Here is a 144,179-nt window from a genome sequence, read left to right as displayed (position 1 = left end):
TGTAATAAGGTGAATGAGAGAAGGAGCATTATTGAGGGAATAAAGAAAATAAACAAAGGGAAGGGGAGTGAAGTAGAGTGACTGACAGCTAGAAATTGGTGGATGGGAGAGAGGTAATGAGCCGTGAAGGAGTGGTTAATGAGAATAAGTGTGGAAAATGGAATAAAGGAAAGGAGGTGAGGGATAGTCAAAAAAGGCAAATGAGGGTAAGTTAAGAGAAGTGATAGAGGGTGGAAATAAGTAAGTGAGTATAAGAGAACGGGGTAATATTATATATTTAATAATACAAAATACAAAATAATTTCAACAACATGTTAAATGGTTTATTTTTGCTGTTCTCAGAATATATTGAATTTCACTTAAAACAGTGACTTCAAAAGTACTCATCATATAACAGCGGGCAAAAAAAAAACACAATCAAAATGATTGTGTTTAAAAAACCCATTAAATAATTACTTAAATAATGTAATTTTTTAAAAACCATATCTAAACTCACTTTTGATCCATCCACTTTTCCACAAGGCCAAATAGTATATGGAAAGTCCTTTTCATGGAAATTAGTCCACTGTTTTTGTAATGTCTCATTTACCCGACTTTCTGAAAGAAAAGCTCCAACATCTTTCACGTTATGAAACAAGAGTTTTACTTCCATCTCTAGTTTGCATTTAATAAATAATTCCTATAATACTCACAGCACACTTTATATAATAAACATATACTATCTCTATGAGAACTACATGTTTTTTATTACCTTCATCACTCTCATTCAGAAAGTAATTTTGAAGAGTAAACTAAGTTATATTAACTGCTGCAATCTTCATAGGTCAATTACCTTCCCTAAAATTTCGTTTGTAAGAACACCAGGTAAGAATTTAGTAAATCAGAAGGCAAACGTTGTTTGAAAGTCAATTGAGTATCATTACAGAGCTGCCAACCTTTTTGACATTTTAAATAAGCTGTGTAATGTCCTGATGTTGTTGAAGGACCATCATGGTAAATAATTGCTGCAGTTGTAAAGGTTCTTCCTGTAATTGAAAATTGAGAAGCCACAAAATGTTTAATTAATGTAGTCAATTTAGTCCCATCAGGTCTACATCGTTGGAACATTAAAATAACATACTGTCCATATCTTATTAAAAATAAAGTTGATAACATTTCAGATTTACATTGACTACACACCATGTTTTGATTTGCTGCTCTAAGTAGATTATTAAAAGACACTGATTTGCAGTCTGGTAAAGTCAAATATATAAATCTTTCAGTGTCTACTGTAGTACTACTTGAAAAGGAGCAATTGTCACAATCATGTTGCCATTCATAAGAAAGGCCAAAAAGATTTTCTACATCTACTCCTTCATCTTGTAAAACAACAAGCATATACATTAGAAATTCCTGACAATCTTGCTGAATATTCTGTGAAAATTGATTTAGACCAGAACATATGTCTAAAACCTTTCGAATTTCAGAAACACTTTGTATTTTTGTTCTATCACTGCTACATTTCCCAAACACAGAATTTAATAAACAACAAAGTGTTTGATCACGATTTTCAGCAATCTGTTCTTTTGCAGTTTGGAGAAAGAAAACAACATTAACCACTACATTAGCATAGCAGTTGACACTATTTTCAAACTGAAATCCAACAACATCTTTAACTGAATCCATTTCCTTTCTGCTTACAATTACTGGTTCATCTACTTTTTTTCTTTTTGCTACAACTTCACTACAATTTTTCTCATTTCTTCTTTTTTGGCCTACCACACGCTTTTCAAACAGAGGATATTGAGGTAAATTTGGAGCATACTCTCTTCTTAACCTATTATATTCTTTTACACAATTTAGATCTGCATTATTCTTTGTCTCATCAAAATCAATCAAGTACAATCCAGATAAAGTTCTCACTCGAGATAAAGCAACATATGCCATGCCCTCCTTGAACACAGAATTTCCAATATTCACCAAAGCAGTATCAACACTTAAACCTTGAGATTTATGAATAGTTACTGCATATGCTAAACAAACAGGAAACTGTTTTCTGCGGACATATAAATCTTTCACTAGCAAAAAGCGAGCAGAACAACGAGTGATTTGTTGTACTTCTTCAATACCATCAAATTTAATTTTTATAATTTCAATTCCATCTCTATTTCGGTAATTCACAAAATCTACAACATGACCCATTGCTCCATTTACTAAACCTCTTCCCACATGTAAATTACGTCGTAAAATTATACGACAATTTAAAGATGCATACAGAGTCTTTTCCATACCAGCAGTTTTGGATATTGTCTTCTCTAAAGAATCCAATTTTGTTTTCAATTTTTCTGACAAAATAATAGTGGCTCCTTCATGTTCTGTTTTATCAATAGCTTCCAGTTTCACAATCTCTTGATTTTCCAACTTTAACATTTTGGTGTTGAAGATTGAACATTCTTGCAGAGTTGGCATCAAGCATATGACAGACTTGTTTTCAGGAATTTTCTTAAAAATATTCTCTGGAAGAATATTTTTCTTTGGAAAAAAATTTGAAATTAATCGTGCATGTAACGCTTCTTTGCCATGCTCAGTTAGTTTTCCAATTCTTACATCTTGTAGAATATTTTTATAATCTTCATCCTTTGCCTGTCGCATATTTTGAAGCAGTTCTGCATATTTGAAATTTAGCCATATGTTAACATTTCCAATGCTTCCTAAACACTTCCTGGTATCTTCATGCGTAAGCATTTTAAACACTGGCTGTCCTTTCACTGGAGTTAGTTGCAGTAAATCTCCAAAAACAATGATGTGTGTTCCTCCAAATAACACATCATAGTCTGTTTTAAGAGTTTCTTGCATTCTTAAATGCACAAAAGCAAGCATTACATTTGATACCATGCTTACTTCATCAATGATAAGAAGTTTCATTTTCTTTAGTACTCTTGAAACTTCACAACAAGCTTCTCCAGATAGCTTGTGGTATTGTAATTTGTTATCATGCTCCACTGGCAGCATCAATAAGCGGTGTAAAGTAATTCCTTTAATGTCGTGTGCTGCCAACCCAGTTGGTATACAAAAAATAGGAGGGGTTTGGTCCAAAAGGGGAAGGAGGGAGGTAGGACCCAAAGTCAGTAGAGAGAAAATTTACCCACACCTCCATTCATTTAAGATCGAAATGACGATCAAGAAAGACCAAATTAATTATGTCTCTCAAGGCAATGACTTTTGTCTATTTTATTTTTATTTTCATAGAAAAAAGTTCATCGATACTTATTGGGGCCACATCAGAACCACACTATCAATTTTACAGAAAATCGTTTTGATTTGAAAATCATTACAAAACACAATTTGTTATATATCATACAAAAAATCTCCGCTAAGATTAGTGATAAAATTACACACACATAACACAATGCATCAATATTGAAACATTCACAATTATAAACTTGTCACAAAAAAGTTGTTAACCATCTATACATTCGAATTCGACTTTTTTTGGGTTTAAATCCGAACAATTTGAAAACAAGTTTCTAACACCCAATAGGTTGCTAGTCCAAATATCTAGGTGTTACGCAATCTAATTATGATTCAAATCTCATAATGCCGACGCGTTTCGAGTTCGGGTTATGTGAATTCCCAACTCTCATCAGGGCAGGATGAATCTTGTCTTCAACAACAATCTCTCTTTGGGGCCAGGAAATGCATCTGGCTTTAAATTATTCTCATACGCGGTGGTTGGAAGGAGTCTTAAGACTCCAGCACCGGAGGGGCTCCGCAGCAGGAGTCAGACTTAATCTGAACAGCGCGTGATTTTTGCTCAATGTGGTCGTTTATACTTTCACGCTAATCCCAATTAGTTTGCGGCTCATGGCGACCTTTGTGGAAAAACGAGTACAGCGACGCAGCGCTTGATTCAATGGTGCTCCTTTCACAAATCGCCCGTGAAAGGAGCACCATTGAATGTCAAGCGCTGCGTCGCTGTACTCGTTTTTCCACAAAGGTCGCCATGAGCTGCAAACTAATTGGGATTAGCGTGAAAGTATAAACGACCACATTGAGCAAAAATCACGCGCTGTTCAGATTAAGTCTGACTCCTGCTGCGGAGCCCCTCCGGTGCTGGAGTCTTAAGACTCCTTCCAACCACCGCGTATGAGAATAATTTAAAGCCAGATGCATTTCCTGGCCCCAAAGAGAGATTGTTGTTGAAGACAAGATTCATCCTGCCCTGATGAGAGTTGGGAATTCACATAACCCGAACTCGAAACGCGTCGGCATTATGAAATTTGAATCATAATTAGATTGCGTAACACCTAGATATTTGGACTAGCAACCTATTGGGTGTTAGAAACTTGTTTTCAAATTGTTCGGATTTAAACCCAAAAAAAGTCGAATTCGAATGTATAGATGGTTAACAACTTTTTTGTGACATGTTTATAATTGTGAATGTTTCAATATTGATGTATTGTGTTATGTGTGTGTAATTTTATCACTAATCTTAGCGGAGATTTTTTGTATGATATATAACAAATTGTGTTTTGTAATGATTTTCTAATCAAAACGATTTTCTGTGAAATTGATAGTGTGGTTCTGATGTGGCCCCAATAAGTATCGATGAACTTTTTTCTATGAAAATAAAAATAAAATAGGCAAAAGTCATTGCCTTGAGAGACATAATTAATTTGGTCTTTCTTGATCGTCATTTCGATCTTAAATGAATGGAGGTGTGGGTAAATTTTCTCTCTGCCAACCCAGTTGGAGCAGCAACAACACAAGAGAGCGATGATTCCGTTGTTTTCTGCAAATATGTTGCAATCACTTTAATCAGGAAACTTTTCCCAGTTCCTGCTTCGCCACTGACATATAGTCGGATAGGCACAAATGATGTACATGAGCACTCTTTTTTCTCATGTGATAAACCATACTCAATTTGTTGTGTGACTTCGTCATATATTTGTCTCTGCTCAACGTTTAGTTCTTTTTCCAAATCTTCTAAATCAAGTACATCCTCCTGAGCTTGTTCCATGGCTCTTTCAACTTCATCCATGGCTGTGGCAGCTTCATTTTGTATAATTGGTCCTCCTAGTGGATCCTGACTCAATGAAGCAGAACTCTGACTGTCTTGAGAACTGTCTCTAGCAATCTCTGCTGCAATTGTAGCTTCTTGCTGTATTTCCTCGTTCAACATTTGCAGAAAACTTGAAAAAACAGGACATTCTATGGTATCTTTGGTTGCATTGAACAAATCTTCATATGTAAGAAAACCTCCAAGTAGTTCCTCTTCTCTACGCCAAGGTTTAAAGAGTTGTAAAAGTGCTAAGTAATAAAATTCTCTTTTGTCTGGAGAATCACAACTCAATTTTCGATGATTAATCAAATGGCCTTTTCTTTGTTTTACTTAACAGCCTTCACATCCAATTACAGCATATACACCTTTATTGATGTCTTCTGTGAGGTTCCTTTTAAAAGTGTTGGTTTGCAGAACTTCATAGAGACAAGCGTTCTCAAGGTGAGTACTTCTATTTGGATAGTATGTATCCAACATGTTTGTCTTCAAAATATCTGTACTGTCTGGTTCTTTCTCCGCCAAATACTCAATTTCTTGTACAGATTTAAAAACTCGGTTTCGTGTTGCAGCAAGACCTAGACTCACCCAAATGATGGTTCTAGATTTGGCATATAGACTTGCTGATGACAACCGATCAGAACATTCATACGCTCCAATTTCTCGATGCGACAACATCTTTAGACTGTAACTGTATAATTTCATGCTTAGACTCTTTTCATGTGAAATTTCTTCCCATATTTCCTTCAGTTCCGTCTTTTCTGATTTTGTGATGTAAGATGTCACATATCGAGCCACAGCAATAGAGTTGTCAGCCACATATTGAATATCCATGTTAGCATTCCACATGGATAAAATGACTGGGTTGTAGTCATTTATGAATTTGGATTCCTCATTTCTTCTTAGGTTGTATGTATTTTTGGGTGATTTTCTTGTCACAGTGTGTCGCAGAGAAGACATAAAATTGTTGACTTTTCCTTTCGATGTTACTGGACGTGGAAATGCAAAACGACATTTAATGTAGAACTTGTCCTTGGATTTGTATTTTCGACGACAGTATTTCCCACAACGATGGCTTTGAAAGCGTAAAACTTGATGTCTTAAATTGTTTTCTTCTGTACTTTTCGGAACAGCACATGTAGAATACTGCTCAATGAAACTCATCACTTTCTCATCTGAATCTGTTCCAAATTTTGGTGCATCTTTAACCCATAGCAGCATATCTATATGAGGAGCACCTCTTGCTTGATACTCCTTTCTCCAAAAGAAATCCAACACCTCACCAAGCGGAGGATTTTTTTTGTTTGTAATAAAAGACATCATAGCTTCAAACCTATGATTGAAATACCTGCATACATTAACTGGATCCAAAGAGCACAGTTCTCCAGGTGTCTTGTATTCAATATTTTCAATGTTTTTATTTGCCTCTCGTAGAAATTCAAGTAAGTCTTCCCAGCATACTCAGCACAGCTAAGAGTGAGGAACCATGTAGGAGTTCCTAAGTTTCTTAGCATACATTTCAATACCCCATGACAATGGTACCAATACTCGTTAGTACCACGCTGACATGCCGTGAGATTAATTAGCTGAGAATCCAAAACACTGTCTTGCAGTTTGACTTTATCCATAAAATCCCTTGCCGAAACAATTTGTAGATGTGCTCCACTTTTCAATATATGGTTTACTGCATAGGAAAGTCCAGACAAGTCACTCTCAAACAGTAGATGGAACAAATATGGAATGCATTGATGAAACCTTGGATCTTCTGCATATAATCTTGAAGTCCGGTATTCAGATGCAGGAATTTTAACAGGTCGGTCGTCATATCGTCCACCTTGACCTGTGGGAAACAATTGGGGGAAACAACGAGCTTCTAAACTTTCTTCCTATACACTAATGGGACTTCCTTCGGCTTTTTTCATCTGAAACAAGTCAATAGCATTCCCCATTACTTCTTTGGAATGCAGTGGATGAACACTATAATGTTTGTAAATTTCTTCACTTCTAGAGACATCAACTTTTTCTATTTGTCCAGTAGAGACATCAGTGTCGTCTTGTACAGTTGTTTCCTCATCTCCCACGTACACATTTTTATAGTACTGATTATTTTTTACCAGATACAACGTTGCCTTCTTGACTTTCCTAACATCCACTAATTCTTGCCAGATTTTCTTACTTTTTGTCGGAACACCATTAACTAGAATAACCAGAGGTTCCTCTTCTACTTTTTCAACACCAATGGTATCAATATTTTTCTTAAAATCTAGAGGCAAATAAACAACTCTTCCCTTTAATCCTCTCTGTAAATCTGAAGGAGGCAATTTCCCTGTCTTAGGCTCCATGCGAACAATAGCCTGAAAAGGATGCACACATTGAATCAGAATAGACTCATAGGTATTTAAATTCATCAATTCAGAAGGAATGTCTACCAACTCCAGATTATTATGAACACCTCTAGCAGGCATTTTATTTTCATTTAATTTATTATAGCAATATGTACAAATACGTTGATCAGAGCCCAAATCAAAACAATTTTCAACCAACAAATAAGTTGCAAAATCCTTCCACTCATTATTATTTATCTTTTCGCTTTTTACATATTAATCAACTAATCTAGTCTGATGCTTATAATGACTCCGTCGACAACAAACACAAGAAAAATTAGGCCATTCACTTGAATTGACCTTAAACTTTATAATTTAATTTTCAAATGTTTCTGTACTTAAAATCTCTACACTCTCTTCTACATTACCTTCCATTGCTGTATCAATTTCTGCACTAACCTATTTTTCACCAAAGTAACAAAACTCAATTTCATCACAAATGTTTTTGACATCTAATTCAGTTCCATGCAAAAGAGCACTGTTTAACTGTTTTAGTTTAAGTGCTGGACTTTTTGCATAGTACAACCTTCTCACTAATTTCCTCACTTTATTATGATGCACTGCTAACATCCTAAAATGGTGAAAAACACTCTGAAATAATTTTCTTGAAAGACAAGCCAGTGAATGCCCTTGCAAACCTGTTTTTTCTCTCACTCTACAAGGATCTAACTCTTGTAAAATTTTCATTTTTTTGTTTCACAGTTTTCTTTTTTTTTTTTTATATTTTTATTGAAAAAAAAATGTTCCCTAATTTTTTTTCACCCCCCTCCCCCCCAGATTACATGGACAGGGCACAATGAAATACATAAAGAAATCATAGAAAATGGAAAAAAATATTACAGTAAACTTAATACATACGGGTTCAATCTATGCATATACAAACAGAATCATAAATATCAACATTCAAAAATACTTATTCTTCACATTACATTATTCAGTTCCAGACTTCCACTGAATCAGAGGTCCCCAAATTTGCATCCCCAGTTTGTTACCCTTTCTGCCCTTCCTGGCATAAATAGCTGTTTCTAATTTTTGTATTGATAATGTTTTGCCTAGCCATTGATGATACGTTGGAGGATTTGGATCAAGCCAAGCTGAAGCCACTAATAATCTAAATATCGCCATTGCTACAAACATAAAGTATTTACAATTTATTTGCCCATTGGGGTATACCACCAGCAGAATGGTCACCGGATTTAACTCAATTGTTGTTTCTAAAGCATTTCGGAAAAAATTCCCAATTTCATTTTTTAACTTGTCTAGGTGCGGACAGGTAGAAAAAATATGTATCAAATTAGCCTCCATACTGCCACACCTAAAACAAGTAGTACCGGATAAACCCCCCCACTGAGCAATTTTCCATGGCGTATAATACAAATGATACAGACTCTTGTAATGCTGGGCCTGAAGGGACGATGAGCACAGTAATTTACTTCCCATCTCAAGTGATTCAGAAAAAATATCCCTTTCTCTATCTATGTCTAAATCTGAAGACCATTTGACTATCCATTTCTCAAGATCATCCTTCTTTAATTTTGTCATTTCTGAATAGAATCTCTTTATGGTACAGTCATGGCCATTTTGTATAAGATCCATCATTATGTTCCTCCCAAAGCCTAGTGAACCCCCTTTTTTATTTAGTATACAACTCCTTATTTGAAGATACTTAAAGAAATGATTTGTATTTAACAAATACTTATTTTTCAAATCTATAAACTGCATCATACCATTATCATCCAACATGTCACCAATTTTACCTATCCCTCGTCTTTCCCATTCTTGATATACCATTCCTGAAAACACTGCATTAGGTAATGAAGGGTTATTTTTAAATCTTGTATATGCATTGTATTTCCCTATTCCAACCTTTTTAGAAAATCCTTTCCATATATTATAAGCAGCAATAATTGTCTTAAATCGTGTTCTTTTAAAATAACTTCCATCTGTAAATCTCAAAAAAATATTTTCAGCATTTGTACCCAAAACTATACCATAAATAGCAAGCAAGCCTATCTTATCCCAACCATCCTTCTCTGCCCCTCCAATTAGTCCCACCATTCCTTGTAGTGCTGCAGCCCAATAATAAACCTTTAGGTCCGGTAATGACCACCCTCCTTTCTCCTTGGGAAGCGACATGTACCTTAATGCCCTCCGGGTTTCACAGATTTCTTAGTATATGTCCGTAAGAAAGTGCAAAACAAATCAATTGATTCCTGGCGGACACTACAAATACTACTACAATTCCATGTATACACTGGAGCCTTAGGACATCTCCCTAAAACTTCATCAGCTAACACCTCTTCTGTATTTCTAGGCACAATCTCTTCTTTTTCAACCGGACAACCGTCCTTCACCTCATATGCTCGACCACTGGTGTCAACTGCATGCACCAAATCATTATCCTGAAAGTAACTTTCTTCATTAAAAAATGGCTCAGAACTTGAATTATGCTTCCATTCTCCAGAAAAAACATCACAAAAATTAGTTCGATTAATTACTCTCCTCCTCTTACATTTTGATTTAAATACATTAAATATCGTATCAAGTGTACGAATTCTATTCATTACTAAACAAAACAATTTATTTTTCGCTTTAAATGCTTCATCCACGATCTTAACTATGTTTTTTTTTCTTGTAAAAAGCTGTCTTTTGTTTATAACTTGTTATATTTTTTAATAAATTGCTTATAATCCTGTTGTAAAACATTCGTCTACGAATGTCAGAAAATTGTTTGCTTCTTCTATTGCATTTCAAAATATTGTCTCCTTGTACACGTCTAACAATTGTAGAAGGACATCCTGTCTTTTTTTAAATTACACGTGTTTCAGTCTTTTTATTTAAAACACTTTTTTTGCTTCAAATTTCAACAATTTCCTAAGAAAATGTGTACTTCTCTTACCAGGAGCATTTTTCTTTTTCTCTGAAGATTTTATTTTGGTTGGTTCTTGACTTTCTTTTTCCTTAGACCTTAATTTTCTCTTATAATTTTTGGCTCTCCTTGTTTTAGAAGGCATCTTTCTCTTTGTTTGTATAGATGATTGTAATCTGTGGAAAACAAAAAATAACATATTATAGACCACAACAAACATATTACATAGCAATTACAATAAATAAACAATATAAATACTAGTATACAACAAAAGGCTCATTTAAATTACATGTGCTTTGCTTTTTGTCAAAAACGATTAACTAATTAATTTTTATGTCTTGTTTATATAGGTGGTCTGTTTTTGGCCTGTAGATACAGAGAAATAATTAGTGCAGAGACACACATAGTGCTTGCACAGACAGAGATGGTAGATTACATGTAATATCGTGCACATGTGCCTCAGATCACACCAAATCTATGCATTTTCAATGCTTGTTTACCTTGCTTCCATCAAGAAAGCAGTCAGACGCGTCACACATTTGTCATAAATTTAGAATGTTAGCACTCTAGTTGCTCATTATTTCAAGCTTCACTCACAGTGTAATCTTAGACAGATTAATGGTTTTTTAGATATAATGTACCATGTCTTTCACTGCCAACAGTATGTGTGACACCGAGGGCGAGATCTATTGCATTTTCAATGCTTGTTTACTTTGATTCCATCAAGAAAGCATTCAGATGTGTCACACATATGCCATAAATTCTGAATGTTTGACATTAATGCTGGTCCAGAGATAGTGTAAAGGTTTCATTGGCATATTTACAAACCGTTTGCACAATGTTAGATATAATTTACTAATTAATATTATATCTTCTTAATATATAGGTGGCCTGTTTTTGACCTGTATATACAGAGAAATAATTTGTGCAGAGACAAACACACTGCTTCCACAGATAGAGATGGTACATTACATGTAATATCATGGACATGTGCCTAAAATCACACCAAATCTATTGCATGTTCAATGCTTGTTTACTTAGGTTCCATCAACAAGACCTTCAGATGTGTCACACATTTGCCATAAATTTTCAATGTTTGATATTAATGCTGGTCCAGAAATAGTGTAAAGGTTTAATTGGCATACTTACAAACCGCTTCCACAATGTTAAATATTATTTATTATTTAATGTTATGTCTTGTTTATAGATTGGTTGTCTGTTTTTCGCCTGAAAATAATTTGAAATAATATCAGCAGAAACATATATACTGCTTGCAGACAAAGAGATGGTAGATTACATGTAATATGGTGCACATGTGCCTAATATCACACCAAACCAATTGTATTGTCAATGCTTGTTTACTTTAGTTCCATCAAGAAGGGATTCAGATGTGTCACACATTTGCAATATATTCTAAATGTTAGCACTCTAGTTGTTCATTATAGCAAGCTTCACTCACAGTGTGATTTTAGACAGATTAATAGGATTTTAGATATAATGTACTATGTCTGTCCCTGCCGACAGTATATGTGACTCTGCCTAACATCACAATAATAGGTGAATCAAGCTTCAGTCACAGAGTGATCTTAGGCACATAATCAGAATGTTAGATATAATGTACCATGTCTGTCTCTGCCAAAAGTATGTGTTACTCTGCTTAAGATCACAGTGATGGGTGAATGAAGCTTCACTCACAGTGTGATCTTAGGCACATGATCAGAATGTTAGATATAATGTACCATGTCTGTCTCTGCAAGCAGTATGTGTGTCTCTGCTCATATTATTTCACTTTCTCTACAGATGAAAAACAGGCCACCTATATATAAGCAACACATAACTTTAATTTCTCATTACATGTAACATCCTGCTAATCTGCCTAAGATCACATTGTGAGTGAAGCTTAATTCACCCATCAGTGTGATCTTAGGCACATGTCCACGATATTAATATATATAAGGTAGACTCTCACAATGTTAACATCTCTCACAGCATTGGTGGGAAAATGCATAAACACACAACTATGTCATAGATTACGCACGCATATTGTAAATATGTTTCTCTTTTTTTGTATATTCTATCTCAATTTATACCATTTAAAAAAAAAAATTCCAGCAATGCATACTTTCACATGGGACAAGCTCTATGTGAAAGGGCCTGTGTCAGTCTTACACCTGCTGTGAGGCAGCTGCAAAATTTTGACACAACAGCGTCCTAAAAGTGACGCAGTGAAATCTCATAGATTTCACTGCATCATTTGTACAACCCTTCTTTGCGTCAATACGCCCCCTTTGCATACATTACACCTGACGCACATATAATGTGACACAGGGCTTTACAAAGTGACGCATCTAACTAGATGCGTCACTTTGTAAATATAACTCCACAAGGTGCAACTTTTACACCACTGCTGTGTTACAAAAAGTGACGCACCGGCGGCATAAAAGTGACGCATGGCCTCCTAAATGAGGCCCTCAAGCACACCACAGGGAAAAACAGTGTAACATTTTTTTTTTTTTAATAATTTCCAGCAATGCATCCTTTCACATGGGGCATTCCCATGACCTTACCTTATGTAATGTGAGAGATGTTAACATTGTGAGAGTCTACCTTATAAACACACAGCTATGTCAAAGATTGCTTTGTCTGTCTGCATATTTACAAGCTCGTGCACAATCTTTGACATAGCTGTGTGTTTATTCATCTCCCCACCATTTCATATGGTTTTCTATCTGCTATTCCTATCCCTCTCCAGACATTCACTCCTTCCACCCATGCTACAGGTTGCACAATGTGCTTTAAAAAAATGACCATATTTACAACTCCAATGGAATCATTACACAATTTCTAAACCAGCATTGAATCCAAGCATAAAAAACAATTTATAAAGAAGTCTTCCATTATAAATACACAGCTATGTCAAAGATTACGCACGCAGCTTGTAAATATGTCTCTCTTTTTTTGTATATTCTATCTCAATTTATGCCATTTAAAAAAATTATTTCCAAAAATGCATCGTTTCACATAGGGCAAGTCCTAAGTGAAATGGCCTGCGTCAGTCTTGCAAAATTTTGACAAAAAAGCGCCCTAAAAGTGACGCAGTGAAATCTCATAGATTTCACTGCGTCATTTGTACAACCCTTCTTTGCGTCAATACGCCCCCTTTGCATACATTACACCTGACGCACATATAATATGGCACAGGGCTTTACAAAGTGACGCATCTACCTAAATGCGTCACTTTGTAAATATAACTCAACAAGGTGCAATTTTTACATCACTGCTATGTCACAAAAAGTGACGCACCGGCGGCATAAAAGTGACGCATAGCCTCATAAATGAGGCCCTCAAGCGCACCACAGGGAAAAACAGTGTGAAAAATTGTAGAAAAAAAATAATTGCCAGCAATGCATCCTTTCAAATGGGACAATCCCATGACATTACCTTATGTAATGTGAGAGATGTTAACATTGTGAGAGTCTACCTTATAAGCACACAGCTATGTCAAAGATTGTGCACACAGCTTGTAAATATACAGACAAGAATATAAAATTCCGTGAGAGATCTTATAACTGTGAGAATCTACCTTATAAACACACAGCTATGTCAAAGATTGCTTTGTCTGCCTGCATATTTACAAGCTGCGTGCACAATCTTTGACATAGCTGTGTGTTTATGCATCTCCCAACCATTTCATATGGGTTTCTATCTGCTATTCCTATCCCTCTCCAGACATTCACTCTTTCCACCTATGCTACAGGTTGGACAATGTGCTTAAAAAAAAATGACCATATTGACAACTCCAACGAAACATCACACAATTTCTAAACCAGCATTGTATCCAACCATAAAAAACAATTTATAAAGAAGACTACCTTATAAACACACTGCTAACATTATAGAAAAAGGTAAAAATATCATTCCTTAAATCACAGAGACACACACTATGATACTTGTAAAAAATCTTTAAACTCTCTATCTTTTTTAAAAGAGTCATTACTCACCTTTAAAAATGGTTTGGAAGATGTCAAACAGTGTCAGTCACAGTCAACAGATATTCTTAAGCAGAATCTCTGAACAATGCTTCCTTCACTGAGAGCCTTTCAATAATGGCACAGATTCTTTCTCATTTCAGAGCCATATTCTTGCACATAGCCAATTAAAATTATTCCCCCCAAATTCAAAACCAAACTACACATTTTAATTGGTTGAAGATTTCAATACTTTGAAACTCACATAACATTCACCCATCCCCCCAGTGTTCATTCACCAAGTAACCATGGTAACTCCCTCTAAAACCAACAGAGTTCACAAGTTCATTTTACTATGTTGCAAAAAAATCCATCAAGCCTGTTTGACCTCTCAATCTACTAGCTAATAAAATGCAATGTTTCTTTAAATTACTTTTTCTCAACCATTGAAATGACTTCTTACAACAAAAAACATGCAGCCTAATTTTCAGTGGAGATTTTTAAGAAAGCTCCAATCATTTCTGCTTATTCATCTGCACTGATTCTCAAACACTTTTTTTTCATAATCAAACTGCCATTTCATTTCCACAACTCATCTGACTAGAAGCACACCTATCTTCAAAATGACAAATGTCTGGTTTGTGGGGCATAGCTATGTCCACTGGGCTCAAAAATATGCAACTAACAGAGGTATTTACAACCTTGATTTACCAAATGTAGACATTGTATGGATTGGACAAAGAGGATTGAGAAGTCACCAATTGATACCATTGGTAAAATCCTTTATGCTTTTACCACACCCTGACCTTATAATTGTGCACTGTGGTGAAAATTCTTTAGGCACATTGAGTGAGGTAGGTCTGGAAATGCTTTTAAAGGACATCTTTGGGCAATTGATGTCACTTTTTCCAAAAACTGCCTTGGTATTTTCTAATTTATGCCAAAGGCAAAAATGGAACTGGTCCAACCAATTTTGTCCACAGATTGAGAAAGCAAGGAAACATGTAAATACATCTGTTTCTGCTTACATGAGAGACTATGGTATGGGTTCCATTTACCACAACAACTTGCGTTACAACATGCAAGACATCTATAGGAGAGATGGTGTTCATTTTACAGATGAGGGGAATAGAGTTTTCCTCTTGAATATAAGACTCTGCATTGGTACCTACTTGTAGGTACAAAAAAACACCCACTTAACACAACAGCTCTTTTCAGAGCTAACTTACCACTGAACACTCTACATTATTTTTTTACGCTATTTTTTTACACTGTTTTTCCCCGTGGTGCGCTCAGGGTGCGTGTACCAGAGAGCGCACCGGTGAGCGCAGCCAGCGATTACCCCGCGAAAATTAAAAAAAACAAAAAACGTTTTTTTGCCCTTAAGGGTCCTTCTAGGCCCGCCTCAGAAAAACTAGGGAGTCAGGGGGTGTCTACTCTGCCCCCTTTTAATTATATCCCCCTTACTTTTTTCACCTCTTGTGTCTCGATTCTACCGAGACACAAGATGGCGGACTCTCTGGACTGTTTAGAATGTTGACAGACACCCGACAGCTAATCAGCTTTCCGCTCGCGCACTCCCGTAGCGCGCCGGGTGCGCTCCCCGGTACGCGCACCCATGAGCGCTCGGAGAGCGCTTATAGATATATATGTGTTTTTGAAGTTAATTTTAAAAAAAAACACTTGAGCAATTTTCAGCAAACATAGCAAAGGCACATCTGCGTACCAGTCCCTACAATTTTGCCAAGTTTGGCGTAATTCCGTTCAGCGGTTCGGGCTGTAGACTTGTCAGACCGTCCTTTGGTAATTAAAATGGGGAAAACACGTTTTGTGACCCCCCTTCTTTCTCAGCCCCTCTTCACGAATCCCCCCGAAACTTTCAGTGAAGGAGCGCAGCAGAGCTGGCCAAACTTTTGGAAAATTTCACACAAATTCCTCAACCGGCGGCAGAGTTATTCCCAATAGAATGCAGGATGACAGCGCAGTACAGACAGAACAAAGTCCAAATTCATTTAGCAGCCTGACGCGTTTCATGCTTCTACAGCATTTTTTCACAGGCTCCTTTGCACACTGAGTGAAGCACCGGCAACTTAAATCATTAACACCTGCCTCCGTGGGCGTTGACTCTCCCCGAGCTTGCTGGTGTTTGTAGTCCCGTTATTATTGCTCTAGTGAGCTGCTTACACACAGGGAAATCTGTTCAGTTGTTTTTGAGAAATATATACTTTAAAAAAAATTGTATCTGGGACCACTGTGGATCCACAAACCCTCCCGAGCACGAGCTTGAATCTGATTGCCTGCTAACATTTCAAACCAGAAAGTGTTGGCATGCACCTTATGACTCGGTAGAGCCGAGTCACATGAAAAAATGTAAAAAACAAGATAAAGGGGCAGGGTAGAAAAACCCTGACCCCCTAGGTCTGCTCAGTGGTCCCACAGGGAAAAAAGATTTAATCGGTATTTGTGTACGGTCAGCGAATATGGGAGAATTATTTTTTTTTAATGAAGCACAGGAGCTTTGTTTGTTTTAAGCTCCTGGGTGGGCTAGGTCCCAGGGTGTTGCACTTGGCCCTTTTGGCAGGTTCACCCCAAAACATTTTGCATTTGCCTAGCCTTTTTCTGCAACCTGGTGTTGGTGATTGTAGGCCTCTGCGCACTTTTTCAATGTGGTCCAGTGTAAAGTGAGTGCGCTCTATGTGTATGTGTGGTGAGACTGGCCTGCCCTCCCATAGGAATGCATTGGGGAATATGTGAGTCCATGGTAGTTCCTGATGTGTGGGGAGTAGAGGGTCGAATTTGGTATGTGCGAACTCGTGAGATTAAATGCTGCGCGATGATGTACGCGGACTTAATATGTCTAGGGTGGTAGTGCCACTACTAGAAGTTTATACCAAGAAGGGGTTTGGCCCAACAAGATAAAGGAGGGAAGGTAGGGCCTATTAACAAGAACAAAACTACTAGAAGTTGGCATGTCTGTGCAGTGAATGTGAATTGCCGGTCTGGCTTGTGATTGGCTGGAGCTGGCAGGTGTGTCTGGCTCCAGGAGTCAGGATGGGTCTGCCCTGGTGGTGAATGGAGAGATCTGCATGTTGATAGAAGGGAGGAGTGCACCTGGGACCTGGATAGGGCTGAGCCTTCCATCCCCAATGCTGGCACCACCCCCTGTGGTGTGTCTGATGTCCCTGACCCACCCTGTGAATAGGCAGAGGGCTGAGCAAAACAAAGTGCTCAAGACCAGTGAAAGAGAGGCTGTGACCCCATTATTATGTTCTTGTGTTCCACTTGAAACTACCAGGGGTGTGCTGCTGCTGGGGCCCAGGGAAAGGCTTGCCTCCCTGGGCCCTGCCCAACCCCTGGATGCCTGGAGGATTATCCCTTACTGAGGAGCTCCGTTTCTTTGCTCTATTGTGATTCCAGGACTTTCTCCAGCCTTTCTGCGCCCTGGGTGCACTGTGCTTTCCCCAGGAGAGGGAGAGCCTGGGGCTGAGCAGGGCTGAACTGCAGTCCCCCTCCTTTTGGGCCCTTGTGGGTGCCCACCCCGCGATTTTTGATGAATTCGGGTGCCCACCCCGCTTTTTCAATGATGCCCTGTGCGCAGGTGCTTACCCTGCGTCTTCGCTGTATTTTTTTTAATTAACGCGGGTGGCACCCTGCTTATCTTTATTCAATTACGGGTGCCCACCCCGTTTTTGTGCTGAACTCAGCGGGTGCCACCCCGCTGTAGATTTTCAACGACGGAGGGAACCTACCCCTGATTGTGTCACGAAGAAGCCTGCGCGACCAGGAAGTCAGGCACAATTGTGAGGGACATGGGCGGGGCTTCCAGGATGGAAGGAAGCCCCACAAGAGAGGAGGCTACCCGGCCAGAAGTGAGTGCCGGAGGAGCCTTGCCGGCTCGTCATCCAAGCCCCAGGTCCCAGGAGGGGCCCAGGTGAAGAAGGGAAGTGGCGGTTGAGGCCGTCCATAGCAGCGCGGGGCTCCCGTGATGGAGGAGAGAGCCCCGCGTCGTGCTAATCAAGGCGGCCCCCGAGCCCGCATTCCGCCTCTGCCTGGACCGGAGCCGACCAACGAGGAGTCACTCCCCCATAAAGGAGCCCTGTGAGTGAGGGCTGAGCAAGGGGGGGCATGGCTGCATCCTTGCCCGAGCGGGCCCCACCGGATAGGTAGTCCACTCCACCGAAGTGCACACAGGTGGTTAAAGGGCCAGTGAGGACCCTGTGTAAGTCAGAGCGGCGCGTCTAGCAGCGGGCCGCTCCAACAGTAGGGGCATGTGGTTTCAGAGCCGGCGGGGTCCCCGATGGGCACAGTGATTCCCTGGAGGGGCCCACAATTTGTTGTTAAGAGGGGGGTGGTGTCGGGGCCCGATGTCGGTGCCCCCCCCACCCCCCACAGCAGTGCAGTGCCAGTTTTCAGAGCGGCCCCGATGGCAGTGGGACACTCCAACCTATGGGAGCATGTTTTTCTGGTTCAGAACCTACGTGGCTCCAACGGGGCAAATGTTCTATTGAGGCCAAGAGCCTAGATGGCTCCGCAATGCTTGTGGCCCTATTCATTCCCAGAGCCAATGCGTGGCTCCATCGTATTGCCCACTTTGATCAGAGCCTGCGTGGCTCCAACGTTTGGGGGCACCTTGGATTGTTTAAGGAGCCAGTGTGCTCATGAGGCACAGTTGGTTCTAGAGCCAGATGGATCCAACGCTCCTAAGCTGTTTTTAGAGTCTAGAGGGCTCCAAAATGTGCAGTATTTATTTCCAGAGCCAGAGGGCTCCAGCATTTGGCGCAGTTTGTCCTGAGGGCCAGTGAGAGCCCATGTCGCAGTTTGGTTTCTACAGCTGCCCAGCAAGTAGTGGGAAGCTGCACCGTTTAGGTGCAATTTGAGAGTCCCTGATAGGGACAGAAGTGGCACAGAGGTGCCAGGCCTTCCACAGCTGCGCAGCACTTAGTGCCAGCTGCAGCGTTTAGGCCCTGTTGTTGTTCTCAGCTGCCCAGCAAGTAGTGGGCAGCTGCAACATTTAGGTTTGCGCAGATGGCGCACCCTTAAATGGCGCGCCCTGACATTCTGGACAGAGGGCATTTGAGCCCCTTCTTGAGATGGCCAGTTGACAAGGGGGCTGGTATGTGGATAGGGCGCAAGGCCCTAATGTGATTGATGTGTTCTAAATGTGGTGCTAGGAAACGTATTGTTTATAGCATGTTTTGCGCACCCTGTATCTGACACCTCTAAAACTGTGGTTTATGCTATGAGGTTGTTTTACCTATTTAGGTTTGTGCTAGTGAGATTGTACTTCACTGTGATTTATGCCCTTAATGTGAGTTATGCTTAGGAGGTAGGGTCTAATGCGTTTAGTCTAGTGAGAAATTGCATAATGTGTTTATGCTGGTGAGGTTGGCGGGGGATGTAATTCGTGCCTCAGGTGACTGCATAATGTATTTTATGTTACCGGTTGAGGTGTAGTACAGTGATTACCAGTAGTTACTGGGTGTAGGTTTATGATCTATGTTACTTGTACCAATTTCTGCTAAGTGCTGATTCTGACAGTGGCCCACGTGGCCCTGTCCTGTGTAAATAATCCCTTGTGAATATTGCCCATGCCAGTTGGCACAATGTATATTGTGTGATTACTATCTGAGGTGTTTTGAGAATACAGAAGTTATTTTTATATAATCTTGTGTGGAGTTCCTTTTGCAGTGTGCCTTGGATGTTGTTGCTGTGTGCGTGGGCAAATGCTTTACACATTGCCTCCGGGATAAGCCTGTCTGCTCGTGCCAAGCTACCAAGGGGGTGAGCAGGGGTTATCTTTGGCATGTAACTCCCTTGCCCTGACTAGAGTGGTGGTTTCTGTCTGGCTTTGGCGCAAGCCTTGGCCAACCAGAAATCCCAGTTCTAACATTGGCGATCAGCGGTGAGGATTAGGACTTGTGCTTGCGCAGTACCACAGCGACAACTGGCTACATTTCAAAACTCTGCATTTTTAGATAGTCACATGTTGGGGATTATTGTTTTTGATTTTGTTTTTCCTCCAGAGTGTCATTTTTAAATGGTGTTTCCTGTGCTTTTATGCTTAGTGGCAGAAGAGAGAAAATGAATGGGTGGAATGCCAGTAGGTGAGGAGGTTCCCATAGAAAGGGAGTCCATTGCTGGGTCTAGTGCCCAATCCCTGCTCCTGTCCTCAGAGGTGTGGATAGATGGAAGAGAGGGAGTGTGGAGGAGAAATGGCTAGCTCGGGAGGGTAGTTATCCCCTGAGTGTAGTGTGTGTGTCTGGATTCACCAGTATGGTAGGATCCAGTGGTGGCAGCAGAAATGTGTCCAGTGCGTGAAGTCCCATTCCCAGTTCCCAGAGTATGGTGCCTGGTGCTCACTAAGAGGGGTACAGGTTGAGAGTCAGGGGCAGTGAGGAACTGTCTCACCAGTCTGGAGGCGGCATGTGGATGAGTGGTGTGTTGAACTGGAGGAATTGGTGTGAGTTCTTTTGGTGATAAAAGGAGCTTGCACGGGAGGTGTACCTCTGGTGGTGTGCAGGAGGTCCTGAAGAGGCACTGGACGAGAAGGTGGACATCTGGCGGTGTGCTAGAGGTCTTGCAGAGGCATTGGGGAGTGAATCCAAAAGGAGTGGCTTGTGTATCTTCTGATCCTGTGTAGGGAAAGAGGTTCATGTGTAACCCCGCTAGGTCCCAGTAGAATGGGAGGGGTGTAGGGGCGCACGTCCTGTCTCAATGGAGGCAGAGTGAGTGTGTCGGACGGTGTGTCCCACGGTGGCCCGAAACCCCGTCTCAGGGCCTGGAGGGTTCCCTAAGGAAGCGCCAGGTTGTGGGCCTAGGCTATACTTACAGGTCATTTGAGGAGGATCTTGTATCTAGAGGACGGGGAGTTTCTGTAACCAGAACTCCGGCGGTCCTGGTGTTGGGCAGTACCGCTCCTAAGTGGAGGGTGCAGAAGTCCTGATTGAGGGGTGAGAGGGGGCCAAACACCCCAGTGGAGAAGCCAGTGGGCCAGGAGCCAGCCAGAAGGGCTGAGCCACCCGTGACCATGTTGATACCACTTCTGTTCTGAGCGACAGGCAGACTGTGGGCCAGGGGCCAGCCAGAAGGGCTGAGCCACCCGTGACCATGGTGATGCCACTTCTGTTCTGAGCAACAGGCAGACTGCCGCACAACACATTAGTGATGTGTCACCCGCAAGGGGGGACAGATGTGCTCCCCGTGGAGTCCTGGATCGCTGGGCATCTGACCACCCAGAGTGCTTGATCCATTTGTGGGGCCTCTGGAGGTCGTTCCCGAGGAGGGGAAGACCAGGTTCAGGTTCAGCCTGACCTGGAGGGAAGGGCATCTGTAAGCAGTGTCCTGACTGGTTTGTCTTCCAGGGGTACCGCTCCAAGGTGGGAGGGTGCAAAACTCTGGAAGGGGGTACAGAGGGAGGGCGTCCTTGCCTCTGACCCCGGTGTAACCTGAGGGTTTAGACCCTCGGATAGGAGACTAGGAAACTTCTAGGTCAAGAAGGAATCTCTGCCAAAGTAGATCAGTTGAAGAGACTGAGGACGCTGCCCTTGCTGTGTGTTCTGGGGCCCACCAGCAGTTTATTGTTTCCACTGAGGAAGAGAAAATGGGACTTTTCTGTGTGCTGTGTCCCCCCACCTGCTTGAAGAGGAATTGTGCTGTGTGCTTTGTACCTACAAAGTGAAATAGTCTCCATATCCCAGGTGGTAGACCAGTGATGGAGAGAGGTCCTGAACTGGTGGGAGAGTTGTGTTCTGGAGGGTGCTTGCCTGGGAGGGTGCGGAACCCCAGAAGTAGAGGTACGGTGGGGCATTCTAGCCCGTGACCTCTGGCCAGCCTGAGAGTGCAGACCCTAGGTTGAAGGATCAGTGGTAGTTGTAGCTACACTGAGAGGGAGAGTGGAGAATGGCTATTGTGTGCCAGGGGTTACTACCCCCCCACTCTGTGAATTGGTCAGGACCTGTGACATCTGGATGGCCTAGGGCCTGGTACTGGCCGTGGACAACTAGACAGTATCAGTGGGGTATCCTAGTTGGGCCAGAGAGTTCTTGTTTGGAAGAAACCATGTGGGTTCAGAACGGCGTTGAACCGAAGGGTCTCCCTGTGGTGCGGGCCCGCGTCTGAGTTCCATAAAGGAGCCCGTTGAGTGATGGCTGGGCCAGGGGGGGCACTGCTGCATCCTTGCCCGAGAAGGCCCCGCCAGATAGGGGGCCCGCTCCACCGAAGGGGCACACAGTTGGTTAAAGGGCCAGTGAGGGCCCAGTGTTAGTCAGAGCGGCCCGTCTAGCAGTGGGCCGCTCCAACAGTTGTGGCATGTGGTTTCAGAGTCAGCGGGGTCCCTCGATGGGCACAGTGATTTCCTGGAGGGGCCTACACTTTGTTGTTAAGAGGGGGTTGGTGTCAGGGCACAATGTAGGTGCCCCCCCGCCCATAGCAGTGCAGTGCCAGTTTTCAGAGCGGCCCCGATGGCAGCGGGCCGCTCCAACCTATGGGGGCATGTTTTTCTGGTTCAGAGCCTATGTGGCTCCAACGGGGCAATTGTTCTATTGAGGCCAAGAGCAAAGATGACTCCGTAATGCTTGTGGCCCTATTCATTCCCAGAGCCGATGCGTGGCTCCATCGTATTGCCCACTTTGATCAGAGCCTGCGTGGCTCCAGCATTTGGGGGCACCTTGGGTTGTTTAAGGAGCCAGTGGGCTCCTGGGGCACAGTTGGTTCTAGAGCCAGATAGCCCCTAAGCTGTTTTTAGAGTCTAGAGGGCTCCAAAATGCGCAGTATTTATTTCCAGAGCCAGAGGGCTCCAGCATTTGGCGCAGTTTGTCCTGAGGGCAAGTGGGAGCCCATGCGCAGTTTGGGTTCTACAGCTGCCCAGCAAGTAGTGGTCAGCTGCACCGTTTAGGCACAATTTGAGAGTCCCTGATAGGGACACAAGTGGCACAGAGGTGCCAGGCCTTCCACAGCTGCGCAGCACTTAGTGACAGCTGCAGCGTTTAGGCCCTGTTGTTGTTCTCAGCTGCCCAGCAAGTTGTGGGCAGCTGCAACGTTTAGGTTTGCGGAGATGGCGCACCCTTGACTAGCACCGCGTTGGCAGCGCGCCCTTCATTCTGGACACAGGGCATTTGAGCCCCTTCTTGAGATGGCCAGTTGGCCAGGGGGCTGGTATGTGGATAGGGCGCAAGGCCCTAATGTGATTGATGTGTTCTAAATGTGGTGCTAGGAAATGTAGTGTTTATAGCATGTTTTGCGCACCCTGTTTCGAATATGCCTCTTGAATCCGCATGTCATTAGCCAGCATGCTGTCACAACGCGGTCGTAATAACAACGCATATCAGTACACCGCAAGTCGTTAGAACGACTTGCGGAGGGGGCGCTGGATGTTGTAATCGTAAAATGTACTATTCCAACTCCAGTCTGTGCGGATTTTAGGGAAGGTGTTGGGTTTTAAATCCAACACCTTCTCCCCACTTCCCGAAGTCGTTCTAACGACATGCGGAGTAATGGTATGCGTTGTCACAACACGGTCGTTGTAACGACCGCGTTGTGACAGCATGCGGGCTCACGGATGCATCGTGAAGGTGCTTTACCCCCTGTATCTGATACCTCTAAAACTGTGGTTTATGCAATGAGGTTGTTTTACCTATTTAGGTGTGTGCTAGTGAGATTGTACTTCACTGTAATTTACGCCCCTAATGTGAGGTATACTTAGGAGGTAGGGTCTAATGCGTTTAGACTAGTGGTAGATTGCATAATGTGTTTATGCTGGTGAGGTTTGCGCGGGATGTAATTCGCACCTGAGGTGACTGTGTATTATGTAGTTTATGTTACAGGTTAAGGTGGAGTACAGTGATTACTAGTAGTTAGTAGTTACTGGGTGAAGGTTTATGATCTATGTTACTTGTACCAATTTCTGCTAAGTGCTGATTCTGACAGTGACCCACGTGTCCCTGTCCTGTGTAAATAATCCCTTTTGAATATTGCCCCTGCCAGTTGGCACAATGTATATTGTGTGATTACTATTTGAGGTGTTTTGAGAATACAGAATTTATTTTTATATAACCTTGTGTGGAGTTCCTTTTGTAGTGTGCCTGGGATGTTGTTGCTGTGTCTGTGCGCAAATGCTTTTCACATTTCCTCTGGGATAAGCCTGTTTGCTCGTGCCAAGCTACCAAGGGGGTGAGCAGGGGTTATCTTTGGCATGTAACTCCCTTGCCCTGACTAGAGTGGTGGTTTCTGCCTGGCTTTGGGGCAAACCTTGGCCAACCAGAAATCCCAGTTCTAACACAGGGTAAATCCATAATTGTGTAGCGTGGGCACTCAGGAGCCTAAGCAGCCCCACGGACCGCCACCTACCCCGGGCTTGAATTTGTTATGAGCGGGGGGCTTCGTGGGCCCCGCAAGTCCAGGGGACTGCCGCCACCCCGGTGCTACATGTAAAAATATGTGTGGGGGCTGCAGCCCTCACACACTATCCCCGGGACAACCACCTCCCCAGGGCATACTTCATTTAAACATGGGGTTCCATTGCGGATCCCTGGCCCAAGGACCGCCACCTCCCTGGGGCTTCAAATCAGTAGGGAGGTGGCCCCCCTTTTGGAGCCCTCCATGGCCTTGGGGCCCACCCCCAGGATATTTCAGTTTCCTATGACCAGGTGGGAGCATGGTAGGGGATGCGGGAGCATTGGGGCTCCCCCGCAGTCCCAAATGTGAGGCCTGGCCCCCGGGGATGGGGTACCTGGGGCCAAAAGTGGCACAGGGAAGGGGGGCATGCAGCCCCCTTTCATTTTTATTTACTTATTTAAAAAAAGATAATTGTGGCAGCGCAGGATGGGATCCCTGGGGCCATATTTGCCCTGTGGAGGGGGTCACGCAGCACCTCTCCCTTTTTTTCTTAAATTAAAATTGGCCGTGTCCCTGGGGGATGGGGTCCCCAGGGCTGATATTGTGTAATGGAACTGCTGGGCATTATTTATTTTATTCTCTTGTCATGGGAGTCGCAACCCCATTGCGGCTCTCAGCACTGCCCTGCAGTGTAACGCCGTGGTGGATTCGCGGATCCACCGCAAATAAATAATTTATTAGTATGTAATTTAGAAGGTAGTGTTGCATTTGTGAACTTGTTTTCTAGAGTTAGTGAGATTCAAGTTAATAATTACATTAAATTTGATGGAGTAAGTAATAATAAAAAAAGATTTTAGTAAAAGTTGAAAAGTGTATTGTGTCGTAGTACATTGAATTTGTGCTTTTGTTTTGTGGATTCGCAATGGGTTAGTAAATCTGGAAAATAGTGCCAAATATATGTATGTTAAAGAATTATTAATATTTACTGAGTTATACGGTGGCTCTAAAAAGAGCCCTTGTTTTTATCACGAGTATGTGGTAATTACATGTAAGTACAGATGCACAGCTTAACGTTGTTGAGAAAGACTCTGTTCCCTTGATCTGTGAAGGGTACTCCATCACTTCTGTTGATATCATCCCTATCAAAACATAGATTGTTGTTATAGGTGGAGCTCATCCTATGGTCTTTGAGATAAGCAGCTTTATTGACATTCTTTCTAGCTTTCTCAATCTGCAGACAGAATTGATTTGACACTTCCATTTCTGTCTTTGGCATATATTACAGTATACAAAGACAGTTTGAGGGAAAAGCAACATCAGTTTTGCAAAGGTATCCTTCATGAGCCTTTCCAGTCCTACTCCAATCAATGTGCCTAGGTCATAGCTACCACAGTGCACAATCATGATGTCAGGGGGTCGGAGTTGCAAAAAGGTTTTAACCAAAGGCATCAATTAGTGATTTTTTCATCCTCTCTGTGCAATCCATTTAATGTCCACATTTTGCAAAGCTAGGTCTTTGCCAATACCTCTGTGTTCGGTTATAAAGAACAAGGGAAACCCAAAAGAGCAGTTGGTCAGGGACCTTGGGTGCTTAGACTGTTTGAAAAGACAACGGTCCCTAGACAGTATAGGTAATGTGAGGTAATAAATATAGAGCAAGGATCGGTTCTATATTGTCTGTCCAGCCGGACAGTGTGACATACAGACAAGGTGTCGATTTCGGCAAGAGGAAAAAGTCTGCATACAGATCACATTTGGCAGACTGATAATTCATGAGTACACTATTGTGACTTTATATATAGTATAGTCTAACATATAGTGCAAGGTGTCGACGGCGATGCTCGTGGTGAATCTCTTTCCAGTGTTCATTGCGAGGCGATGCTCATGGTGATTCACCACGAGCATCGCCTCGCAATGAACACTGGACCCCATTGAGGATTTACTCCATTTCACCGACCTAGGTGTCCTTTCCAAGCTGAAATGTGCATGCCCGGGCGCCCGCGCATGCGCATTTGTCAGGAAGAAGTCAGCGAGAAACTAGGAAGAGGGTGCCCCGGGTAGTACTTTACTGTTTAGCGATATTTTAATATTTGAAAAGCTTAATTTTCAAACTTTAAAAATTATTTAAGAACTGGGAGGTTTAAAATATGTTATAAAATGTAGAGATGTGTATTGTAGTTTGCTTTATTGTACTGAAATGATGATTGAAATAGATTGTGTATAGTAATATGTGTACATTGGTAGATGGATTAGTGACTATGGTAGTTTGTATTAGTGTGTGGAAATGTACAATTGAAGTACACCGCTTAATTGTAGGTGTTGTTTCAAATTGGAAGTGCAGTCTGTCAAGTTTTACGGTGTGCATTGACTTGTGACTGAGGGATGTCTCTACTTGCATATGTATTTTCATATTTCTTATACATTTGAAGATGCAAGATGTGTAACAGAGAGGTGTTGCTGTTTTGTATGTGGCTAGGCTCAACACAGTGAGTGGTACTAGAATGGTGAAGCTGCAGCACAAAAATTAGGTTTAAAACATGTTGACATGAGATATTAGTGATAAGGCTACTTTGTATAAGTCGCTCGAGAGGTACACTTGAAATATGCTGCATAATTTCTGGTGTGTGCTTGAAATGGAAAGTGTGTTCTGTGAAGTTTTCAGGTCTGCATAGTGTTGTGATTGAGAAAAGTCTCTACTTGGAGTTGTATTCTGATATGTGTTATGCATTTGAAAATGGCTATTTTTATGTTTCTTTTATATATGGTGCCACTTGCAGAACGTACAGGCACATTCATGCATGCCTTTAGGAATATGGTGAGACTTACAACAGAGACATGTGAAGGGTTGTTGCTTTGTATTTGGGTAGGCCGAACACTCGGAGTAGTAGTAGAATGGTGAAGCAGCATCACAAAAGTGAGGTCTAAGGCATGTTGGCTGAGGAATTAGTAATTAAGCTACTTTGTGTGAGTCTGTGGAAAGGTTCACTTGAAATACGCCCCATGTATTCTCATACCTGTTATGTATCTGAAGGTGCTAGATGCATAAAGCACAGGTATACATCTAGTTGTATGTTTCTTTTATATATGATGCCTCTAACAAAAGGTACAGATACGTACATGCATGCATTCTTTCAGGAATATGGTGAGACTTACGACAGAGACATGTAAAGAGGTGCTGCTTTGAATTTGGCTAGGCTCAACACTGAGCAGTAGGAAAATGATGAATCAGCAGCAGAAAAGTGAGGAAAAGTGAGGTTTACGATATGTTGGCAGAGGGATTAGTGATTAGGCTACTTTGTATGAGTCTGTGGAGAGGTACACTTGAAGTACGCTGCATAAATGTAGGTGTCTGTTTGAAATGTGCAGTGCAGTCTTTGAAGATTTAAGGTCTTCATGATCTTGTGACTGAGGTATGTCTCTACTTGCACATGTATTCTGATACGGGTTATGCATCTGAAGATGCTAGGCATATAAAACACAGGAATACATCTATTTGTTTCTTTTATATATGATGCTGCTAGAAAAGGGTACAGACACATGCATGTATGCTTTCGGGAATATGGTGAGACTTACAGCAGAGACATGAGGGGTTTCTGCTTTATATTTGGCTAGGCCCAACACCCTAAGTGTTTTGTATCGATTTAGATTCTATATGATTTGCCCGATTCATGCACTTATATAGGTACAATTCACATTGCCCTTATATAGGCATAGAAATCCAATCCTTATATAGGCATAGTCCATGCTACCCAAATACAGGCATGGCGACTTACATCCGTACATCTACGTCACAACGAGTTCTTGGAAAACCAGACTCTTAAGCTTTAGGGACTTTCCCTTGCCTGGATATTGATTTCTCCAAGAACTCATTTATTATGCATGAACATCTATCCCTTTGGGGTTCTTTCATGCCGTTCATATGCCTGTCTTCCACAGCAATACTGGCATTCCTAAACACCTTCAAGGTATACATATACCTTCACTTGCCAAGGCAAGGCACGGTGCAGTTTAGCTACCTACTTGCCAGACGCAGCTCACCACAGCAAGTACCGAAGGAAGTCATCTCCCCAACTGACGCACTGACCAGATGCTGTCATCCTCCTTGCCCAGAATGCCAACCTCTTTCATTCTAAGGTATGGAGCTGATTAGAACCTAGAGAATCCTTTGACAATTCTTGGCAAAATGAAACTATAGCTAAAACAGCACCTACTTCTTCCCTCGTACTAGACTTAGGTTAAGTACACTGGGGTAGGATTATTTTAGAAGCACCAGTTGAGTATTTTAGCCTGTGTTATTTATGTATGTATTTTATATATGTCATAGCTACAGACCATGCTATTACAGTATTATTTTATATTACTGTTTATGCTGTATGCATTATACTTTGCATTCTGTCTTACGATTGTAGCAGTTCATATCTCTTGCTTGAGAAATAAGACTGTTCAATAAACCCCTTTTTTATTGAAACGCCCCGTCTATATATTTCTCTGCACCTCTGAAGAAACTAAGCATGCATGATTGACTGAGTGAAATAGTTATCTATTGTTTCCACAACTCTGAAGATATTGTTCCAACTCTAAGTGAAACAAAGTTGTTATGTTTATGCGGTTGCCAGAGACTAATCCCTTCTTGCTCATTCGAGAGGTTTCTAGTGACCTATGAGTTAGCTGGCACACACAATTAAGTATAATGTACTCAATAGAGACATACCCACCTCAGTACTATGTCAAAACTATAGTATATATTATTCCAATGCGCAGAGCCTATAAGGGATATAGGAACTACACTACACGGCACCCAACGGCTTGGTAAGGCACTAATTTAATGCTAGATACTGAAGTAACTGAGTTGTGCTTTCCTCAGAGACCCCTATACTCATAATACTCCAATGGACGTCTGGAGTTGGTAAGGGATAATATCCACTATAGCTGAGTAGGACGAAAAATCCTATGTATTAGCTTTTTGGTTTGTTCAACGTTGAAGGATATAGTGTTCCAAAATATGGTGCACCTTATCTTTGTTCCTTTGAAACTTGCTCTGCAGTTTTCAATAAACAAAAAACTTTCCCTAAATGGGGATAACAACACCGAAACCGGTGGACCTACAGGCGATGACGCAGGACCAGCTTTTAACAAAACAGGTTTTTCTGAAACTGATGCGAATGCTGTAATAATTCCTCCAACTTTAAGGAAAGCCATCACTATAAAACTTATAAAACCTGGGTTATCATCAAGAGGTGGTAGAGTAGTTTTTGTGATAGAGGCACATGAATATCCCCAGACAGAGGTATTCTATTCATCGATAGTCTTCACAGAAGCAAATCCAGTAACACGTATGTTTCACTTCTACAAAGAAGATGATCCACCGGATGAATATATTCCATTCGAGGATATTGAAATTCCACTCACATACCAGGAGCATGAGCTCTGGTGTAAAGGTGCCCTAAAACATTTAAATCATATTACCAGGCTCGGTCCAATAGGTAGACCAGGAGCAACATGGCCAATTTTAACAGGTTACACACCTCGTCCTGAAATTGAAGACATGACAGATGTAGAATTAATTGATCAACTCAAAGAGTTAATCAAAATCTACAGACAATTGGTCCAATATGTCATGCGGACTCCCACAGTCCAACCTCCAGTGGTTATTTCACAACAAACCTCTCACCAGGGGAATACACAAAAAATTACACCACATACTTTATATGCAGACATGGGTAAATTACCCACAAAACGTGAACAAATACCGTTCTGGATAGCTCATAAATTACTCAAATGGAAGCAGTATTTCCTAATACTAGCCCTCAAGAGAAACACAGAATTTTAGCAATCTGTTTACCAATGGGGATCACACCACATCTGGAGGACTGCACCACTTGGGGTACAGTCTTCGCTGCAATCTACACTAAAACACATGATGTTCCGTTTATGGCGGTAATACCTGATGTCCTGAAACAGATTCAAAACAAATACGGGGCAGAGCCTGCTCTAAATTTAGGTATGAAACTACTGAAAGATTTCAAACAGGTCTCTACAATATTATTAGCTAATATTAAAGGAGAAGCAGCATTAGTGGCGACCCACCAGAAGTTGAGGGAATTTGATGTAACGGAACAACCCAAGAACTAGCCAGAATAATTGAAAAACCCTTTGAAGTATTAGGCAGAGGCAGTCTGGGTGAGAAACCAGTAAAACCCCAACAGTCTGAAAGTCCTGAAAAGGTCTTTAATAAAATCACTCCTACTCCTTCTAAAAAGAAGTGGGAAAATAGCAAACAAACTTCCAAATAGAAGCATTCTCATTCCAGAGGTAGGTCTCCGCAAAAGGAGCCCTCTGAAAGGAGGTATAACCTCAGGAATAGGGATAATTTGGGAAACCTGACAGGTATCAAGATACTGATACACGTTCCTCTCGTACCTTTCTGATATCGTCACAGACATCAGAAAGAAGAGGAGGATCAAAGAACAAAGAAGAACGCGTGAAGTCTAAAGACGATCAACACGTTCAGAAAAGCAAACCAAAACCTCAATTCACCAAAAAGTAGGTAGCCGGTCTAAAATCAGACATGCCGAGGATCTTGAGGACACAACTCAAGAACGGAGAATGGGCTCAGACAATGTTGGACAGTGCAGAAGAAGTAACAATAGCTCGCCAGAACCTGAAGGGACTTCTGGAGACAGTGGACTTCAATGAGAACATTGTAGCTGAAACTGCAGATACCAGGGTTAGTTCTCCACATAGGTTATATGAAATAACACTCTGGATGGAGGGAGACATACCAAGAAAAGTGAAAGCACTCTTTTGGGAGCGACTTTCTAAGGGTTATGATATACTTCTAGCTGAACAAGACTGGCCACCAGAATTTGTCAGGGAATGCCCACCTGGTGAAGACATCATTATGCCCGCCTTCTCTAACCATATTCCAATACATTTAAAATATACTTTTCCAGGAAATGGGCAGTCACCCAAGCCCCAGCATTGTACAAAAATCATGTAGGATGGGATGAGGACTCACCTCACCATACAATCCAGTTAAAGAATAAACTAACTGCACAAAGGCAGTACTCAAGCAAGAAGCTAAAAAACAGGTCAGGGAGATCTTAGATCAACTTGAATACCAAGGGATGATTCAAACATGCACCTCATCAATGAACAATCCTTTGTTTCCTGCCTCCAAACAATACATATTGTCTAGGTTTGGATTACAGACATCTAAACTCTTGTTGTAAAACAGTTGCAGTGCAAAATGCACACAGTACAGCATTAATGAATAACATTGTGCGTAAAAAACATAAAACCACATTAGACATATCAAATGGTTTCTTTTGTCAAAACATTGCACCAGAAAGTTGGTATTTGACTGCTTTCTCAATAATAGGGACACAGCGTCACTTCTGTCGTCTCCCTCAAGGATTCAAGAATAGTCCGAGGTTATTCTCAGCAACGGTAACAGAGTTACTACAAACCTATGATGATGAGGCATTGTCATATGTCGATGATATCTATCTGACAGATGAGGACATGGATAGGCACTTGTAACAGGGTGAACACCATTATACTGGGCTTAGGTCTGAAAGGTATGAATTCAATTTTAAAACATTGAGAATTGCCCATCTCAACGTCCTTTTTCTAGGATATGAACTATCAAGTGAAGGCAAAAGCCTGGCAGCCAACTTTTTAGAAAAGTGTGCGCTGCTCCAACCTCCAAAAACGCTGAAAAATGTAGTCAATTCTAGGTTTCTTGAATTTTGGAAGAACTTACATCTAAACTACGTGGAAAGGGTTAAACCTCTCTATGAATTAATCAAACCTGATTTTAAAATCATTCATTGGAAAAAAGAACACACAGAAATTTTGCATTCACTCCAAACAGACATGTTAGCAACCAAATATTTACAAACACGTGTAAACGTATGCAACTTAGTGATCCAAATTATTCCGGGTCAATGTGGATTCACCTACTTAACTTTTAATGAAGGTGAACAGGTACCAATTACGTACAAATCACATTTGTACACACAAGCAGAAATTAAATTCCCTTCTACCGAAAAATTCTGACAGCAGTTCAAACCGCTGTAGCAAAAGAAAGAGCCCTAGCACAGGGGAAGCGCATTATGATCGTAACTCCTCGGGTAACAACCTTTACAACGCAACTTTTACAACGCACTACCATTACAACAAAACTTTTACAACGCAACATCCATTACAACGCATGCATTTACAATGCAACTATTACAAAACATGACACTACAACGCACACCACTACAACGCATGGTATTACAACTCAGTCATTACAACGCATACCATTACAACGCATAACATTACCATCCAACACTTACCCTACTGTTGCACCCCCTGTAGTTAGAATAGTAATTTTGACCCCTACACTATCCAACACTTACCCTACTGTTGCACCCCCTGGAGTTAGAATAGTAATTTTTACCCCTACACTATCCAACACTTACCGTACTGTTGCACCCCCTGGAGTTAGAATTGTAAATTTTACCCCTACACCATCCAATACTTACCAAACATGCAATAAAATGTAATGTGTTGTAATGGTATGCGCTGTAAAGGTAATATGCGTTGTAATGGAATGCGTTGTAAATGTAGTTTTTAAAATTTCGTTGTAATGGCATGCGTTGTAATGGAATGCGTTGTAATGAATGTTGCGTTGTAAAGGTGTGCGTTGTAAAAGTATGCGTTGTAACGTCATACATCCAACTCCTCTACCTACCTTAGAGGCAGTGACTAAAGAAAGCATTCCAAATGCTGAGCTTTACATCCGAGATGGATACAATGGGTTAATACCCTTACTGGGCCTGATGTTGAATACGTTTTTGATCCTTATTTAAAAACACAAGCATTCCTGCAATACAAACAAGAGTTTCCTCTACCTGCTGAAATTCTGCCTCTAGACCAGTATGAATGTATGATTTATACTGATGGATCAGCACAACCCGCTACGGATGGTAAACAAGCTTATAGTGCTGCATGCGCAATTGTTAAAGGTCGTACGCAAGATTGCAAATTTTGACCTATGGTCACAAAAACACAATCTATAGGAGATTGTACAGCTCAGCGAGCTGAACTACAAGCATTCAAAATGGCACTTGAAAATACGGATTGCGAATTCCCCACACTCATAGTTTGCGATTCTTTCTACTGTGTACAATCATAACGGTTTCAAAGATGCAAAGGGTGGCACAACCAAGCATAAAACGCTTTGGGAACAAGTAGTTCAGTTGCGAAACGGACTACAAAACACTCACGTGATACACACGCTGAGTCATCAACATGATGGCGTTCAAGTTGAAGGGAATTTATTCGCTGATGAAGCCGCGAATGGGGCTGTGCAATCGGCTTCCATAGCTGCAATCACTTGTTCAAAAACGAAAATAGAGAGTGGGATATTGCTGGTTGTCAGTGCCACAAGCAAAGGCAGCGGTAGTACGTTACCTAAAGGGTTTCCACTCAAATACTCATATACAACTGATACAAATAATGTTCCGTTTGCTTGAATCCCTGGAGTGGGGGATAGGGTAATTCCAAAGATGGAACATAGATTAGAACTAATCCAAGCAGCACATGAAGGGCTCGACTCTGCTCATGCAGGTGTTTCAGCCACAGTATCATTATTAAAACGGAGATACTGGTGGCCAGGTATTAGGAAAAAAACTTGAAATTATGTTTGGATTGTGAAATATGCCAGAAGATAAAAGTCTAAACTGTGAATCGCCCTGCGCAGATGCCTCTGTTAATTTCAGATAAACCATTAGCTTGCGTTTACCTGGACCATTGCGGTCCATTTCAAAGGGATGGTAACTATAAATATATCATGGTAGCAGTGGATTTGTGTTCTGGGTTACTTTGGATGTGACCTCAGCGCTCGGCTGATGCTCGAACTGTTATAAAAGATTTGCGGGTCTTGATCGGCACATACTTAATAGGCACGCTACATTCTGACCATGGCCCTGCATTTAGCTCTCGAGCTTACAACGAAGCCGTGGCCAGTTTGAGCGCTGCATTGCGGTACTCTAGTCCATTCCATCCTGAGGGAAATTTGGTTGTGGAAAGAAAAAAACGGGACATAAAGCAATCTATAACAGCTAGGTTATTAGGTATGGGTGATGGGTGGGTTAAACATCTGATAAGTATCAAATGTAGTCTTAACAACTTGCCAAAAAGTTCTCTAGGGAGTATCACTCCATTTGAGGTCCTATTTTGGACAAGAATGTTGGCCCCGGACCTTGATTGTCACACATCAGTGGTGGAATCTAAGAAATTTGATATCAAAGATCGTTTTGCTGTTTTACAGGACTTAAATGAACTAAGACCGAAACAAAGCAATGTGTTCCCTAAGCCAACCACCACTGGGGCAGTAAGAAAAGAAGGACTGAGCAACAAATCTATGGAACTTGCACCTCTTGAGACCCAAAACAGTTTGTCAAGAAACACCTGTTTACAATGAAGTAACAAGTGATCAAGTGGTTCCAGCGATTTCAACAAATTCGGATGAAATTCCAACCATTGACAGGACTGCCTCTAGCTATTTCATTAACTTTGATACGTTTTCTGAGGATCCCAGCGAACCTGAAACTATGCCAGCAAAAACAACTTTCAAAGAACAAGCTACTGACTTTTTTCATCACCTGGAAAAGACTTATCTGGTTTCACCATGGACTGAACTTTGGATTGTGTTGGGAATATTTTTTCTTCTACTTTGGTTAGCTCTGGTAATAACTCTGGGTATGCCGATAAATGGAAGATATGTCAAAATGGACATAGCAAGTAAGAAAGTAGATTTACTACTCAACCCACACAAATCATCCCATCGTGAACAAAGAGACTTGTCAGCAGTGAACGTCACAGCCGCTCCTATACCTGATGGTATAGCTTGGGACAAAACAGAATATGCCATTTTTGGCCCGTTGGAGCTGTTGAGGATTCCACGCTTATTCAAGATTTCATTAAGTGGCTTTATTACCTCTAGTACCTTTTCTGATGATTGGGACTTTGAGACAGTTAATAATATGATGTCTGATCTAGAGATATCTGCGGTATTCACAAATCATGAATATTTAGAAGGTTCATCAGACTACGAACAAATGTATTGTTATAACCATTATGGTCATCATTTCTTGCACAAATCTGCAATACCTAGAAATGTATATATGTATAACCAATGGGAACATTGTCCTACACCACCAAAGGGTACCTCAAAAACTTTTGCGAATAAGTTTCCATATTTTTCAGGGTTCAATGTATCCAATGCAGAAACATTTTACTTTAGAAATGTAACAGAACAGGAATGAAAATTATGTTAACCAATACAAAACAGATTTATTCTGCAGTCTTTTATGCCCAACTGTCTAGACAGGGTTTTGACTTTTGGAAAGACAATATTGAGACAAAAACCGCCTGGGGTTCAAAAGATTGGCAAGTGCAGGGGTTAGAAGCTTTGTTTAGAGCCTGTATCATCCCTGAGCAAATTATGATTTTGAATGACACTGTCCAACAGACGTCTTGCCTTGGGTTAGCCAAGATCAAAAACATGAACAATCGGTCCTTACCTACACCTACACCTGAGAGTGTAACACTTCAGGGGGGGAGGTCGACGTACTTAATATTTTGCATCACAACAGATCAGGTACAGATTGGAACAAATGGTTGCTCAGGCCCATTGACACAAATAACTGCCAAGATCGATTCCTGAACAAAACTCAAGGTTTCAAAATCAATAGGCCAGACCCGAGATATGTTTAAAGACAGCATCCTGGGATAATGACAACATACAGTGTAGGGAAGCTGTGGCTTGATTGGCTACAAAAAGCTACACTACAGGAAGCTTGTTTCCGGTCCAGGGAAGACATGGCTTGGCAGTTCGGGCTGGACTATTCCCATGAGGCACAGGGTCAGATTAATTTGCATATGGCCATGTCTTAACTGGGGCGGCGGAGTGAGCTAAAGAATGATGATGGATTAAACCCAGATCAGTTGACTGGGGGTGAGTGCTTGCATTGTTCAACACTCCGCCCATCATCCCCTTTGGTTTTGCTTTGTTCTCCCTAAGTTGGCATGGTATGCCCAGACGTGGGTTCCTTGCTCACTTTGCCACTGGATTCAAGCTAGCCTGGCTGATGACAGCTGAATAGCCAGAAACCGGTCACAGGATGCTTGTTTCCGGTCAAGGGAAGAAATGGCTTGGCAGTTCGGGCTGGACTGTTCCCATAAGGCACAGCTTCAGACTGATTTTCATATGGCCATGTCTGAACTGGTGTGGCGGAGTGAACTAAAAAATGATGATGGATTAAACCCAGATCAGTTGACTGGGGGTGAGTGCTTGCATTGTTCAACACTCCGTCCATCATCCCCTTTGGTTTTGCTTTGTTCGCCATAAGTTGGCAGGGTTGCCCAGACGTGTGTCCCTTGCTCGTGTCTGAACTGGGGTGGTGTGGTGAACAAAAAAATGATGGATTTAGGCCCAGATCTCTGTACTGGGGTGAATGTATAACATTGTGCTGCATTCTGTCCATCACTGTTGTTTTTGCATATGTCACCCAGAGTGGGAAGGGTATGCTCAGACGTGAGTTCCGTGCTCTCCACGCCACTGGAGTTAAGCTTTCCTGGCTGAAGACGTCTGATAGCCAGAAACCGGTCCTAGGATGCTTGATTCCAGTCCAGGGAAAGCAGGGCTTGGCAGTTCGGGCTGGACTGTTCCCATGAGGCACAGGGTCAAGGCTGATTTGCATATGGCAATGTTTGAACTCGGGTGGCGTGTTGAGGAAAAAAACTATGGATTTAGGCCCAGATCTCTGTACTGGGGTGAATGTATGACATCGTTCTGCATTCTGTCCATCAACTGTTGTTTTTGCATTTGTCACCCCAAGTGGGACGGGTATGCTCAGACGTGAGTCCCATGCTCTCCACGCCACTTGAGTCAAGCTAACCTGGCTGAAGACGGCTGATAGCCAGAAACCGGTCCTAGGATGCTTGATTCCGATCCAGGGAAGACATGGCTTGGCAGTTCGGGCTGGACTGTTCCCATGAGGCACAGGGTCAAGGCTGATTTGCATATGGCCATGTCTGAACTGAGGTGGTGTGGTGAGCAAAAAAACGATGGATTTAGGCCCATATCTCTGTACTGGGGTGAATGTATGACATTGTTCTGCATTCTGTACATCAACTGTTGTTTTTGCATTTGTGACCCCGAGTGGGACGGGTATGCTCAGACGTGAGTCCTGTGCTCTCCACGTCACTGGAGTCAAGCTATCCTGGCTGAAGACGGCTGATATGGTACAAAAGGGGGTGGTGATGGACGGAGCATCAGAACCAATCAAACACTCACACCCAGTCAAAAGATCTGGGTTTGATCCATCACCGTTCTTTAGCCCACTCTGCCACCCCAGTTTAGACATGGCTATATGCAAATCAGTCTGACCCTGTGCCTCATGGGAACAGTCCAGCCCGAACTGCCAAGCCATGTCTTCCCTGGACCGGAAACAAGCTTCCGAGGACCGGTTTCTGGCATTCCAGCCGTCTTCAGCCCGGCTTGCTTGAATCCAGTGGCAAAGTGAGCAAGGGACTCACGTCTGAGCATACCCTGCCACACATATGGCGGCCAAAGTGGTACAAAAGGGGGTGGTGATGGACGGAGCATCAGAACCAATCAAACACTCACACCCAGTCAAAAGATCTGGGTTTGATCCATCACCGTTCTTTAGCCCACTCTGCCACCCCAGTTCAGACATGCTATATGCAAATCAGTCTGACCCTGTGCCTCATGGGAACAGTCCAGCCCGAACTGCCAAGCCATGTCTTCCCTGGACCGGAAACAAGCTTCCAAGGTCCGGTTTCTGGCATTCAAGCCGTCTTCAGCCCGGCTTGCTTGAATCCAGTGGCAAAGTGAGCAAAGGACTCACGTCTGAGCATACCCTGCCACACTTATGGCGGCCAAAGTGGTACAAAAGGGGGTGGTGATGGACGGAGCATCAGAACCAATCAAACACTCACACCCAGTCAAAAGATCTGGGTTTGATCCATCACCGTTCTTTAGCCCACTCTGCCACCCCAGTTCAGACATGGCTATATGCAAATCGGTCTGACCCTGTGCCTGAAACCAGTCCTAGGATTCTTGTTTCTGGTCCAGGGAAGACATGGCTTGGCAGTTCGGGCTGGACTGTTCCCATGAGGCACAGGGTCAAGGCTGATTTGCATATGGCCATGTCTGAACTGAGGTGGTGTGGTGAGCAAAAAAACGATGGATTTAGGCCCATATCTCTGTACTGGGGTGAATGTATGACATTGTTCTGCATTCTGTCCATCAACTGTTGTTTCTGCATTTGTCACCCCGAGTGGGACGGGTATGCTCAGACGTGAGTCCCGTGCTCTCCACGCCACTGGAGTCAAGCTATCCTGGCTGAAGACGTCTGATAGCCAGAAACCGGTCCTAGGATGCCTGATTACTGTCCAGGGAAAACATGGCTTGGCAGTTCGGGCTGGACTGTTCCCATGAGGCACAGGTCAAGGCTGATTTGCATATGGCCATGTCTGAACTGGGGTGGTGTGGTGAACAAAAAAACAATGGATTTAGGCCCAGATCTCTATACTGGGGTGAATGTATGACATTGTTCTGCATTCTGTACATCAATTGTTGTTTTTGCATTTGTGACCCCGAGTGGGACGGGTATGCTCAGACGTGAGTCCTGTGCTCTCCACGTCACTGGAGTCAAGCTATCCTGGCTGAAGACGGCTGATATGGTACAAAAGGGGGTGGTGATGGACGGAGCATCAGAACCAATCAAACACTCACACCCAGTCAAAAGATCTGGGTTTGATCCATCACCGTTCTTTAGCCCACTCTGCCACCGCAGTTCAGACATGGCTATATGCAAATCAGTCTGACCCTGTGCCTCATGGGAACAGTCCAGCCCGAACTGCCAAGCCATGTCTTCCCTGGACCGGAAACAAGCTTCCGAGGACCGGTTTCTGGCATTCCAGCCGTCTTCAGCCCGGCTTGCTTGAATCCAGTGGCAAAGTGAGCAAGGGACTCACGTCTGAGCATACCCTGCCACACATATGGCGGCCAAAGTGGTACAAAAGGGGGTGGTGATGGACGGAGCATCAGAACCAATCAAACACTCACACCCAGTCAAAAGATCTGTGTTTGATCCATCACCGTTCTTTAGCCCACTCTGCCACCCCAGTTCAGACATGCTATATGCAAATCAGTCTGACCCTGTGCCTCATGGGAACAGTCCAGCCCGAACTGCCAAGCCATGTCTTCCCTGGACCGGAAACAAGCTTCCAAGGATCGGTTTCTGGCATTCAAGCCGTCTTCAGCCCGGCTTGCTTGAATCCAGTGGCAAAGTGAGCAAAGGACTCACGTCTGAGCATACCCTGCCACACTTATGGCGGCCAAAGTGGTACAAAAGGGGGTGGTGATGGACGGAGCATCAGAACCAATCAAACACTCACACCCAGTCAAAAGATCTGGGTTTGATCCATCACCGTTCTTTAGCCCACTCTGCCACCCCAGTTCAGACATGGCTATATGCAAATCGGTCTGACCCTGTGCCTGAAACCAGTCCTAGGATGCTTGTTTCCGGTCCAGGGAAGACATGGCTTGGCTGTTCGGGCTGGACTGTTCCCATTAGGCACAGGGTCAAGGCTGATTTGCATATGGCCAGGTCTGAACTGGGGTGGTGTAGTGAGCAAAACAACAATGGATTTAGGCCCAGATGCCAGTACTGGGGTGAATGTATGATATTGTTCTGCATTCTGTCCATCAACTGTTGTTTCTGCATTTGTCACCCCGAGTGGGACGGGTATGCTCAGACGTGAGTCTCGTGCTCTCCACGCCACTGGAGTCAAGCTATCCTGGCTGAAGACGGCTGATAGCCAGAAAGCGGTCCTAGGATGCTTGATTCCTGGACCACGTCACAACGAGATCTTGGAAAACCAGACTCTTAAGCTTTAGGGATTTTCCCTTGCCTGGTTATTGATTTCTCCAAGAACTCATTTATTATGCATGAACATCTATTCCTTTGGGGTTCATTCATGATGTTCCTTTGCCTGACTTCTACGTCAATACTGACATTCCTAAACACCTTCAAGGTATAAATATACCTTCACCTGCTATGGCAAGGCACGGTGCGGTTCAGCTACCTACTTGCACAACGAGGCTCGCCACAGCAAGTTCCGAAGTAAGTCATCTCCCCAACTGATGCACTGGCCAGACGCTGTCATCCTCCTTGCCAAGAATCCAGCTCCAGTGTTTCTGACTCCCCTTGCGGGGTGTTAGAGAATCGAGTCCTGGGAAAGAGATACCAACCTCTCTCATTCTAAGGTATGGAGCTAGAACCTAGAGAAACCTTTGGCAATTCTTGCAAAACTAAACTAAACTAAACCATAGCTAAAACAGCACCTATTTTTCCCTCGTACTAGACTTAGGCTAGGTACACTGGGGTAGGGATTATTTTAGAAGCACCAGTTGAGTATTTTAGCCTGTGTTATTTATGTATGTATTTTTATATATGTCATAGCTACAGACCATGCTATTACAGTATTATCTTATAATACTGTTTACGATGTAAGCATAATACTTCGCATTCTGTCTTATGATTGTAGCATTTCATATCTCTTGCATGAGAAATAAGATTCGTCAATAAACCCCTTTTTTATCGAAACGCCCATCTATATATTTCTCTGCACCTCTTTAGAAACGAAGCATGCACGATTGACTGAGTGAAAAAGTTATCCATTGTTTCCACGACTCTGAAGATATTATTCCAACTCTAAGGGAAACACAGTTGTCATGTTTATACGGTTGTCAGAGACTAATCCCTTCTTGTTCATTCAAGAAAATCTCTAGTGACCTCTGAGTTAGCTAGCACACAAATTAAGTTTAATGTACTCGATAGAGACATACTGACCTCAGTCCTATGTCAAAACTATAGTGTATATTATTCCAATGCGCAGAGCCTATTCGGGATATAGGAACTACACTACAGATGCAGAATGGTGAAGCGGCAGCACAGAAGTGAGGTTTAAGACATGATGGGAGAGGGATTATTTATTAGGCTACTTTGTATGAGTCTGGTGAAAGGTACACTTGAAGTACGCTGCATAAATGTAGGTGTATGTTTCAAATATAAATTGCAGTCTGTCAAGTTTTAAGTTCTTCATGGTATTGTGACTGAGGTATGTCTACTTGCACATGTGTTATGATATGTGCTATCCATCTGAAGATGCTAGATGTGTAAAACTCAGTTATACATCTTTTTGTATGTTTCTTTTATATATGAGGCCACTAGCAAAAGGTACAGACACATGCATGCATTCTTTCAGGAATATGGTGAGACTTACAGAAGAGACATGCGAAGTATTGCTGCTTTCTATTTGGCTAGGCCCAACACCCTGAGTAGTGGTTGAATGGTGATGCTGCAGCACAAAAGTGAGGTTTAAGAGATGTTGGCAGAGTGATTGGTGATTAGGCTACTTTGTATGAATCTGTGGAAAGGTACACTTGAAATATATCACATAATTTTTGGTGTTGGTGTTGTATAGCATTTTAGGACCTTAGCGTAATTTTCCTGATTCATGCTCTTATATGGTATAAATCACCATATCGTTATATAGGCATCGAAATCACAACCATATTTAGACATAGCTCATGCAGTCCAAATACCGCAGGGCTACTTCCACTAGTTCCGAAAATCCACAACGATTTCTTGGAAAACTCGGCTTCAGCAGCTAGGGTCTTCCTCTTGCTTGCATAGTGATTTATCCAAGAACTCATGGAGTTTTCAAAGAACAGAGACTCTTTGATGACGTTATTATGTCCACCTTTACGTCAAACTCGGCACTTTCAAGGTATAAATATGCCCACACTTGCCTTAGCAAACACACAGTGGTTTGGAGCAGTTCGACTATCTACTTGCCCGACGCATCCTGTTACAGCAAGTGCCGAAGAAAGCCGACCGTCCAGCAGACGCACTGAGAGAGACGCTGCCTTTTCTCTTGCCGAGAACTCCAGCTCCGGTGTTTCCAAGCTACACTTGCGGGTTGTTGGGAAATTGAGTCCTGAGATTGACCTTTTTCATTCTAAACCAAGTACGGAGCTGATTAGATCCTAAGAGAAATCTTGGATAGATTCTTGGCAAAGAATACTAAATGTATGCTACACCTCACTTACTTCTTCCCTCGTACTAGAGTTAGGTTAGGTACATCGGGGTAGGCGTATTTTAGAAGCACTAGTTGAGTACTCTTTAGCCTTTGTTATTTATGTATGTATTTATCTATGGTCTAGGAACCATACAATGCTTTTACAGTATTATTTTATTCTGCTCTTCTTACTGTAAGCATTTTACTTTGCGACCAGTATTACGATTGTAGCAGTTCATTTTTTCTGCTTGAGAAATAAGACTGTTCAATAAATACCTTTTATTGAAAACGCCCGTCTATCTACTTCTCTGCAACCTCTGGTGAAATGAAGCATGCTTGAATGACTGAGTAAAATATCTATCTCTTGTTTCCAAGACTCCTAAGATACGTTTTATCTTGGGGAAATAAAGGTGTCATGTTTATGCGGATTTCAGAAACTAAATTCCTTCTTGTGAACTTGAGAAAGTTTCTAGTGACCTCTGAGCTAGCTGGCACTCACAATTAAGTCTAATATATTTCGATAGAGACCTAGTAGACATAAGTCCTACTTCACATCTATAGGATATATTATTGCAATGCACAGAGCCTATTGGGAACATTGGAACTACACTACATTGGCTTGAAATGGGAAGTGTATTATCTGACGTTTAAGGTCTGCATGGTCTTGTGACTGAGGTATGACTCTACTTACTCATGTAGTCTGGTATGTGTTATCCATTTGAAGATGCTAAATGTGCAAAAACACAGGTATACATCTATTTGTATGCTTCTTTTATATATGGTGCCCCTAGCAAAAGGTACAAACACATGCATGCATGCTTTCCGGAATATGCTGGGACTTATAACAGAGATATGTGAAGGGTTGCTGCTTTGTATTTGGCTACGTACAACACCCTAAGTAGTATTAGAATGGTGAAGCTGCAGCACAAAAGTGAGGTTTAAGACATGTTGGCAGAGGAATTAGTGAGTAGGCTACTTTGTAAGAGTCTGTGGAAAGGTACACTTCAAATATACCAAATAAATGTCAGTGTCTGCTTGAAATGTGATGTGCAGTCTGTCAAGTTTTAAGGTCTGCATGGTCTTATGACTGAGGTATGTGTCTAGTTGCACATGTATTTTCATACGTGTTATGTATCTGAAGATGCTTGATGTATAAAACACAGGTATACATCTATTTTAAGGGTGGGCGTAGTTCGCGGAGTAGCGCTACGCGAAGCTACGCGAAGTGCACTTCGCACTACGCGAACTTCACGTAGCACTACGCGAGCTGCGTAGTAGCATGTTCGCACTGTGCAAGATGCGTTTTCAATGATTGCACAGTGCGAACAAGCATCCGGCACTGTGCAAGCATTGAAAACGGCATCTTGCACAGTGCGAGCTGTAGTTTTCTGCTGCTCGAGGAGATTATTACTCGAGCGGCAGCTTTCTCAACGCGAACAGGTAGTTTCTCATTGAGAGCGGTCGCGAGCATGCGCAACCACTCACAATGAGAAACCTGACCTCCTCGCGTTGAGAATCTCGCCGGGATGTCATTTTGCTTGCTCGCGGTCGCGAACATGACGTTCAGGACCGCGAACAAGCAAAAAATGAGCGCTGCACTACGCTACGCTGCACTACGCATGTTGGCACTGTGCTACGTGCCGCTCGCGTAGTGCGAAGTTGCAAAAACTTCGCAAACTCCGCGAGCGGAGCGTAGTGCTTCGCCCAGGGTTAATCTATTTGTATATTTTTTTATATATGGTGTCACTGGCAAAAGGTACAGACACATGCCTGCATTATTTTAGGAATATGGTTGAGACTTAGAACAGAGATATGCAAAGGGATGCTTCTTTATATTTGGAGAGGCCCAACACCCTGAATAATAGTAGAATGGTGAAGCTGCAGCACAAAGGTGAGGTTTAAGACATGTTGGCATAGTGATTAGGCTACTTTGTATGAGTGTGTGGAAAAACACAGGTATTCAACTATTTGTATGTTTCTTTTATATATGGTGTCATTAGCAAAAGGTACAGACACATGCATGAATGGTCTCAGGAATCTGGTGAGATGTACAACAGAGACATGTGAAGGGTTGCTGCTTTATATTTGGGTAAGCTCAACACTCTAGGTGTTATTTTGAAATGGGAATGCCAGTCTGTGAAGTTTAAGGGACTTTATAGTGTTGTGAATGACGTAGGTGTCTATTTCTATGTCTATTATCTGATGTATTATACATCTGAACCTGGTTGGTTTGGGTAATAGTAGAGCAATCCTTTAGTTATGCTCTGTCATTGGTTTGCAGAGGATGTGATGCCTTCTGAATGAAGGAATTGTGCAGTGTCTGACATAGCTTGTTAAATACCCAGCTGCCATATTTTGTGAGTAGAAATGAATACATACAGTTTTTCCCGTCAAATTTAGATAGCATGTGCTCTGAGATATTACTGTTTAAATGTTTGGTTCTTATTATAGGTTTGATAATATGTAAAGTATAATATTCTAAATATTTATGTGTTATGGAGACATTTGCAATGCAATTGAAAGTAATTGTTTATTTATAGACGAGAATATTTGTATATAATTATTTTAATATTATAACATTATTTTTAGAAACTATTCCTTTTTTCAAATATTCACCATTAACAGTAAGAAAGATTGAGTATGGCAAGAAAAGTTCAAAAGAAAAGACAAGAAAGAAAACAGTTCTATTTAAAGGAAAGAGAAAAGCAGAAATTTGATGAAGTGCAAAATGTTACATTGATGAAAAAGACTTCTGGTAAGAGAACTACAGAGTTTGTTAAAAGACTTTTTAAGAATTTAAAGAATTTTCAAAATGTGGAATAGAGAAAAGAAAGTTCTACAACCAATCAGAGGGAAATAAAAAAGGACAAATTAATCGAAAATCATATTATGGGAAAACAGTCCATGTTGCAATGAGGCTGAAAGAATATAAAGACATAAGAATGAGAATATATACAAGTAGAGTACTACAAAATGTATTAAAAGATTGTAAAAAGTGTAGTAGAAAAAGCGTTATTATAGTAACTTTTGCTAAGTCTTTACTGGTGAATGGAAGTACACTTCTAGTACTGAGCCTTTCTTTAATGAAGAAAGCTATTTTCAACAAAACACATTAGTTCATGCAGTTGATACTAGTGGTCATTGCTATAAGATGGAAGATGTTTCTCCAATTCAAAAAGAAAAGATGGTTCCTAGGATTGTAAATAATAATAGCTGAAGAAGTTCAAGGAAGGCGTACAAAAAGCTCCAGTATATAAGTGGGATTGTAGTAGTCTTTGTAATATTCAACAGGAATCCATTGACATATTACAAGTTTTTTTACGAGAATATGCCGAAAAAAGTCTGAAACAGAAGATCAAGATGTTACAAGAACTAGATCCATGTAAAGTAAGAAAATATACTTAGTTGCAGGGTCATTTTCTGACTTGTCTTTCTAGAAAAGTGTGTAAAAGTACATTTCATCACTTAAGAATGTTAGCAGTACACCACTCAGTTAAGTTAGTAAGGAGACTCTTCTATATAAAAAATCATGCATTATCTTTAAGTGAAATGAACACAGCTCTATTGCATGGTTCACTATCAGATGTAAAAAAAGTTTGTGATGATATGGAGTTTAGTTTTTTTTGGTTCACAAGAGGAGTGTAGAGAAAGTGAGAGTTTGATAAGTGTAGGTGTTGGAGAACAGGTGGAAGATATTACTACTGACAAGTTTGTAGAAGAAAGTACAACGCCATAGAAAGGCCCTTCATTTTCCACATCCTAATATGGCAACGGTGCCTGCTAGGCACCACCACCATATTAGTGGCCCTGCTCTGCCCACCAGGCAATCGTTATGATTGCCACCGGCGGTAGAGTGGCAGACGGACTTTTCATCTGTCATCATACCCACCCCCATCCTAATACGGAGGAGGGTAAATTCATTGTGATGGCGGAACCATCGCCATCCCCAGCCCCAGGGTGGCGATCATTCCAGCATCGTAATGAGCCCCTTCGTTTATATTTGTTGTTGACGTACTCACTATAGAAGTCAAACTAGGAATGTTGATCTATATTTAAAAAGTGAAAAGGAAAACAATGATAAGTGGGAGCAATTTGGTGCTTATTTGTTAGTGGAAAGTCATTTTGAGTAAAAAGTGTTACAATAAATTAGAAGAGAAAAAAATGCCAGCTAGAGCTGTACAATAGAACTTAGAGTTCGTAGGTATTTCTCCGGAACTGGCAGGTTTAAATGCACATGAGTCCATTCTTATTCAATCTGTGCACCTGTTTCAGGCTATAGTTCGTCTGGAGCCTAGAGCAGGTAAACTGCCTCCAACAGATTTACAAAGAGGTCTGAAAGGAAGAGTTGTGTACTTACCTTTAGATTTTAAGAAACATATTGAAACTGTTGGTATAGACAGTGAGGAAAGTGAGCCTGTAGTTATTCTAGTTAATGGTGTACCAAGAATGAGTCAAGAAATATGGCAAGAGGTGTAGATGTTAACAAACTTCAAAAGGCTACATTATATCTGGTACAGAATAATATTTATTATAAGAATGTAAATGTGGATGAACAGGAAATATGTTTAGAAAATGAAACAGAAATTTTGAGTGGCCAAATAGAAAAAGTGGACAAGTCCAGGAGTGAAGAGATCTATGAACATTACACTTTACATCCTGTACATTCAGAAGGATTGGTAGGAAACAGTATAGAATTATTTCAAATGAAGAAAGCAAAGGGAACTCCAATAAGTGTATGGGAATTTTTTTTAGAAGTTTGTTGTTTTCCACAATTGTTCCTGTCAGGACCCAAAACTTGAATTCCGTTCTTCACTACCCAACTGGGCGACATGTCTGGTCAAAGAGAGTGCAGACCTGGAGACTCAAGATGGCCGCCGCTGCTGCCATGATCGAGGCTCAGCAGGCGCACTAGTCTCTTAGGCTTCAAGTTTCCCATGAACCAATGTGAAGCGCGAGCGCTAAAAGAACTGCGCACTTCACTAAAGACTGCAGCCAGAGAGGTCCGTTTTTCGCTTATGTGTGAATTTCTGTCAGAAGAAGTTACGTCTTGACAGGAATTCTTTCTACGTTTTGCCAGCAAATCTTGAAGAGAGCTCGTTCCATTTTCAAAGACCTGGCGCACGATTCAAGCGCGGGTTGTCCAGAGACCTAGAAGCGCGGCATAGCAGATTGCCGTGTTGTGCGCACGTCGGAGATCGAGTAAGCGCCTAACACCAAGACCAGGAGAAAGAAGAAGGGTGTTAGCGCTTTGACAACAGAATCGAGGAATTCCTGAGCAGTGAAGGAAAAGCTGTATGCCGGCTCGAGACAAAAGCTAAGTGACACTTGAGTGATAAATGTAAAAACTCTGATACTTACTGTCAAATTGCTGAAAGAATGAAGTACTGTTGCTTGTTCATTTCCTGAAAACGAAAAGAAGATACAAATATATGATTAAAAACATGGACAATACAATTCAATGAATAAATAAATTGTAAATACAATGTAAATAAGCAGGAAACTCACCAAGAACTTCAAGAGGGTTGATAATTCTGTCAATCTGTGGAAACAAGAAATAGACAAGGTAGAATGCAAGGCTAACAACGAGAAAAGAGTTCCACTTAAGAAAACAAGAGAAATAACAGAAACCCATTTAGAAGGCGATTCTCCACTTGTAGTGAAGTAAGTGTCCTATAGCGAGCCACATTAACAACTACATATAGATTAGTTAGGAATTCACTAGGGAAAAGTTATAAACCTATGCATGTTCCTTTTTTTCTCTCGCCAGTGACAACTATACTAGAGGAGAACAGATTACCACACACTTAAGAAGAGGAGCAAGGGTTCAGCAGCATAATGGTGGGTGAGAGGAAATAACAGGATAGAGTTAACTAGAGAGAGTAGGAAGACAGGATATAATGAAATGTTATTGCTTTTAGGTTTCCATCAGCAAGATAGCACCCAGGCGACCGGCTGAAGGAACCACGCAGGACCAGTCTCTTCTCTGTTTATTATTTTATCCAATTCCCCCGTCCCTTGAGGTAATGATGGAGGGTTCTGTGTAAGACCCACCAGCATTGTCTAGAGGGGCGTGGGTTCTAGCATCTCTGTTCCTGTGCAGTAGCTGAGAGTCAAGAGTAAGTTTTTTAAGGTCTGACAGAGTGAAGTGCCCAAGTTGCCTTCGCACCCGAACAGAGATGGCGGAAGGAATTGACGTCCAATCCTTAGGGACAATCTTAGACGCAATACAAAAGGAATTGGGAGTGGTTAGGGAGGAGAATCGAAACCTGAGACAAGAGTTAGTTAGTGCCAGTAAAGAAACAGCCGAATTAGCGCTGAGATTACGTCAACCCAGTAGTTTTGAGAGGTGAGCCATGAATCCAGTATTAGAGACCACCAATAGAACAACCACACAAGTTATCCACTCCCTCTCCCCAGTTATACCATTGGCAGCTCCAGAGAGATTTAGTGGGGACCCACAGAAGGCGCAGATTTTTCTCTCCCAATGCTCATTACACTTCATGTGCCGCCCTTCGATCTTCCCAGACGCGCAGTCTAGAGTGGCCTTCATACTCTCTTATCTAAGTTGGGATGCAGCTTCGTGGTCCATGCCATTGGTCACTAGGGATGACCCTTTGTTAAGAAATTTTGAAGATTTCAAACGTGAATTCTTACGAATATTTGACCGACGGAGAATTTCTCAGGTGGTGGATAATGAATTGCTTGACTTACGACAAGGAAACCGAGACTTAATTGCATACCTGGCCCAGTTCAATAAGCTAGTGGTGGAGACCGATTGGCCAGAAAACAAAAGAGCGGCGATATTCTATCGAGGATTGAGAGATGAATTAAAGGACACCTTGGCCCAGATTCCTAATCGACCCACTGAGGTATCAGCACTCATAGATTTGGTGTTGGAGATAGATTTCCGCCAGGGGGAGAGACGTGGAGAAAAGAAAAAAGATTTCAGAGCGATACCCCCAAGATTTGACCGGGCTCGGCCAGATGGAGCTAGAAGCTCGGAAACTCACTCTGGAGCCGAGCCAATGCAAATCGGACCGATCAGAGGTCCTTTGACCAAGGAAGAGAAGGAGAAAAGAAGGGCCAATAATCAATGCATGTATTGTGGATCCGGAACCCATTTTGTTAGAGAGTGCCCAAAGAAGCCCAAGAGTACCTTCAAGCCGAAGGAAAACTAACGGCACCACCTGTGGGAGGAGTTGAGCAGGTGGGTGCGATTCAAGGGATAACTCCACAAGAGTATCAAGTAGCAAATACGTTGCAGTCAGTGGCCCCGCATTTAGTCATGACTATGGAGGTGAAGTTAGGGCAAACCACCCTAACGGAAGTGTCGGTCATGATAGATTCGGGAGCCACAGGCAATTTCTGTGATTTGAGGTTTGCCGCTAAAGTGGGAATTTGGGCAATCCAGAAGCTGAAGAGCGAACCTGTTCGTGCAGTGGATGGGACAAATCTATTTTCGGGACCAATTGTAAGCCACACGGAAGTAATCCAATTGACGGCCAATGACGGTCATCAGGAAAAGATCCAGTTCAACTTAATAGACGCTCCCCAGTTTCAGCTAATTCTTGGTCTCCCGTGGCTTACGGAGCATAACCCAACGATCAACTGGAGTTCCAGAACTGTGGTGATGGATTCGAGTTATTGTCAAGAGAATTGTTTAGATTCAAGAGTCGAACAGGTAAAGAACAACCCAGCCTTGTCGTTGTGCTCTATTGAGCACACAATGTGTGTGATCAACGTTCAGGAGGTACCCGATGAATATAAAGAGTTTGCGGATGTCTTTAACGAAGTGGAAGCAGAACTGCTACCTCCGCACCGAGCCTACGACTGCAAGATCCAACTGGAGCCGGGATCCAACTTGCCATGCAGTCGTGTCTATGCCTTGACGAGAAAGAGCACCAACATCTAAAGGAGTACCTGGATAAATACCTTGCCAATGGCTTCATCCGACCGTCCCAGTCTCCAGTTTCATCTCCCCTATTTTTCGTACCAAAGAAGGAAAAGGGGGAATTGCGGACGTGCATCGACTATAGAGCCATTAACAAGATAACCAAGAAGAACCGGTATCCATTGCCATTGATTTCGGTGCTTTTGGATCCAGTGAAAGGAGCGCAAATCTACACTAAGCTCGATCTAAGAGGAGCATATCATCTAGTTCGAATGCGTGAGGGAGATGAGTGGAAGACGCCATTTCGGACTAGATTTGGGCTTTTTGAATATCAGGTGATGCCTTATGGACTGTGCAATGCTCCTAAAGCCTTTCAGCACTTCATCAATGATGTCTTGAAGGCTTTTATAGACCGGTGTGCGATAGTGTACATTAATGACATCCTAATTTACTCCTCTGACGTGGAGAAACATCAGGATCAAGTAAAGAGAGTGTTACAGAAGTTGCAGGAGAACAGATTGTTCGTGAAACTAGAAAAATGTGCGTTTGATGTATCGGAGGTGGAGTTCTTGGGTTTTGTGTTGTCACCTTCTGGAATTCTGATGGATCAACGTAAAGTGGAGGCGGTGATGAGCTGGGAATCTCCGAGGAGTGTAAAAGAAGTCCAAAGTTTCATTGGATTCGCCAATTTCTATCGGAGATTTATTAGCGAGTTCTCCAGGAAGATTTTACCCCTCACTAAACTGTTGAGAAAAGGAATCAAGTTCGAGTGGTCTAAGGAGGCGGAAGAGGCCTTTCAATCCTTAAAAGGGGACTTCACCACTGCGCCTGTCCTGTTGCATGCTGACCCGTTGGAGCCTTTTTATGTAGAGACCGATGCATCGGATCTAGCTGTAGGAGGAGTATTGTCACAGCGGCATAAGACCACAGGCCAACTACACCCGGTAGCTTATCGATCAAGAAAGTTGACTCAGGCGGAGATAAACTATACCATCACTGAGAAAGAGTTGTTGGCCATTAAGGATGCCTTTCAGGAGTGGAGGCACTATTTGATGGGGGCTCGGCACCAAGTAACGGTGTTTACCGATCATCGAAATTAAAAATTTCTGAAGACAGTCAGGACGCTTACACCACGACAACTAAGATGGTCCTTGTATTTTGCGGACTATGATTTCGTGATCACGTTTCGTCCAGGAGCCCAAAATGGAAAGGCAGACGCATTGTCCAGAATTGGTACAGGATTGCAGAAGACCATTACCGACATTCAGCCAATCATTCCCAGTGATAAAATCATAGGAGCCATCACCTCCATTCAATTACAGGAATCAATTGCGGACGTCATGAGTCCAGAGGCTATGCAGAGTTGGGCGGAGAAGGATACCAGCAGAAAGGTCATTCAACAAATGCCTTATCATCAAGACGCTCTGTATCTTCCCACCACCGAGTTGCAGCAGCAAGTGATGCGTGAATGTCATGATGACAAATTAGCTGGTCATAAAGGAGAAGCTAAGACCGTGGATATAATAAAAAGACATTACTGCTGGCCAAGGATGACAAATGATATAGAGAAGTACGTTAAGTCATGTGAGATTTGCGCGCAGGTGAAGTCTGAACGGCAGGCTCCAAAAGGGTTATTACAACCCCTACCTACACCTCCCTATCCATGGCACACAGTTACATTGGACCTTATTACTGACCTACCAATTAGTCAAGGGTACGACACTATCCTAGTGGTGGTGGACGCCTTTTCAAAAATGGCCCACTTTACAGCCTTAAAGGGGGTTCCTTCAGCCAAACAGTTACCTGCTCACTTCAGTTCCCAGATTGTCAAGTTACATGGAATTCCCAAGATTGTTATCTCGGATAGGGGCTCCCAATTCGTGTCCCATTTTTGGAGGGCCTTTACGGGAGGTTTAGGGACAGAAGTTAAATTCTCCACTAGTTACCACCCAGAAACAGATGGGCAGACAGAGAGGGTGAACCAAGAGTTGGAACAATACTTGCGACTGTTTCTTTTGAAAGAGGAGGGTAATTGGTCGGATTATTTGTGGACAGCAGAGTTTGCCCACAATAATGCAAAGAACAGTTCGACTGGTTACTCCCCCTTTTTCCTGAACTACGGCAGGCATCCGAATGCTACCATTCGACAAATGGAAACAACAGTCCCAGCAGTCAAAGAAGTTATGTCGCACCTGCTTCAAATTCAACAAAAGGCGGTAGACAATTTACAAGTAGCCAAAGAAAAGTATAAGAAGTACGCTGATCGGAAAAGACGCAAGGGGCCATCCTTGATCAATGGAGACCAGGTTTGGTTGAGTACCAGGAATTTGAGATTGAGAGGAAACAGGAAGTTTCAACCTCGATTTATCGGTCCATATCCTATCGAGGAGCAAATCAATCAGGTAACTTATCGGTTAAGGCTGCCACCCAAGCTTAAAATACATCCAGTCTTCCATGTTTCGCTGTTAAAGAAGGCCCCAGCAACCTTGAGACGCCAATCACCCCCAAAGCCAATTCAGCTAGAAACAGGAACAGAGTACGAAGTGAAAGAAATTTTGGATTCTAAAAGATTAAGAGGAAGGTTGTACTATTTAATTGACTGGAAGGGTTACGGTCCGGAAGAGCGATCCTGGGTACGAGTGGAGGATGTACATGCACCCAGGTTAATTAAATCTTTCCATCAACAATTTCCCACCAAGCCAGGAAAGGGAGAACCCACCTTGTTGGGGGGTACTGTCAGGACCCAAAACTTGAATTCCGTTCTTCACTACCCAACTGGGCGACATGTCTGGTCAAAGAGAGTGCAGACCTGGAGACTCAAGATGGCCGCCGCTGCTGCCATGATCGAGGCTCAGCAGGCGCACTAGTCTCTTAGGCTTCAAGTTTCCCATGAACCAATGTGAAGCGGGAGCGCTAAAAGAACTGCGCACTTCACTAAAGACTGCAGCCAGAGAGGTCCGTTTTTCGCTCATGTGTGAATTTCTGTCAGAAGAAGTTGCGTCTTGACAGGAATTCTTTCTACGTTTTCCCAGCAAATCTTGAAGAGAGCTCGTTCCGTTTTCAAAGACCTGGCGCACGATTCAAGCGCGGGTTGTCCAGAGACCTAGAAGCGCGGCATAGCAGATTGCCGCGTTGTGCGCACATCGGAGATCAAGTAAGCGCCTAACACCAAGACCAGGAGAAAGAAGAAGGGTGTTAGCGCTTTGACAACAGAATCGAGGAATTCCTGAGCAGTGAAGGAAAAGCTGTATGCCGGCTCGAGACAAAAGCTAAGTGACACTTGAGTGATAAATGTAAAAACTCTGATACTTACTGTCAAATTGCTGAAAGAAAGAAGTACTGTTGCTTGCTCATTTCCTGAAAACAAAAAGAAGATACAAATATATGATTAAAAACATAGACAATACAATTCAATGAATAAATAAATTGTAAATACAATGTAAATAAGCAGGAAACTCACCAAGAAGTTCAAGAGGGTTGATAATTCTGTCAATCTGTGGAAACAAGAAATAGACAAGGTAGAATGCAAGGCTAACAACGAGAAAAGAGTTCCACTTAAGAAAACAAGAGAAATAACAGAAACCCATTTAGGAGGCGATTCTCCACTTGTAGTGAAGTAAGTGTCCTATAGCGAGCCTCATTAACAACTACATATAGATTAGTTAGGAATTCACTAGGGAAAAGTTATAAACCTATGCATGTTCCTTTTTTTCTCTCGCCAGTGACAACTATACTAGAGGAGAACAGATTACCACACACTTAAGAAGAGAAGCAAGGGTTCAACAGCATAATGGTGGGTGAGAGGAAATAACAGGATAGAGTTAACTAGAGAGAGTAGAAAGACAGGATATAATGAAATGTTATTGCTTTTAGGTTTCCATCAGCAAGATAGCACCCAGGCGACCGGCTGAAGGAACCACACAGGACCAGTCTCTTCTCTGTTTATTATTTTATCCAATTCCCCCGTCCCTTGAGGTAATGATGGAGGGTTCTGTGTAAGACCCACCAGCATTGTCTAGAGGGGTGTGGGTTCTAGCATCTCTGTTCCTGTGCAGTAGCTGAGAGTCAAGAGTAAGTTTTTTAAGGTCTGACAGTTCCCCACTGGAGAAGGCGGACGATTTGATGAGTGACCTGTACATATTCCAGCTTCAGAATATCGCTCGACAAGATAGTACTCGGATCCAAGGTTTTGAAAGTGCATTCCATATATATTTCATCTTCTGTTTGAAAGTGATTTGTCTGCACTTTCATATGCAGTGAACCATATATTAAAAACAGGACTTCATCTTCCACATGCTTCTGCAAAGGAATTCATGGACAAAGTTCAACAAAGAAATGAACGATTAGAATCTCAGTTAATTAATATGATGGCATGCCAACGTGGTACCAATGAGTATTGGTATTGTTGTCACGGAGAACTTAAATGTATGTTGAGAAACTTAGGCACTCCTACATGGGTTGTGACAGTTAGCTGTGCTGAATATGCATGGGGCAATTTACTTGAATTTCTACAAGCAAATTCAAATATTAAAAATATTGAATTGAAGACAGCAGGAGAACTCTGTTCCTTGGATCCTGTAAATGTCTGAAGGTATTTTAACCATTGGTTTCAAGCTAGATTTCTTTAGGAGAAAGGCGTAACAAGCCAAAGGTGCTCCTCATATTCACATGCTATTATGGATCAAGAATGCTCCACAACTCAGAACTGACACTAATGAAACTGTTTTGTCTTTCATCGAACAGATTGTTACCTGTGCGATTCCAAGAGAAGGAGGAGAAAAAAGCTTGAAACAACAAGTTTTACCCTTTCAAAGTCACCGATGTGGAAAATACTGTAGAAGAAAGTACAAGTCTAAAGGGAAACTTTTATTCAAAATGTTGTTTTGGATTCCCACGCCCAATAATTTCTAAAGGAAGAGTAAATAGTTTTATGTCAGCAGTAGGGGATAAAATAACTCGGAAATCTCTGAAGAACACATACAAATTAAAAAGAACAGAATATTCAAATTATATTAATGACCACAATACAGTGATTTTGAAAATGTGGAATGCAAACATGGATATTCAATATGTTGCAGATAATTCAATTGCTGTTGCTCGCTATGTTACATCATATATAACCAAATATGAAAAGCTAGAGATGAAAGAAATGTGGGAAGAAATTTCACAAGAAAAAAGTCTTAGTAAGAAATTGTACAGCTTCAGCTTGAAGATGCTATCCCATCGAGAGATTGGATCCTATGAATTTTAGGATCGGTTGAGCTCTGCAAGTTTATATTCAAAGTCAAGAAGAATCCTTTGGGTAAGTCTAGGTCTTGCTGCCACACAAAATAGAGTATTGAAAACATTACAAGAAATTGAATACTTAGTAGTGAATGAACCAGAAATTACGGACATTGTCAAAACTATTATGTTAGTTACATACTATGCCAAAAGGAGTACACATTCAGAAAACCTATGTCTGTATGAAATACTTCAACATTACAGCTTTAAAATAATGTTAAAGAAAATGTAAAAGAAGAAAAATATGCAGTAATTGGATATGATGGATGTTTTTTAAAACATGCCAAAGGAAATCTTATTAACTACAGAAAATGCAGTGCAAACGTTCAGATAAGAGGGAATTTTTCTATTTAACACTTCTACAAATGTCAAAGCCTTGGCATAATAAAACAGAATTACTGAGACATTTTGACTGCTATGAAGATTATTTTAATGCATGTAAAAACACCATTCAATGGACAATTTTCCCTACATATCTATAAATGTTAAATGAACAGGTTGAACAAGATAGCACTATTGCAGCTGAAATAGCTAGAGACAGTTCTCAAGACAGTCAAAGTTCTGTATCACTAAGTCACTATCCACTGGGGCAACTATTTAAAAGGTAAGAACACATAATAGAGTATGCATGATAACATAATTTGTTTTACAAAGTTTAATTATATGTTATTTATATTCAGATATAACTAATGTTGAACCTTTAGACTACTTCAAAATGTCCATTATGTTGTTTATGTAATCCAGGAGGCAGTTACCCTTACATGTAGACACTACCTATAGACGTATGCATTCTCTGAAGCACAAGTTTTGCAGTAATAGCAAAACATAGTCATTATTTGTGCATTGTTTCTTTTTCACAGGCACTACCCATGCACTAATTCAATTACCCAGGCACTACCCATGCACTCATCCATTCAATCAATCAGGTACTAGCCATGCACTCCTCTAATCACCCAGACAGTACCCCTTCACTCATGGAATCACCCAGGCACTATCCATGCACTCATGCAATCACTCAGGCACAACTGTTGCACTCATCCATTTCCTCAAACACTACCCATTCTCTCATCCATTCAATCAGCCACTACCCAGGTACTCCTCCAATCACCCAGGCAGTACCCCTTCACTCAAGGAATCACCCAGGCAGTATCCATGCACTCATGCAATCACTCAGGAACTACTGTTGCACTGATCCATTCCCTCAAACACTACCCATGCACTCACATATTCACTCAGGCACTACCTATGCAGTCAACCAATCAATATAAGAGGCCCCCTGAAGGAACTGAAAAGGGACAAGCACGCAGGGGTGAAGCAGAAACCAGGAAAAACCAAAAAAAGCTGCCCCCTTTCCAATTTATATCGGCTCCAAGAGAGTCTGGGATTCAATAAGATGCACAGACGAGCTCACTGACGCCAGAAACCAAAACAACTTTTTAGAAAAATATAAACATATTTTTATTCACTCTTTTTTAAATATACATCGGATACATTATCACAAAAAAATGTTTAATATAGTACTCCACAACATGATAAAAATCAAAAATCAAACATACATCACCCACACCCACTCATCTCTAATATCTCACTTGAACACAATCAACCTAAACTAGCATACCACGACTTCAACACACACATATGCCAATGCATTCTTCAGTTCTTCCGACACTCAACAATCTTTCCGACTTGGATGTAGCACCAATCAACTGTCCAGAAGACTCTCCCACAATGAAAATAGGAGATCCGATGATATCTAAAACTGGACAGGAAATCAAATGCCAACGCGCGTTTCAGTGTAATGTCAGATGTTAAAAGGCTACACCTTCATCAGGGCAACCGGAGGGAGGGTGAAACAACAGGAGTGCACAGCGCACAGCATACAGTACATGAGCAGCCGACTGCGAGCCTAATTTCAGGGGGTGGAAGGTTCTAGATTTTTCTCTATCCTTGTCCCAGGGACCGTTAGGAACAACGGCTCAGCGGCTGTTTATCTTCAAATGACTCAAAGGTGATAAAGAAGTTCGACCGGCCCATTTGAAGGCTGATACAGAATTGCAGTTCCCGACCCACCAATGGGTCTCTTCGATATGTAGAGACACAAGATATGTATTTATATTTTCAATGGACCCCTGTGAACAATCGGCATGCAGATAGAAAATCAAAGAACAGCGATGTTGTGGAGTACTATATTAAAAAAATTGTGATAATGTATCCGATGTATATTTAAAAAAGAATGAATATCAATATGTTTATATTTTTCTAAAAAGTTGTTTTGGCTTCTGGCGTCAGTGAGCTCGTCTGTGCATCTTATTGAATCCCAGACTCTCTTGGAGGCAATATAAATTGGAAAGGGGGCAGCCTTTTTCGTTTTTTCCTGGTTACTACCCATGCAGTCCCCCAGTCACCCATGCAGTATTACTTGTATTCATGCAACACACATGCATTACTTCTGTACTCTTCCTTCCACTCACACACTACTCATACATGCATCCCATCACTCAGGCACTACCCTTGAACTCATGAAATCAACAGGCACTACCCATGCACTCATACAATCACTCATGCACTATTCCTGAACTCAGTCAATCTCTTAGGCAGTAACCATGCACTTATCCATTGATTTAGGCACTACATATGCACTCATCCAATCACCCGGGTACTACCCCTGTACTCATGCAATCACCCAAGCACTATACATACACTCATGTAATCACCTGCCTGGCACAAGTGTTGCACTCAACCATTCCCTCAAACATTACCCATGCACTCATCCATTCACTCAGACACTACCTATGGACTCCTCTAATCACCCAGGCAGTATCTCTTCACTCAAGGAATCACCCAGGCACTATGCATTCGCTCATGCAATCACTCGGACTCAACTGATGCACTCATTCACTCCCTCAAACACTACCCATGCAGTCATCCATTCACTGAGGCACTGCCCATGCACTCCTCCAATCACCCAGGCAGTACCCCTGCACTCATGCAGTCACCCAGGCACTATCCATGCATTCATGCAATCACTCAGGCACTACCTATATACTCATCCAATCACCCAGGCACTACCATTGCACTCATGCAATCACGCAGGCCCTAACCATACACTCACATACTACTCTTCCACTAAATCATTCACTCAGGCACTACCCATGCACTCATCCATACACTCAGGCACTATCCTTGCACTCACTCACTCACTCACACACTACCCATGCTTTTGTGACATCACACAGGCATTACCTTTGCACCCAACGGTCTACTCAAACACTACTCATACACTCATCCCGTCACTCAGGCACTACCCCTGCAGTCATGCAGTCGATCCCCTGTCAACCAAAATTCGAGGAATAATCAGAACACATTGGCACATATTAGACACAGCCAGCTTGAAGATGCCACCCCCAAGGTTTGCATTCAAGTGGTCCTCAAATCTACGAGATAAACTGGTCCACACCCACCCTACCTCAAACATCAGGGAAACAGGGATACAAATTAGGCATCACCCATGCGGAGGATGCTCAGTATGTGAACTTACAGAACCCTCTAAAAGCGTGATACTGTCTAGTGGGAAGACCTGGTATCTCAACAGATTTAGTAACTGTAATACCACCAACGTTATTTACGGGCTTACTTGCCTCTGCGGTTTCCAATATATTGGCCTCACCACACGAAAGGTGAAAGTAAGAATACAGGAACACCTTAGCACCCTGAAAGCGGGAAAACTATCTACGAAGTTAGTACAACATTTCCAGGAATAAAAACATAAAATGGGAGGTACTGTAGAAAGTAGTGGGAGACAAATACAACATAGAGTTATGATTGGCCACCACAGAGGCACGCTGGATCTATCAGGAGGGGTTGGACCGACTGGGACTACACAACATTATAGAGTGGAACAAGATTAGTACATGAATGGTACCTCAACAGTTGAAAAAGCAGAAATGAGATGAATGCTCTTCATATTTGTGACATGTTTTGTGCCCCTGATGGTGGATCATGTCTAAATGGACAGCTGGGATACAGTGGAACATCTGAGCCACCTTACAATGTAAGCACTGTGGGTTATAATATACGCTTGTAGTCCGCAATGTATTCACCAGTGCACATTGGTGAAATAATTGTATTAAATAATTGCACTGCCAACCCCAGTCTGTAAGGGTTTCCCTGTGCATTCTCATAAAAATAAAATAAAATATAAGAAAGAATGACTATACATTTAGTGGGTTCCGGGTCATTTGAAGCATTAGATATGACAGATAATTGGTTTCACACCAACATTTCAGTATAACGGCATGGCCCATGAAAACAGTAAGAAGTAAACTAGCACATAAGGTAGTTTAAATCGAAACTGAAGCCGTTAATGCCAGTGAAAACTAGTTTACCTTTAACAGAAAAGTATTAATAAGAACAGCACATCGTCATATTGTGCCATACTTTTTAAACAGAGCAAAACTCAAATTGAATAATAGAACAGCACACAAAAGGGCGTGTTAAGATGGTGCCCACAGTAAAATCCACACGGGGCGGGGCTGGGTGAAGACCACGAGCGTGGTAATCCCGAGAACATGACCCGGGCATTGAGACTAGAATCCCTAAATGGAAGGACTTTCTCCATGTCGCTTAACGGACAATTTCAAGCAGAACACGCTCAAGGATCCGGTAAGGAGCGGGAGCGAGCATTTTTGTTTCTCTCACTGGACCTGCTGTGTAAGCTGGTAGTTCAAGTGAGATCAGGTTAAGTGGAACGGTGGTGGACGTATATTATTCCCGCAATAGTGCAATGTGAATAACCGAATACCCCATGTAAATCCCGGCATGAACAGGGAGGCTGCTTGGGAAAGACAAGGGAACACATATTCTTTCCTTTTTTTTTAAATGCACATATCGGGTAGTTTGGAGTAGAATGACACTACACCCAAGTACAGTGATAACGTATGCATATTTTCTTGGCAGGCTGACAGAAAGCAGCGCACGGACTGTACTGCTTGCGTGACACATGAAGGGGTCACCGGTATGCCAAAGTCGGGCATCTAAGCGGTAAATAAATATGCAGGACTGCACTACTGGTAAATAAATAATGGCAAGGGACTACATATCCCTTGAGGTTGTACTCACTATGTGTGTCTGTTTTTAACTCTGTTCCCTAGGTATCTGCATATAAAGCACATGCAGTATGGTGTACTGACCCGTGCCCTAACGAAATTGCCTAAAGCACTTAAGGCAATGAAACATGTTGGCCCACTAAGGAGTTAGAAGGCAATAGAGAGTCTTTTTATAGTGAGCAACCACATGGCATGGAATAAAGAGGTAAAGCCAGTGGAGTTATAGCTCGTTTTTATTTCAGAATAGCGTGGCCTGAAAGTCACAGGGTCCACCTTATTTTGGGTCAGTTCTTATATGCACTAGGGAGACACCTATTAGTAATTGTAGCACCAGGACTTTCACCACTGGTGACCTTTTTTTCACCACTACTGCACATTATTCTTCTTTCTCTTTCTCTTTTTTAAATTTTGATATGGAAGTGCTAATGATGAGAACCTGAGCTCACTGGTGTTACTTCCGTGAGGCACTCCATATCTCTTCACCCATTTTTTGAGATGTTTTGATTTTCTTTGGAATCTCTTTGGTGTCTCCTTCTTTTCATATATTGCACTACACACTAGGGTGCACAAAGAGGGAACAGAATATTAAATAGAGAAATTAAATTGAACAGGGATTTTTGATAGGACAGTATAAGTATTAACTGCCTAGCTAGCACACAAAACTGTGGGGGCTACATTTAAATCCAAATAGATCTGATCAGGAAAACGCATCAGGTCACTTGATTGTGTTGAATCATTGAGGGTGGGTTTGACCTGAGTGCTTCAGAACCCCTATAGCTCCGTATTGATGACCATGCAGATGTTGAACAGGGTCGGCTGATGGAGGATCCTTGTGGGACTCTCCAGGTGGTTTGAGTGGGTTCAGAGAGAATTAGAAGGAGTCTGACTCTGTGAGTTCTGCCGGAGAGGAATGAGAGGATCCAGTCAAGGGCCGTGTTCCGGATACCCACTTCGTGGAGTCTGCGGGCTAGGGTGCGGTGATGGACAGTGCTGAAGGCTGCGGAGAGGTCCAGGAGGATAAGGGCCACTGTCTCTCCCCTGTCAAGTAGGGAGTGGATGTCATCTGTTGCCACGAGGAGTATGGTTTCAGTGCTGTGGTTCTTCCTGAAGCCTGATTAGGAGGAGTCCAGGATGTTGTTTTCTTCTATGAAGGCAAGGAGTTGGCTATTGACAGCTTTTTTTATGACTTTAGCCAAGTGAGGGAACAGGGAGATTAGTCTGAAACTTTTGGGGTCGGTGGGGTCCGCTGAAGGTTTTTTCAAGAGAGGGTTGATCGGTAATTTACTATCAGGACATTGTGTTCCAAAGTATTCCAATTAAATCTCTTTATGCAAAACTGATATTTAAACTGGAAACAGTCACATTTCAGACTTTTGAAATTATGCGAGAGTAGTGTCTCCTACCCGAACCCGGAAATATGTGATGGAAGGCTTCACGCACCCACCGCGTAGAACTGCGTCTCGTACCAGATACCATTGCGTCCACAAAAATCTGTCAAAAACATTTGAAAACAAATTTAAAACACCTTTATTACTATTTTAATGTAGTCAGTAATAAGCCTCTATGTCTAAAACATATATTAATTTGTTCTAAATGTGTTTTTGAGATTCGCAATTGTGTACCGGATCCATGCCCCCATTGCGTGGGATCGCATAGGATGCACAGCCCTTTTTTGTAAATTAAAAGAAAAAATTGGGTAAAAAAGAGAGTATAAGAATTAAAAAAAAAAAAACTTTTATAGTATTAAAAGCAATCTTACAAAATATAACTTAGCAAAATATTATTGAAAAAAATGTACATTTAAAAAATATATATTTTTCAATTAAAAATTCGATTACATTATATCACACTGATCAAAATTACAAACAATAAAACAGTGTTAATTTAAGTAGATAACGCCATAAATCTTTCATCAGCTATGTTATATATTTTTTAAACAGATTATAATTATTTTAAAACATAATAAAAATACTTAAAAAGATATAGACAGTAAATAAAAATAGTTACAATCTTCTTTTCATAAATAAAATAATGTACAATAACTAAGAAATTCACCAAAAAACACAGATTAAGGGGACATTATAGTTAGGAATTAGCATTTAAAAAACCTTAGAAATTCACTGAAAAAAATCCCATGTTTCAGGGAAATTATAGTTAGTTTTAGCATTTAAAAAACCTTACAAAATCACTGAAAAAAACAGGTTTCAGGGACGTTATAGTTACGGATAAGCATTTAAAAAAAACGTACAAATCCACTAAATAAACCACAGGTTTCAGGGACGTTATAGTTAGGGATTAGCATTTTAAAAACCTTAGAAATTCATTGAAAAAGAACAGGTTTCAGGAAAGTTATAGTTAGGCTGACATTTCACTCATACAAAAATAGAGAAATTAGGTCCATGATAGTTAGCTGAGATAACTATAACTTGCACCTCCGCAGTGTACTGCTGATGATGGTCACATATTACATCACTCTAGCAAGGGAACCGCCTCTAATTTTTTTTGGGGGGAAGGTCTAGGAGAAAGGGGGAAAAGAACCAGCAAAACCAGTATCCAAACCTCTCACTTGACCTATATTTCTTTTATCAAGACTGACTACAGCTCTATGGATCTACCCACATGGAAGACATGGTACACAAACAATTGCTATTTTAACATAAAATTTATTTTATTCATTAAATTATTTTTTCATCATTTGTATCAAAAGAGAGTTAAAATAAATTCATTATTTTTCATATTTCTTTTACACGAATATTCCACAATTTAATTTTTGGGGAAAAAATCAACATGAGCATTGTCATTCATAAGAATTTAAATGAACATTAGAAATTGACCACACTTTCATACTAGCCTCTCACATCCACACACATGGTCATTCATACCACAAATCATATACTACCCTCCTAAGATTTTAAAGTAAAGAACATCCTAATTAAAACTGGAAAATACTCAATGTTCATGCCGATGATGGAAAAATACAGCTTCCCAGAGTAGCATACAGGAGGAAACAGAATCTCAAAGATACACTAGTACATACTAGAGACAGACCGAAAGTTAACACAACACAAATGTCTATTACTGGCCTCACACCCATTGCAGGTAACCACAGATGTGGTTTGTGTCATGCATGCGAAGCAGTGATCACAACTAATAATTAAGAATATAAAGGCAAGAGAGGTCAATTAAAGGACATGACCAATTGCAGAAGCCCAAATGTAATTTATATAATGTTGTGCCCATGCAATTTGGGGTATATTGGTGAGACAGGGAGAGATATTCGCACTAGGTCAGTGAACACAAATCGGCAATATGTACAAGCAAAACAACTGTGCCTATAGTGCAACATTGTCAGGAGCAAAACCATCTCAGAAAAGGTAAGACCAAAACGAGGCCTATCTTTAGAACAGACCCGCTAACAGAGAGAAACATTTGAGATTTTGTCTCTTAATACAGTCAAAGAATGACTAAATGAAGAGATTATCTGGTTTGTGATGCAAAAATGACTAGTTTAACCATTACCACAAGCATTTTCACTAGTATCGAGCTAATATATAACTAGTTAGGCTACAGCTGATCACAGTTAGCATTTATTTGAGCCTTCTTGTCCCTTGTGGTGGTTTAAAAGTAGACATCGGCATACTGTGCCCCTTTATGCCACATTATAGTACATGTCAGTTGGGTACTGATTATTAATAGCAATTATCACACTTTCAAGTTTGCCCAGCCTACAATTTTATATCCAATACTGTATTGGCATATTCACTTGCCCCAGGGATATTATGTCCCCTGGTAAAGTATTTATGTTATTTATTCTCATAGGTATAGGTCATGTCATGATGAGTATGTTTGCTACATCTTGCTCAGGTATTGGTTATTACTGTACCAATAGATTTATAAGGATCCCACTCTATAGCGTACAAAAAACAAATTCATATTATAGCATGCATTTAATAATTACCACAAGATGGCGCCCACTGTATCTTATACATTCTCGAGTCTGAATTCATATATCACAAAAATGTGGTTGTAATGGTCTTTGGTGATGAGATTAAGAATTGCGGGCTCTTATGATACATCATACTATCAGAACCATTTTTTCTGAGCAAATACGGGTTTACTTTTTATATCTACACTGCATCCCAATTTTTCTACTACTTTAGAGACATTCTGTTGCAAGCCTGACTTTCTCAAGATCATCACAGTATTGGAGTTATTCTCATGACCATATACTGTTTTATCCTGAATATCTACATCGCCTTCCAACATGGTGCCGAAATTGTGCCATTGGTTTGAAGTCATCCGGTTTGGAATCATCCAGTTGCAAGCCTAGCGCTCTCACGATCATCACGTAGTCACATGATACTAGGCCCAAACGTTTAAAATGGCAAACAGTGCATTACTACCCTACCTCGCGTCCACACAGAGGGAAGGGAACTCCACGCCTGCCGACACACCATTGCCAAGTAAGCTATTGTAGGACATACATAGTTGTTGACGGCAAGTACTTGCGATAGTAGAAAGGCAGATGTAGTCGCTGCCTATTTTTAAATATCTTTGCTATAGCAAGATGCCTATGTAGTCGCTGGTCACTGTTAAATAATTATCGTGGCGCAGAGCACTTCAACGGTTCTTGCAAAATCATCTTAATAAGTTGCTCATCTATACTACTATTATAAAGGTGAGAACAGAAACCTTTTGGCAAGGTAAACTCGGGAACCACAGCGCCAATCCACACACCCAATACATTGTTGTAATCCTCAGGGTGTGTAGATGGACATAGGCTGCATAAAATTTAAAAAAAACGTAAATTAAAAAATTAAACTTTAAAAAAAAAGTATTCCCCTAAAAGTAGCACCGGCCGCGACGTAGTGCTGGCCGCGACCTAGCGATGTCCGCAACGTGCGTGATGACGACAGGCGGGGAGGAGCGGTGATGAGCAGCGAGGAGTGGCGGTGAAGTCCGGAGCGCGGGGAAGAGCGACGGCTCAGGTAAGGCAAATGCAAAGGCGAGGCGGAGGCGGGAGGCGGAAGGGAGGCGGGAGGCGGTCTGCACAATGTCGGGGCGGGCAGGGGCCGGGCCGGGAGTGCACCCAAGACTGAAATGTTGCCCCCAGCCCCCTTCTGCCCCGGGCTACGCTGCCGCAATCCGGAAATGCTGCCCCAGCCCCCTTCTGCCCCAGGCAACGCTGGGGCGGGCTGCTAGTATCATTACGAAGATAGGGATTTTGATCATTATGCCCACACTTGTCTTCCAATGTTCTTTGGAAACATGTTTTTTGTACTTATTAATCATCAAGTCTGTATCACAATTAGAATGCATTCCACCATGAGGCTTTTTAGATACTCCGTAACAATATAGCATGTCACATGCAGATGGCATATTATAGAACGACTCAACGTTACGTGAAGGGTTGTTTTATTATGTAACTTATGCTACAAAAAGAATGGGCATTCTCACAACTATGCCCACGTATGATCTCTTGTGGAGAGCATGGTCTTGTACCCACTACTTAATACTTAGGCTTGTAAATTTTAATGTATCTCATGATGGGGCATTTTAGACATTCTATAATGAATACAGTATATTCCATGCATGTGGCTTAGTTCGTACACCATTAGGCTCCACAGTTTGTAGGAGATTTGAATATAATTCAATCTTTGGGTCTTTTTTGTTTCTTTACCCCTCCAGAATAGGCTGGTTTCCTATTTACCCCAAACCGGAGGTGCTTATACTCTAAATTGTAGACCAATTGATTATATCGCTTAACTTAAAATCAAGTGTGGCAGAAGAAGGACACTATACAGGTGTGTATCTGTTATTTGTGCCCCTTTACAATCATGGTCCTATCAATTTTTATAAGGTCTATCTATCTTAGTGTCTGTAATGTGGCATAAACTCCTGATCTTAAGCCACCACATAAGATAGTGACATATAGCAGTGATGCATCACACAGTTAGTGATCCATTTAAAACAACTCATATAAGTGCTATTTCTCTGCATGACCATATAGGTACCATTGATGTACTACACAGTCTGCTCAGGGGTTTCCAAAGACATTTAATGACATTGCCAATCTATACTGGGACAAAGACGCAGGGATTAAATAATTACCAGGTATATATATTTGTACACTGTGGCTGCACTGCAGTCTTTTTCAAACCCCCATTGTCTGTTTCATTCATCTTAGAACTATGTATTCATAGTTTTCTGAAAGTATTTTCTTTATAATCAACTGCATAGTGTGGAGACTTGTGTTCTATCCTATCAAGTGAGAGTAATTGAGATCTGACAGATATTATCGTCATGGACAATTAATTTCTTAGATTTCAATAACATCAATCTTTCATCTAGATGTTGTAAGTTATATAGTTTTTAATTTCTTTAATTTTCATATCGAAGAGCACAGCAGTTTTTGTGATACTATCACATGGAACTGGTGTTGTCTTTTTCTGCAATTCTCGAAATAACTTTTCTAAACAGCACGATAATGTGGGATGCTTTCTTGGACATATCAAAAATTTGTGGAATTGTTGCTTCTTTCAAAAAAGTATATTGGTCTGAGCCTTTGTATCTCAATGGTGGTGTTGACATCTTATCACCTTTTCAGATTAATCTATCCCAATATGATTTTGCCAATCTTGGGAAAGCCAATGGAGCATTTTCTGTTCAATTAACTGAGTATAAATTGTGTTTGAATAAGGGGCGTACCTTAGACATGTTTTCATTTTGAAATTTTAGATACCACAACCAGTCGCATTAATTCTGTTGCATTGGTGCTCCCGAAGAAGGTGGTCAAACACTGTCAATACCAACCGAAACGTTCGTTGACCTGTTTGTGAAATACCCGTCCCACCACAACACTGTCATGAAGACTGTAACACATCTGTCTTTTGGGTGACCATATAGTGGTATGAATGAGCATGTATGTGGATGTGAGAGGCTAGTATGAAAGTGTGGTCAATTTGTTTTTTTTTCTATTTTTTTTTTAAATTCCAACTCTACTTCTGCCTCCTTACTGGGTGCCTTTCCTTTTTTTTTTTGTATTCATCATCATCAAGAATAACCATTCATTACACGTTTCAGAGTGGCATTATTACACAAAATATAAATAATAGATCATTGTATTCCAGAGAAAAAAAAATTTGAAAGGTCCATCCAAAGTATAAAACCAATATGCAGACAACCATAATACATAATACATAGTAGCTTTGAGATAAATTATACCCTATGGGATTTCTTATTAAGGCCAAACATAACCCCTTTCCATTCTACCCTCTTTACCCTTCTTCAAGCCTCTGTTTCGATTCTATGAATGGGGCCCATATCCTTTTCCCTGCTTGCTTTGTCTTCCATCCCTTTCTGTCATATAGTGCTTTCTCTAATGTATATATAGCCAGCAATCGTGACATCCACTGTTGGAATGTCGGTGAATTTAGATCTTTCCAAAGCGTTGCAATGCATAGGCGACTTAGTGTCATTGCTAGATATATAAATTCATGATAGGGAGCTTCGATACCATCCCTTGTCACCCCTAAAACCATAACTTCATCTGTTAAAGAAATAGAGATCCCCAATGATTTCTCAAAAAATTGCTCTAGTGATCGTTTAAATAAATCTAGAGCAGGGCATGAAGCAAACATATATACCGTGTCGGCTTGTGTAGATTGGCATCTCGGGCAGGTTATCCCACTCGTTCTGCCCAATCGTGCAATTCTTTGCGGTGTATAGTAGAGCTCGAACATAGTTTTATATTGCTGTGTTTGGAGATTTGCTACTCTTAACACTGAGTTTGATGGTTTGAGCGACTTTTCGGCCTCGTTCACTGATAGATTTAACTTAGTTTTCCATTTTTTGAACATCCTCCCACAATCATCCTCTTTGTGCTGACTAATTTCACCATATAATTGGGATATAGAACACCCTTCCTCATCTCTCAGATATTCCATAACTTCTTCCCTTTTAAAGTTAATATCGCCCCCCCTGCTTTTTTAATAAAACTGACCTGACCTGTAAATATTGAAAAAATCTCTTCGCTCTAAGTTATATAGTTGCTGTGCCTGATCAAATGTTAATAGACCTGTCGAGCCTATAAGGTCCCCAATGGTTTTAACCCCTGAGATATCCCACCTCTTCATTACTTGATCATGAAATACCACGGTTAGCGACGGGTTTCTAAATAAGGGGTATAGTAATTCATCCTCCCTGGTTTTATTTTCTTCCTAATCACAGACCAAACTGACATCGCTGCCCCTAGGGTCTTGAACCTTACCTTTTTGTAGTAACTTCTTTCATTAAACGGGAACAGCCACTTATTAGAATCTTTAACTAATAACTCATATACATCCGGGACACCCTCTTCACCCCTCCACCTATCCTTCATATTTCCGCGGAGCAGCCCTCTGATGTATTGTAAGACAGTGGCCCAATAGTAGGCTTTGAAATCAGGCGCCGCTAGACCATCCCGTTCTTTTGGTAAAGACAAATATTTTAGCCACCGTCGTGTTTTGCCTTTTGCCCATATGAATCGGTTCATGACTCCCTCTAATTCGCTAAACCAGTTGTTATTAAATTTTAGGGGGATAGTCCGAAATAAATATAGCACCTTTGGCAAGAATAACATCTTTATTATGTTACACCGGCCTATTGTTGTTAAATGTAAATTGTTTAGTCTATCTAAGTAGTTTTAGCTTTTTTAATCACTGGGTTCATATTTTTTGCCACTACCTTTGATAGATCAGATGTTATTGTTATCCCTAGATAAACTGCTGACTCCGTTATTCTCTGGTCCACCATCGCAATCTTTTGATTAATTACAATTTGTGTTTTACTCTGATTTAATTTATAACCCGATAGGTTTCCGTAGACTGCTGCTTCCTTTTCTATTTCCACTAGTGCTAGGACTGGGTCTATAGACGTGATGGCCAGGTCGTCAGAATACCCTAGAATTTTAGTTTTGTGTCCATTCAAAGTTACTGGCAAAATACTTCCATTTAGCTCTATCCTTCTTATAAATGAATCTATATAAAGAGCGAAGAGTAACAGGGAACAGGGACACCCTTGTCTAGTTCCCCGTCCGATGTTTATTATCCCGCTCATCTCTCCCATAATTCTTAATCTTATTCTCGGGTTACAATATAATGCATTAAAGGCTCCTACACAACCATCCCCTAGGTTTGCTTTCTTTAATACTGCCCAAAGGAAACCCCACGAGACCCTATCAAACGCTTTCTCAGCATCTAACAATATTAACGCCATAAGGTCTCGTGAGGCTGCCGTTCCATCAAATAGTGTACACACTCTTCTTATATGCTCTGTGGTGCCCCTGCCGGGAATGAACCCATGTTGTCGGGGAGAAATAATCTCACCAATTACCGCGCTTAGCCTATTGGCCAAGATCTTGGAAAAAAAAATGTTTGTATCACTATTCATTAGACTTATTGGTCTATAAGACCCAGGTGAGTTGGGGGCTTATTCTTTTTAAGAAATTTCACCATAGTGGCCTCCCCCCAAGACTCAGGAGGTGCCACTCCACTTTGTATAGTAGTCATAAGTTTATAGATGTCTTCTTCTAAGCAAGGGAGACATTTTTTATAAAATTCCAATGGGATGAGGTCTGGGCCTACTGCTTTCCCAGCAGGTAGATCCTTAATTGCTCTCTGTATTTCCTCTGAGGTGAAGCTGGTTTCCAAAGCTATTTTGTCCTCCATTGTTAGCTTCTCTAGTGTAGCGCTCTCTAGATACCTCTCTATTTCACTACTACCCACGCTTTTCTCAGGGTTATATAATCTCTTTTTTTTTTAAGTTTGATTTATTGAAGAAAAAGAAGAGGGGGGAGGAAGGGGAAGTAGGGGGATATGAGTTACAATAAGTAGATGGATAAAATAAGCAATACATTAACGATTCTCATGAAAGGTAAGCATAACAAGCATGAGGAATTATGAGCAGAGCATGTGAGTACAAATGAAAGGTAAATTACAGTATATTGAGACATAATATTTACAGCAATCGGGTGATAAGAAAATCAGGAAATAAGAAAAAAGAAAATCATGGGGGTTTGTGTACCTCAACTGTGCTAGAATCTGGAAAGAGATGTGCAGGAGCAGAGGAAGAAAGATATGTTACAAAAGGAAGCCAAATCAGGTCACGTTTAATGGCCAGGGAGATAGGAGACACATAATTGGTATCTAGACGGTGATGAAAAACAGACCGCATTCCACCAAGATTGGTAGGAAATACTTGCAGCTTGTTTCCAGTTTGAAGTGATGGTATGGAAAGCTACAGCTATGAATAGGTCGAGTAAAAGGTAGTGGTTGGGGGAATGAGGAAGTTCCGGTGAAAGGGAGCCTAGAAAATCTTGTGAAGGGGAAAAGGGAATCTGGAATCGGAATTGTTTTTTGTATTTGCTTCCAAACTAGTTGCCAGAACTGGGAAGTAGGAGGGCAATCAAACAGCATGTGTTTAAGATCTGCAGAGGGACAAGGACATGACCAACAGGTAGAGGGAGTGTCTGGTGAAAAAAGAGATAAAGCAAGTGGGGTGAATAAAGTTCTGTTATAAATTAAATATAAAGTTTGGGTAGTATTAGCAGCTCTAGAGGTCTTATGAAGTCTAGTCCATAATTTATCCCAAAGAAGTACAGGCCAACTCTGAGAAAGATCCAATTCCCAGGTAATCTCAATGCGGGACTTCAATCTGTCGTTGGTAAAACGGAAAGAATTATACAGAGCATATGCAGAAGGAGAAGCCTCTAATAATAGGAAAGTGGGTCTACGCTCTAAGGGAACATCTTTGGAAGGTGATAAGGAGCGAAGATAGGAGATCAAAACTGGATAAAGGGCAGCGTGTTGTGACCGAGCAGAAGCGGGTAATGAGAAAGAGGATTGAAGTTCCTGGAAGGAGAGAGTAGAACCCTGAGAAATTAAATGAGAAATCCAACATATTCCTCAAGAGTGCCATGTTTTCCAAAGAATGGTGCGGTTACGAATTTTGAGAAGTGAATTGTTCCAGGTCGGTTGTTCGTGAATGGAAAGAAGGGAGGGATAAGATGAGTATAGTTAGGGTAGAAGGAGATTACGAGAATGAGAGATAACAGGCGGCGAAGGCGAGCTAAGGAAGACGTAAAGGACAAGAATTCGCGAAAGGTAAATGGAGAAATAAAGGAGGATTATATACTCAAACAGACCGGAGGATAATGAGGAAGATTAGAAGAAAAGCAGCGGAGTGATTGTTTCAAAGAGAAGGCTCGATGATACTCTTTAAAATCAGGAAAACGTACTCCAGAGTGAGCCTTATCCTTTCGCAGGGAGGCAAGAGCTATCCGAGGACGTTTACCGTTCCACAGAAATTTCAATAGTAAAGAATCAATCTTTTTGAAGAAAGAAATTGGAATGTGCAAAGAAAGCATGGAAATAGTGTAAAGAAGAAGGGGGGATAACATCACCTTTATAGAGTTGAGCCGGCCCCACCAGGACAAAAAGAGCGGATGCCAACGCGTAATAGCCGTGTCCATTTTCTTGGAAATATAATCGAAGTTTAGTTTAAGAGTATCAGATACAAGAGGAGCAAACCAAACCCCCAGGTATTTGATTTTAGATGGTTGCCATGAGAAACCTGTTTGAGAAAAAAGATGCTTCTGGCAAGGAGGATTCAAAGGTAAGATTTCACACTAATCGGCGTTTAAGCGATAACCAGAAACTGCAGAGAAGGAAGAGACCTGTTGGAGAAAGGAGGGAATAGAGGTAATAGGGTCAGAGCAGTAAATAAGAATATCATCAGCATAAACCGAGAGTTTGACCTGATGGGAACCAAATTGAAAACCAGAGATGCTGTTATCCAGATGGATTTTAGTAAGGAAGGGTTCCAAAGCTAAAACAAAAAGCAAGGGGGACAAGGGGCAACCCTGCCGAACTCCCCTATGTAAAGAGAAATAGTCCGAGGACATTCCGTTGACAAAGATAGAGGCCTGAGGATCGGAATAAAGTAAAGAAACAATAGAGATGAATTTGGAAGGGATGCCGATCCAACGTAACGTCTGAAACATAAAATCCCACCCAATCCTATCAAAGGCTTTCTCCGCGTCCAAAGAGATAGCTGCGAAAGGAAGAGTCAGAGAGGAAGCCTTGCTAAGTATGTTAAGGAAGATCCGGTAAAAGGGAATCCATGCGTAATGCTAGTATCTTTGCTAGAATCTTATAATCAGTATTGATCAAGGATATTGGTCTGTAATTCTTGCATAAAGAATGATCCTTATCCTCCTTGGGAATCAAGCAAATTAAAGCCTGTTGAAAAGTACCACTTGAGGAACCCACTCCGAGGAAGGCTTGAAATAGGAGTAAAAGTTTAGGAAGGAGAAGAGAGGCAAAGTGGCTGTAAAATTCAATAGTAAAGCCGTCAGGACCCGGAGATTTACCGTGGCGTAATTTAGAAACAGCATGGGAGATTTCAGAGAGTGAAATGTCCTGCTCCAGGGAGTGAAAATCAACATGAGAAACCGGAGGAGAGGGAAGAGAATGAAAGTAAGAAAGGAAATCAGCAGGCTTCGGAACCTGTTCGGGAGTATAGAGATTGTCGTAAAATTTGACGAACTCGGTGAGGATGTCTTTATCCTTAAATGTAGATTCTCCAGAAGAAGTCTTAATAGATTCAATCTTTGTACGTTCCTTTTGTATCTTTAAATAATTGGCCAGGAGTTTCCCCATTTTATCCTTACCTCCATAATATCTGGAGTTACATTTTAGCAAGATGTTAGAGGCAGCGTCTGTTGTGAATTTGTTGAATGAGATTTTTGCTTCAATAAGTGATTTAAGGGAAGTTTCAGATTTAGATGTATAATAGGCAAGTTCTAAAGCCTTAATTTCAGCTAAGATTTTCTCTGACTTGGCTTCTCTGACTTTCTTCCGCCGAGCCACAAAATTGATAATAAAACCCCTTGAGGCTGCTTTAAAAGAGTCCCAAACCATAAAAAAAGGGGAATCAGGGGTATGATTTAATAGAAAAAATTCCTTGGCAAAGGCGGTGAAGTCAGTACAAAAAGTGGGCTCCAGAAGCAAAGCATTATTGAATCTCCATCTGCCAGAGTGGGGGGAAAATGGGAGTAGGTCAAGATCCACAAAAACTGGAGCATGGTCGAAGAACAGAATGGAGACGATTTCAGAGCGGATAGCATGTTGGGACAGGGATTTACTAAGGAAGATATGGTCAATGCGGGATTGGGATTGATGAGGAGGGGAGAAAAAAACTGTATTCTCTAATATCTGGGTTACAGTGTCTCCAAATATCTACTAAAGCATTGTTTTGAAAAGAATTTACACATTGAGTGTGCATCCTAGATGGGACAAAATTTACTTTTGAACGTTGGTCAAGGAAGGGGTCAACAACCTGATTACAATCTCCACCGAAAAGTATGTAATCCCCAGAGAGGGAGGACAGCTTAGTAGAGATAGAGGGCCAAAAGGACCTATCGACCCCAGTAGGGGCATACACGTTAAAAAGGGTGAGAGGAATATTAAATATGAGTAATGTAACAATAACCCAACGGCCATCAATATCACATTCATGAGCGATTGAAGAAACATTTAACTTTTTTTGCAACAAAATTACAACACCATTCTTTCTGGTTGCTGTAGGAGAGCAAATAATATGACCCACCTAACAACGCTTGAGCTTTAAAGCCTCTACTTCAGCGAGATGAGTCTCCTGAAGGAGGGCAACATCAGTCTTAAGTCTTGCTAAGTGTGAAAGAACTCTTTGTCTTTTAATGGGATTATTTAATCCCTTAACGTTCCATGTCGTTACACGGAATGGAACAGTTGAGAAAAACAACTAACAGCAACATGTTTATTAATGCATAAGAAATAAACTGAAAAAATTGAGAAAAATGGAAACATAGTGAAAAGGAGAAAAGGATGAGAGATAAGAAAGAAAGGAAGGAAAGAAGCAAGAAGAGAGGAAGAGAAAGATACGGAGGTGATGAAGGAAACGAATAAGAAAGAGAAGAGAAAAAAGAGGACAGGAAGAGGAAGGATGAAGAAAGAGATAAAAGAAAACAAGAAGACAGTACAAGTCCAAAAAGGACGACTGGGAGACATACTTACTAAAACTGAAAACGCAGACAAGAATGGGGGTGGAGGCGCCAGAAGACGACGGCGGCGACACCAAGAGCGGACGCCAGACCTCAAACATCACAAATCCCAAGGGCAGTGTACAGAAACAAGGTATACATAGGGAGGGAATAAGAAAGGGAAGCATCTGTAAAAATAAGAGAGAAAGAGGGTAACATATGGGCTGAGTAGAGAACATAAAACAGCTAAGGGCAATAATACAGAGGTAGTGCATAGAAGGGAGAAAAGACAATAGTAAAAAGAACTACAGATAAACAACAACATCAACAAAATTACAAGATCTTCAGGAACAATCAGCCAGGTCCGGAGACATCCATAACATCAGGAGCGTGTTGGCGAAGGAAAGCTTGAAGGATGGCAGGATCCTCATAGGTAGTGGTTTTGTCTTTGTACATAACTTTGAATAGACAGGGATGCAGAAGTCCATATCGAGCATTGAGGGCTCTGAGTTGAGGGTGCAAGGCCAAGAACCTCTTCCTCCTGTCTGCAGTGGCTTTGGAGACATCTTGAGACAAATAAAGACAGTGACCTTCCCACAGAATTTGTTTTTTGAGTTTAGCAGCTGAAAGAACCTGCAGAAGATCCGTATTCTGAAGGAATAGCATGATGACTCCTCTAGGTTTAGCAGAAACCTTGGGACCTAGGCGATGGGCTCTTTGAATGTTAATGGAGGCTAAGGCTGGGGCAACCAAGATCTTTGAGAGAAAGGATTGGAAGAAGGCAGTAGGGTTGGACCCTTCCGTAAATTCAGGAAGACCGTATAAGCGGAGGGTGTTCCTACGATTTCTATTTTCCAAATCCTCTGTTTGCTTTTTAAGAAGAAGAACCTCAGTCTCCAATGAAGGGATTCGAGAGCAAGAGGACTGAAGAGAGTCCGTTGACTGTTCCAGGAGAAGAACACGACCGTCTAGGGAGGTCCATTTCTCTTGTATGGCCTGCATATTTTTAGTAGTAGCTTCCATGAAGGGTTTAAGAGCACGGAGTTCTTCTAGGATAATGTCCATAGATGAGGGAGAAGCAGAGCATTCAGGTAACGGAGGGTCTTTTTTAAGGCGTTTGGAGGTTGAAGTGGATACTGCTTTACCACCATTCTGAGATTTAGGGATAGCGCCATGTGTGACCTCAGACCTGGACATTGTGGTTTCTTCTAGATCCTGAGAGGGAGTGTCCGAATCTGAGCCAATAGGTAGTTTGTTGATCGTAGAAAGCTTCAAAACGCGTAGTTTCCCCATGTAATAATTAGTAAGCAACAACTTACAGAAGGAAGATTGAGCCAAATGACGTAGTGGAAAGCTCAGCAATAAAAATAGAAATACATGGGAGACGCTAAGGCGCAGATTGGAAAAATGAGGAAGAAGGCGTTAGTTCTCCATCCGCAGAGAGAGATAGACCAGAACATACCGCCAAAATAAGGAGTATCCAATGAATGACTAAATACAGGAGTATAGTCAACATCAAGCAAATCGTGGTATAGAAGGAAAGGCTGAAAGCCAGAGTCAATCATGCGTCAGGTCCAAAAAGATGAGGAAGCATTTTAGCAACAGGCTTAAGTAAACGCAGACGGACAGGTGAAATGCAGAAGTTCCAAAAACGCACTGAAAGCAGACCAAAAAGTGCATAGGAAGGCAAAAGCGCATAATAACTTTGTTGTCCACCATAAGCGCTGCACCAGCGTAGCCAAAATCATGAAAAGCACTGAGAAACAACAGTAGGAGGCATTGTACTCAGCAGTGAGGAAGAGTCATTAACAAAATGGCGGCTGGTCTTAAGGTTTCAAAATCGCGGCAAAAAGAAAGCGAATTTAGGCGTTTTAAGAATAGCCTGCTGCAAGCAAACTCACCACATTAGGGGATAAGGTGATTCCTGTGGGCAGCAGGCTGTTGTGAGCTGTTGAAGGACGAACGCCTCATGAGGGGAAGTGCGCAGCGCTCACTGATAGCGCAAAATGGCTGCCGGAATTAAAAAAAACGGCCGGAACGAACAAAACCGCCAAACAGGCTTAAAAAGTGAAGTTGGTTATACAAAGAAGCTCGTGGACGACGTAGGGTATAATTGGGTGCACTGCTAAGGGTTATTGTCAGTCAGTAGTATTAAAGTACACTCTACCAGCTACTGGGGCATCGTCCCAACCCCAGACTAAACATATGAATATTCAAAGAATGAGCTGGGAGTGCTTCACTAAAAAGTGAAGTTGGTGAGGGCGCTGGGCTCACCTCACATTCCGAAGATGAATGTTGTGTGTGGCAGCGCTCAGCGACCCAGAACACCGCCAAAAATCACGGTGAATCCGAGGTCGGCGCCGGAGCTCCGAATCACGCCGCCATCCTCGATGGCGCGTTAGCCACGCCCCCCGGGTTATATAATCTCTGATAAAAATCCTGAAATATTGAACAGATCTCCCCTGGTGTTGTTGCTACGACCTCTGTTTCTGACTTGATCTCTGTTATCTTCCCTTTTGTAGCAGCCTGACGGGTTCGAATAGCTAATATACTGCCGATCTGCTCACTGTATTCACATTGGTCTTTCTTCCAAGCAAAATATTTTCCTGCTGCTTTATAAGCAAGTGATTCACCTACAGCTGCCTTAGCTATAGCTAAATTATGTATTATTCCCGTGACATCTTGATTTGCCCTAATCGCTTCACTAAGCTCTCCTTCAATGAAAGCAATTGTCCTTACCTTCCCCTCTATCTCCTCCTTCTCTGTCTTATTCCGTTTAATAGAATAGCTGATTGTCTCGCCCCCTATACCAGCCTTCATAGTGTCCCAAACTACTGCCGGGGAGGCAGTCCCTCTATTTACCTCGAAGAATTCTTTGAGCCAGCCTTCCATCTGGGTGACATATTTAGCATCCTGTAACAAAGCTCTCTCGAATGTCCAATGCGTTATCTGTCTTTGGTGATTTGGGATTTTGGGATAGATACATCTAAGGTCAAAGGATTGTGATCTGACATCACCCGCTGCAGCTTTTTAACTTTAGCAATAGATATTATCGAGGGTGATACCAAAAAGTAATCTAACCTTGCTAAGGCTTTATGTGGAACTGAATAGTAAGTGCTACCTCCTCCCCTGTTGTTTTGCTGTTCCCATATTTCAATTAGCCCATCATCTTGCATCAGTTGTATCAGTGCCCTATGGCTTTTCTTCTTCTTCTGTCCAGAGAACCCCATTGGGTCGTTTTTCCACAGGCCATTCAGGCCATTGATATTCAGATCTCCACACACAATGATTGCCATAGGCCAGTTGGTCATTTGTGCATTAATATAATCGATAACCTCCGGGTCATCCACTGTGGGGGCATAGACCGAACAGAGAGTAAAATTAAATCCCTGCACCTGGCATTCCACCATGACCCATCGGCCATAAGCATCTGCCTTCTGTCTTTTCACTATCACAGACCTTCCTCGCGCCAATACAGCCACCCCCTGCGTTCTTGTCCATTGTGTTGTATATGCTAGTAATTGATAACCCAGTTGTTCTAATAAGCCCTTTTGGGAGACCTCGATATGAGTTTCCTGCATACATATAAGGTCGGCATACATTATCCTTAAATATTTCTTCAAATCTCTTCGTTTTTTTGGCATCATTTAAGCCACATATATTCATTGTGACTATCCGCATATTTTTTTTTACATTCGCTCTTCCTCTTCCTATATTTGTCACTCTGATCTTTCTTGTTTCTCGACGATGATGATGTTTTTATCCCCTTTTCTCCCCACGTGCCCCCCCCTATCCCCCCCTGTGCCCCCCCTCCTCAACGATCCCTCCCCCCTTATCCCCGCCTCCCCCACCGCCTGTTAGTGCAAGCAGACCTAAGGTCTCTATGATGGAGTCTGGCCGTCAGCCTCCCTCTGCCAGGTTTTATATATCTATTGCATTTTTACCAGAGTAGCCAACACTATAGCTTCAACAACCCCCGCATTTTATATATTGTTTTTCCCCCTTCCCCTATATTTTGAGCCCTTCTAATCAGTCCTTGAGTTATTCTACTTACTCTCCTGCCCTGTCCTCCGAGTGTCGTTTCTTGAGCTCTCAATCCTACCCTACCATATTCTCACCCAATTGACCCTGATTGTCCCCATTGTCCCCATTGTCCCCTTTGTCCCAAATGTCTATTATCTTTCGTGCAGCCATACCTATGCAAATATGCAATAGGAACTTCATGGGTTATCTCTGGCTGGCCCGCTGGGGTTTAGTGTATCCATGTATGCTCTTGCTTGTATTTCAGACATGAAAACTCTAGTGGTGTTTTTGTGTATTATCTTCAACCTCGCTGGGTTCATTAAATATGCTTGCAAGCCCATCTGGTGACATGGATCCAGCAGTTCTCTCCGTCTCCAGGAAGGGCACGAATTGGCACAGACCAGAGAAGAGGAATCACCAGGAGGCCATCATTGCCCCTTGAAGATACGCTTTGAAATTGCCAACAGTGAAACTGACCGCTATTCATCACAGCGCAGATCCTTGTTATTTCGACAATATATAAAAGTTCCAATGGTCTAATTAGCCTATTAGAGATTTGTGCCCTTCTTTTAAAACGACAGCCAGAGTGCTGCACAATTGAATGTCCGACCAGCCCCGTTAACAGCGGAATCTCCGTACTAATATTTTTGGATTCATGCCCTTCTTTTAAAACGACAGCCTGAGTGCTGCACAATTGAATGTCTGACCAGCCCCGTTAACAGCGGAATCTCCATACTAATATTTTAGCGTTTTCATAGTGATTGACACGCTCGACCAATTACCACAAATATCACTAAGACAAATCAGAACCTGACGGTGCTGTGCCGTAAGTTCAATTTTTCAGATTAATTATATGATGGTACTTTCCTGACGAAGACACTTGGTGTTGAAACGCGTTGAAGAAACCGTCACTACTTCACCCTGACAATCATTTAAAAATGTTATGTTTGTGTCTGTTTTAATTATTATGTATATGGTGTTTTAGAAAATATTTACATTTCTTGTGAAATGTGTATTAAGAAAATTATTAAATACTCTGAACATTTTTTATAAAAATGGTTTTTTAGTAAAGTGTCATTTTTAATTTGCTGGTTTTCATTGTACTTTGGAATTTTGGTTTGCCTGGGGTTGTTACTTGTCATTATATTGCTTGCCATGACCCAGGAAATTGATCCACAATCAGGGGGTCCTTGTTATTTACCATTGTGTGGAAACATGCACTGAATCATAAGTGTTTTTTATGCTATGTCACCTGTAATAGGGTTAACGTAACATTCTTCACAATTGTTACGGAGCATCACACCAGACACAATTTGAAATTGTGGCCTGTTTGGTACAACTCTCCCTTATAACATCAAACAAACTCATGTATATTTTTTTAGGTAGGCATGTGTCTGCTAAAAACAGTTCTTTGGTAGTGATCAGACATATAGTGGTATCTTTTTCTCCAAATTAGGAACCAAAACACATCATCATATACCTTGTGTAAAACTTACACCTTTCAGAACTATTCTTGTATGTTGAACGTGTCAACCTTTATGTTGATCGCATAATTTGTTCCTGAAACAAAAATAGTTATTTACCCGGATAAACTCAACAAAGAACTTACCCACTTGATGCTGCTGTTCGGATCTCGACTGCCCATCAAGCTGGGGATGGGCCACCGCAGGTATGCGGGTCATTAGGGAGTCAAGGTGCGGTGCACATGTTTCCTATGTTGAGAGGACTGGCCAAGCTGCACTTCAGCTGACATTTTGATCCAGCGTCCTAGATCCTCCCATCTCTTCCTAAAGTGGATGCTGCACCGCTTGTAGAACCCCACAGTCTGTACCTTCTTCTTGGGGACGTTTCAGATGGTCTTATTTTGATGGACATTGACCTGTATGGGTACATAAAATGAAAGAAAAAATGTTTTATCACTTTTTGATTGTTTGTCTTGATGTAACACAATTTAGAGAAATCAATCACAAGCATTTTCAAAGAGTCATAACAGCATATTTTCTTTTTGAATTTTTTTTATAATGTCCGGGTTACAAAATTGTAGTAACTTGTTGAGTATCCCATCCCTTGTCATTATGTTACTAATCCAGGTTATTGACATAAGCTGAGTGATTTTTTGGATAATACAAAAAGCACATTTGTTGTTTATTTGGCATGTAAAAAAAAATTCTATATTTATATATATATATATATATGTTAAATTATTCAGAAAACATAACATATTTTCAAAATTCTCATAATGTTAAATTAGTCGATTTCTCATGACGTTTTTTAATACACATATATAAATATTTAGAAATACACACCAAAAAACAATTGAGCTTCAAACACAAAACACATACTAATGTTGTGGCCTTGTCTAATTTTTCAAAGTAAATTAAATAAACTGAAACTTCACTTAAATCACTTGACTTTACTTAGGAACTAAAAGGGACATCGTAACCTGTGTTTAAATTAAAAAAAGTTAATCAGACTTACATTTTAATTTCAAACATGTAGATGTGTCTCATGTGAGCCATACTGCTGGCTGAATAGGGATATGACCTCTCAAGCCATCAACTTCAGCTCCTCTGCCAAAATTCTTTAGCACTGTATCCTGCTTTTCTGGCATGGTGGTACCCAGAGGTTAGAAAGAATAGCAGCAAAAGTGGAGGATGTGTTGTTGGCTGCAGTGTTATAAATGCAAAAAGAACTATTGATGGACAGAATGCAGAACAATGTCATACATTCACCCCACTACAGATATCTGTGTCAGCCATATGCAAATCAGTGTTGACCCTGCGCCCAATAGGGACAGTCCAGCCTGAACTGCCAGGCCAGGTCCTTCCTGGACTGGTAACAAGCATCCTAGGACCGGTTTTAGGGTTTCAACCCTCTTCAGCCAGGATAGCTTGATTCCAGTGGCAGGGAGAGCACGGGACTCACGTCTGAGCATACCTGTCCCAATTGGTGTGACAAATGCAAAAATAACTATTGATGGACAGAATGCAGAACAATGTCATACATTCACCCCAGTACAGAGATCTGGGCCTAAATCCATAGTTTTTTTGCTCACCATGCCTTTCCAGTTTGGACCCAGCCATATGCAAATCAGTGTTGACCCTGTGCCCAATGGGAACAGTCCAGCCCGAACTGCCAGACCAGGTCCGCCCTGGACTGGAAACAAGCATCTTAGGACCGGTATTGGGGGTTCACCCTTCTTGTTCAACACTCCGTCCATCATCTCCTTTGGTTTTGCTTTGTTTGCCCTAAGTTGGCGGGGAATGCCCAGACGTGGGTTACTTGCTCACTTTGCTACTGGATTAAAGCTAGCCTGGCTGATGATGGCTGATTAGCCAGAAACCGGTCCCATGATGCTTGTTTCCGGTCCAGGGAAGACATGGCTTGGCAGTTCGGCGCTGGACTGTTCCCATGAGGCACAGGGTCAGACTGATTTGCATATGGCCATGTCTGAACTGGGGTGGCAGAGGGAGCTAAAGAATGATGATGGATTAAACCATATCAGTTGACTGGGGGTGAGTGCTTGCATTGTTCAACACTCTATCCATCATCCCCTTTGGTTTTGCTTTGCTCGCCCAAAGTTGGCAGGGTATGCCTAGACATGGGTCCCTTGCTCACTTTGCTACTGGATTCAACCTAGCCTGGCTGATGACGGCTGATTAGCGAGAAACCAGTCCCAGGATGCTTGTTTCCGGTCCAGGGAGGACATGGCTTGGCAGTTCAGCACTGGACTGTTCCCATGAGGCACAGGGTCAGACTGATTTGCATATGGGACGCTGAACGGAGAGGCAGAGACTTACTTCGTTTTTTCTGGAATTCAGGGGCAGTTTTAACCTCACGGCTTGCCGCTCCCGCTTCGCGGGAGCCGCTGCGCACAGGAGTGCGTATTCATTCATCAGCACCTGGTCACTGAGGGCGGAGGCAGGGGCGCGAGGTAAGGCGTGGGCTGCGAGTGTGCAGGGACTCCAACACCCAGGAGTCCCTGCGAAGACCACGGACTCACCATCCGGTCCGCTCTCCCCGCCGGCCCGCCCCCTGCACACCTGAAACTGTAAAAGGCGCTCTTCCCTGTCACCCCTTGGGACGCTGAACGGAGAGGCAGAGACTTACTTCGTTTTTTCTGGAATTCAGGGGCAGTTTTAACCTCACGGCTTGCCGCTCCCGCTTCGCGGGAGCCGCTGCGCACAGGAGTGCGTATTCATTCATCAGCACCTGGTCACTGAGGGCGGAGGCAGGGGCGCGAGGTAAGGCGTGGGCTGCGAGTGTGCAGGGACTCCAACACCCAGGAGTCCCTGCGAAGACCACGGACTCACCATCCGGTCCGCTCTCCCCGCCGGCCCGCCCCCTGCACACCTGAAACTGTAAAAGGCGCTCTTCCCTGTCACCCCTTGGGACGCTGAACGGAGAGGCAGAGACTTACTTCGTTTTTTCTGGAATTCAGGGGCAGTTTTAACCTCACGGCTTGCCGCTCCTGCTTCGCGGGAGCCGCTGCGCACAGGAGTGCGTATTCATTCATCAGCACCTGGTCACTGAGGGCGGAGGCAGGGGCGCGAGGTAAGGCGTGGGCTGCGAGTGTGCAGGGACTCCAACACCCAGGAGTCCCTGCGAAGACCACGGACTCACCATCCGGTCCGCTCTCCCCGCCGGCCCGCCCCCTGCACATCACGCCCATTATTTCAAGGCCTAACACTCCCGCAGCGCGGGACGCAGCCCGGGCGAAGACAGGGCAAAGACTGGGCCGTTTGAGGCCGTTCGAGGTCTAAGAGGGCTGGGTTGGGCCGCCCCCTTTGTTATATCCTAGCATTACAGTCACATCTTACAGTTTTATTGTTGTGTGTATAGTTATTTATTGACTTGTACTCTGTAATATGTGTTCACGGGGCAGCCGGAGTAAAACCCTTATGGCGGCTGGCAACTCCAATAGATCTATAGATGATTTCCTGGTCAAAACCAATCTGGCGATTGACCAGGAAATCACCAAAATGCAGCACAAGGTCTCTTTAGAACTTGATGCTGCACGCAGGTTGTCAGCGCACATTGCCAACACCAAAAAATCTTCCTTGGGGGAAATTGCATCAGCTCGTTCCCCTGATCGCCCTGTTGTCCTACGCCCCTTGATAACAACGGCAGTTATGCACCCTGTTCCCTCCACTATCCCGCTAGATCCCCCTCCAATCTCCCAACCTGATCCAGTGTTACAGAACACTGCCCCTGGCCCACTATTTAGTATTGCGGGTTCCTTTCCCTCCCCCAAAATAAGTCAAGCTGCTAGTCATTCTAGCGCCAAGAAAGCTGCAGCATATAAAAAGAAGTGTCTGGCAAGAACTATACACGCTAGGAAAAAAGCCAGAATAGCAAGGCTAAAGTTTTTTAACAATAGAAGGGTCATGGGTTCCCTTGGGATGAATGACGCTAACCCCAAATTGACTAATACTGTTTTTAACGGGGAAGTTATTACGGAAATACCTAGCCGGGTCGAAGATGATATTCTTACCATCTCTCCTAGTCAGAATAGCATAAACATCCTGGAGGGTAGGGCGAGTGGATCCGTACACGATAGGGAGAGTGACAGTGAATTCCTCCAACTAGTCTGGGGTACGTTAAAGCAGTTACTTTCCCCCTTGGAATTGAGGCTTTCTCGCATAGAGAATAACCTCCTTGAAATGGAAAGGACCATAGTCACTCTAGCTAGCGTGAGCCTCAAGGAAATGGACGCTAAGCTCACATGTGTAATGGAACCCACTCCACAGCCTAAAGAAACACAATATGTTCAACTTCCCTCACAAAGTGTCCATAGCATCCCTGAGACCCTATCCAGGCCTATTCCAAAACCCCGTACCACTGTTGTAAATACTACTCCCCCTACTCCGAGTTCAGCAATACGTAAACCTCTTTATCCGCAGAAACCAGCACAGAGGCCGAACACAGCCTCTAGGGCACCGGTTCATCACCTTTCCAGGCCACCCCCGGTGCATAACCCAACACGACAGGTTAGTCGTCACAATTTTCGTGGAGGGTTTATTGACCTCCCGCCAGAAGCAGGGTCGTACGTTATTATTCTAGCGGGTGTTCCAGAGTTAGATCAACAATCACAGGAGAACGATTTTTCTTTAAAAAATAAAGTCATTCACTGGCTTAATTCCAATAAACAACTCCCCGACCATCAAAGAAGTAATATACTTATGGTGCGGAGAGTTCCCTGGATTGGTCGTACGCACAAATCCATACCCGGTGACTGTGTGGTGGTATCATTTTCTGACCCCCTCACAGCCCGGTGTTTATGTGCAGGGCCATCCTTTGAGCCCAATCCCACGATTGTGGTTAGGCCACTCACCTTTTTCTATCCTCCTAGGCAACAACACGTGAGTGAGGGGTCATGGTCTACTGTCAGAAACCCTGGTCGACCTACGTATAGTTTAGTCGAACAAAATCAACTTAATTGGTGGCAGGGGGTCCCCACTTCAAACAGGTTCGGCTGCCTGGAGGAGGTGGATTGACTTGGGAGGTTTGGAGATCCATCTCCCTCCAAGATCATTCCCCACCAACGGAGCCCTCCACCCCTCAATTTATCCGATAGGACGAAGGACATTCTGGCAACAACTCTAGACGAACCGATCCAGATGCCAGCCATGATAAATCCGTCCCCCCTGATTGTTTCCAGCCCACTTGGCCCTACACTTCCTTCTCCTAATTTTACGGCCCATCAGGAATCCAATGACATGGCTGCGAGCTTGTCCTGTGCTCAAGTACCACATTTAACTATAATTTCATGGAATGTGGCTGGGCTCGCTAGCAAATTAGACTGCCCAGAGTGGGGCGCTTATGTTAGTTCCAAAAACGTAATACTATTACAGGAAACCTGGGCGCGAGAACCAGTAGATCTACCTGGCTTTGCTGCTTTCACCAAAAAAGCCAAATGGGAGGGAAAGGGGAGACCCTCTGGGGGATTAATGATAGGGATAGCAACGGATCTAGGCTGTCAGGCCTCCGCTTTGGAGACCGCTTCTGATGATCTGTTGGCCGTCCTATTACAGTGGCCTGGCGCATTAAAGCTTTTAGTTATCAACATCTACTCTAGGCCGACCAAAATGTATAATGAATCCCCCACTATAGACGAGTTAGCCAGGTTTCTTGAGGACATCCCGTGTGATCTCCCCTGTCTAGTGGGCGGTGATTTCAACTCCCACTATGAACCTCTGTCCGGACTACGTGATGGTCCTTCCCTGGACGAAGATTCTAGCTGGCTGATTCCAGAGTCGGCGGCTCCACCTCCAAAGGCCTGGACCCCCCTGGCCTTACAAATAAATGCCCTCACCCTTAACCTTGCCCTCCGGGCATGTAATGGGCGTTGTAATTCGGATATACCAAGCAAAACGACTTACAACAAACCCGGTAGTGAATCCCGTCTAGATTATATTATGGTCAAAACCTTCATGTGGCCAGCAATAATTGATTTTAAAGTATGCCCAAGAATGGATAGCGACCATAATTCCCTGGAATTGACTTACTCCCTTCCCTGGAAACAGGACCCTTCACAGGGAACTGGCAGTGACAAGTCAGGCCTCCTACTTGAAAACAATCGTAGGAAAGTCAAGTGGGAGATGCTAGTCACTAGCGCAAATAAAATACCGTGCCTCTATGAAAGGCTAATTCCATTTCTAGAGTGTGCCTTTGAGCTAGGTACCAAAGACCTAGACGAAGTAACTAGAGGTGAACTAGCAATAATACACAAAAATATTACTGACTCCCTTCAACATGACTTGTTCACATCCGCCACGAAAAAGAAGGGCTATAAGCCAAAGACCTTGTGGTATAATGCCACGTGTAGGAATGCAAAGGCGCACTTGATAGCTGCTATTCAGGGACGCCTCAGCAGGGAAGAAATTAGTGACAGGAGAAATAAGTACAAGAGCCTGGTGGTGAACGCCAAGGCGGAATGGGATCACGATTACTGGGAGAACCTCACGAAAGCACTATCAACCAGAGATTCATGTAAATTCTGGCGGGTAGTAGCGAATGGCACGACAGAGCTATCTCCAGCACTTGAGCCAAATATAGCCCCCTCCGCGTGGCAGGCCCACTTTGAAGCATTGTATGCACAGGGTGTTGGGGATCCCAGTAGCGAGTGCTTTCTGACTAGACCAACCTCTTCCGGGCCCCCATTCACAGAGAAAGAAGTGAGGCAGGCTATTAAGAGCTTACCTGCTGGAAAAGCACCGGGATTGGACGGGGTCCCGGGGGACCTGTTTAAACAGGAACCAGGGATTTGGGCACCGTACCTCACACTCTTGTTCAATGCTATTCAGGGTGGAATGACGGTGCCGGATACTTGGATGGGAGCAGAGGTAGTCCCTATCTTCAAAAGGGGATCCCCTCTGCTCCCATCCAACTATCGTCCTATCAGTCTGATAGATATATCCCAAAAACTCTTCGGCAGACTGATTTTAAATCGTTTGCAGGTCTGGATTCAAGAAATGGATATCCTGTCACCATACCAGGCAGGATTTCGGGAGGGTGTATCTACCACTGACCAAATCTTTAGGCTTCAACTGCTCTATTGGAGAACAGCGGTTATCGAGGGCGGCAGTCTATATACCATCTTTGTAGATCTACGTGCCGCCTTCGATTTGGTTCCCAGAGCAAGGTTGTGGAGCGTCATGAAGGAGCTGAATGTCCCAGAGGACATTTTGGCAATCCTGATGAGACTCCATTCCAACAATTATGCCCGCGTTAGGTGTGGCAAAGGTGGCAAGCTAACCGAAAGGTTCCCCGTTCGCAGAGGTGTAAGACAGGGTTGTGTGCTTGCACCTACCCTGTTTTGTATCTTTGTGAACGGGGTAGTTGCCCACCTCAACAGGATTGCTAATTCTGATGCCCCAAAGTTGACCGGCAACAGGGTGCCCGCAATCATGTTTGCGGACGACACCCTGCTGCTGTCTAAATCCCCGATGGGGATCCAACGTATTTTGGATGGCTTCCTAGACTTCTGCTCCGAGAGGGGATTGGAAATAAACCCCCAAAAAACCAAATTCATGATTCTAAATCCTAGCGCCCGAAATAGAGCCCCTCCCAACCTAGGAACGATCCAGTTAGAACGGGTCCATAATATTGAATACTTGGGCATTACGATAAATGAATATTTCGCATGGTCATCCCACCAGGCCAAAATGACCATCAAACTGGCACAGTTGGCGGGTGGCACTTTGCGCCTGGCGAGTAAATCAAGCTACCGACCACTTGCCCCAATTATTCATATATATAAGATGCAAGCGAGAGCAGGGGTCACTTATGGGGGTGAGCTGTGGGGCTACATTCAACACCCGAAGCTACAGGTCAGCGAGAACAAATTCTTGAGACAGCTAGTCGCCCTTCCCCAGAGTACCCCACTTCTTCCACTCAGGTTAGATCTGGGTATTACTCCAATAACAGAGGAGCTGGGACTCAAACCCCTAAAATTCTGGAGGCGTTTGTGGTCTAGCCCTGATCTTATAACTTACAGAGAGGAATTACAGGAATTCCTGGAAATAGGGAAGATAAAGAAGATTCCTTGGCTGATCTATGTCAGGGGAAGGTTCGAAGAAATTGGGCTGCCAGAATTATGGACTGACCCTATTAATTCATGCATGAAAACTTCCAAGAAGGCACTTAAAAGCGCCTACAACGACATGATGCTTACTAGAGCCCTTAATAATTCCCCTGTGGGGTCCCTGACAAAATCATTCTTGAAAATTAAAGACACTTACTCTCTTGAACAGGTATTGGACAATATTTCCCCCGCATTAACAAGGAAATTGTTCCTCCAGTGGCGTTATGGATGTCTTCCTCTGGCCTTGTACACAGCGTCTTGGACAGTGTGTTCTACGACGCCATCGTGTCCGATGTGTGCCCACCCGAAAGAGGATGACATCCACGCGATCTTCTTTTGTAGGGGTTATGACCGAAGTAGAAAATATTGGTTAGTCCCTATGCTCAGGAACCTGGGATTTAGATCTTTCCATACTGCTTATAGAGTTCTAAAATCCGACCTCTCCCCTTATGTAGTTTTTGCACTGTCAAAATTTTTAACTGCATTGTGGGTTACCCGAACTCGCATGCTGAAAAGACTGGTATAACGGACTCCTTCAGCGATTTCCTCGAGTGTTTTTATGCAATATTTAATGATTTTTATTATACTGATCACTCCATGTTTAATAAGTTTTTAAAATCTATGTTCTTGTTGTATCTTTTATGATCTGTGATCGAAATAAAGATTTTTTGAATTTGAATTTGCATATGGCCATGTCTGAACTTGGGGGGTGGAGTGAGTTAAAAAATTATGATGGATTAAACCAAGATCACTTGACTGGGGGTGAGTGCTTGCATTTTTCAACACTCCGTCCATCATCCCCTTTGGTTTTGCAGTGTTATGAGGTAAGTGAGGTTTTTTCGAAACAACGCGGACATTTATTTGAAATGCTAGATCGTCAGCAGAGACAGACACATCCATTGGCTCTTGTACGTTGCTTTTGCAAACGTTAGCCTATGGATGTATCCGTTGTGGAGCTTCCCACCAACTACACGGTCAACTTCCGCTGACTTCCATCAAATTGGGAATGTCTTGGCGGTGAGATCAGGCATCTACCATTTCACATAGTAATATAGTGTGTTTGTGATTGTTAAGTGAATCACCACCACTCAAAATGGTGGCTAGACTGTTTACATATACGAAATGCAAATTTTATTTATCTGTTGTGACTATAATGTGTCATGTAGTGTATTACTGTGCTTAAATGCAATAGTTAGGTGTAAATAATACATTTAAAATGTATTATATGCATATTTATCAATAAAATCAATTACACATGTACAAAAATGTCATTTTTTATTACATTATAAAAATAATAATATTGTAGTGTCATTTTAATTTCAAAAATGTATTTATTTTGAACAATAATGAAATGTGTGTTTTATTACAAAAGAATTGTTTGCAACATTTGTGAACAAATTATTTTATTTTTACATGCAGACATATTAACTGAGTGAGAGTGAGGAGATGAAAGCCTGAAGTTTGGAGACCATTTCGAGACCTTGCAACTATGTAAGAATGGGATAATATGAAAACATTACAATTATATAAGTAAAATATTCAGGATTTATGTAATCAGATGGATCCAGATCTTTTGCCTCACAATCGGAATCCCACAACAATTACACCAATAGTGAAACTAATGGCAGTACTCCATTGTTTAGCTACAGGATTATTCTAATACACTGTGGCAGTATCTGGTTGAATGTTACAGCCAACTTTCTGTGCTGTGATACAAGAAGTTCTTTTTTCAATGTTTAGACATATAAACAGCTACATACAGTTAACACAAACGTTGGTATTTGTTGCTATGTGAAGGGGGATATGTATGCTTTGGGGGGTGGCTACCAAATGTAGCTATAGCTATTTCAACAGCACATATTGCTGGATGGCAACAATCAACAGAAAACAAGTCTAAACATTGAGCTCCCTCTGCAACTGCATAATTTCCTGGAGCTCTATAAGGACCTGGCCCATCATGTCTTGGGACTGATAGAGGGCTCCCAAGACTTGGCCGATCGTGGCCTTGTGACAGTGCTCCCAGTGGCCTCCGTCTGCTGGCCCACAGATTCCCTCCCACAACCCCTACACTCACTACCATGTGCCCCAGTGTGCTACATCCCACTGGATCCTGGGTGGACTAGAGATGGTGGTGTTGGTGTTCATTCAACAGCAGCCAGGGCTGGGAGGCACAAGACTGGGGTAATATTCTTTCGGACAATGGAAGTGGGCATTTCCAGATGCTGAGGTGATGTAACTACTGGGGTGGGAGGTGTAGGTGTGGGCAGAGTGGGACTTGCTGTCGCTGTCTACCCAGCCAGACCAGAAAGACCAGGCTGCTACTCATCATCCACCCTTGCTGGAGTAGGTTCCTCAATAAAGGCTTCTTCCTGGTCTGGAGTGGCAGTATCGGCAGTAGCAGAGGTTGTCCACGTATTTTGGGTGCTGGACCTAATATGAATTAAAATTTAAAAAATCATTTTAATAAGCTGGATGGCCCATCAAATTAGTTAGTAGGAAAAAAGAGAAGCAACCTAAGAAGAAAAAGTGATTTAATATGATGAATATAGCTTTCAGTTGTTGTATGACATCTTACAAGAACAGTTTACATTGCAGTCATAGCTAATTAACAGGTCAAATGATCTGGAATGAGTGAAAAAATAGGTAGTATGTGTAGAATTTAGCAAACATGCAAGACAACCCATTAGAGAGGAAAATGCTAAATAAACCATACATTTCTGTAAGTGTAACAACTTATAACATATAAATAGCATTAGTCATTGTATAAACATTGCAACATACATTTATTATAAAAAGAGCATATAATCTGCATTCAACATGACATACATTAGAAGATTTGATTCAAGTTACTTAGATTAATGAATTCAATTAGCTGACAGTGACAACATAGAAAATCAAACAACATAATGACCAAAAAGATCAAAATAACATTGCAATATTATTGTCACAAAACAAAAACAAGGCATCATGGTAGTTATATTCATTTCAAATAAACATTCACAACACTAGAAAAATTGTAAGTTGAACATAGCTAGTGAATTATATGCAGTGAAAAGGAGCCGATATTTCCAATATAAACCACAGATATATAATATGTAATTAGGTTAAAAAAAAATACCTGCACATAACATCATGTGAATTTAAATGAAGATTGAAACCTGTAATCTTAAACTCAACAAAATACATTCAGACTAACAAAGAAACAAGGCAAATAGAAATTTAACATAAGATGAAGAAAACCACACACATTGACAACACATATGAACAATTAATAAAACAAATAAAAAAACAATAATGCTACAAATTACATAAGTAATTTGGTAAAACATATTTAAATGTGAATTTCTATGTTAAAAAAGTGTGCCGAACAAATTAGAAACAGTTAAATGAAATCAAAATCAACATTTATGATTAGTGACGCATTCAACAGTATAACTTACCAGTCTCCACTCCACCAGGGATTCCTATCAAGCTTTAAGGATGTGACATCTGCAAGACCTTCTCCTCTCAGGGAAAAAGTTGTATGGGGGTTCGGAGATGCTTGGAGGCCAGGGAACATACTCTCCCAGCAGGGCTTTCCACCTCTTCCTTATTACCTCCTGTTTGCGCAGGTTGTTTGCTAAAGCATTCACTCTGTCAAATACTCTGTCCCACGTTTGCCTTTTCTGAGATATAGTTGTATTTTAGACTTGGGCTCCAAACAATTGTGTCTCTGCTCTTATAATTTCAACAACCATGACTGACAATTCTCCCTCAGTATAACGTGAAATTCTCCTCCCTGCCATTCTGAAATGATGAACTAAAATGATTGTAATAACTAACAAGATGCTAAATAATACAAAATTAACAAGTAACAGGGAAAGCAAAAATTAACAACCTTCCATTACTGAAAAAATGCTCTGGAACAACGCTTTGCTGCAGTGGAATGTCAATGGATCATGAAATGGAGTGTGTTTTAAAGTGTGGCATGCAGGTGCCAAAATTTAACATGATGGAGTCTCTTTGTCTGCAATACGCTGCTCTGACAGTGATGGAGTAATGTTAGCCAGCAGAGGAGTCCGCCGTGTATACAGCAGTGAGCCGATTGCTCAACGGGAAACATTCTTTCAATGCGGACGGCAGATCAGCCAGCACACATCTAAATAGGGCAGGAGGAAATCCTTCTGCTCGACGGAGTACTTGTAAACTTCACCAAGGAGGGACGACGGGAGTCCCGTTAAGATCTAAATTAGGCCCTAAGTTATTATTGATGGGTAATGAAACTGTTTGTGTCTATTTAGGATTAACCCTTCCATTCATTTTGTTTGTTGTGCTATTAATTACTGTAGTTTTAGTTCTTCCTCATATTACTTTACCATAGGGAGATCTCCACCTAAAATGTAGAATTTCCCTATTGTAAAGTATAGGAAACAGTAAAAAAGTTTATTTAAACAAAATAAATAGTTACAATACATTTATGTTAAATATGAATGTAAAATATGTTTATATATTTATGGTACATTTAGAGCAAAATCATAAAATTGTATGCAGCACCGTTATCTTAATTTTGAATTAATCTTCAATTAATTTAAATATATTCAATTAAATTAACATTATTTTTCTAAAGTTTAAATTGAAATGTAAATTCCCAACTCAAGTAACACATTGTTTTACCATGCAGTAATAATTAATAAAAGTGATTTATAGAACGAATACCATGAAATGTATTATATTTCTATAAAAATGAATGTCACACAAATATAGAAATACAAAAAAAGGTTAAAGGTTAAATAAATATTTTATAATTAAAAATATATACATATTTCTAGATTTTTAACATCAAAATATTTTTTGTTATATTTTCCACTACTACCATCATTTTCCATTGGAGTTATAAGTGATAGGTTTTTCTATTTTTATCACTCTGATACATACTGAGTATGATAAACATCCTCCCCCCTCCACCCAATACATTTTGGAAGATCAAACCTGCTGATGTTTATCAGGGGAGAAATGCCATGTTAATATATGACCTGTGGATTAGAATGCAGTAAGAAGCAAATTATGCAGGTTATGTCCCATGTCATGATCAGAACTCATCATGCCCATAATTAATTCACATAAAACTAAGAGACTCATAATGAGAGTATAACATGGTAAAATAGTGTGGCTCCAATTATTTATGGCAGTGGTCCGCTTAAATGAGTCTTAAATTATCACCTGCTGTGCTCATGTTACGTGAGGCAGCCCATAGTCTAGAAGAAAGCTATTTCCATTAAAGCACTGTTGCCTGTGGTTAAGTGAGAATGCCTAACTGCCAGGAATGTCCTTCATAACATGAAACTTCAGAGTCACATGACCAACAACACTTCCAAGTGGAGACCTCATAATACTCCTTTTACCATTGTTTTACCAGGAAGGTAAATGGCAGTACAGTACACTCACTGCATTGGCACCGCAAGGGAAAACTGACTGAATTATTGCCAGTGCTAATGTACTTTGTGTCTGTCCAATCTGTGGCGTCAAAGTTGGCTGGACTTGTCTGTCTCACTTGGGCATCACCAGAACATTGCATCAATTACCTGCACTTGAGTGAGTCTGCAGCCACTGCCTGACTACTCAGAGCCCCTAATAGGCCAGGGCATTGCCTGCCACATTGCAGAAACACTTCCACATCTAACCTCTGATTGTACATGGCTCCTTTAACATTAATCGGCAATACCTATGTTGGATCTGTTCTTCTCACTGCTATATTAGCAGGTTGAGAGCTAGAAGGCAAGGCTGTGTGCAATCTGTCACCTACGTATCAACTTCATACATGTAACGAACATGTAAGTGTGGGGACAGAACAGCAATCTCCATCCTGGCCAACCTCATTACAATCATGGACGATCTGGCTTGTTCTAGTTCCACAGGATATGTTAAACACCTTTTAGATGTTTGTGGGGTAACATCAATCACCAGTGCAGAAAATGTAGAGGAATCACGAAGGAATGGTGTAGGATGAACATACAGGAAGGTAGCCACCATCCACATATCTAACTAATGAGATAGACTTTATCAAATTAACTTTATTTGCCGTAAAAATTTAAGTGATGCTTGCCCACCCCATGATTCTGGAGCATCCTTTGCTTCAAAAATACTATTAATGGTAGCTCATGGCTTGTCTGATAGTTAAGGGTTTTTGTGGTAACTTCTGGGCTATCAGAAGCACAGTCATTATCAGTTTTATTTTATTAATTGAGTTCCTTTATCGGTTTCTCATTTGACTTCTTTCCTCCAGCTTTCACCAGATTCAATGGTTTCATATTTTGGAATCACTTTTTTCAGCTTTTCAGAAATATTTTCTTTCAGTTTTTCTAATGTTCTAACTTAACCCCTTCCATGCTCATGACGAGCACAGTTCGTCGTGCAGCACAGTGTTCGTGTGCTGATGGCAAGCTGAGCTCGTCATGACCACACCCATTTCTATTGACCTTCAGCACAGCAGAAGAATAACTCAAGCAGCCAAGGCGTTAAAGACACGAGCCCCCATCTTATATTTTTGTCCTGTTTCCTTCATTGGAGTGCTTTTTTCTTTGTTTTTCGCCTTGTTTATATCAGTGAAAATTACATTTAGCTTTCTAATTAGAATATACTTTTTTTTAAATTTGGTTTGCATAAAAATCTTTTACAATTAAAGACACAGTAAATATGAATAATTTAAAGACACTCTTCGAAAAAATGGCATACCATACAAATAAAATTAAGACATACCAAAAAGTACAAAAGGGTATCTACCTAAAAATGTAAAGCCTTTTAAACTTCCTTGGAAAATAAATCAAATGCAGACAGATTAGAGTCACTTTATCTAGCTCGAATATTTTTGACATTCAGACAAAATGTGAACAAAGGTAGTAGGTTAGTCAGATGTTTACAGTGCATCAATAGAAGTCTACAGTACATCAAAACATACACTAGGGATTCTTTGCCAACCTCAATGAAGCAGCATAGCAAATTCTCATTGTAGGTTTCCATTTACAGTGTATTTCTAATGTGAGCACATGGTTTAATTGTATGTGCATCAGCATATTCTTCTGCTATCCAATACACCTTGAAAGATCGCAGAAGGTGTTCTATATGTCACAATTTGGGGCTCATTCACTAAAACATTTATGAGTGTAGGAGAAAAAGAGAAAAGTTGCAGTTAGTAAAATTCCATGTTGGTTATTGGAGGTAGCAAGGGAAAAAAGATTTTTGAATCTTAAAATAGTTTTATCATCTTGGCACAATATTGAATCAGAATGGCACCACAACAAATAATTAGATTAGTCTCATGTAATATTAATGGGACCAATAACCAGACCAAATTTACACTTCAGTGGTTGGAGTCAGCACAAATCCAGATTATTTAACTTCAGGAGACAAATTTAAAAAGAGATTCGCCCCCTTGCCGGCTATCAAGTTCCATCTCTCAAGATTTTTTTGTTTCAGCAGGAGCTGCAGTAAGGGGGTAGCAATCTTGTATCTGTGCCATTGCCACAGAGAAGCATTACAGATTATCAAAGATCCTAGCGCCAGATGGATTGTCGTAAACTGGAAGATGGGCAACCAGATCTTCCAGATAGTTCATTTTTACAGTCCAATATCTGATGATTTAGCAACCCTCAAGGGTCTTAAAGACACGCTCTCTTAACTTCCTGGTTATATTATCATAGGGGGAGATTTTAATCTAATACAGATTTTACAGCTCAACTGCTCACGTGAGAATAAAGCCCATAATAAACCCAGAGTAGCAAGAGGTGAGGCCACCTTAATACATGATTTTGCTTGAGTGGATCCTTGGCGAATCCAGCATCCACAGGTGCATGAATATATCTGCATTTCCAAAAGATTGAAGTCTGCCTCAAAAATCGACTTTTTTTCAATCTCGCATCACTTGGAACGGAGCAAGACTCATATTCTTTCCAATCAATTTTCGGACAATTTGGTTCTGGTGATTGAGATCAAGGTCAATTCTGTTAGACAAGACTATTCCCGGTGAAATATAGATATGAGCTTATTAACCGAGGAAGAATGGGTTATGAATATGCGGGTCAAGAAGATCAAGGACTTTTTAGAAAAAAATAAGGGGTCTCCCCTTGTATGTCAGTCTGGGAAGCTTGTAAAGCTTACATCAGGGAGGAGATAATATCTCATAAAGCCAGCGTATCCAAATTAAGACGGATTACAGCTTTGGCCCTACAGCATGACTTAGATCAAGCAGTTCAGAGCCACATAATCAACTATTCTCAAAGTATGAAAAATAATTTGGAAAAAGCGAGACATGACCTAAAAGCCTTATACATCTCCAATACTTTTGTGAATCAAAATACATGCTTTCAAAAACTCGATGAAGAAAGCCAACATGCTGGCAAATTCCTGGCGTGGTCCTTAAAAAAGAGAACTAATAATGCCAAGATCAATTTTTTTTCAATGAAAATAGAAATCGAATAGTTGATCAAATGTCTGATATCTGGGCTGTTTTTCTTTCACATTACAAGCAAGTATATTTGTTCCTATGTTTGACTTCTTCTGCTTCTATAGACAAATTTCTTAATCATATAGTGGTACCTAAACTCAGCGATTCCCAGCAAGCCCATGTAGTAGCTCCCATTACAGTTGAAGAGGTCCAGGAGGCCATCAAGGAGTCCCCTAATGGGAAAGCAAGTGGGTGAGATGGCTTCCCAGCCGATTTTTTATAGGTATGTATGTCCCAATTGACAGAACCTTAGCTGAGTTATTCAATGCAATATTAGGAGCAAGCCATGTCCCCAAGCCTTTTTCTGATGCAGTTATAATACGCTTCATTAGAAGAGGCAAACCCCCTGACAATCCGGGATCTTATAGGCCAATCAGCTTACTTAAATCTGATTTTAAATTGTTCACGAAAATCATGGCAGCAAGAATAGCTATCACTGCCCAAATAGTGGATCATAGAGATCAGTCAGGTGTTTTGCTTGGGAGAACGATGACAGGCAATACCAACTTTTTAACTCAGGCAATTGATTATTATACAAATAACATGATAGAAGCTACAATAATCATGATAGATGCTGAAAAAGCTTTTGATTTAGTTCTATGGGAAATTCTGTTTGTAATTCTTTTGAAATTTAATTTTCCCTTACAAATCGTCAATTTATTAAAGAATCTTTACAACAATGCCGAAGCGAAGATCATAATAAATTCTCAAACCATAGGATCATTACAAATCAAACGAGGAACTCTGCAAGGGTGCCAAATGTCACCAGTGCTTTTTGCGTTATTAATAGAGCCTCTAGTCTCTTTGTTACAACAGGATCCACAAATTGGAGTACCCTTGCCTGGAACTCTTAAGCTAAAACTTTTTGCAGATTACATAATTTTATACCTGGCTGCTGAGAAGCAAAATATTTTGAATGTTTAAAAAAAATTCAAATCCTTTCAGATTTGGGGGGATATAAAATTATTCATTCTAAATCTGAGATTTGTCTTTTTTTTGTTTAGAAAGCTTTATTAAAGAAGAAATACAATGTAAAACATCAGTACATAAGAAAAAGGCAGTAAAAAGAAGTAAGCATTGAGGAAATAGGACAACTTAAACAACAATCCCAAAGGGGGTAAATGAGCTGTACTAAGGGAATTAGCTTTTAAAGGAGATTTTGTTTGAAGGGAGAAGAGAGAGGGGGGAGAGAGAAAAAGGAGAAGAAAAAGGAAAGAAAAGAAAAAGAAGAAGAAAAAGGAAGAAGAAAAAGAGGGAACAGCCTATGAAATAAGCTCAATACATAAAGGTAATGTAAATGCAAAAACAGTTCTAACAATACAAAAACAAAACTATAGGTGCAAAACAACTCTATAAATGCAAAAACAGCAAGATACAATATAAAAAGAAGAAGTTGAAAGAAAAACATTTATGTGACACCTCTGGAAAGAAAGTCAGTTAACAGCATCCACACCAAATCTCTCTTAATTAATAAAGGAACCGTGGTGGCAAAGGCACGATCAAGCCTATGATGGTGACATAACAAATTCCACCAAGCATCATAAGATATCTTGGATGTATCCTTCCAGTTGGTAGTAATAATCTGAAAGGAAATTGCTATAAAAAGATCTATAAACTTACGAACATTACAGTGAACATTCCAAATAGGTGAAGAGCCACCCAGGAAAATATGTACAATTTCAAAAGGTAAGTCAGTAGCTAAGATGTTGTTTAATTGTGACCAAATGCGAGACCAAAGGGACTTAACTAATGGACCATGAAAAAACATATGTAAAAAATCACTATTCTCATGAGAGCAAGACCAACATTTTTTAGAATAAATTAACTTAAATGTATGTAAATCAGAAGAAGTATAAAAAAGTCTGTTGGGAAAAAAATAAAAAGTCTGTGTGGTACTAGCGGATCAGGAGACTGTATGTATTTTGGACCAAATATTATCCCATTGCTGCAAGGAAAATTCTTGAGCTAGGTCTTGTTCCCAAAGTAGCTCAAGTTTAGATTAGTCCTGATAGTGGTAGGTTGAGAAAGTCTTTTATAGATCGCAGCAGCATTGAGAGGGAGAGACAAATCTGGTGGAGGGAGGGGAGTTGGGGGAGAGGTGGGTAATGAATTATTTTGAGAAATAATATCAGATAGGATATGTTTAAGCAGAGGATATTGAGAGGAATGTGTATTAGAGAGAAGAAAGGTGTCACGAATGTGAGAGAAAGATGTCAAGGAGTTATCAATAATTAATTGATTATAAGTTATATTACCTTTATCAATCCATTCCTTCCAGAAAAGCGCTCTGTTGTTAATTTTTAGGGACGTATTATACCAGATAGGAGTAAGAGAGTGAAGGTCAGCTTGTGAGAGAAAAGAGCGAAATAAAGATAGAGCAAGTGCTTTAGAGTGTTTAAGAGTGGGGCAAGAAAACGTGTCGGAGGGTGAGAAAAACGGGTAACTGTAAGGAATGAAAAGGGAGCAAGTTGCTCAAGTTCTAGAGAACTCCAGGCGGTTATGGGGGTAGAAAGAGTATCAGCCAAAAAAGACCATATTTGTTTAAGAGTGAAGGCTGAATGGAAACGAGAGGTGTTAGGGAAATTTACCCCACCTACATTTTTGGGTTGTTGGAGGTAGAAATTAACAATAGGAAGTAACATCATTTTAATAGTTGCAAGCCTCCCCCACTAGGATAAAAAGAGAGGAGACCAACCGTCAATGAGGGAAGAAACGTTTTTAAGTATGTCTTTATGGTTGATTTTAATGGTTTCTCAGATGGTATTAGCATAGAGAATACTAAGACATTTAACATTGTTAGGGTTCCATTCAAAACCAGAGCCCTGGGAAAGATGAGAAAGACAAAATGTATTGAGAGGCAAAACTTCGGATTTATCTATATTCAATTTATAACCTGAAACTAAGGAGTAATCTTGTAATAAAGAAAAGAGAGTAGGTAAAGAAGTGAGCGGATTAGAAATATAAAGTAAAATGTCATCTGCATAAGCAGTGTATTTCATCTCAACGTTTTTATAAATAAAACCAGTATAAGAGGAAGAACGCCGTATTTTTTCCAAAAAAGGTTCTAAAGCAAGGACAAAAAGAAGGGGCGAGAGGGGGCAACCCTGCCTAGTACCCCTATGGAGAGAAAAATAGTCAGATTGTGAGCCATTTACCCAAATAGAAGTAGAAGGAGCAGAATAAAGCAATTGAATATAACGAATAATAGGGGGACTAAAATCATGCCATCATAATGCTCCAAACATAAAATCCTAATTTACCCAATCGAAGGCCTTCTCAGCGTCCAATGTAATAGCTGCAATAGGGGAATCTGTCTTAGAAGCAAGGTGTATAATATTAAGAAGAGTTCTCGAATTATCCGTAATAGATCTACCTTTAACAAATCCAGACTGATAAATGTTTATGAGATCAGGGATAATATGATTAATCCGTAAGGCTAAAATATTTGCGTATATTTTACAGTCGGTATTAATAAGAGATATGGGCTGATAATTTTTACAGAGGGAGGGATCTTTGTCTTTTTTGGGAATGAGACAGAGCACGGCTTGAGTAAAAGATCTCCTGGATTCTCTCTTGGCAAGAAAAAAGTTAATCAAGGAAAGTAGATGTGGTATTAAAATTCTTAAAATGAAGATAGAAACGCACCGTAAAGCCATCTGGACCAGGCGTTTTGTCTTTGGGCAGAAGAGTAATGGCGTTAAGTATTTGTTTCTCCGAAATAGGAATATCTAGGGAGGAGAGATCCTCAAGATTATCAAGGGGTTTGGGGATGGATTGAAAGAAAGAATCAATTTGTGCAGAAGAGGGATTGGATTCTGGGGTATAAAGAGTAGAGTAATATTGGACAAAACAATCAAGGATTTTAGCATCAGAAGACTGCAAAGTACCGTGTGAGTCAGTAATGGATACAATTTTAGATTTTTGCTTTTTAATTTTGAGATAGTTTGCAAGTGATTTGCCAGTCTTATTACGCCCACCGTATATTTTAGCATTACATTTGAGAAGGTTATTGGAGGCAGAATCCCAGGAGTGTTTGTTATATTGCATCTTGGCTTTAATAAGAGAAGACAATGTGTTAGGGGAATTAGTAGTGAAATAAAGATGTTCAAGATCTTTAATTTGTTTGAGAATTTGAGAGGAATGAGCTATGGCTTTTTTCTTTTTACGGGATACAAAATCTTTAATACAACCTCTAGCGGCAGCTTTAAAGGCGTCCAAAATAAAGTGAAACTCAGAAGTGGAGTGAAGGTTAGTGTGAAAAAATTCTTCCATGAACAGCGAAAAGTGCTCAACAAACTGAGAATCTAGAAGGAGAGAGTTGTTAAAGCGCGAGCGCCGAGAAGTAGGAATAGGAGAGGGCTAATCTATGTTCAAAATAACAGGGGTGTGGTCAGAAATGAGAATGGAACCTATTTCTGAGTTAGTCATAAACTGAAACGCATGTTTGGTGAGAAAGATGTAATCAATGCGTGAGTGTGAGGCGTGAACTGGAGAAAACAAGAAGAACTCAAGAGAGTCAGGGTGGGATATTCTCCAAGAGTCAATAAAGCCTCTGGAGGAAATTGCATCTTGTTGGGAATATACTTGGATTGTGATTTCCTGTCCAAAAAGGGATCCATTAGCTGATTGCAATCACCCCCCACAATTAAATCTTCAGTGACATGTGAGGAGAGAAGCGATGAAAAATCATTTCAAAAGATGGGGTCTATACCATTAGGGCCATAGACATTACAAAAAGTAAACCTAACGTCATTAACAATACATTCCAAAAACAACCATCTACCATCAATATCATGTAACTCATTCAGTGGCTGAACAGTCAATGATTTATGGAATAAAATAATAACACCATTTTTGTTGGTAACAGCTGGGGAGCAGAAAGCTGCTCCCACCCATTGTTTACGCAATGAAGACAAATCCTGTAAAAATAAAATGTGTTTCTTGCAATAAGGCAACTTGACATTTCAATCTCGCTAAATGAGAAAGAACACGTTGTTTTTAATAGGATTTTCGAAGACCTTTTACGTTCCAAGAAATGATGCGAAGACCATTCATTTGAATAGATAGGAAAAGAGTAGGCAAAGGATTATAAATGCTTCAGATGAAAGTAGAGAAAGAGCAAAAAAGCAGGAAGGAGTGATAGAAAGGAGTATAGAAACGGAAGAGGTGCAAGTAGAAAATGGATCAATCTGTGTATGCACCATAAAAACAAGGGATGTATGACATCACAACGCATGCTTTTACCACGCATGCTTTTACATGGCAGTTTTTACAACGCATACCATTACAAGGCATAGCGCTTTGGGGTGCTGGATAGTGAATAGTTTAATTTACTATTCCAACTCCAGTCCCCGTGGATAGTAGGAAAGGTGTTGGATAGTAAATTAAATCTATTCCCTATCCTAGAGCGCCCCCCAGCGCAATGCGTTGTAATGGTTTGCATTGTAAAATTTGCGATGTAAAAGCACTGCGTGGTAAAAGTTGCGTTGTAAAGGATGTTTCCCAAAAACAAGAGGTAACTGGATAGGAGAAGAGTTACCAAAAAGAAAGAGAAGGAAATAGTAAAAAAGAAGAAGGAAAAATCCAGGAAAAAGAAAGAAGAGGAAAGAGGGAAAAGAGAGGAGGAAATAGAATAAAAGGAGAAAGAAAAAAAAGTGGGGGACAAAAACTCCACAGAGATAAAGTGAAAAAAGGAGATGACCATAAGCCAGGTGGCTTTAGTCATAGAGGACATTTAAAACAGGAAAAATGGATACGGAGGGGGAGCAGCGAAGAACCAGATGACCGCACGTGCAGGAGACAAAAGAATACAGTAGGTTACAAAGCAACAATTATGGTTAAAATAAAAAGGGACACATAAAAGTCCGAAGACTGAACCAAGTAGAGCAAGCAAAGGTGACTTACCAAATATTGGGAGGGAATGGAAGCAGGAAAGAAGGTTGCACAGTACAACCGACAGGGCAGCACGAAAAAGGGATGCAAAACAACAACTGCAAGGGGGAACCTGTGAGACAAAAAGTGAAGAACAAGAAACAAGATTACATCTGAAGGCAAATACAGAACGTTACAAAATGACAAACATGAGACAGAAATAATGAAGGGTTGCTAAATTTCATGAGTTCATCCTTGTGGGTATGTATGAACTTTCGAAGGTCCGCAGGATCATCAAAGCTGAAAGTCCTTTCCTTATAAGTCACTTTGAAAAAGCAGGGATGGATAAGACCATAACGGGCATTCATCGATCGAAGAGCAGGTGTCAAGTCCAAAAACTCCTTTCGCCGAGCCGCAGTTGGTTTGGAAACATCTTGGGTGAGGAATCCCTTATGACCAGACCAGAGCAACTGCTTATGTTGTTTAGCAGAGTGGAGGATAGTCATCAAGTCTGAATAAAGAAGGAAATAAGCGATGATACCCTGGGTTTGGAGGAGGAAGAAGAATTCTTTGGTCCAAGGCGATGAGCCCTCTGAATATTGACAACCAAGTGCTTAGGAAGACCGGTGATAGGAAGGACTTGAGTCTTCAAAAATTGGATGATAAATTATTGCGCCGGTTGCGGTTTTCCAAATCCTCTGTGGTCTTTTTAAGTTGGTCAACTTCCTTGGTAAGACTGGCAACCCTGCCTTTGACGTCTTGAGCATCACTGACTTTTTTTTCCACATCCGTCAGCCTCATGCCCAAAGTAGACCATTTATCGTCAAGCCTCTGAAGGGTTGTAGTAGTGTCAGTCATAAATGGACGAATGAAACGTAATTCCTCCATAATGTCCTCCAACGTGACAGGAAGTGGAGATTTGGATGGAGATGGAGGATCTTTTTTAAGACGTTTGGCAACAGCCGCAAGATCCTTACGAGTACCAGGTACAGCACCATGAGCCTTAGAAGTATGTGGGGGTTCCATTGTGTCAGAAAATACCAAGGAAGCAGAAATGCAAATAGAGGCAAAAATTAAATCGCAATAGGATACAATCAGCAACCGCACCAGGTTATAGTAAGGGAGAGTACGTCAATACAAGGTCGCAGACAGTCAAACCGTATTTCGACTGAAAATGGTGGCAATAAGCGTTAGAATGATGAACCAGAAGGAACAAATTAATATACCAGCATAGACTTGATGCAAAGAGAAGCCCAACTGGAAAAGATGAAACACTTTTTTCACATTTTCAGAAATGCAAGCAGGAATATCTGAAAAACGACTTAGACAAAGGTAGAAGCTCTTGCGCAAACGTGTGTGTGAGGTAACTCCATGAGGAAGAGCAAAAATACACCTGGTAGCATACAAATGCTATCATGAGTCCACAAATGAGGCAGGAGGTCCAGCATAAACAGTGACAAAAAAGAAGGCCAACAGATGTTTCAAAAACAGCATTAAAAGACAAAACAAAAACGGCTGTAAGAGGAAAAAGGCTAAAAAACAAAATGGTGGTCGCTAGTGAAGGGAAGAACATTACAGATTTAAAAAATGCTCAAACCGCCGTTTTTCGTTGCAGAAGCATGTCCATAGGTGGAGGGGTGCTTCCGATCGCAGAAACTGCCGTTTTTGCCGCGAAATTCCGCCAAAATGTCCGCCTTTGTATAACGAGCGCAGCTCGTCGTCTGGGAGCTCCTCAAGGTGCGGCCATCTTAGCTCGCCGCATAGCGCGCCTCTTGAGATTTTTCTTTTTAACTGTTCTGATTATATCTATTAGATATGCATAATCAGGTCTGTACGACCGTGTCAATCAGATATTTAGGGATATATGTTTCACATGATCCTTCAAAGTTATATCAGCTTAACTATGAAACTACGCTTATCAAGGCTAGAAATCTCTTACAACAGTGGCAGGCCATAACTCTCTCTTTGATAGGGAGAATAGCTGTTATAAAAATGATGATTTTTGCCTCTATTTATTTTTAGTTTTTCAAACGTATTAATTAAAGTCCCTTCAACATTTTTTAACGATTTAGATCAAATGCTATTGCCATTTTATTTGGTCTGGCAAAAAACCTCGGACAAAACTAGAGACTTTACAGCTACCTATTCAAGAGGGTGGTCTCGCACTCTCTCCTTTAAAAAGTATTACCAGGCTACATTTTTGATTGGTGTACAAGGTCAATTACTAGACGTGATCTGGGAAGCAATTTCTACCTGAAGCAAATGCTCCTAGAATCCGCCACCCAGCTTCTTCCATTCATTAGAATTCCTAGGCTCTCAAAGTGTAGAAGATATAACACCTCAAATTATTTCTGATAGTTCTTCCAATTGAAGGAGGAATATCAGTTTATCGCCTTTCACACTGAAATGTTAATTTCACATAGCAGTAGGATAGGTCCCCATATAAGACAAAAAAGTATAACAGCTTGGGAAAAGTTGGATATATTGCTTTAAGGATTTCCTTGTAGGAGGTGCAATGAAATCATGGAATCAAATTAAACTGTCTAATCCAGGACTTCCATCTTCAACACTTTTTTTCTTTTTTCAATTTTGGAATTTTGTTGAGCAGTTTACAAGTTGATTAGTCTCAACTACTAGGTGAATTGGTAACGAAATTCTACTTGAAAAAATTGTGCCACGAGCACTACATAAGACCCAAAGCTCTATAGGTTGTAGGTTGGATATGCAAACATGGAGACCTTACAATATCAGGGTGCATAAAGCCATAAGGGGGGTCAATTTCAAATGCAGATGCCACGAAAAACTATGGAGGAACTCCAAAACCCCAGCGGACCTCGACAACTACAAAACAGCCACCACCGCCCACCACAAACTCGTCAGACATTCCAGGAAGAAATCTCTCCAGGACAGAATCTCCACACAACAGCAAAGAACTCTTCGGCATTTTCAAAGAGTTCGCCCAACCCAACAGTGAGTCCAACGAAATCCTATCCTCCCAGGACCTCTGCGACAAACTCAGCGCCTTCTTCCATCACAAAATCAAGACCATCTACAACAACTTCAAGGACAACAACCTCCCACCACTTCCGACAATGCACAGCCGACAATGGACAGCTGGACCACCCTCAGCATTGAGGATACTCTGGAGGATACTCTGGAGACAATGATAAACACCCACTCTGGGGCCCCCACGAACCCCTACACACACCACATCTACCACAGCACCACAGACATCATCACCACTGAGCTACAAAGAATCATCATCCGCTCCATTGAGACAACCTCCTTCCCCGAGGACTGGAAAAATGCTGAGATCAACCCTCTCCTGAAAAAACCCTCGGCGGACCCCACCGACCTCAAGAACTTCTGACCGATCTCCTTTCTCCCATATTCGGTGAAATTCATCAAAAAAGCTGTCAACGCCAACTTGCCTCCTTCATCAAAGAGCACAACATCCTCAACTCCTCCCAATCAGGCTTTAGGAAGAATCACAGCACCAAAACCGCCCTCATTACCGTGACAGATGACATCCGCTCCCTCCTCAACAAATGAGAGACGGTGGCCCTCATCCTCCTAGAACACTCCACAGCCTTTGACACAATCTCACACCGCACCCTAGCACACAGACTCCATGATGCAGGAATCGGAACAAAGCCCTCACCTGCACCCTCTTATTCCTCTCTGCCAGAACACAGCAGGTCAGACTCTTTCCTTTCCTCTCGGAACCCACACCGACCACCTGCGGACTCCCCCAAGTCCATCAGCCCCACCCTGTTCAACGTCCACATGGCCCCACTTGCAACCATTGTCAGATTACACGGACTCAACAGCGTATCATACTCAGAAGACACTCACTCATCCTCTCCCTGACCAAGAATCTGGACCGCTTAAATTAGAACTTTCATGAGGGAATGGAAGCTGTTGCAGAGTGGATATAGAACAGCTGTCTACAACTGAACATAGACAAAACTGAAGTTCTCATCATAGGCCCACATCCCAAAGCCTGGAATGACCCCTGGTGCCCCCCCACCCTCGGGGACCCACCCACGGACCATGCACGCAAACCTGGGATCCTCCTGGACTCCGAACTCAAAATGGAGCGCCAGATCAATGCTGTCGCCTCTTCCTATTTTCACACCCTTTGTCACCTATGAAAAACTTTCAACTGGAGTCCCCTTGAACACAGGAAAACCATCATCCACGCCCTCATCAGCAGCACACTGGACTATGGTAATGCATTCTACGTCGAGATCAACACAAACATCCCCCGCAAACTCTAGAACATCCAGAATGCCGCCGCCAGACTAGTCCTTAACTTACTGCGCCACTGCAACATCACCCACAACAGTGTGCCTTTCATTGGCTCCCCGTCAAGAAGAGTATCACTTTCAAGCCCAACTTTCCCATCACGACGGTGCCATGCTTCAAGAAGACTACAATAGGGGGCCACTCCTTCTCCCTCGTCACGACCAAGGCATGGAACACCCTCTCCTTCCACCTCCGCCAGACACCAGCTCGCTCCAAGTTCCTGAAGGACCTCAAGACCTGGCTCTTCGCCGGATTACCATGAGCACCTGGCAACTGCATGAACCCTGGTGGGCCTTGGAAGACCTGGCCGGGCCTGGAAGACCTCAGGACCTACCTGGCCTCCCAACACTACTTCGTAAGCACCAAGGAGCTGTGCACACCCGCCTGCGCCTTGAGACCCTCCATGGTGAGTAGTTGCACTTAACAAACCTTTGATTGATTGAGTGATTTTCCAGGTGGTAACTTTATTATACCCCATCTTGCCTCCCCAAAATGTACCCCTCTGTTTCGGGAGCATGTTTCAGATGGATTTGCCATAATGAGGACTGGTTTCATACTTGCTTTTCGTGTCCAGCTCTAATTACATTTTAAAAGCAAATATTTCATTGGCTTACCAACAAGCCCCAATAAACGTAGTTCCTGGACTGAGCACTGTTATTTTAGGAATTATTAATGCACATAATCTACCTATTTGACAGCAACAGTTGATTTTTATTGTATCACTTGTTGCTAAATCTCTGATCCTGCAAAAACGGAAGGAGGCTGAGCCCCCAACCTTTTCCCAATGGCAACTCCAGATGTCCCGAATTGGGGTGAAGGAAAAATTATATTTGCAAAGAGTAGGAGCTTTAAGAAAATTCTATAACATCTGGGGTAGGGTGTAGGTGCTCGTTTATTTTACTTGGAAAAGGGAGCTTGATATAGTTGATAAAGGTTTTTTATTCATGTAAATTGATGGTTATTTATCATGTATATTGATGATAGTTGCATCTGGATGAATTGTTTGTTTATGTTTGTTTTTACTAACATAATATAAAAAATTCTATAAACAAATAGTATAGGTATTAGAACTACAATTACATACTCTTGAATGTCTTGGGGAATCTGTACAGAGAGGTAGACCCCAGGTAGCCCATAGGACAGGCAGCAGTGTAATTAAAAGTTAGGACATATACTTTTATGTTTTGCATGTCCTGGTAGTGAAAAACAACCAAGTATGTTTTTCACTACTGTGAGGCACACCCCTCTCGTAGGTTAACATTGGGAATCCCTAATTACACTTATATGCAGTAATTCCTGATTAAGAAGAAGTAGCTCTGCCATGTTTCATATCATTGGAATGGTAATGACAAATCCTCTCTTTCTTGGCACACTTGAATTTATCATTGCTATTTTAGAAATGCTACTTAGAGAAAAAAGACATTTCCCTGCTCTTAGCTCTGTGTGCCTGCAGTCTGTCTCAAATACAGGTCTGGGGTGGGTGACAGCTGGACTTTGAGCATTCCCTCTAGACAGCCATACATAAAAAAGGTTAGGTGCGACTGAGTGGCCATTCACATCCTGATGGGTTATCCTGGGCAGGACGGAAGAGCTGACACCTATACCTGCATAGGCAATGTCCTGTCCCACACAAAGGGCAGTGCATCCCATGTAGTAAGTCTGGAGCCAGAGCTGGAAGGGAGGACCTCTGTGCACTTACAAAGCCCCTCTTTGAAGTCAGCTCCACACAATGGGGATAAATACTAGGTCTCCCACCAGATCAGACACTACTGGACCTGTGAAGAAACTCTGCCAGGTGGAAGGACTGCTGTGCTGCTTCAAGGAATTCTTCTCTGCTGGACTGCAGCTCTGGAAGAACTGATTTTATGCTGTGCTACCCTCCTGCCTTCTACCCTAGGCCCTGCTGAGGAAGAACTAGACTTTTTAACTTGAACCCAGAATGATCTCCAAAGGCATGCTGGCTTGCCTCCTTTTCTAATGCTCTGGGATATCAAAGTCATCCCCCTGCTCCTGTGCCTTGTGCATTGGAAGTGGATCTAGGTGCTTGCTCCACTATTATCTGCTGATGAGGCAGAAACAAAGCATCCCAGCTGTTGCGAAAACAGAACCAGCGCATCGCCTTCAGATCTGATGTATCAGAACCACTGCATTGGCGCAGCTGCAGGAGAGATGATCGACACATACACTTAACTGCATGGAGACACCCGCACATAAAACTCTGAACCAACGCATCTTGGAACATGTGTTTTGTCTTCGGAACTTGTGTTACAGCAAACAAATGATGGACGGAATGCTGACAATGCAAACATTCTCCCCCAGTCAAAAGACCTGGGTTAAATCCATAGTTGTTTTGCCCACTATGCCACCCCAGTTTGGATCAAGCCATATGCAAATCAGTCCTGACCCTGTGCCCCATGGGAACAGTCCAGACCGAACTGCCAGACCAGGTCCTCCCTGGACCGGAAACAGGCATCCTGGGACCGGTTTCAGGGTATGTCACCCTTCTTCAGCCAGGATAGCTTGAATCAAGTGGCACAGTGAGCAAGGTACCCATGTCTGGGCATTCCCATCCCACTTAGGGCGAAAAGTGTTACAGCAAACAAATGATGGACGGAATACTGACAATGCAAACATTCTCCCTCAGTCAAAAGACATGAGTTCAATCCATCGTTCTTTTGCCCCCTACACCACCCCAGTTTGGACTAAGCCGTATGCAAATCAGTCTTGACCCTATGCCCCATGGGAGCAGTCCAGACCGAACTACCAGGCCAGGTCCTCCCTGGATCGGAAACAAGCATCCTGGGACCGGTTTCAGGGTATGTCACTCTTCTACAGCCAGGCTAGCTTGAATCCAGTGGCACAGTGAGCAAGGAACCCACTTCTGGGCATCCCCATCCCACTTAGGGTGAAAAGTGTTACAGCAAACAAATGATGGACGGAATGCTGACAATGCAAACATTCTCCCCCAGTCAAAAGATCTGGGTTAAATCCATCGTTCTTTTGCCCACTACGCCACCCCAGTTTGGACCAAGCCATATGTAAATCAGTCTTGACCCTGTGCCCCATGAGAACAGTCCAGACCGAACTGCCAGGCCAGGTCCTCCATGGACCGGAAACAAGCATCCCGGGACCGGTTTCAGGGTATGTCACCCTTCTTCAGCCAGGCTAGCTTGAATCAAGTGGCACAGTGAGCAAGGTACCCATGTCTGGGCATCCCCATCCCACTTAGGGCTAAAAGTGTTACGGCAAACAAATGATGGACGGAATACTGACAATGCAAACATTCTCCCTCAGTCAAAAGACATGGGTTCAATCCATGGTTCTTTTGCCCACTACACCACCCCAGTTTGGACCAAGCCATATGCAAATCAGTCTTGACCCTGTGCCCCATGGGAGCAGTCCAGACCGAACTGTCAGGCCAGGTGCTCCCTGGACCAGAATCAAGCATCCTGGGACCGGTTTTAGGGTATGTCACCCTTCTTCAGCCAGGCTAGCTTGAATCCAGTGGCACACTGAGCAAGGGACCCAAGTCTGGGCATCCCCATCCCACTTAGGGCGAACAGTGTTACAGCAAACAAATGATGGACGGAATGCTGACAATGCAAATATTTTCACCCAGTCAAAAGATCTGGGTTAAATCCATCGTTCTTTTGCCCACTACGCCACCCCAGTTTGGACCAAGCCATATGCAAATCAGTCTTGACCCAGTGCCCCATGGAAATAGTCCAGACCGAGCTGCCAGGCCAGGTCCTCCCTGGACCGGAAACAAGCATCCTGGGACCGGTTTCAGGTTATGTCACCCCTCTTCAGCCAGGCTAGCTTGAATCCAGGGGCACAGTGAGCAAGAGACCCACGTCTGGGCATCCCCATCCCAGCATTGTTGCATGGAGACAATCAATGCATCACCTCGAGTGCGGGATTGACACCAATGCATCACTTGGTACACCCCGCTGTTGTGACCATGGTCAATGCACTTTTGTTCAGCGCGCCTTGTGTGGCTCCTTTATCCATCTCGAGGTCCATTGTGGTTGGCCGGAACTCTTAACTTTGCCCCAGTTCAGCACAACCAGATAACCCCATAGGCGCTTATTGCTTCCAAACACAATTTTTCACTTTTAAACGTTAACAATGATTATCTTGTCTTCTACATTTTGGAGTTCTGTGTTTTTGGTCTTGTTTTGTTTATAAAAATAAACATAATCTATTTTTCTAAACTAGTGTGGAGTCTTTTTGTGATGTTTTCACTGTGTTACTGTTTGAAGTGTTGCATAAATACTGGGCCAAGCGAGTGAGCATAGGTTAATTTACAGTGTGTATTTGACTTAACCTGACTAGAATTGTGGTTCCTGCTTGGACAGGATGCATGCCTCTGCCAGACAGAAACCCAATTTCTAACAAAAGCAATAATACAAGTTACCCTAATATATAGAAATTGTGCAGTATATCCTATTTTACCTAACAGAGTAAGAGAAATACTGGAACATTGGCAGAAATTATGAATTAACAGTTTTAAACCGAGTCATAAACAGATTTCTGTCCAGGGTTGGACTGGCACAGAAAATAGTCACAAGCACCAAATAAAAGTAGTCCCCATTAGTAAATTAGAAAGCTAAGATGTGTGGCCATGTTTACAAACTGGGCTGTTTTTAGGTCGAGCATTCGGGACCTCTTGTATATACTTTAGTATATACTTATATACTTTAGTATATACTTATATGTGTGTGTACTTTGTGGGCTCTGGAGGTCAGCCCTAGGACTTGTCTGCTTCCGCTAAGGTACTTTTTTTTCTGTTCAACTGCCTCTATTTAACTCTCTTGATGAAAAACGACCAGCAGAGGTCAGTAAAATACCAGAATTGCTTTCTGCTGAGGGACGTTCCTTTTTGTTATATATTTCTGGCAATTGCCTCTATTTAACTTTCCAGTCCATAGCTATTGTCTTCCACGAGCACCCGTAGACAATGATATTTTTTTCAAATCTTGTATTTTCAGTGGTATAAACACTGAAGGCCCTGATTTTATTTTAAAAACTGAGCTTTTGAACTAAACCATTTCCCGGCTGAAAATGCAATATTTCTCTCCATGTGTTCCCATACTTTTTACTTTTTATAGTAAATCTTTTACATAACTTCCGTACACTTTCCAGTGACTTCCAACTTGCGATCACATGCTTTCTGATTAACCAATCACAAACAAGGTTTGTGCAAAAGACATAGTGATCACGTGATCGACTATACACCAATCACCTACCCAGTCTCACTTTATCAGTTACCATCCCAACACGGCACCCATTCAATTTAGGAACTCGGAAACACGCTGACACGAGGAACGCTGGAACTCGCTACATTTCACATTAGAAGTAAGTTTTTGATTAAGGAGACCCCATCCGCTTTAGCGTCCAAACTTGATTGCATGCTTTTCCTCACTTAATAACTGAGATTCGAAATCTAGATGATGTATGAACTAATTCAGCATGTTACTTATGATATGTATGGTTGATTTATAAACTGTTCTCAACATTTTTATAGAGACTAGCTCATTACGTTTCTGTATCTTTCCTTTATAGACCCCTGATGAAGGGTCGACCTCTAGACCCGAAATGCATTGGGTATAATGTGAAACTACTGATGAAGAAAAATGCAATTAATGAAAAATGAAATATAATGACAATTGGAATATGAAATAAATATTCAATTGAAAAAGAAAGAAAAACTGCTGAACTGATTACTTCAATGAACAATTTGATTAAACTTTATTGTTTTTGGAAAAGTGCACACATCCAATGAGACAGAACATTCTGCCCCATACAGTGAAGATATTGTTAACACCCATACCAGGCGTGTCACACAGTTTGGTGCTTACTTTCCATCCATTTTAAAGAACAGTAGATGTTTTAGCACCCAAGCTAATGTCCTGCATAGCTAAATACATATACAAGGGCCCAAAGGCGAGACAGATTGCATTGCAAATGTTTGTTTTACTTGTAAAGACTCTCAGTATAGGTGGTTTGCTCGGTGTGGAAGGCTGCATGTATTTGAGCTTGCTGCAGGCAGTGTTTGTTTCAATATCAGGAAGATCAGTGGCAAAAACCAACCCAGTACACCATGAAGAGGCTACAGACAGCAAACAAAAAACGGCCCACACATGGATCTTGGAGATCGGCACATCGGGCACTGCCTTATAGGCCAGTCGAGTCCTTACTGCGGAACATTTTTCAGAATGCACTTCTTAGAAAAATGGAGCAAATCTATGCATGACTTACAAACTTAATAACGTTTTTGTATGTTTCACTAAGACCATTGAAGGTGCATTGCTAACGTTACTTCCAAAAAAGAACATGAGAGCACAGGCATGTTTGAAAGTCTGCTCTCAGGCCCCCACCTCCTGAGGGAAATGTCATCAGGAGAGGAACAAGGCCAGGTGCATGAAGGTGCTAGAAGCCATCAAGAGGCTCGTGGAACAAGGCCATCCCACCCCGGACCTGACACAGCAGTCACTACGTGGGAGTGTGGGTTGGAAGGGGGACAGGGTACTTTACAAAACTATTGGTGCTCTTTTTGAGAACTTCAATCAACATAGAACTGTATCTTTGCGCTATGTGTGCACTGATGAGCACTGTGACATTTTGCACCATTTTAAGGACAGTCTTTTGGAGAGTTAGAAAGTGGGAAGAGCAATTGCTGCCTCATGCCACCCGTATGTTACACCAATATATGGTTCAGTCTTTGACTTAATCATAAGTAGAGTGTGTTGGTATTCCTAGGGGGATATTGTTCTGCCCAACTACATCTTCATTTTCTGGGTTGCCGGCATTACCAGGCCCAGTTTTACCTGATGGGGCTCTCCACTGTGAAAAATTGCTACTGAATGGGGTAAAGGCTGCAGTCAATGCCACAGCCCTAACCTGATCTCTTCAAGGAGCATGGAATATTAGCTAAAAGCTTTGTCAGGCAACAGCCTTCCCAGCCCGGTATTCCCTACCCATATAATTCAAGCAATCTAGAATAGTGCTCCACATAGTGGTTTTAACCCAGTAAAATGGAGGAGTGTGCTATTCTCCATCCAGCCCTAATAACTAGTCAGAATTATAAGGGGGGATTCGGAGGAGTTGATTCCAGTCCTCATACCTAAATCCAACTCCTTATATATGGGATAAAGTACTCCTACCGTACATGAAAAGGATATTGCAAGTACTGAGGTCCCACAACCATATAAAGGAACGAGGCTGAAGAATGAGTACCTCTATAAGGACATGGTACTCTGAGGTGACTTGGAATATTCTTATCATGTGTGCCAGGGGATTTTGTATCCCATAGAATACATGGTCATGCCATCACTTTTCCTACAAACTACTTAAAACCTTAGGTGCAGCTCTTTCACATGAAAGATCGAGCATGTTGCAAACATGAAGAATAAAAATAAAACATCGAGTGCAAAATTAAATGTATCAAAAACCTATTATATATATTGATAAAGATATTAGAAACAGTTCAATGCAAGTCAGGTTTTGGGGTTGTTTTTTTTAAACTGCACAAGTTCTGGCTTTTTTTCTGTCCAAGGAGTGCAAAAAATAAACATAGTCTCTGTGACTGTCGTTGTAACGTTCTGATTTACTTGCTTTAAACAGTTGCTTCAATTATACTTTGTGTCCTTCCACCTGGGCTGCTGACTCTGGCCAAAAGCCATTGTGATTTCAGAACTCCGACTGTAATAACTTATAATAGTCGAGTTCTGACGTCTTTTATTTATAATCGGTGACTGAGTGCGTCACTAGTCACCGATTATATATAAATTAGGGTTTACATAATCCCGTGTATTATACATGCGCATTTACCTCCAATACACGAAAACTAGAACTCCAATAATTGCGCCTCTAGCACCAGCTTCAAGTACATCAGCAGTTTTTATTTTCAAACCTAATTCAACTTTTGCCAGGAATACCGTCCTCCTCATTTCTAATATCGATTGTTACTGCTTGTGGAAAAGTCAATGTTTTTGGAAGATCTCTGACAGTTAGTACTGATGATGGAAGCAGATTTCAGCAGACGGCAGGTGCACCAGCTTTTCTATCTTGAAAAACACGTGAAACTGGCGAGGGGCCACACTCACGAACTTTACCGGGCTCGGCAGCTGAGCCGCGTTTGTCCCAAAGTGCACTCCGTGTTCCCTCGTGTTTGAGTAAGAGCATCCTCAATAACAGCCACACCTACTGCTGCTGGTAATAATAGATCGTGTGCCATCACAACAGAGAAATTTAGCTTTGAACTTCAGAAATACAGTCGATGCCAACGCAGCTAAGATACTGGCGCTGAGCCTGCTTCCCTTTCCTTTATTGAAAAAGATTTCCGTTAGTTACCATAAGTGGCATTCTGGATTGGTAGAGCCCAAGCTGTTGTTTTTTGAACTAGGAAACCAGGTTCGAATCCCATCTAGGCTCAACATCCTGTGATTCTGGGCAAATCACGTTATCTTCCTGTGCCAAAAAAAGTGCTCTAATTACACTGGCCAGATTCCTGCATTTTGATACTGCCAATAATAAAAAATAATACATTGAAAATGAAATCTACGTGTACCAATAAAATAAGTCACGCTCTTCTGCAGGTTTGCGCAAAAGGTGTTTAGGGTGTCTGTGTGCAGTAGAAAGGACATTCTGAGATGTGATTCGGTGACTCAAGCAATGTGGTTTATGATATCAATAATAACTCTGCTTCAGCATGAACTGGCATTCACAAAACTGCCAGGATTAGTGGAAGTGACCTTACACACACTTCGACTCCAATGATATAACAGAGATGACCCCTTGTTTGAGATTAGCCCACTAAAATCCCCAAATGTATTTCTAGGCAAGGGCAGGGATTTACCTGAGGGTGCGCGGTGATTCACCAAAATTCCAGGATTAGTGAAGTGATTCTGATGACATCACAGAGTTAATTACTTGTCCGATCATTTTCCATCAATAGCCTCCTTTTAGGCAAGGAGTGAAAACTACAGAAAGCAAGCATGCGTCTTCTAGCATTGTTTACTTTCTTCTCTGCGGCTACATTCACGACCCCAAAACAAGGGTAGCAAGGGCGAAGTCGGTGGTTCAAAAAGGCAAGCCAAGAGGACCGAGTGGTACCCCTGGCTACTCTTAGTTGAGCCCGTCATCCTGCTGGTCAAGGATAGGTTTTTCTCATTCAGTTCCACTTCAAATGACTTTTGAAAGCCTAGAAACATACTATTTTCCACATCATTTCTACATGAAGAATCACTATTTCAAACAAGCATCTGCAATGCAAATTGGTCTCGCATTTGTGAGAGTTGGAGCTATTGGCGTTGAAAACAAAATGTCTTTCACCGGTGTGTTTTGGTTTGTAGTGGGAGGAAACGAAAAAAAGAGGGATAAAGAAGGATTGTCTTTAGCAAGGAAGGATTTTTTGAAAGGACCCTGACGGGGAACAGCCTTTACATTGCAGGCATTACCACGCGCTGCTATTACTACGCTGCTTTTACAACGCAAGTCGTTTCAACGACTTGCGCTGGAGGGCGCTGTTGGAAAAGGAATAGTTTAATTTTCTATTCCAACACCTTCCCTACTGTAACGCGGGCTGGAGTTGGAATAGAAAATTAAACTATTCCACTATCCAGTGCTTACAGCGCAAGTCGTTGTAACGACTTGCGTTGTTATAACAGCGTTGTACTATCATACAACCGACACTGACACAGACAAATAGAGTTCACAGTCATCTGTGATAGTCTAACAATAAAATAACATCTGTATGTTTACGGAGTGGCGCCTGTCCCACAAGAGACAGAACCGCTGCAAGTTACACAAATGTGCTTTTTTCAGAGAAGGCTGTGGGCTGTCTCAGTCACCTACCAATGCTACAGAATTATGAGATTGTTTTGGTTATAAAAATGCTTTCAAGACAGGTGAGGTCTGCAAACGCCTCGATGTAACATGGAAGGTTAATGGGTTCACACTAAAGGGGGTACACTCAGACTTTCAACCTTCATAGGTGGAAACGAGTGCCCAATTAAGTTGAATGGCAGTAACATGTGGCTGACAGTGCTGTGAATTCACCAGTCTGGTGGAATATGCGCTATAAAAAGTATTCATTATCACAGTAACCAGAATCAAGCAAAATAATGCAGTAGGCTTAGTGCCTGCCCAGAGACTTGTTTAAATTTAAGGGTTACCGGCCAGCCTTTTGTCATTTTGTTGACCGTCAATGGGTACCATTGATTTGGATTACAACATCACCCTTCATCTCGGCACCTAGAGACGGCTGATTTTCGTGTGTGCACCATGATATTAGTTATCCTCCATCAGTAAGCTTCCTTCCCAGAGGTGTATGTGTAATTTCTTAAGTGTTACTGGTCTTGCTGAAATTGGCTGCCACTGCTTGTGAAAGGAAGGAGGTGCTGGTACCCAGAAGCTGCAAGCCAGTTTGCCTCTATTAAGTCATCAGTTGAGGTATTTTCTATAGTGCTCACATCACCTTCGTACACAATAGACACAGTATGATAGTCAAGTATTAGCCAGGCTCCTAAGGTCCTATGCAAAATAACTGGTGCATCCCTGCTGATATGCAGGGATGCGCCAGTTATTGTAAATCTGCCCCTTAGAGTTAAGAATTTAGTCGGGTCTGGTGGCTCAGTAGATTAATGCTTCCCCTACAGGGGCCTGTGTTCGACCTCGTGGTCACAGGTTCAAATCCCAGCGGGTTCAGTCAGCCTTTCATCCATCTGTGGTTGAAAAAAGGAGTACCACTGAGTTGGCTAACAATAAACATCTGTTAATCAGTGCCAAGATACCTATGAGTGAACGTGTGCTTTACAAATACACATGGTATGTTAAGGTATATGAGGACGAGGAATACGGTGAAAGGGTCAAAAGTAGAGTGACATCTTGCCGGTAAGGGGCATATTAAGAAACCTATGTATGAGGTTAAGAGCAGTTACAAACGGGATAAACTTCCCTTATCTGTGCCCTAAAACAAAATGTGTCAAAAGGGACGAGCTTACTATAAAAATGAATTGCTATAATGAAAGGAAAATTCTGAATTTTACCATAACACAGTAAGGCCGAGGGAACAAGGAAATGTCGCCACGCACTCCACGCCGCCACAGCTTACGGAGTTGTGTATTTTGTAAAGTGATTCCAGAGAGCGTGTCACACAGAACGGGGCGTGGTCGCCCTTAAAGTTAAAGCGCAGCATGGGGGCTCTTTAGCAAAACAGAAAAAATGCTGTGTTAAATACGGCAAGCCACTATAAAGAAAAGAGATGGCCGCTGTGAGAAGTTGGCCTGATATATGATGCTCACTAGTTCTAGTGATAACCTTGAATCAGTCCAAACAACCCTTATGGTGATTGGTTGTAAGTCAACCTTATAGACCAGCTATCCTAATGGTAGCATGGACAAAGCAGTCTTAGGCTAAACTCTTTTGGTATGTGAAGCCAGCTGTTTTACCACAATATAACCCCTTGAATACCAGATGAAAGGACACCACACAGGTTGTTATGAAAATAAACAATATATTTATTAATAACAACACCTCTGAACTCTTTATGAGGTCAGAGGGCTAAGCACATGACAATCTCTTACGAAAAATACTACTACAAGTCGCACAAAATTACAATGGTGCCCTAGGGGCACGACAAACCATATACTAAGTAAGTGGAATGTGAAAGTCGATAAAAGGAATGGAGCTGTCCAGAGGCTGTAGGATCGGTGGGACCACGCTACACTAACTTCAGGTAAGTAATAGGAGGCCGACGGAACGCATGTGCAGAGTGTGAACTCACACGCGAGATGCATAACAACGTCTATGGACAGTACAGTTCAAGTTTCAGGTAAGTACGGACAATCCTGACTAGTTAGGACTACAACGACTGTGGAACTGGACACTAGGACAGTTAAACTACCCTGGAGCACCGAAGTGCCCTTGTTACCTCACCCACGGGCCGCGGGTGCATAGGGTTCAAAGTGCGTCGGGTTCTCGCGTTGAAGTCAATGGAGCCTGAAAGAAAAGATGCTGCAGGCGACCAGGAGGAAGATGTCCGGTGCAATCCAAGGGTGGATTGTTGAAGAAGGAGACCTGAAAGCAGAGGGGACAATGTTCACAGTCACTAGCCAGTGACTGGAGTGGAACCAGGAAGGAACCAGATGTCGTTGTCGCGATGTGGTGAAGAGTGGACGCTTGACTCTGCAGCCACGTGGACCAGGAGGTGTCTTCGACAACCAGGATGGAGGCACGAGCTGTCCCACTCAGGCTCTCGCTGTCGGCGGTGTTGGATCCGAAATCGGCGTCAACAGGCCTTTGCAAAGGCAACCCACGCGGTGAGTAGAGAAGGCGTCTGGTGCGGACTAGGAGAGTCCGGGGTGCCCCTCTTTTGGAAGGGAGCAAGGGCCAGTCTGGAGCAACCAGACCAGCAGCAAAGATTCAAAGGTTCGTCGTCTAGGAGGCCACTAGCCAGCCGGCAAGTGACCAGACAACGCGTCAAGCAGCAACAAAGCAGAAGGGCCCCACTCAGATCTCGTGGATGCTGGAGGGCTGATCTTCGGTGCAGGAGCTGCTCGGGGATGGGGCTTCTCGGTCCCCAAAGCACTTGGTCGAGTTTACCTCGGGAGTCGCGCTGGAAGCGAAGTGCAGTTTCTTCCAAGATGGCCGGTCCCACGTGTCTCGTCGCACCCACGGGTCTCAGCTTTGCTGCAGATGTGGGTTGAGGTCGGAGAGGTCTGGGAATCCGGGTCTCGTCGGGCTCTGAAGTCTGGATCCTCGAGGGAAGATGACAAAGGGAAGCCGCTGGACGCTTGATGGTGCCTGCTTGTGCAGGGTGGACACTCCTTGCCCACAAGGGAGATTCTTCAGTCTTCTGTGGAGCAGAACGTCGAAGTCCAGAGTTTCTTCTTGTAGAATATGTTCAGGATAATCTGATTTGGAATGGGACCAGCTCCTACCTTTATCCTGCTAAAGGGGGCTGCACTACTGACTAGGTCCCTCCCCTGGGTGGGACCAGGAAGGGGGGTGGTTACACCCCCTATCCTTTGTCCGGTTTCCCGCCAGAGCTGGGGCAGGGATGCCCCAGCAACTGGTTTGAACCGGTGTATGCACAGGACACCTTGTGTGCCCCGGGCATGTCTCATTCCTTTCAAGCCTACCCTACCCAATACACAAAGTCCTGTCTGGGGTGGTGCTAGCACCTCCCAAGGCAGGAAACCCTTTGTCCAAGCCATCCTCGCTGGAAGGACTCCCAGCAGCAGGAGGTCAGACTTGTGTCTGTGGTGGCAGCATCCATTTTGTGATGCCAAGGCTCGAGTTAACTTTAACCGGGGTTCTCAGTTACATACATGTCGTGTCCCTCTAGAAGGGTGGAATGCTACCCCCGTCGCCAGAATTGGCGAGGGGGTAGTATTCCAATTTGTATGACACCTTACTCGACATGTTTTGATAATGTTATACCAGAGTTAGCATTTAACCGCGAGGATTATAATGCACTTAAGAGTATATGGTATAGCGTTATCATGGAACAGCTATAAGGACTTGGTTCAGCAAGCTGCAAACGGGCTCAGCTCATGCCAGAGCACCATCTCACATATTTCCAAGCACTCTGCCTTCAGGATTGATAAGGCCTTCCATAGGAGTGACTGATAGGAATATATGTGTCCATTTTAGGTTTAGATATAGGTATACTATATCTATAGCAAAGGGTGATTACACCACCTTGCCCCAGCTGTCGTGCAGCCAGTTGTGTCAGTTTTGGATGGCCAGCCAGGGGTGGCATAATACATGCTTCAGCCCCTGGTAGGCCCTGGGTACACCTATGCCCTGGATACCTAAGGTACACTGTACAGGGACTGATAAGGCGACTCAGTATCCAATTAGATATGTACCTAGGGTACATGGAGTCCATTTTAACAGAGAGAGCAGGAAGCCTGGGGTCCTGAATAGCAGGATCCCAGGCCAACTAAGTCAAAAACCAGCAAAACACTAGGCAAAAAGTTGGGGGTAACCATAGTCAGATATCCACCTTCCTACAGCCGCCATTAAAATTAAAGTGGCCATGGGGGCGCTTTAACAACAAAGAAAAACATGCATTTACAATGCAATGGTCTCGGCATTATTAAAGGTAGAGCTGTTGGCAATGCTCATTAAATTTTTTTCTTTTTTTTTAAAAAACATAAATAAATAGTATTGTTATTTACAATGGCAATAGGTGAGCATTAGAGAGTAGTAGAGAGTATTCGCGGACTCAGCCACACACACAGAAAGCCACACACAGAGCCACACACACACACACACACACAGAGCCACACACACACACAGAGCCACACACATACACACATAGATGTGGTGGATGTGGTGGTTGTGGTGGTGGTGGTGGATCTGGCGGATGTGGTGGTGGATTTGGTGGTGGATGTGGTTGATGTGGTGGATGTGGTAGTGGTGGTGGATGCGTTGGTGGTGGATGTGGTGGTGGATGTGGTGGTGGTGGTGGATGTGGTGGATGTGGCAGTGGTGGTAGATGTGATGGTGGTGGATATGTTGGTGGTGGATATGGTGGTGGTGGATGTGGTGATGGAGGATGTGGTGGATGTGGTGGTGGTGGATGTGTTGGTGAAGGATGTGGTGGATGTGGTGGTGTTAATGTGTTGCAGACCATTGTGAATGTTGTGCAGCATGTTTAGAAGTTATAAGCTATAATTAAGAAAGTGTTATAACCATTTGTCACTTAATATATAACCTAGAAAACATTATATACATTTGACGTATCCTAATAAAAACCAGAATTAACACCAAAAATGTGTTCTAGTTTTGTTGTTTATGCAAGGAAGGGGGCAGTGGGGGGAGAGGGGGTGGAGGTATAGGGAGGGGTGGGGTAGGAGTGGAGTGGAGGTGCAGGGAGGGAGGGGATGGGAGGAGGGGGAGTGGAGGTGCAGGGAGGGAGGGGGTGGGGAGGGTGGAGTGCAGGTGGAGGGATGGGGTGAGTGAGGGAGGTGGAGTGATTGAGGGGAAGTGAAGGTGGGAGATTGGAGGTTGAGGGAGGGTGGTGGGAGTGGAAGTAGAGGGAGCTGGATAGGAGGTGCAGGGAGGGAGTGGAGGTGGGAGTAAAGGTGCAGGGAGGGAGGGGGAGTGGAGTTGGTGGTGGGAGTGGAGGAAAGGAAAACAGGAGTGGAGGTGGAGGGGGTAGAGGTCGGAGTGGAAGTGGAGAGAGGGGGAGAGGAGGTGTAGGGAGGAAGGAGGGAGTCGCAGTGGAGGTGGGAGTAAAGGTGCAGGGAGGGAGGGGGGAGTGGAGGTGGTGGTGAGGGCAGCGGTGGAGAGGAGGGATTCAGCACTTTGACTAGCACATTACACACTGATCTCTGCATTTTTGCCCTAAAACATGTAAACTACCCTGTCAGCGCTACACCCTTGGAGACCCTGGACATACACAGATCTCTGCAGCAGGTGCCTTAATCCAGTGTAACATCTTAAAAGTGCTACTAAATGTCTAGGCTGCGGTATGCAATTCTTGTGGGAAAGGAGTGTCACTTTCACACGTGCGGGGCTCAAACTACCGATTTTATTTGAAGCAGAGGTCAGCCATGCCTGGGATAAAACGGATGGGATGTCCCGGGATAGAAAAGGGAGATGCGAGATTCAATGAGACCTTTAAACCATCAGAAGTAGATACGGTCATGGAAGGTGCGTGTATCCCGGAGGGGTGTGTCTATAAGCAGTAGCGCAGCTTGGATTCCATGGGCCCTGGTGTGAGCAAACACAATGGTGCATTGGAAAGACGCTTTCATCGTATTATCCAGCAATTATCAGAGTTCAGTGGCCCGCTCGGGGTTCTTGTGCTACTGCACCTGCTGCACCAATGGCAGGAAGTCATGGGGTTTTAATTGCTGTAGGATCCGGGTGCTAAAGTATAAGCTTCACATAAAGGGGCCACCTTTCTGCGGCAGTGGTGGGCAGGGGGGAATGCTGGAGGGGGATTTACAGTGCGAGGTCTCTGCCATGAGCACCCCACAGCTGTGTCTGTGTTCTTGCTGGGTGTGGGAGGGCTCCGAGGGGAGGGGGCAGACACAAACAGGCAGACTCTACTTTGAACCCCAGCCCCGCCTCCGAATTCCTGCGTGCCCTCGCACCCTCCTCCAGTGCCCCTCCCGCTTCAGACCAATTTACACATCCTCCTAACGGCTCAGAGGGAGGATTTGACTTAAAGAAATATTGGTTTCACTCCGAGAGGCCCCGGCTTGGGGGACACCATTAAAGGGCCGACTGGAAGAGTGCGCATTTGTGATGTTTAAAAACACAACTTTCAGGGGAAGCCCTGGTATACAGCTATGGTTCCACAGAGAGCGCACAATGATGCGTCGTGATAAAATAATATTATGATTAATACTCAAGATACAAACAATTTTAACACCTTATAAAAAAAACTACAGGCATACGTTTGTATATTAAAGGAACGAATTATAGCGATAACGAAAACAATGTAAAAGCTGAATTACAATTATTCAGATCATTATTGTTAGTAAAGGCAGCCGTGCTATTAATTATTATATCGTACAGTGTTATTGTTGCTAATATTAGGTTACTGCATAGCGCCCCTTCTTCCTCTGGTATGGGGGTCGGGGGCACGAGCGTTGATTACACAGTCCCACGGAGCGCCTCCCGCGCTCAGTCCCATGTAGCGCCTCCTCGGCGGTTCCTGCTGTGAACGTCCCATGCCCCCTCTTGGTCAGACTGCGCCCTTCCTCCCTTGGCTCTTCGTGATATTTCCCCGCAGCGATGATTCGCACCCTCCCTGCAGCATGTCTCCTCCCCAGCGCCGGAAAGCAGTGATCGAGGCGCTGAGCTGGACATTTTGAAGGGCGAGCGCTCCCTAGAATTTCCAAATGCAAATACCTCGCCTTGACTCACAAAATACAATTTGTCGAATTTTGCATTCGAGGGGTGCATTTAGAACGTGTAAACTTCAGTTATGGGCAGGAATGTGGACATTCCTGAGGGGGAGAAGGTAGGCGATGAGGCAATAAGCAGCCACAAACTCGGACACGATTATGGGCATTTTCCCACAACTGATCAACGAGTAACAGTACACACGTAAAGTACCAAAGTAAGTAAGTGTGCTTCAAAAATGGAATAAACAAATAAAACGAATTAACTAAGTCTATTTCTAACAGATTCAGAAAATAGACTCATCTCGTTGGCATGGAAATCCTTTGGGGGTTGCCCAAACCACAGAACGCCACAGACGCCACCGGTGACGTAGCGAGGGTGCCCTGCCATATGCCCCTCCCTCCCCCAATCCAATCTCTAGTTTGTTAGTAAAAACAGTCGTAACTCTCGTGCAGCGGGCCCGCTTACACGCCTGGGTCCCAGTGCACCTGCACATGCTGCACTACTGTAAGCCCCGCCCATCACTCCACCTCACACGAGAAGCCGTGACCCAGAGTTAAGCCAAATTGACTGGGTGGCTCCTTAAAAACCGCAGAGCCATGCGGCTGCTCCCACAGCCGAGATTAACATCTTGCACTAATCGCCTCCCTGCCGTACATATGCTAATGGTTCGAGCCCAGGGCGATTCTCAAAGCCGATGGTGGTATCGACAGCCCACAACTAGGAAGTCGGGTATTGACGTTTTCTACAGTAGATCTAAAGCAGGACGAGCTGAGGTCATAAAAAAGAATACTCTGTGCTGGGAAAGTCACTGTGTGGGATTTTTTTTTAAAAAGGGAAGGAAATAATGACATACACGATCAAAACTGAACATAACTAATGTTTCTACACATTACAAATGGAATCTCAGAATAAAAAATAAAAACAATACAACCCTTGCACATTTTCCTTTAAACAGTAACGAGATAGTCAAACTTTTAATAAATACCTGTTTCTGTTCCCAGTTAATACTGGTGGTACAGTTTTGATGCACCCATGCACCAAAGTGCTTTAAACAAGAAATCGCGCACAAGCAGAGAACACCACCATCTTTCTCCGAGGGGATGCAGAAATGCCTCGGAGAAAGCACGGTCATTTTCGCATTCGGGGGCGTGGTTTTCTTTCTCTCCTCTTCCCATTGGCTGGAAGGTAAAATTCCAGCCAATGGGAAGAGGAGAGAAAGAAAACAAGAAAGAACCTTAAAAAAACGCCCCCAAATCTGAAAAAGACGGGGCTTGGACCGAGTGACGCCCCTCTCCTCCAATGGCTGGCCAGCATTTACTAGGCCAGCCAATGGAGAAGAGGGGCCGGTTTCAAGCCCCCTCTAAGAGACATTAAATCTTCGGGCTCCGCCCACACTGCTTAAAGCAGTGCGACGAGTCCTCGACCTAAAAAGACTTTGTTAATGTAAATACAGCAAGGGCGCAACTCAACCATTAAATTGAAAGCGCAAAAAATACTTTGTTAATGTATATGCGGCGAGGGCATGCATCCACAATTAAATTGAAAGCGCGGCAACGGGGCTCTTTCAGAATTTTTTTTTTTATTAGGTTAAATAGGGCTATTCTGCATGAAAAAAGGCGTGCAGTTTAAAAAAATGTAAAATATACAAACCCCATAGAAGGAAAGGGAAAAGTAAGGAGGGGCCATCACACTCTATACAGTGTGATGGCCAAACATAATATTTACTAAGTGAAATCACCAGAAGCACAGCTAAGCACACAAGGGAGCGGCAGTCACAGAAATGCACCAATAAGAAGCCTGCATTTCTGAATGGCACAAACAATCAATGGAAGATCTAAACCCCATAGAATAGGATACAACAGGTCTTGCAGACAGCCATGAGCGGTCAAGCTCGACCTAAAAAGGAACCTATTGATTATCACTCAAACGTTCTTCCATCTTTTGAAAAGTGGAGAAAGTTATTTTTGCAGAATTCTTTACAATGTAAACATAGCAAAAATATTTTAAGAAATCAGTTTTATCTATTTTGTGCCCCAGAGCAAACCTTTAATGTGGAGCAAATCCTATTTACTCCATTCCGTAGGAAGCAAGCAGTAACTGGTACCAATTTTAAGTTACTACTTAGGTATTTCTAAGTCAATTTGAAATCGAGTGATGGGTGATTAAGCTTGAAGCCCTTCTTTCCCTTTCACTCAGAGTTGGATTCCACTTGCAGCTGCCCCTGAAGACTGCGAGGGTTCTGGACCCCACAGAGACTGCAACACATAACCTCTTGTTCTGTATGCATACAACTCGTAGGATCACTGATGTGTAACTGCAGCCTCTGCTTTCTCCTAAAATAATGTATCATATTTTATAGTGCCCATTGTGAAATTACTCAACCTTTAGCCACTCCAGTGTTTCGCACAACCGAAGGGAGAGTGTGATTTGCTCAACATCACAAAATATGGTCAATTTGGAAGACTCACACTTGCTCAGCGCCAGGATACTCTCCTGGGTAATAGTGCGCTCTTACAGATCTGCATAACATAACCTAACGTAACATAACATAATGCCTCACATGTCAGCTTTGCCAGATGACTCCATGTCGATAACCCCAGCTTACTGCAAGGCCCCTGTTTTTTGCCCCCTCAAATTATTGGGTCAATTGAGAAAAAGAAAACTTCAACACTATGCATTGATTTGTTAACTGAAAGCCCACAATACATACTGCCCGCCTCAGGCTCATATGCACTCATTCTGTGGTCAAATTCTGTGGCAGCCATTTCACCGAAACCTGCACCACACAGAACAAAACAACACAATAAACAAACAATGCCACAGCTAACAGACCTAGCTTTACTATGATGCACAAATACCGTTTGCATGTGTTAGCACTCAGATTTACTGGCTTTACTAGTGGTTGTTTTTTTTATCACTTCGCGCTCTGACATCTTGGGACCTGAGCACGAGTTTTGAAGCCATGTTAGGTACTAATCACCCACCACTCTCAAAATCCAACGGTGTGACAGGAAGCAGCTTGAAATACCCGCTTTGTTATTCTTTTGGGTCGAGAGTGGTGTATCCTGGGAGTGTGCTTCCCGCCTGGACTTACCTCCAGCAGCTTCATTTATGTGGGAATTAAAAGGTGGGTTAATGTTATGTATAAATCCACAAGAAATATTATATTTATAATAAGTTTATTCGTAGATGAAGAAGCACTCTTAGCATACATCCAGAGGTTCCAGTCGTTGGCAGTAACTGAATCACGGTGACAGTTTATACATGCAATACATTTAATACAAACAGTAATCAGTAGCGAGACATGCTTATTTAATTCATAACATGACATGTGAAGAATTCAAAGGGAAATACACGCGCGGGTCGCGCACAGTGAACAAGCATTAGAATGGTGTAATATGTGCGTGAGACACTGGAATGTAGATACGAGTGTGAGCGCGTGTATGGTTGTATACATAACACACCTTCCTCCCTTATAAAATAATGAGAAAAAAAACCACAAAAAAACAATTTAACTCTTGCCAGATATGTAAGCAACAAAATCTGACAACCATTTGGGTTTTCTAGTTGTTCTTTTAGATATAGACACATCATTTTGGATATCAACTTTTTGAGTGTTGATGTCATTGTTTTGATAATAAGGATCTGTGGTTGAATTTTGTTCAGTGTAATCACTGTTTGAACAACAAGGTGTGATAGTTGTATTATCACCAATGTTACCTTCTTTTAATTCTCTATCCAAAAATGACATATCAGAATGTCCAGAATTTGGTTCTTTATGATAAATATCCTTATCAGCTTTGAGAATGGCAATCCTACTGAGATTCCAAACTTTATTGTCTGATAATCTCACTGAATTCTTTAGTACTTCTGTTACCTCAAAAGGACCCATGAATGAACTTTCTCCTTTTTTGACTTTCCATGGTTTTTTTACCTTTACTAACATACCAATTTCTACTATAGGGTCTATTTTTGAGCCAAATTTTCCATCAAAGTATTTCTTATTTGTACAATGAGTGCGAACAAGATTTTCTTTAACTACACTCAGATCAACTTTTGAAGATGTAGAACCAATTAACCATGACGGATTCACAATAGTTCTGGGAATCCTTCCTCTCATAATTTCAAAAGGAGAATACCCAGTCATGGTATTTACATTTGTTCTGTACATCCATACTTTTTTAAATATTTCAACTTCCCATCTTTTTTCATCACCACTGGTAAATTGTATGGCACTCTTGAGGACCCTATTGAATCTCTCTATTATACCATTTCCACTGGGATTATATAAGGAAGTGGTGGAATGAATAATCCCAAGTCTGGTAAAATAATCATTGGCTTTCTTAGAACAAAATTGTACACCATTATCAGAAATAATTCTAATTGGTAATCCTTCTTCAATAAAAACTCTATCTAGGAAACTTAACACAGAGTCAGTGTCTATTTTCTGAACAATTTTGATAATGGGCCATTTTGAAAAAATTTCAATTGCTGCAATGACGTATTTGGATTCATGACCAATGGGACCCATGATATCTATAGCAATAGTTTCCCATGGATTGTCTGGAATGTTGTGTGTACTCATATTAGGTTTAAGAGTCACTAATGATTTATCAGAATTTGCGCACACAACACAATTTCTGATCAATCGTTCGATGAACATGTCCATACCTGGCCACCAAAATAAATTTTTAACTTGTTGTTTGGTTCTGACCATACCACTATGACCTTCATGGCTTTGTAAAACTATATCTTTTCTTATACCCATGGGTGGAACAATGCGCTCCCCTCTTTTAATGATGTCTTTACAACATGAAAGTTCTGTTCTTACTTCCCAGAAGCTCTTTAAATCAGAATCTAAACACTTCTTATCAGGCCAATCAGTGTTGACGTATGTAGCTACATCCTTCAAAACTCTATCCTCTTCAAATTTCTTTTTCCACAAAGACTGATCAATTGAAATGGGACCTTCATCATGAATTAAAGCAATTTGGAAATCATCCCATTCATTATGTAAATCTTCTTGTATGGGTAGTGGCATTCTAGACAAGAAATCTGCTGAAACATTTTCCTTACCAGGTACATATTGTATATTATAAATGAAGTCCTGTAAACGCATGGACATGCGTGCAATGCGAGCTGAGGCTCTCAACATACCTTCTGTAGTGAGAAGTCTTACTAAAGGTTTGTGGTCACTCCTTAGAACACATTCTTTACCCCAAACAAAAACTCTGAAATGTTCTAAGGCCCAGATACATGCTAATGTTTCCCTTTCTATTGTGGAATATTTTTCCTCAGCTGGTGTAAGTGCTCTGGAAGCATGTGCAATGACAACCTCTTTTCCTTTTTCAGTTTTCTGAGTAAATACAGCACCTAAACCCTTCGAGCTGGCATCAGTAGTAATGATATTTTGTAGAGAAGGATCAAAACAGGAAAGTGCATTAGCGGAACAAATAGCATTTTTCACATCACAAAACTCTTTTTCACATTCATTTGTCCAGTCAAAAGTAACTCTGTTTTTGATTAATTGTCTAATATTATACGTTCTACATGAAAATTCAGGCACATACCTGGCGTAGAATTCGACTAAACCTAAAAAAGATCTTACATCATCTTTAGACTGAGGATGAGGAGCGGATTCAATAGCTTCTAAAAGTGAAGGTTTTGGTTTGATACCATCTTCACATAGTTCATGGCCCAAGTAATTTACAGAATGAACACCAAATTTACATTTTTCATGTTTGATGGTAAGACCATGCGTATTGAGTGCACCTAAAACTTCTTCTAAAGCAGCAATGTGTTTATCTTTGTCATCATTGAACACCAAGATATCATCTTGAAAACAGATGGTATTTTTGCAATCCTTCAAAATGTCTTGCATAACTCTCTGAAATATTGCTGCTGCAGATGCTAAACCAAATGGCATTCTGTTGAATCTGAAGCATCCAAAAGGTGTAATAAATGCAGTCAGGTCCTTACTTTTATCATTTAACTCAATCTGATGATACGCTGCTGATAAATCAATTGTTGAAAAAAACTTTGATCCTCCCACAACAGACAACATTTCTGAAATACGGGGAAGTGGAAATTGATCAATAATAATATTGTTGTTGAGGTGGCGAAGGTCAATGCAAAGTCTTACCTTGCCATTGGTTCGTCTGGCAATAACTATGGGCGAAACCCATTCAGATGATTCTATCCTCTCTATTATGCCTGCTTTGACTAGAATGTCCAATTCACTTTTAACTTCATCCCTGACGGCAAAAGGAATATTCCTGGCCTTGTGTATTTTTGGACAAGCATTTCCTTTTAAACGGATTTCATGTTTAAAGTTAGTTAACTTCCCAATGTCTTTTGAAAAAACTTCTGGAAACTTATTCAACATTAAGGAAGATATTCCATTCTGTTCATCAATCAACATGACAGGGTTGGGGCTATTAGGATCAAGTACAATGTCTAGTTTACCACAATCAAACCAGCTAAGAACTGAAGGACCCTTTTTTGAAACATATAACTTTGCAATACATTTCCTATTCTTGAATCTGAATACTAAAGTTCTGAAACCTAAAATGTCTATCCTCCCTCCAGAATATCCTTCAGGATTGATGTCACTTTTCTCTAAGTGATTACTTAATCTCGGTACAAACAGCTTTTTCCAAACTGATTCACATACTATAGAATAGGGTGAACCGGAATCAGCATACATGTTGATCTTTACCCCTCCAATAATCATATCACACAACGGCTTTTTCTTAGTAGTTGTGTCACTTACATTCAAAATTGTGGACTCCTTTATGTTTAGTACATAAGAACAATTGTTGGAATCATTTGTAAAATTTTCATCATCACTATTGTCACTCAGTTCAATACATTTCACTTTTTGGTTGGCTTTGTTCCTTCTGCATGCAGAGGTAAAATGCCCTATTAAACCACAGTTTGTACATTTTTGTTTTAAACCTGGACAATTTTTGCTATTAGCTAAATGTGATTTGCTGTTGCATCTATAACATTTTAAGTTATTTTTAAAATCTTCAGAATTTCCTTTGGAGGAAAATGTTTGTTTCTTTTTAGAGAAATCCTTATTTTTATTATCATATTTATGATTGATCTTGGAAACAATTTCTCTACTAATGGAAACGTCCTTATATTTAACCTGTTGTGCACTCCTACAAGAAAGTTCAGCTTTCCTAACAATGGATATTATGAAATCTAAATTTTCATCACCGTTTATCCACAATCTTTCTTGTATTGTGTCATTACTGGAATGCATAACAACTTGATCTCTGATGAGATCTTCTTGTAAGTTACCAAATTTGCAATCTAATGCCAATGTTTTAAGAGAAGAAACAAAATTATCAACAGATTCCTCTTTTAACTGTTTTCTCTGAAAGAATTTATACCTCGAAATCCCTATGCATACTTTAGGGGAGCAGTATTTATCAAAGTCATATATAGCTTTATCAAAAATATTCATATCACCACTTGCTTGTGAAGTGGGTAATTGATTGAAGGCTTTCAATCCTTCTGGTCCCAAGCAGTGTAAGAAGATGCCTTTCTTTTCTGGAGCTTTCATTTTCCCATTGGTATCTAATGTCTCAATATAATTTAAAAAATAAGCTTTCCATTCGATCCAGGGCATACAAGGAGAGCTACCAGCTGTCCAATAACTTTGTGGTGGTGAAAGGGTGTAACCCTGAGCACACATAATGGTGGGAAATCAATTCAAGTTATGTAAAGTATTTATAAAATATACCTTTTGTAATTAAATGAATTAATGTTTGTCTTCTAATAAAAACAAAATTAAATAATAAGAGTTACTTGTAAGTAGAAGGGTTAATCCAACGATGTTAGAAATAATTGAACGTTTTCCTGTTTCAGATGATGTAGTTTCCCAATCGTGTCATGTTTATACTGGATTTCAGCCTCTTTAACTGTAACTGGGGATTCACCGTTGAAACGGGTGCCGATGGTGAAAATGAAGTCACCTCTTTAGTGTTCGTTAACCAGACGAGGAGTAGCGTCTCGAAAGGAAGTACAGTTCTCACTTCCGCCTGTTTCGTTATTCAAACGCAGGGCGGATGAAAAATTTCCTTCGGCGCAAGGGAAAAGTCGCCACACAGATGCTCTGTCACATGAGAAGAAGTGAAAAGGTATTCCCGACTTGGGGTTGAATTTAGTTGTTTCCTTTGTAGATATCTGGAATTGTTTTCGTTGTAAATGAGATGCTCCGACGACCATGTAAAATGGAAGTAATTATGAAATCCAAAATCGGTCGTGAAATGCTCAGAAATGCTTCTTCCAAAGGGTTTAAAATGCTCCGTCCATCGTCGCCAAATTGTTATGTATAAATCCACAAGAAATATTATATTTATAATAAGTTTATTCGTAGATGAAGAAGCACTCTTAGCATACATCCAGAGGTTCCAGTCGTTGGCAGTAACTGAATCACGGTGACAGTTTATACATGCAATACATTTAATACAAACAGTAATCAGTAGCGAGACATGCTTATTTAATTCATAACATGACACGTGAAGAATTCAAAGGGAAATACACGCGCGGGTCGCGCACAGTGAACAAGCATTAGAATGGTGTAATATGTGCGCGAGACACTGGAATGTAGATACGAGTGTGAGCGCGTGTATGGTTGTATACATAACAGTTAATCATTCTTTGGCTCCGCCTGACCTTTAAAATCACTGTGGGTCCTGCCGCAGCCCCACTCTGAAGGTTGCCTTCTCTCTCTCACTCTTTTTTCATCTTCCCCTTTCTAGCTTAATATTTACAGCCCAAGCTGTCTACATGCCTGGATGCCTGAATAGTGCAAACATTTACTGCCTTCCCCTCCCTCCCATGGGAGGGCGATCGGACCCTGCATAATCCATGCCTTCAGTTCACATCACACTTCAACTTGACTCGCTTTTTGAACACCATAAAGAACTGCTCGAGTGTCTGCAGCCAGCTCTGTTTAATTAACCAAAAACAATGGAGTCGGATTCGGATCCACCTTTCAACCACTCGTGGCCTTTGCTGCCCAAGATGCGGATTCACCGGAGGACCTCCATAAAAGGCATATGGTCAGGTATTGCTGAGTCCCCTACCATCAGGTTGCCCCCAACCTCCCCTCCAGAGATCCGGGGTATTTCCCATCTCCCCTTTCCTCAGAGGCACAGATAATAAATCAACATCCAACACAGATCTTGGAACAGGGGTAGGATAACCCTGGCCATATTTTATTAAAATCCAAAAATCATATTTAAAAATTGTAATCATGTTCTTAATACGCAGAAAACCCACACATATTCAATACCTTTATACATTTCATATACAATGTATTTACATATCTTTATGGCTCACCTTAACATGTATCTAATACATAGCCAGACCTAACCTAAAACTGAAATATGTACAATTTGCTTTCTGCGTATCCCGCATCTGCATACGTTCAAGGTCATGACTGATCCCTGAGGAAGATGTGTGGTGCAGCGGCCAGGGTAACTGACTCTGGACCACTGGGTTAACGGTTCGATCCTTGGCAGTGATGGCAAGTTAGCCCAGCACTATGTGACTCTCGGCAATAGCTCGCTTAATCTTTCCAACGCCCCCAGCACTGGGACACCTCTCCAGAAGTAGCTGTGTGCTTTACAAATGCTGGTATTTCATTTCATCCCAACTATTTGCTAGGTCCCCCTTTTTACTGGAGTGACCTTGTGCAGGAGGCCCAGTTGCCCATCAGATTCCTTCCTCCGGCACTTCCTACGCCCTCCAATACTACCTCTCAGGTACCGCTGTTATGCCAACTTGGTACCCATGACCTGTACGGGGATTGGCCCGAAGGCCTGCCGGAAGCGGAACTCATTACCTCCGCACCCTTCTGCCTACCTGCCGAAAACGCCCCTTGGAGTGTGATGAGAGACCACTGCCCCCCCCCCACAGGCATCCCCATTAATAATGGGATGCCTACACAAAGTCGGAAAAATTGACCAACCAATCATGTCCTTACCACCACAGGCCAGTATAGTTGACCGACTATCTGCCCCCCTTCAACCTGCTGACAGAAGGTCATGCCCTGCCCTTTGCCCCTAACATCCAGGCTAGCACGTTTTCAATGAAATACTCATTGCCCAGCTTGGAGAGGTGAACCCCGTCCTGGATAAAAAAACGCACCCTCCGTATGCACCCATGTGCAATCGTATGCAGTCTGGGAGACCGAAAAAGCCTATCAGTCCTGTGATTTATTCTCTTCACGGAGTGATTCAAAGCCCACACCTACTCACCCAGGCCATTCAAACTTCGGGATCATGTGAGACCACACTGACACTGACTGTGGGCACTTCTTGGCCAACCATCCCATTTCTGTGATCAGCCCCTCAACCACTCCTTTCCTGCCCAGGTGTACCAAGTCATTACCTCCAAAATGCACTATTACTATGGCGGGGACCGCCGGAGTCCTAGCTAACAATGCACCAAAAACATTACGAAACTGGCACAATCACAATCCCCCTTGTCCGTGCCGTGACACCTTGAAACCCGCCTGGTGGGCCCTGTCCGTGAAATTGTCTGTGAAAAAATGTTGTTTCAACCTGCTCACATATGAATGACCTACGATCCAGACTTCTCTTTGACCTGGCCCCCAGGCGGGGACCTGGAATGGGCAAGGCTCCGATTACTGGTAGATGATGGCTAGCTCCCCTCCTGCGGCACAGAATGTGGAAACTGCAAGAGATTGTATTAGACCCGTCTGCTTCTGAGAGTCCCCTCACCACTATGATTTCTTTTGTTCCCCTGTACCTCCCAAAATTTGTCGCTTTTCTTTGTCTACCAGGACTTTTTATGTGTTGTTTCATGGGGTTGGATGTTCCTTGATGCCCAGTTGCTCACAAGGTTTGTGGCACCTATTTAGAAGGCGCCTGGCCAAACCTGTGGCATTACAAACTGGGGTTGTCAACCTCTATAAATGGCCCTAAAATGGTGGGCACTCTTTTTCCTCATGTGAAGTGACTCCCATTGGAGCCTTCATGAACCCTGGCCTTTTGAGGTTTTGGCGCCCTTTGTTTGGCGCGCATTCCTGACAGGAATTCCTTTATTTCCCTCAGGTACACAAAATGGCTGCTCTAGAACCCCAGTACGGTGGCTGTTAGTGTCCTAAATACCCCTCAAGAGTGCCATGTCATTGTCACAGCCAGAGAAGGTTCTAGAACCTTCTGGCTCGTGCCAGTACCCCAGGGCACTGGCTATATAAGGCCCAGTCCCTGGCGGCCATTTTAGATGATTGAAGATGAGATGATGAGATTAGATGAGAAGAGATTCCAGACTTGACACCAGATTGACACCTGCCCTGTTGACCCCTGAGGTGGCTGGTAGTGCAGGCAGTAGAGCAGCAAAGGGTTGCTGGCGTTGTTTCTGACTGGCGTTCCAGTCAGCTGCGTGAGAAGTGACCTAGCGCCTACAGCGCCTGCCCAGCGAGTACCTCATTGCCCCCAAAGACTGTGGCCAGATTTGTGTGCCTCCGCCCCCCCCCCCCGGTGGTGAACTGTGATCGATTCAACGAGTCGCGAGGCGAGAGCAAGTTCGCCGCGACCGCGATCGTCTGCTGTGCCCCCTTCGCGACAGGCGCCTCTAGAGGGGAGCTCGGACGTCTCCGAGCCACACCGGCGTAGAGCGCTTCCTGCGCAGATTGAAGGTGAGGTGGTGTGCCGGGGCGGGGAAAGGCCGGCCTTCGTTGGGCGGGACTAGCGTCTCTGCCACTCCCCAGTGACCCGGGAGCTGTAGCTGTGGGCGGGAACCACCCTGTATGCGGAAGTCGGAGGGAGGTCCGTGGAGCCCCTGAGAACCCCGTCGCTGACGCGAGAAGTGCTGTGCCCGACTGAATCGTATTCCGATTACAGCCGATGTGAGTTGGGCCCGTTTCTTCATAGTGAATGCAGCGTTGTGAAGGAACTGTGAACCGGCATTCATTTGACTGTGCGTGAAGGTTGTGTGACCTCTCTGGCAGCCCGTTCGTCAGTCTAAAGACTTTGAACTGGTGCCGCCTGTGTTCTAGTGGTGCTAAAGCCCATAGGGGCGCATAGACTTCACCGGCAAAAGCAGAGATCCTATCCTGGTGACAGCCGAGTGCAAATGATGTATTTACTGTGTTTCCTTGCCTTCTAGATATACGCGCATACACCCTGAATGATCATTAAAGAGTCCCAAACCTTATTTTGTGCTCAGAGAAGCCGTATACATGGTCATTGAAATCAACACAAACTGTAAGAGATATCTTTCCCATTTGAAACGTATTGGAAATGTGATGTTCCTAAAGTATTTAATTGGTGGCAGCGATACCAGAAGAAACATGTGGTTGCTTATTTAAATGGACCAGTATTTATTCTGATATTTATTCTGATATTTATTCTGATATTTATTCTGATATTCATTCCTGAAGTTATTCTATTTATTAATACTATTATTACCGAATTGAAACCCAGAACTGTATGACCAAAAGAAATGTGTATGTGCTTTCCCAGTCAACCCTATTTATAACAAAGAACTTTTATATAAAGGAATCGTATTTTTCTACAGCAGTGGTGTGGTGTCCTTCTTTTTGGTGTGGATGTGCAAGGAGTTATTATTGGGTCAAAGCCGGCTTAACACTACAGCCTTCACTTGCCTTGTCACTTGAGCCAAGCTACCCCCTTTGTGCTGGGCTTGCCCATTGCAGGTCCAACAGATTGAAACAAATGAAACAAAACCAACCAGCAGCCAATTATACTTAAAGCAGGTGTAAATGCACATATCGTTTGTAGCAGTCAAAAGATCAACACCCTATTCTCTGAACTTCATATCACTGCAGTCCCCGAGCTATGACTTCAGTGCTTGCCCCAATCCTGAAAGAATGAGTACCAAATTTGGATGTATCCAGGCCTGCCACCAGAGCGCCAATGTCAATATCCTACCAAACTGAAATTTTGTGAGGGGACTCCCATCCTGGTGAATGAATAGTGGCCCTCTGCGACTTGTGGCAGAAAAGTCTCCAGATTGCCTACTGGACAGCATGCACTCCCTTGAGCCTTGTGCAGGATAACCTGGTCAACCCTCCCGTTCTGGTCCGTCTTGGATCTGGGAATTGATAAGGATACAGATCCTCCCTGCAGGTGAACACGAGCAAATTGCATCCCATCATGCTTGTTACGTGCCACCAATTCTCCCACCCTGAAGGCAGCATAGAAGGTGAGGGAAAAAGCCGACCTGAAATGATGGACCTCCCCAGTGGATCTACATACTCTCCCCACTGCCTCCATGAGGGCTGACAATACTTCCATTCTAATCGGGTGCTAATCGGGTGCTAATCAGGTGCTGGACATCTGGATGGGAACCTTGTAGGCGCTGCCACCCGTTCAGAGCCCTTTGAACTATAAAAGAGCCTGTGGGATCCCTATGTCCTTGCATCTTTGCAAAGAAGGTGATTGCTGCCATGTGGCATCTGGTGCATGCCAAAGAATGTCCCCATCCCTCAATTCCTTCACGAATGATATGAGAGACATTGGCTCGTGCCATGCCCCCTTCCAGCTATTCCCCAGAAAATTACAGTAGGTGGTATAAGCCCCCTCAGAGGCCCACCTGGTCCTGAGTGCTAGGCTAGCTGCCACAAGGTCCGATAGGTTGGGGAACCTTGTTGCCAAAGAGGCTTAAAAAAAGGCGTTGGACTGTATGCTGCTCCTGGATGGTGGGACCTGAAAACCTGCATCTTGAAATGAGACAATACATCAGCAGTGTGCTTGAGTACTCCTGGGACATCCCTGGCCCTAAACATCACGTTTAATGTCATGCATTGAAGTACTATCTCTTTTAACAAGCGAAGCATCATACTACAATTACCAGACTGCTGATTAATGCACTCCACTACTGCCATATTATCAGACCAAAAAAACACAGATTGATTGCGAAACTGGAGCGACCAAATGGTTAGGGCCACCAAGATGGGAAATATTCCCAGAAATCCAATGTTACCTGTTACACCGGCGTCAACCCAGCAAGCTGGCCAACGTTGCTCTGCCCTTAGGGGGCCCAGATTGGCACCAATGCCCTCATTCCCAGCAGCGTCTGTCATGAGGCCAAGATTCGGGTTGGATCTCGCAGGGCTGGGCCACATTACAGTGCTATTGAAATCATGCAGGAATGCCATCAAAATCCACATATCCTGCTTAACCTCGCTGGACAACAGAGTGTGGCGATGCTTCTCTTTCAAATCAGACATTGCTTGTGCAATGGAATGCGAAAATGGGTGGGTCATTTGAATGATTCTTAGCGCAAAATTAAGCATTCCTACTGCCTTCTGCAGTTGGTGTAAAGTGACCTTTTCTTTGCCCAGGCAATCTTCCAGTGCTAGTGTGAAACCCCTTATCTTACTCAGTGGCAGGTGTGATACACCCTCCACTGAATCCAGTTCTATGCCCTGAAACTCAATTAGTGTGGCCGGTCCCACTGTCTTTCCTGGTGCCAGGGGGACCCCAACCTCATGTGTGAGTGCACAAAATGCTTCTAAAGCACTGCCACACTCCTGGGACTCAGCACCCCAAGAGCAGGAAGTCATCCAAATAGTGCAAAACCCAGTGGTGCCCAGTCACCTGACTGAAAACATACTCCAGAAAAGAGCTGAATTTCTCAAAATAGGAGCAAGAGACAGAGCACCCCGTGGGCATGCATCTGTCCATGTAGTACTTCCCCTCTAGCTGGAACCCCAAAAGATGGAAAACTTGTGGGTGACTGGCAGTAAACGGAAGGCAGATTCTATGTCAGATTTTGCCAACAACGTGCCTGGGCCAAGTGACTGCAGCATCGCAATCGCCTGATCCAATGATGCATATCTCACAGTGCACAGGGCCCCATCAATAGCATCATTGAGTGATTGACCCGTGAGAGCGGATAAGTTATGGATCAAGCTGAACTCCTCCGGGTTTTTTTGGGCTCCACCCCCAGCGGTGAGCAGACAAAATCTTCAACCAGTATTGTATTAAAAGGTACAGCCAATCTCCCCAAGTGCAATTCCTTCAACACTTTAGCTAGAGCCACAAACTTGTTATCCCTTGCTGATTGCGGCACTAAGAGACCCCAGAATAGCCAGGTGCAGGAATCCTCAAGCCATCCCTGAAACCTTCTAACAGAGTCTGGGCTGTGTTTAGGCAACAGTATTTATTTAACCAGGGTATCAACGCTAATGTGTTTGTGTGCAAATGTGCCTTGCTAAGCTACAAGCCCTCATTACTGCTTTTTACCTCCCTTATTTTTTGATTTCTTGAAACATTTAGATTCTGGGTGGGAAGAGAGGCCACAGAAGGAACGGACGTCCGTGAATTTGCATGAACCAGTTGGACTGCTGCAGGCCCACCTGTAAAAATCTCAACATGCCCCCTTCTTGCCACCCCCTCCCCTGCTATGCGGTGTGCCCGACCGAAAGGACTGCCCTCCTGGTGTGTCTTGGCTCTGTGTTTTCATGTACCGCAACCACATGATGACATCAATTTGATCCCAGATTAAGCCAGGGTCAGACACCTAAGCCCTTTGGAAATCCTTGTCATACTCCTTCCAACCCACTCCCGCATACTCATCATGCAGACAGGCGATCCTGTGTGCATGATGGGGAACCTTTCCACCATTATCGCATGGTAGTTGGAGAATGCCTTTATCCAATTTACTAAAGTTTCATCAAACCTTTTTCCCCAGTCCCTTGGGTGAGCCCATTCCCGCATCTTTTTTGCCTCCTCCTTCTCATCCTTATCAACTAACATAGAAAACATGTTCACATATTCCCCTTTCCAGATTTTTTCCTTCACATCTTGTGAAATGTATCTCCCCAGACGCTCTCGGGATGAGCACAGCTCTCCCAAACCTAAACTCTGTAACACTTGCACCATATCGGCAGTCATGCCATCTTGAATCCTGGCCTGCTCAGTTCCTGTAGATGTGCCAGCTTTGGAAAGACCAGGGCCACTCTTGATGCTCACTGAGCCATTTAGCCCTGCCCCACTGGTAACCCCAACAACTGTCGCCAGTGGGCCCATCTCAACTGCTTTGCCCCTCCCACTTGTGCTACCAACTATCTGGCCCTTTCTACTGCCTCCCCATCAGCTAGAAGGACACTACCGCCTGCAGAAGGAATCACCGTCCCCACTTTGGCTAACCATGGAAGCACTGCTGCCAGACTGGCTACCAAATCTGGTTGTCCAGGCCTACTACCCGCTGGGAACCTACAGGGGGGGTAACCGGCTGGGTTGGGCCCCCTTTAAACTGGGAACCCCTGTTCCGCCTGGTCGGTTGGGGCCCCCCCCACACTCCCTGGTGGTGTAACTCCCAATGGAGCTGCCCTATTCTTCTCCTCTGGATGGGATTCCCCTGCTGGGGCTGAAGGCCCTGGGATCCCTGGATTTGGCAACCCTGGTGGGGCAGGCCCCCTGCTTCCACGTTTGGGTTTAGATCTCCGGGGTACAACAGGGAATGCTGCCCTGGGGGCCACCCCTGAATGCCTAGGCCTTTCTTCAGCTTCCTCCTGCCCATCTACTCTCCTACGTAACTCCAAAAAGCACTGCGGCATATCAGTCATCGTGCGCATTATCCCCTCCATCCGAGAAGGAACCTGACCCCTCTTCACCTTTGGTGCCATTACCAAAATTACACACACAAATAAGAAGGGTCCCTTAAATTATAGCCTAATATCTTTGACCGTGGCCTGCCACACAAGTACTCCTAGCAGCCCCAAAACAGGCAAGACACAGCACCTACGTAACATGCTCTCCTTCACCAATCACCTATGGAATGCAGACTTAAAAGATATATGCCCCTTGCAACAATCACCAAAACTCCACGCGCAATGCCACAAGCCCATAAATACCACAAGCCCATAAATACCACTCCCTATGCTGATGGAGCCTCAAACCCAGCCCTATGTACCACTGGGGCCCCACAAACTACCCTGAGTCCAGGTAGGTCGATGCCTAGGCCCTTACCTCCCTTGCAAAATAACACAGGTCCCAGTCCTGGTCGACTGCAAGCACTCCAACAGCCAGAGCCACTCTCACAAGGGGGGCTTGGGGGAGGCAGCCGACCGTAGGGAGGCCCCCCCCGGACTGTTTGGGAGGGGCGGGTGGGGGGGATAGTTTGCCGCCCAACGTCGGGGTTTTTTGGTTTTGGGCTTCTTTTTCCTTCCAAAGGGAGCCCAAGCATAAAGGCTTTGGGCTCCGCCTCCCAGCCACCATTTTAGGTTCGATGACCTGGTGGCTGGGAGGTTGTGCTTTGAAATTTTTTCTTCAGCGCAATTTTATAGTTAGTGAGTTTCTTTGTTAAGGCTAATGGCGGAAGAAGATTATAGGGTTCTAGAAGCCATCAGGCTTCTTAGTGAGGCTGGTAAGTTGGATTTGGTGCTGGGTGATCCGGCCGGGCCGTCGCGTCCCCCGTGGCAGGCCTCGGCCGGAGTTGCAGCAGTGGTGGCGGCCTGTTTAACGCCCAAGCGTTCGAGGACCGAAATGGTGAGTGAACAGGGCCTCTCCCATTTGAGGAAGGCGGCCCCGGGGATTAAAGCGCGGCGGCTAGAAGTCGGGGAGCCAGGTGAGAGCGCTGGCTGGTCTGCGGCGTGCGCTAGGCCGCTGCAGGAGATGGAGGTTGACGCTGAGGAACCACCGGAGTTCTTTCAAGTTCCGGCGGCTCCAGCGAGAGCTGTTTCAGCCCCCGCACAGCGGGGGAAGTATGGAGGAAAGCGTGGAGGCAAGAAGCGCTCTGCTTCTGCCTCAGCGTTAGGTGCGCAGGTGTCTGCGATGGGAGGGGGGGAGGACGCGCGAGCTGCAACAGAGGTCGGTGATTGCTGGGGAGGGACAGGATGAGTTAATCGTCCCTTCCTCCGGCGAGCGGCATTAAGTGGTTTCGTGTTGAGGGCGGAGGGGGGCTGGCTTTAATACACCGGCTCGTCTTCCTTTTTTGGTGCACGAGGGAGAGCTTTTGGTTGGTGAGAGGCCAGCGCAGGGGGTAGGGGATGTTGATGCACAAGGGGCATTGGTACCTTTTAGCCCCCTCCTTTTTTCTCCCCAGTATTCTGATAAGGGTGAGGTAGTCTCTGTGCGCAGTGGCTCAGTGGGGGAGGGGGAGTGGGCACAGATGGGGAGGTGGGGGGGGATATTCTATGGAAGTTAAGTGTCAGGAGTCAGGGATTTCCTCCCCCCCCCATGTTTGGTCCTCTGGTAAGAATTTACATGGGGATGCTCTTAGGGTTCAGAAATTGTCTTCTGCGCAGGATGGATTTCAGAAGCATGTTGTGACGGCTAGGTCCTGGGAGTGGCTTAATATTTTTCCCTCTTGGTTTGAGGGGGTGCGTGGGGCTGGTGTTGGCGAGGGTAGTGCCGGGTATGGCCACCGGAGAAGTGTTGGGGGTAGGTTGAAGTCGCCCAGTTTGAAGGTAGGGGGCCAAGGTAGTGGGTCAGGGGCACAAGATTTGGCGCTTAAGGAAGGTAGTGAGCAGAGAGGCCAATCTCTGGGTCCGGCAACGGCGGTAGTACAGGCAATGTTGGATTGGAGCAGTGGCAAAGAAGGGGGTGAACTTCTCCCCCCTCGTAGTGTCACGTTTAAGGCAAGTGGTTCGTTTTTGCAGCGCCGTGAGCAGTTGTCGGGTGCATTGTCCGGTGTACGTGGTTCAAGAGGGTTGGAGGATTTTGGCTTTCCTGGTAGTAAGGGACCCGGCACATCAGTCCAGCCTTTTTCTTCACAGGTTAGGGAACATCACGGAGCGACGGACTCAGTAGGGCGAAGTGCGGCCCAATGGCTCCGAGGAGAAGGTAGGGTGGAGCCTAGCGCGGCACATTCCGTACCGGCGGGGGACCCCGGCGCTGTCAGCAAGTGCAGGTCCGGCGTGACCTCGCTGGCCCCAACATCATTTCTGGCACATCGGACAGAACGGACATTTGAAAATCTGCAGAGGAGTGGTCAACGTTTGGGGGAGTACTGGCGGGTACAGTCAGCTCCCCCACCAGGTGTACAGACAGGGGCTGGTAAGGCCCATTCAGGTTTTGAAGGGCCCGGGAAGGCCTACAAGAGGATGTTGGTGTCGGGCTCTCCTCAGGTGGAGGAGCCTTCGGTTTTAGACTATGATGAAGACAGCCCAGAAGAAGGAGAATTGCGTGATAATGTGTCTGGGGGGGGCAATTTCATGTTTTTCATAGTCTTTTACAGGCACCGGTGGTGGTGTGTCCAAAGAATACAGTGGTGTCTGGACCAAGTCGAGAGCGCGGCCCCTCGGCGAGGGTTCCTCGGATGGTGGACAATGTGGAGCAAATGGCATGGAGATCAGGGCCGGGTCAAGCCCCGTTGTTAGACCCAGGTGAGCTTTGTGAACCACGGGCCAAACCAAAAATGGTGTCTGTGGGGACAAGGGGGAAGGCAGTTGGTGGGGGGATTGAAGTCAAGTTGTATAAAGGACGTTATGTTGAAGATCATGGGGTAGGCACGGGTGACGGGGATGGATCTATGGGCGCCAAGGTTGAGAGTAGTATGAACACTGAAGCAGTTGAGACAGTTAAAGACCCTTTACATAGCAAGGAGTTGAAAATTAAGAAACTACCCTATATGGGTGTAACAAAGCCTCTGGGGGCACATTTGATGTTATCTACCAAAGAGAGGATTTGGAAAGGTGAGTATGTCGAGATCTTGAAATTGCTACACAGGGAGGTACGTTCTAAAGAAGGTTCAAAAGAGGAGGAATACGAGTTGGCTAAGCGCCCAAAGGTTCCACTAACAATCGAAAATTGGACGTCAGCGTTTTTGATATACGCTAGTGTATACTGTGAAAAGTTCCCAGAGCACTGTGTGGCTATATTTAAATACATGAACGTCATTAGAAAAGCGCAGATAATGGGTAGTGGTTTTGCCTGGGCCCAATATGATGAGGAGTTTAGGGCTCGAATGGCTTGGGATCCTGA

This window comes from Lissotriton helveticus, chromosome 4_1 (genome assembly GCF_964261635.1).
Source record: "Lissotriton helveticus chromosome 4_1, aLisHel1.1, whole genome shotgun sequence".
In the NCBI taxonomy this organism is placed as follows: domain Eukaryota; kingdom Metazoa; phylum Chordata; class Amphibia; order Caudata; family Salamandridae; genus Lissotriton; species Lissotriton helveticus.
The sequence above is the reverse complement of the archived record's forward strand: the minus strand, read 5'-3'. Positions refer to the sequence as shown.